Source organism: Arctopsyche grandis, chromosome 1, assembly GCF_051622035.1.
Source record: "Arctopsyche grandis isolate Sample6627 chromosome 1, ASM5162203v2, whole genome shotgun sequence".
Lineage (NCBI taxonomy): Eukaryota > Metazoa > Arthropoda > Insecta > Trichoptera > Hydropsychidae > Arctopsyche > Arctopsyche grandis.
The window spans coordinates 14885191-15029369 of record NC_135355.1 but is presented as its reverse complement, the minus strand read 5'-3'; the positions used below and the strand labels follow the sequence as shown (position 1 = coordinate 15029369).

The 144179-nt window shown below is 32.6% G+C and overlaps 1 protein-coding gene across 1 annotated transcript; it reads left to right on the top strand.

The window, feature by feature from the left end:
• The first annotated feature begins 32137 nt into the window (after positions 1-32137).
• dve (SATB1_N and homeodomain domain-containing protein dve) lies at positions 32138-135360 on the top strand. The gene is made up of 6 exons (XM_077433184.1): positions 32138-32359; positions 74414-74609; positions 122761-122973; positions 123152-123381; positions 133314-134138; positions 134222-135360. The coding sequence occupies exons 1-6, from the start codon at positions 32273-32275 to the stop codon at positions 135032-135034; spliced, it is 2364 nt and encodes a 787-aa protein (XP_077289310.1). The 5' UTR covers positions 32138-32272; the 3' UTR covers positions 135035-135360.
• The last annotated feature ends 8819 nt before the right edge of the window (positions 135361-144179 follow it).

The following is a 144179-nucleotide window of genomic DNA, read 5'->3' as shown; positions in this document are numbered from 1 at the left end:
TTATTGAAATAAATAATTTTTAAAATTACTTGCTAATTTATACAATCAATAACGAAAAGTAGTAATTTTATGTATGCATTATAATATACATATTGTACATAGATATATATATACAAAAATTAACCAAATGTTTGTAATTCGTATAAAATTTAGGTCAGGTATACAAATACATGTTTTGAAAAATATGAAATCATATTTTTTTAATTAAAAATAGTACAAGACTAAAACAAGTTTTGTGCAACAAAGTCTAGAACATTAGTTTGAGCATATAAACCACATAAGATTATATTGACGCTATATTATCGTATTGCAAAAGTATAGCGCTTAGCGTTTTAGCGCGAGCCACATTTTGAGAAATGTGGTCGTGTATTTCATTAAAACCGTATAATTGCCAGAGAGTCGGGGAATTAAGATGATACAGTCCGCGGCATTACGGCGGGGCGCGCCGCATCAAAAAGCCCTAAGACGTTGGGAAACCGGCCAAAAACTAAACGACATTTAAATCTCGACCGAGGAGAGATTCATAAAGGACGCCCGACACCGAGAAAAGAGAATCAGAAGAATCGAAAGCGTAGACGAGAAATAAAGCGAACCAAAGCTTTGGAACGCGAGAGAAGCGGCGCCATCTTAACTTACCGTGCTTTTCACACAAGCGCGTACACTGGGATGCACAATAATTCTCGAATGTGATATATTAGCTAATTTTGAAACATAACTCTCCTCTCTCCTAACTCTCCTTTGAATAAACCTCGTGATATTTCGATAATTCACAATAGTTAAAGTCTTATAAAAATAATTAAAAAAATAAATAATAATCTAAGTCCCGAGAATTCCTTACATAAATATGTATTGTAGATACCCCAATCTTGGATCTTACAATATCGCAGACAAGTTAATTATAATATTAATAACATAAATTTAAAACATTTTTCTGGCATAGACGAGTACTTTAAGAGTGTTTAGTATAATAGAGTGAAGTAACGATATATAAATTATTAATTTATAATATTTTAAGCGTTCCGTTTAACGGACATTCCTAGAGTTTTCCAGTACAAGATTATATATATCGAATAAATTCCGGTTGCAGTTACAAAATCACAAGCACATAAAATAACCAATGCACAAACGAAGCCAAATAGTAAAAATTTTTATTTTAATTTACAAGTTTTCATTTTAATATCAATGTACTTATAAAATCTAAGTAACCATCGTAGGACTTCGTGAGGACTTGCAAAGTTTCCGCAGATATGTACTATCCATAAGTATTTATTCTTGAAAATTTCATGAGAGAAATGCAAGATAAAGATTTCTTACTTGTTAGAAATCAGAAAATTTAGGCTAAAAAGAAAAATAGTAAATATTGTAGATTGACGGAAGTAAATGTAATCCCGAATTATGACATTTTACATATTTTGGCCAGAGGATTCGAAATTTTATCACAAAATTATGGTACCCCGACATTTCTATATATTAATACTAATTTAATAACATCCGCGATGTATGTAAGTATACGATAAAAAGTAAATTATTCATTTGAAATTAAGAAAATTTTGGAGACGGTTGAGAAGCCCTGACATACAAACTAATTCAATGTCATCCGCAGTTCATACGCTTAAAAAGTAATTTTTCAATTTAAATATGAAAATATTGGATACGGTTGAGAACCCCTAACATTTAAACTAATTCAGTGAAATCCGCGATAGGTATGTTTGTATATGTAAAAAGGTAATATATATATATATATATATATATATATATATATATATATATATATATATATATATATATATATATATATATATATATATATATATATATATATATATATATATATATATATATATGTGTATGTATATAAAAACGGACGCGATGTGGATATGTGGGTATGTGAAAGACACGTAGACCAGTATGGAGATTTCAAAAAAACAAATTTTAGAACGCCAGTAGTGTACATATATATTTGTTTTGTGACCTTCTTATATTCCTGAAATACATAGATAAAGTCATGGGTTGTTTTTCACACCCGAATTTTTTTCTATAGTTTGTGAATTTTTATTTCTTTAAAATACTTTAATTAATTATCTAGCGAGTTCTTTTTTTGCTCAGTTTTATTTGGCCGGGAATAGTAAATAAATAAAAATTATAATATAATCACAAGATACATACATATGTATGTCCATATGTACATATGCCCAATCGTGCGTTGGTTGCAGTGAGTTTTTCTCAATCGTATTATGTAAATACTTTGCCTACGACCACGATAAATCAACATACTTTTCCCATCAGAATTCGTAAAAGTTCGACATACACACAGTAGTAATAAGACGTTTCAACTTAACGCTCACACAAATATTATAAATCAATGTTTGCATGTTTGATAAAATACGTTACGTATTTGGGATATAGGGAGATCTACCGATTTGCAGTTTGCCATGCTGTACACGATTTGTCAATTTATCAGGGAATTCTTTTGATCTTTGCGAATCTCCCCCCCCTCCCCTCCCTAACTGTTTATATACATATATACAAATGTAAGTTGAGTGTATTTGTATATGTAAGCCTTGTGTGCACGGGCGGAAAAGCGATACTTGTTGCTTTATGTATGTATAATTTAAATGTACATATACGTACATACATATGTACATATGTATGTATAATTGTATATAAACATACATGCATAGATACTTACTAATATATAATTTTAGTGCGACATATATGTAATATTGTGTCTTTGATATTATTTTTAAATATAAATATACATTTATATATGTACATACATAGTACATATGTACTATGTATGTGAGTTTTGGCAGATGTTAAGACTCTATTCGAGTCAAACCAAAAGTTTATGTCCGTTTCCAATAACTTGAAAAATTTAAGTAAGTACATACATACATATGTGCATGCATATCGACCATACTTGTTGACTCGTTGAAAATTTTAGTTGAAAATTCTAATAATTTTTAATTTACTTGATATTAAATTTTATTTATGATGAATAGAGTAGATATGTACATACATAAATGAAATTAAGAAGTGTCAAAAACAAAATTTCATAATAATGACGGCTATGAGAATGTTCTCGTTTGAGCGCTAATGTAGGGAATCACACATTTTGGATTTTTGTAATAGGAAAAAAACCCACTTTTAGCTTACCAAATATGGTGTTTTTTTTGTTTTTTTACACGCTATTGATACAAGAATAAGTTTTATATGTTACTTGGTATTAAATTTTAATTTCTACGTATGAAACTTCAGTTCAATTGGTGTGGTTTTGGAGAAGAACATTAAAAGCCTCAATTCTCTAGAGTAAAAATACTTCTTTAGGCTAAGGTAAAAATATTTGTATATACAATTTATTACACCTATTATATGTAAAAAGTTTCAGTCCAATTCGTTGAGTGGCTTGGTGGCAATTCGTTGATAATTGGATCTAAAAACTTGTATTTGTATAAAAAGAGAACATCTATATATGTATGTATAAGGGGAGGTACCCAGAGCCGCCGAGATGAATTCGGACCCTGGGAAAATTTAATTCTGGATCTTATGTTAAACTTAAAAAAAAGATCTGTTTTTATATGTGAAAAATCTATCGGAACTATTAGAAAAATACTTACATACATACATATATGATGGTTCTTATTATTTTTAAATAATTGAATAATATAAAGGTACGATTTCACATGGACACAAATAATGCATGGGTAGACAAATAATAAATATTTAGAATAATATATACGGGGCCTCTCGATTTGTCCGGGCCCTGAAACTTTATCCCAGCCCCCCCCCCCCCTCTCGTTGGCCTTGGAGGTACCACTTCAGGTAAATCTAAAATTTTGAAAAAAATCTACGCCATGACGATAAACATATCTGTAACTGGTATTAAATTTCAGTTTTATAGGATTAATGGTTCTCAAATTTTCTCCAAAATACACAGACACACATACTACTAACATACATATTTTATCTAAACCATGAAAACTGATCAGTTATCAGTGATTGAGTTCAAATTAGTCAAAATCTCGAGGTCGAATTTTCGCATGATCACAAAACTCCATATTTTGTTACTATTTAGGTAGATAGACAAAGTGAAAACAAATTATAGTTTTTATTTTTGGCAATATAGTTATTATATTTGGCAATATCGTTTAATATCAGTTTTTTTAAATCAAACATTTATTTGAAATAATAATTAAAAATGAAATGTTGAATATTTACATGTCAATGGATGAATTTTCAAGCACAGTAATTTTGTAATTGTGCAATTGTGAGAAAGATTGTCGACATTGAATAGAAGCTTTTTATAGTAAGAGAAAACGTTATGATTAGGAGCTATTGTAAAAGTGCTTAAATATGTATAAGGAAACTTTTGCTTTTTCCATCTTTTAAATAAATTATTGAAAATATTTTAAATAAATTATTACTGTCTATGGCTAAATATAATTATTATTACTGAGCTGGAATTTTATTTTTACTACCATATTGGGTCATAGTAACATATGTATGTATGTATGTATGTATGTACTTCTATTTATACGTTGCTGATTCCTATTTTTTAATAAAAACGAAAAAAAAAACTTGAAAAACAGATCGCGGAACCAATCATTACCATTTTAATGGCATTACATTCTGGATATGAGAAGAATAAGAGGCGACTTAATCGAAGTCTTTAAAGTACTAAGTAATCAGATATTCCTTCTTTTCATGGTCTTCTCAATGAAATTTTAATTTCTGATAACCTTAATATTTTAAAGAATGAGCTTGATGCATTTCTTAAACTTAAAGGATTTTTGTAATTCTTCTTTCCCAATATCTTATTTATCAATTTCTTATTTATCTTTCTGGTTTACTTTTTTTCTCTCTTATTTTTATTTTAATATTGTCATAACTCCTTGGGGCTTTCGGCTTTGCTGCCTCCCCAATAAATAAATTAAGCTATATATGTTAATTCGGTTGTGAGTTTCAGTTATCTGAATTAATACTCCGTATCATATGCACATATATGATTCGCTAGGACGTAGCGTTCTTGAGTTTTCTTATTTCATATGGAGTCCTAGTGATAGGGTTCATTGTTTGAGAATCGAAAGAGTGCAGTGGAGGTGTCTCAAATATATGTATGTACATACATACCTACAAGATGGTTTCCTTGATCGTCCCGATTTACTGAGTATGGTTGGTTTCAGGATCCCAATTAGGTATATTGCACTCTTCCCAATTAGAACACGTTGCACTCTTTTTAACTTAATCCTTTCAAAACCAATTCCCTAAAATATTCATATGTACAGCGTGTTTATCGTATATTTAACGGGAAGCTGAATGAAGGTGATCTATTCGGTATTTCCTTGCATCAATTGAGGACTGCAATCAGGAGAGCCTTGATTGATTGATCCATTTTCTATTTCTATTATATAATCTTTATCCAATATTATATCACTTTGTTTAGTTATTGTAGTACTGTTCTGTTCTATTTAGACATGCTTTAGTCATGTAATAGTTTTTATTATTTTCTTTTTTTCATTTGTTTTTCTCTATGTACCATTTTAGGTAATTTGTAAAAATCTATAATTGGGCTTCTGTTATTTTATTTTGTTACATTTATTTTTTTATTTTTATGCATTTCTACATCTGTTGTCTGTTGATTTTTCAACAAATAAATAAATAAAACGATCTTTAAATATTTGCTCATGACTAGTCTTCGGCGGTCGATGGAAAATAAAAAAAAAATCAATTTATCTGACAATTAATTCAAAAGATTTTCTACATATATTCCTAGAAGAAATCGAATAATATAAAATATAAACGTACAAAACATCTGATTTATTTTTTATATAACGTCTTATTCATTTTCCCTGCATATGTTATGCAATAGATTTTAAAAATACTTGAATATTCATTAAAATATCAACATTATTTTAATTAATAATCGCAATTAGCTTTTAATAATAAAAAAAAATCAGAATGTATCTACTATGAATGTATGTATGTAGGTATGAATACATTTTGAGTATTGTGAAAACGTTCATATTGAGGGTGTGCTTTGCCCCACTCCTCGTATATTTTTCCATACACATATGTATATACATAGGTACATACGTACAACAAAATATAAAGTAGCTGTCTGAAATCGAGCATAAGCCCCTCGCTTTTAAGAACAAGACTTTGTCCGTGGAAAAATACTCGGTCGTTGTCAAAGAGCTTCGATCAATCGGCGAGGTATCACGTTTGAAAAGCAAAACGCCTTTCGAAAACGAGGATTTAGTATTGAAATTCTACAGAATTCATTAAATTGCCATAAATAGCGGCTTATTGATGAAAAAAAACTTCATCTATTGATACTATGTACCTATGTACATATATAGATAAAGTAAAAATCCTCACAGGAATTATGCACATGCGAAATACTGTTCGACTGGGGACAGGGGTGGTAGCATTTTCTTGTATTCGAGGCGACTCATTGATATTATACAATTTATGATGGGCAATGCTAATTAATTACAAATGATTCATCTATATTGTAATATACTTTATATAAGAACGCAGTGTCAATAGATGAAGTTTTCTGATCGTGAGAGAAAATTGAACTTTAAGATTACGACTGATTTGTACATATCTGGTATGATAATGTTTTCATGGTTTTTGAACAGTGTGTGTGAAAAATCGTACAAATTTTGTTTTGCTTGTTTGGTTTTAATTTTTGATGCCTCAAATGATGCCACGCTGAAATGTCGGTGCGCCAAAATGTCACGCACCGAAATTCCGCCGCGTTCAATTGTAACGCGCTGAAATGTCGGTGCGTTTTTTCCGCGACGATTTTTCTTCCAAATGTCGAAAAAAGTATTGGAAGAAAAATCGAACAATCTTCACTATATATTATAATGTACTTGTTATTAAACTTGAACTTGTCGACTTAATATTTAATTTCAGTTCAATACACCCAAAGGTTTCTGAGAAAAATATAAAAAACCTCGATTCTCTAGAGCAGCGGTTTCCAAACTTTATGCTACTACGCCTCCCTAAAAAAAATTTTTTTTTCCGCGCCTCCCAACCTTTTATTTCTTAAAAGATATAATAATATAGATATGTTTTAAATAATAAACCTTTATTTTAAAAAAAATACTGAACACTACAATAGACAGAATAATAAAAAGGTTTTGCTATGTTTAACGAACACGTAACATATATTTATTTTTATCAAATTCATCAAAATTTAATGCGAAGGATGTTGTTGTTTATTGGCACAAAGTTTATGAAATCTTGGGGACAATATGAAGAGTGACACTCGTAACTTCTTTTCGACTATTAACCTGGCTCGATATTTGGTTTTCATTGCAACTAGTACCGAAAAGCCCGTTTCGCATAAATAAAACGTTACAAACGGTAGAAGCACTTGCATTGCTTTGCAATACAAAGATTCATACTCTCCACTAAGATTCATCCAAAATTTAATTGTGGTTTCATTTTGAAACTTTTGTTTTAGTGAGCTATCGCATAATATTTCTATCAATTTTTCTTTTTCGATGGTTGTCAGCTCGAATTCGTCTTCTTCATTGTAGTTAAAAGGATTCTGTATTCACAAAAACTTTGAGAAATCAAGTTATTTGAAATAATTGGAAAAATGCAGCACTAAACCATCCAAGTGGTCGATGAAAAGATTTTTACTTGCTTCAATATTGGCTGTGGCCCAGAAATCTTTGGAAAGTGAAAACATATCCAACTCATTCTTTTGTAAATTTGATTTTCATAACTTCAACTTATTAATGAAAGCTTTTACTTTGTCTTTTTGAACAAGTGGATGTATTTGTGATCCCTGCATTGATTTATTTAAAGCACTCAATTTTCCAAAAAATTCATCCAAATAGGCAAGTTAAACAATAAAATTATCGTTCGTCCACAAATGTGCCTCTTCATGTTGGTTTTCTTCGAGAAAGATTGCTAATTAAATGTGTATATAAAAATGAAAGAAAAATAAAAAAAATTCGGGTGTGACCAACCCATGACTTTATCTATGTATTTGAGGAATATAAGAAGGTTACAAAACAAAATTCGATATTGAACTGATGACTATGATAGCGATACAAATTGAGCGCAAATGTATGGAAACTTGCACAAAACAAAAGTTCTACTTCCGGTTGTCTGATTGTGTTCAAATATTTTTTTATTACTAAAAATCACTATCAGTAAAAATTAAACCACTCATTAAATATCAAGAAAAAAAAAATTTTAAAGATCAAAATAAAATATTGAAATATTGTTTAAAAAAAAAAACTACTTCCGGCTTACGAATTCTGACCAAAACCCTACCAGCTCTAAGTTAGTACATAAAGGATAGAAATATAAATTTTCAGCTTAATACGTTCAGGGGTGTGGACAGAGTAGTGGGCACAACATTTTCGACCTTTCTAAGAGAAAAAAATCCCACTTCCGGTTAATAAAATATAATAATTATTTTTTATTTTCATCAAATTGATACAAGAATTATACTTGAATTTTTTTGTGACGAACACACATGTTTAAGGGGTCGAAAAAAATAGTGGAAGAAAAATCGAACAAGAGTAAACTGCTACTTCCGGTTGACGGATGCTAACTAAATTTTATAATTAACTTGGTATTAAACTTAAACTTCTAGATATGAAATTTCAGTTCAATAAACCAAAAGGTTTCTGAAAAAAACATAAAAAACTTCGATTCTCTAGAGTAAAAGTACTGCTTCCGGTTCAGAAATATTTAAAAAATATGAGGTTATAAAAATTATTATTTGTATTATATTTAAAAAAAATTCAGTCCGATTCAATTAGTGGTTTGGGAGATAATTGAATTCAAAAACTTAAAAAAAGAGGACACCTATAAGGCGAGGTACCATTTCCGGTCAACTTAAAAATTTGAAAAAAATTTATGTCGTGTCGATAAGAATTTCAGTAACCGATACTAAGTTTCAGTTCGATAGGACTAACGGTGTTAAAAATATCCCCAAAATACACACTCACACAGACACACACACACACATTTTTTCTAGATCATGAAAACGTGATCAGTGATCGATTCTGAGTTCGAATCAGTCAAAATCTCGAGTTCGAATTTTCGCATGATCACAAAACTTCATCTATTGTTACTACGTACATAGATAAAGTAATAAACATTCATGCATTGAATTTTTACTGTTAAGCTACGATACGAAGTTTGATTTATTTGTAGATATTATGGTATGAAAATTATTTTTTGATTAAAAAGTTTTGGCGCCTCCCCTGGCAATAGCCCGCGCCTCCCAGTTTGGAAACCGCTGCTCTAGAGTGAAAGTACTACTTGCGGTTGAGGTAATAATATTAATGTATGAAATTTATCATTTATATTACCGATAAAAAAGTTTCAAGTCTGATCCGTTGAATATACATACATATGTATAGTCCTTTGTGTTGATATAGTTACATATAATTATTATAACAAATTCGAAAACTTGATAAATCTTTTAAATGGATAGATATTATTATTTTCACTATTATTTATTGGTAAAAAATTAAAATACGAGATTCAAATGGGCTGTAACCTTTTCAAAAAACATCTATGGCTTAAAATTTTATAAAAAATCCCAAAGAAAGAAATTTAAAATTAACATTAAATTAAAAAAAGGATTTAAATTTAAATTTGATTATTAAAAAAAATTTATATTAGATACTTGAATGAAATTAAATAAAGAAATTAATGTGAATAATATTAATGAGTAAGCTGAAAAAAATATTATTCATAAAGTTTCATTAATTAATTAATATAAAATACATAAAATCATAAAAATCAAAAAAATCAGACATACTACATAATACATAGACAGAAATAATGTGTACATAAAATCAGACATTATACCAATTTTGGTGGTTCAAATTTGAAAGCTGTGGATTTGCAAAGCGGGCATAAATTTTTTGTCGTTGTCCGTAATTTAAGGGTTTGTGGATTTAGCGTATAATTTTATTAGGTAATATTTACAAAGAGAAACGTGTGTCGATGTTGCCTTGCATAGTGTGCGAATTTAAACTTGTACGGAATAGTAAATAAAATATACCCGCGCTTTCGCCCTCCAGGGAGTCGTTGTAGTTGGAGCTTTGGGGAAATTCTGCACAAAAATGACGCTTTTACCCGCCGCGAGTTGGAAAACTTTATTGTTTATTACTGCTGTTATTCCGGCTGCGCTCCACAACGTTCGAGTACGGATAAAAAATTACCCTCTATATCCGGAACACGCGCAAACACGTTTAGGCCACACATTATGCACACGAGTACATATGTATGTAGTATGTACCTTCTTGTACGTTATGATAAGAAAATATCACTGAACATACATACATATGTATATATGTACATACACACATACATATGTACTTTCAATCATTTTCTTTTTCATTGGAAATTCGTACAGACGAGCTATTCCTCAATTTTTATTCATCTAATTCTAATACATATGTACATACAGATGTATATATGTACTGTGTAGGGTTACTATATTTCCCAGGATTTAAAACGGGACACTCCGTGAAACATTTGTCTCCCCCAATAAAAAAAAATGTGTTGTACATCCAAAAATGTAATCATTTTTCTCTCAAATAACCATTATTAATGCTGCTAAGGAATTTTTTTTCTAGAATGTTCAAGTTTTGGTTTACAAGGAAAATGAAAACAATATTTAAAAAAAATGTATTCAATATTTGATGTTCATGCGTCGCAGGTTGATTTTTTTCCTGAATCGTGTAAATTAGCACAGAAAATAGATACAAAATTTCTAAAAAGATATTCTTAGTTTCATTTAATTGCAAAATTATGTCAAACTGAAAATTTTGATTTATTTTTTTTTTTGTTAAAAAATATAATATTTCCTAGAATTATTTACGTACATTTCTTTAAAAGAAGAAAATGAAACAAGATAAAAATTAAACATAATTTAATATTGTATTTTACAGTTATTTAATATTGTATTTTACAGTTATTTAATATTGTATTTTACAGTTATTTAATATCGTATTTTACAATTAATGATATGATGAAAATAATAGAACAAAGCGATTTTTTATTCAGAAATATGTAAAATGAATCATGTAACAGAATGTTTGCTGATACCGGCTAGTATTCTTTTGTTATGACTAGAGATCTGTGTTCGAATTACTGCCATAAAATAGCAATAGACCTCTCCATTGTCCGAGAAAGCAGGAGAGCAAAAAAAATGTTTTACAATAGTGAACCATTTTTTAGCCGTCGAGCATATGACTAGACACCGGACCCAAAGCGCGCCGTTCATTTTTCAATTGTTGTAAATGCATTGTTAAAGGTTTGCCGAACCTTTTTTTCTTGCACGCTCTCTATCCAGTCTAGTTATGACTCTTATTACCAGAGGTAGGCATTAGCTAATGCTTTTTAAATAACAACATACCGCTCGATTGGTGTTCAAAACAAGAGAGCAAAAAATCATGGTTTTTCAATGAAATTGAACCATTTGAAGAAGGCAAAGCATGTAAAAACTTGTCTCAGCCAAAAAGGGACGTATGATCACCCTAATACGACGTATTGTGACTGAAAAATTCGACCTCGAGATTTTGTCTGAGTATCATAATTTGTATTTGTATTAGTATATGTCTTGAAATTTGATTGTGTGTGTACATACATAAAAGATACGATAAATTTTGTAAAACTCTTTGTATGTACAATTTTTCATGTTTTTTTCAAAAACCTAACGGTATCGGTTAAATGTATCGGGCTGAAATAATTCTATATCCATTTAATATCTACAGCATTAGCAAAAATAAAGTAATCCGAAAATCCGACAATCAGGATTATGACTTTTGTCTTTTTGAATTTTTTGTCGAAATAAATTGTTAGGACGCACAGGATATTGTTTAAAATCACTGATTTATTTAAAACTTTTCTTTGATACGGTACAAGTTTTCCACTAGGTTCATCTTGGGAAATTCAAAAGTCGTATTCGCTCCGGCTTTAGTACATATAATTTGTATGTACATATGTATTTATGTTTGTATATACTACCATATGAGAAGCGCTCCTGAGGAACGATCACAGATAAACATTTACGACAATTCCTTTGCCTTGCTCTCCCATCTACCGCCTCTCTCCCCATTTCGTTTTCTTTTCTTTTGAGCATCGAACAAATTGAAATATACACTACAGAAATTTATTTCCAGTATTGCCAGTCGTTCAAATACGAACAGTGCGGGGTATTTCGATGAAGAGCCGCGTTCCGGAAGGACTCTCTCACTCTCTCCCTGTCTCTCTCCGGACCAGGCGAATCCTGCACGCTGGCGAACATTATTATAAATTACGTATGTGGGTCTCAACCACCCACTGAACCCCCATCCCCCAAAAGAATATCGCATTAAATGGTGTAGTCGTTCTCGCCGATAATATGAGTGCCGGCGCAGATGGTAAATCTACCGGGCGAATATTGAAAACGGCATATTGCTTCAGTGTCGCATGACTACTGAAAACGACCGATTTTACCAGTATACTATTTGAATATAATCTAATTTTACCATGGAATCTCACATTACCGAGGAACTTAAATCGGATCTAGTGGAAAAATTGCTTTGTATCCAAGACAGTGTTTAATAATAATAAGAAATCGTAGAATTAAAACAATGCCTTGTGTTTCCTACCAACCGATTTAAATCTCGAAAATTGATTTTTCATTAGTAAATAAGAGTTCAATAGCCACGTAATGCACTTACATGTAGTGTTTTTGCTTGAGAATTTTTTAAGAAAAAAGACCTACATGTATGAAATAAGTACATACATATGTATATATAAAGAGAAATCAATTTATTGACATTACATACATAGTATTAGGTACCTGTATAGTCATACGGGTGACCGTCACCGCACCGAATGTTCGTTTACCATGCATACATATGAAAAACTGTTAATATATGTACATATCAGTGGCGTGCAGTAAAAGTCTCTCTCCCCCCGTCGTACATCCTCATTTAATTTGCGTGAGCAGGATACAACAGGAACAAGAGGAACAGGCTTTTCCTCTCGTATCTGCGCGCGCACATTAAACAAAGCAGTATGACAAAAAGAGAGATAATTTCACCGCATGCCACTCATATATATTATATATACATAGTACCGTTTACCATGCACCCTTTTTTATCTTTCGACTTAAGATCTTTCTATTTTCGATCTTTGCCTTCCGATATTTGCGTTTTCGGGCTTTTCACTTTCGGTCCCGTGAGGTAGACCCATATTCATACATAGGTACCTAGTACTTACAATACGGAAAGTCTAATATTATAATACACCTATACATATGTACATGTGTATATTTTATGCTTCAGTTAATTAAATAAGGTGAGATTTTACAAGTTCCCTTTGAAAAAATTTAGAGGAATCATTTGCCGTCGTTGAACTTTTCTGGAATCGAGATGAAAGCGTTCTGGCAGCGCTCGTATAAAAGCACTCTGGTAAACAGGAGCTTCCTCATCCGGGAAATCTAATTCTAAGGTATAAATGTCATTTGAGAGCTTTCCCGTCCAGGTAAATGCCGAGGCGATGCTTTTATTTGCGAACGGGGCAAAGGAGAGCACCATTCAATCCGGATATACCCTCCCGTTTACGATCGGCCGAGAACTAATATAATATATAATATAAGAGAGGGTGAGATAGAGATATTGTCGCTATGCCCAGGAATCGCTACACACTAACCATAATTATATTTCGTGATTCAATTAACTTGATTGTGAATTGAGGGGGAGACCATCAAAGGTTTCGCATCATCCATTTATCTATTGGCTATTTCGACAATTTGAGAGCTAAATTCGATAGGCTGTCAACGAAAGCTTTAATGGAATATCAATTAGTTATATCCATTTTGAAAACAAATCAACTACAATAAATCATATTAGCAAATTATAACTATGTATGTAGTAGGCATATTTTTAGCGTGCATATTCAATGTATTGTACATATAATATGTACCTACATACATACATATATTGTACCTACGTAAATCTGTATTCAGGTCAATGCATTATGAGCCATACAGAAAATAATAAAAAAATACGTGCAATTTGCACATCTCAAACATTAAAATAGAATGAAGAGAATCAGATTATTTTATTAGCTCTATGTATAACGGTAGTAAATATCCTTCCAAAAGCAACCCCCGTTAGAAGGATGATTGACTTTATCAGTCGAGCTTCCGTTGGCTATCTCTTGAACTACTCAAATACTACACATTATTGTACGTGCCTACTGCATAATATTTATATATGTGGGTATTATATTTTACTAGCTGTATTACCCGGCTTCGCTCAGTGTTTATAATATAAACCGCTTAAACATGACTTAGCTAATTTAATTAAAAATTAAAAAAAAATTTAAAAATTAAAAAAAAAAATTAAAAAAAATAAAAAAAAAATCAAAAAAAAAAATAAAAAAAAATCAAAAAAAAAATAAAAAAAAAATCAAAAAAATTTTTTAAAAAATCAAAAAAAAAATCAAAATTTTTTTTTGCCTTCTAGGGCTTCGCCCCTCCACGCCCCATGAGCAATTGCCGTTTAGGGCTTCGCCCCCATGATCAGTTGCCTTTTAGGGCTTCGCCCCTCCGCGCCCCCATGATTAAAAGCCGTCTAGGGCTTCGCCCCCCTAAGTTAATGCCTTTTAGGGCTTCGCCCCCCGCGCCCCAAAGGTTAATTGCCGTTTAGGGCTTCGCCCCCCTTAGTTAATGCCTTTTAGGGCTTCGCCCCTCCGCATCCCCATGATTAAATGCCGTCTAGGGCTTCGCCCCCCTTAGTTAATGCCTTTTAGGGCTTCGCCCCTCCGCGCCCCCATGATTAAATGCCGTCTAAGGCTTCGCCCCCCTAAGTTAATGCCTTTTAGGGCTCCGCCCCCCGCGCTCCAAAGATTAATTGCCGTTTAGGGCTTCGCCCCCCTGAGTTAATGCCTTTTAGGGCTTCGCCCCTCCGCACCCCCATGATTAAATGCCGTCTAGGGCTTCGCCCCCCTTAGTAAATGCCTTTTAGGGCTTCGCCCCTCCGCGCCCCCATGATTAAATGCCGTCTAAGGCTTCGCCCCCATGATCAGTTGCCTTTTAGGGCTTCGCCCCCCGCGCCCCCAAGATTAATTGCCGTTTAGGGCTTCGCCCCCCTTAGTTAATGCCTTTTAGGGCTTCGCCCCTCCGCGCCCCCATGATTAAATGCCGTCTAAGGCTTCGCCCCCATGATCAGTTGCCTTTTAGGGCTTCGCCCCTCCGCGCCCCCATGATTAATTGCCGTCTAGGGCTTCGCCCCCCTTAGTTAATGCCTATTAGGGCTTGCGCCCCATGAGGCTGGGCCCCCCGGGCCCCCTTCGGGGCCCCACGGGGCTGCGCCCCTTGTGGCGCCCCCTTTTGAGCCCCATGGGGCTGCGCCCCATGAGGCTGGGCCCCCCGGGCCCCCTTCGGGGCCCCACGGGGCTGCGCCCCTTGTGGCGCCCCCTTTTGAGCCTCATGGGGCTGCGCCCCATGAGGCTGGGCCCCCCGGGCCCCCTTCGGGGCCCCACGGGGCTGCGCCCCTTGTGGCGCCCCCTTTTGAGCCCCATGGGGCTGCGCCCCATGAGGCTCGGCCCCCCGGGCCCCCTTCGGGGCCCCACGGGGCTGTGCCCCTGTTGGCGCCCCCTTTTGAGCCCCATGGGGCTGCGCCCCATGAGGCTGGGGCCCCACGGGGCTGTGCCCCTTGTGGCGCCCCCTTTTGAGCCCCATGGGGCTGCGCCCCATGAGGCTGGGCCTCCCGGGCCCCCTTCGGGGCCCCACGGGGCTGCGCCCCTTGTGGCGCCCCCTTTTGAGCCCCATGGGGCTGCGCCCCATGAGGCTGGGGCCCCACGGGGCTGCGCCCCCCGGGCCCCCTTCGGGGCTGCGCCCCTTGTGGCGCCCCTGGCGGGGCCCCATGAAACTACTCGCTTTGCGCCCCCGCGGGGGTGAATCCATTGAATCGAAAAAAACAAATCGGCGCCCATGGATCGAAAAAAAAAAAAATCGAATCACGTGTTCGATGACGTCACCGATCTACGGACGACGACGAAGACGACGACGAAGACGACGAAGACGACCAAGGATATTTACATACATACAAAGTCTCTTTCCAAATTATAGATTAGACTAGCTGTATTACCCGGCTTCGCTCAGTGTTTATAATATAAACCGCTTAAACATGACTAAGCTAATTTAATTAAAAAAAAAAAAAAAATTAAAAAATTAAAAAAAAAATAAAAAAAAAAATAAAAAAAAAATCAAAAAAAAATCAAAAAAAAAATAAAAAAAAAATCAAAAAAAAAATTTAAAAAAATCAAAAAAAAAAATCATTTTTTTTTTTTTGCCTTCTAGGGCTTCGCCCTCGGCGCCCCCCTGAGCCTTTGCCTTCTAGGGCTTCGCCCCTCCACGCCCCATGAGCAATTGCCGTTTAGGGCTTCGCCCCCATGATCAGTTGCCTTTTAGGGCTTCGCCCCTCCGCGCCCCCATGATTAAAAGCCGTCTAGGGCTTCGCCCCCCTAAGTTAATGCCTTTTAGGGCTTCGCCCCCCGCGCCCCAAAGGTTAATTGCCGTTTAGGGCTTCGCCCCCCTTAGTTAATGCCTTTTAGGGCTTCGCCCCTCCGCGCCCCCATGATTAAATGCCGTCTAGGGCTTCGCCCCCATGATCAGTTGCCGATAAGGGCTTCGCCCCCCGCGCCCCCAAGATTAATTGCCGTTTAGGGCTTCGCCCCCCTTAGTTAATGCCTTTTAGGGCTTCGCCCCCCGCGCCCCCAAGATTAATTGCCGTTTAGGGCTTCGCCCCCCTTAGTTAATGCCTTTTAGGGCTTCGCCCCTCCGCGCCCCCATGATTAAATGCCGTCTAGGGCTTCGCCCCCATGATCAGTTGCCGATAAGGGCTTCGCCCCCCGCGCCCCCAAGATTAATTGCCGTTTAGGGCTTCGCCCCCCTTAGTTAATGCCTTTTAGGGCTTCGCCCCCCGCGCCCCCAAGATTAATTGCCGTTTAGGGCTTCGCCCCCCTTAGTTAATGCCTTTTAGGGCTTCGCCCCTCCGCGCCCCCATGATTAAATGCCGTCTAAGGCTTCGCACCCATGATCAGTTGCCTTTTAGGGCTTCGCCCCCCGCGCCCCCAAGATTAATTGCCGTTTAGGGCTTCGCCCCCCTTAGTTAATGCCTTTTAGGGCTTCGCCCCTCCGCGCCCCCATGATTAAATGCCGTCTAAGGCTTCGCCCCCATGATCAGTTGCCTTTTAGGGCTTCGCCCCCCGCGCCCCCAAGATTAATTGCCGTTTAGGGCTTCGCCCCCCTTAGTTAATGCCTATTAGGGCTTGCGCCCCATGAGGCTGGGCCCCCCGGGCCCCCTTCGGGGCCCCACGGGGCTGCGCCCCTTGTGGCGCCCCCTTTTGAGCCCCATGGGGCTGCGCCCCATGAGGCTGGGCCCCCCGCGCCCCCTTCGGGGCTTCACGGGGCTGCGCCCCTTGTGGCGCCCCCTTTTGAGCCCCATGGGGCTGCGCCCCATGAGGCTAGGCCCCCCGGGCCCCCACGGGGCTGCGCCCCTTGTGGCGCCCCCTTTTGAGCCCCATGGGGCTGCGCCCCATGAGGCTGGGCCCCCCGGGCCCCCTTCGGGGCCCCACGGGGCTGCGCCCCTTGTGGCGCCCCCTTTTGAGCCCCATGGGGCTGCGCCCCATGAGGCTGGGCCCCCCGGGCCCCCTTCGGGGCCCCACGGGGCTGCGCCCCTTGTGGCGCCCCCTTTTGAGCCTCATGGGGCTGCGCCCCATGAGGCTGGGCCCCCCGGGCCCCCTTCGGGGCCCCACGGGGCTGCGCCCCTTGTGGCGCCCCCTTTTGAGCCCCATGGGGCTGCGCCCCATGAGGCTCGGCCCCCCGGGCCCCCTTCGGGGCCCCACGGGGCTGTGCCCCTGTTGGCGCCCCCTTTTGAGCCCCATGGGGCTGCGCCCCATGAGGCTGGGGCCCCACGGGGCTGTGCCCCTTGTGGCGCCCCCTTTTGAGCCCCATGGGGCTGCGCCCCATGAGGCTGGGCCTCCCGGGCCCCCTTCGGGGCCCCACGGGGCTGCGCCCCTTGTGGCGCCCCCTTTTGAGCCCCATGGGGCTGCGCCCCATGAGGCTGGGGCCCCACGGGGCTGCGCCCCCCGGGCCCCCTTCGGGGCTGCGCCCCTTGTGGCGCCCCTGGCGGGGCCCCATGAAGCTACTCGCCTTGCGCCCCCGCGGGGGTGAATCCATTGAAACGAAAAAAAAAATCGGCGCCCATGGATCGAAAAAAAAAAAAAATCGAATCACGTGTTCGATGACGTCACCGATCTACGGACGACGACGAAGACGACGACGAAGACGACGAAGACGACCAAGGATATTTACATACAAAGTCTCTTTCCAAATTATAGATTAGATTTTATTTTCTATGTATACTTTAACGGTATGGAACAATGGACGCAGCCGATAACACTGAGCAACAAAAAAAAAAATACCAGAGCGGAGTCTAATTAATCTTTACTAAGTTTGACCCACTGAATTCGAATATGATAATGATTTTTGTTGGTTCGTGATCGTTTACGAGATATGAGCGTTTACAAAAATGCGCAATTTTTCACAGTTTTTTGGCTATTGTCTTTAACTCAAAATCTAGTATTGCTGTGCTCAAAGTGAGTATTGGAAACAATTTTTTCAATTGATTCTGAATTTTATTGTTTTAAAATACTTAAAAATATACAGATAGAAAACCAATCCTTATAAAAATGGTGAAATATAAAACTGGCCAAATAAACACAAAATGGCACGGAGATAAAATCCGTTATAAAAATATATTTTTGATTTTTAAATTACAATTAATTATAAGTATTTTAAAACAATAAAAATAATAGAACAATCAATAGAAAAAATATCTGAATATTGATTACAATACTCACTTTGAGCACAGCAATACTAGATTTTGAGTTAAAGACCGTAAAAGCCAAAAAACTGTAAAAATCGCGCATTTTTGTAAACGCTCATATCTCGTAAATGATCACGAACTAACAAAAATCATTATCATATTCGAATTCAGTGGATCAAACTTAGTAAAGATTGGTTAGTCTTCGTTCTGGTAACTAAAAACGTGATTTTTTGTTGCTCAGTGTAATCAATGAGGCGACATGGAACCCATAACTAAATTTCTGCCAATATATGTGTGTACATATGTACATAGTTAGTGGAGTTGCACACAATAATCATATCTCTCCAACGAAAAAGATAACTACATTTAGCCGATGGATCAATGAGCAAATGCATTGGGATACAGTAAAGGTTAGTAGCTGAACTCTCTCATATATTGATTGCGGAAGAATTTTCACTGAACTCTTTCAATTTTTAGAGAGTGCGTGACTTCCCTGCGACACCATATTATGGAACCAGATTCTAAGATGCTCCGTACTAATGCGTTAGAAAGAAAACGCAAAACTCTTATATTATTAACCGCTTAGCCGCCCAGCCGACGCGCTGGGCGTACGATAGATACATAGACAGCGAGGGATGCGGTATTTTGTACGTGGGATATTTTTTTTAGATAGTTTTAAACATACAAAAAAAACATGATAGACGGAGGTCGTATACGCGGTATCGTGCGGTATATACATGAGATCGTCTATTCATTGGAGCGGTCTCGTTGAAATTCTATAGAATTGTTTATACTAACTTGACGGTGATATATACCAATTCGACCCTTCGGACGGAGCTTGACAGTGATCGATAATTTTTATTTTCTATGATCTTAGTATTACGACAAGTTCTGCTATATTTTTTTGCAAATATGGGATACACCGTTATACACGAGTGAAGAAAAGTAAACTTCAATGACAGATTATAAATATGAAGTAAAGGAAACAACGACCTGGTTTTGCATCCCTTTAAAATGAAATCAAGAATTAAGTCGTTAAAATTTAGCTGACGAGTAATCAACTAAATTTTATCTTAGCAATATCGGGATTAATTTATTCATTTACAATGCAAATTTTACATCAACTAAATCTGATGGAAAGGAGTTAAATACATATAGTAATTAGCTGTGACATCGTGATGCTGTAAAATTTTTCAGATATCAATTTATTATTTTGTTTAAATTTCTTTGATTTTGATATTATATATTAATTATTTTACAGTATTGTTGCGTAGGGGTGGGTGGAGGATCCAAGTAAAAGGCCAACAGTCGTTTCACAGCATTTATTGATGATTAAGGAGATACACGCAGTGTCACTGCTAAGTCCAGAATGACCTGAGATCGCTTACGTACCGCCTTATAAGGGGTAGATCTCTCAGGACGTCTTATCTGTTTACCTACTGTATAGTCACGTATTCGGATATGTATTCCCACGGTATGAGAAGTGCAATCATTGTTTCATGCACTTAGCTTGTCGCTAATCCTTAAAACCCACTTATACCAGTCGCACGGTATGCATTTAGTTAATCCGTTAATAGATATCCGTTACAGATAATCTTTGAACGGTCACACGGTCTCTGGGATTCTATTCGCTTAATCCGCGGCGTACGTTACAGTATTTTTTTATAACCCTCACTCAAAAAAAAACCTGTTTTGCACCGAACTATTTCAACTTATAATACTTGGAAGAGCTAGAAATTGCATACAACACTCGTAGCAGGCGCTTAAAATTAGCTTCATAAATAAATTGCAATGTTACATACATACATATGTATGTACATGTCATATTTTATCAGCTTCTTTCTGTTAGTTCAGTGACATTACTTCAATTTTGCATTTATTTATTTTATTTTTCAATTAATAATTTACGTGAAAATTGAATAACTAACGAAGTACATATGTATGTATATGCATACATACATATGTAGTCCTCATGTTTGCGAAGAGAGTGGACCCGTCAATATCCAATGCAGATCCGAGACACAGTGTTTCAATCTTTGTCTTTTTCTTGTGTTTAGGTCAAAATGAGGAGAGGATCGATAATTGACAAATCTTTTACTCCATACATACATTTTATTAGTTTCATGTACATATTATCGCGTATCTTAATCAAAACGTTTATCGTAATCTATGCATTCTATGTATGTATATAGATGTTTCATACGCTAGGATTATTTTGCTATATGAGTGATTATCTTCTATCAATTATATATAATAGTAATTGATAGATGATTAATATAAAATAAATATATAAAATATATAAAATAAAATTCACCGCAATATGATTATTTAATCTGTATTCAAATCTTGGAAAAAAATTAAACGCTCACGGTTGTAACACTGTTTGATACTTAATTTTAAATATATTACGGATTAAGTTTTTTCTTCGTCCATTTCAAAAATTCATATTGATATTTTGCCACACGGTTATTTGTTATTTATAATAGACCATCTATTCAGGTAAAAAATGATTTCGCATTTAGGGAGCATAGAAAACGTTCCCAAATTCCGCGGGTTGGTTTTTTATTGACGTGTAATTTTAATGATACTTAATCAATTGATAAAAAATGATGAGTATGAATATATCGCTCGAAAATACATATATCGATCAATATCGGTTTCATAAATTGTTTTAATGACTATTTATATGGACTTGACACTTCAGATTGGATTAGTCGAATCACAGATTAACAAATAATCACTTCAATCAAATCGCAATCAAAACTCGAGAAATAATCTAGATATATTTACATCGAACATATTTTGTAGGGAGATTCTTCGGTATAGGTTTTTAAATATTTGTTAAAGGTGAGCAGGTAGTCAGCCGGGGTTTGGTTTGTTCTAGGAATTCCTTGCCCTATCCACCGATGATCGCCAACAAATCTCAAAGGTAAAACCTAGATTTGGTCCAAAAAGAAATAATATAAAAAAAGAAACACTTTATCCATTTCACCGACTGCGGTCGTTTCAATAAAGGACCGAATTAGAAGACATCTCAAAAAGACATTTCAGTTTGTACAATATTGAGAATCCTCAATATTGAACAAACTAAAATAAATAAGTACATTGTGCAAATATATACATATGTATAATATATTGTATGTAAATAGGATATAATTAGGGCTATTGTAAAACAATTAAAACGTATAGTTGCTAATTCTTATGTAAAGATAAATACGTATTGAAACATATGTACAATAGATTGTTGATTAGAAAATGTAGATTTAAATTGTATTTCAATAAATGTATGTAATGTATCAAAAACTAAAGGTCTATATATAAAACTATATAAAAAATACTGTGCAATTCGCACAGTATTTTTCAATATATTTATGAGATATAATTAAAATATTTACAGTACGACCCCGAATTGCTATACCGATTGTATTTGAATAGGTCCACTCATCCACTCTCACATCTCATCCATCTTTGCTAATTCCATCGATTTTGTCTGTCATACTCGCCCATAGTCAGATATAGCTTTTTGTGTCATTTCCATCAGTAAACATTCGGGAATGCGTGGCAAATAAATTTCGTATACAATTCTCTTGATTAAATGATATTAAATATTGTTAACATGATATTAAATATTGTAATTTATATGATACGTCATACATAAGTTTAATAAGTAATCACTCGAGTTTTATTTTATCATACATATTACGTATGTATATGTACATACATACATACGTACATATCTATAGGAATTCAATTTTTTTTGTTGCAAGAAATTTTTGTATTTCCAAATACAATTTGAAATGTGCGTAATTTATTTTTTGAATCAATTTCTTTTAGTATCGTATATTTTCTTGCCATCCTCCAACAAACGCAACTTTTCTATAAAAGTGGCACAAAGGGAATACAAAAGTTTTGCTCGAAAGGGCGGAGTCACAACTTTTGACCGAGTCACTTAAATTTATTTACGACTTTTGTATTGTTGTATGGGTGCCGACAACCAGGGATTTTTTACATTTTAAATCTTTTCATGAGGTTTCGTCGTACCTGGAATACTCATGCAAAAAATTCTAGTACAAAATACGCATGTTCATATATGTACATATATGTATCTATTATATATACATATGATGATGATGATACGTACATACATATACATATGTACACATACATATGATACAAAGTAATATGAGAAATATTTGACGATAATGTCATTGAACATCTCTGGTTATACCTGAATATACGTTCGATAGTAATCCGTCTTATGAGTCTTATGACGACTAATATCAGAGTTAACTGCTCGAGCATTGTCGTCTCTACAAATCCAATAGCTCCAGTGAAAATATGTCAAGATGGACCGTTTGTTAAGATAAGCCCTCCGGGATGCTCTGTGTTATTTTTTGTGCTGTTTTCGTAACAAAGGGCCATCCCATTGTGCGTGTTAAATTTTCTGTATATTCCTACGTGCGCACCGCAAAAGGTGTTACATAATACACACACACACACATGTATGTACATATACGTACTTATATACCTTGCATTCTTAACTGAATAATTATTTCTGAATTTAACTTTCTTTAAGTTTTTATAAAACCAATTACATATAGATATTTATATACATATATAAATTTATATGCTTATATGGACTATGTACACACATATATGTATGAAGTAATTTTAGCGAAATAATAGATATATACATACATGATACATATATTCTTGGGTACCATCATCTTATGTTTCGAAATAAATTGTCTGGTTTTAGTTTTAATTGGTGTGTTAAACCAATGTTATAACAATTTTCATAGTTACGAATTGATATACAAAGAAATGATCCGATTCAAATGAGAAATCTACATATTTATGTGTATATGTATCATGTATGTACTTTCATATGTACATTATGGCCCGGGCATCGTGGGGGCAGCCATGGCTCTAGCCCGAGTGCCCGGGTCGCGAGGGGGCCCGGCAGCGAGATCATTTTTTACTTTATCTACATACATATGTACGTAGTAACAATAGATGAAGTTTTGGGATCATGCGAAAATTCAAACTCGAGATTTTAACTGATTCGAACTCAGAATTGATCACTGATCACGTTTTATGTTCTAGAAAAAATGTGTGTGTGTGTCTGTGTTTTTTGGGGATTTTTTGAACACCGTTAGTCCTAAACTTAGTATCGGTTACTGAAATTCTTATCGACACGACGTAATTTTTTTTCAAATTTTTAAGTTGACCGGAAATGGTACCTCCCCTTATAGGTGTCCTCCTTTCTTAAGTTTTTGAATTCAATTATCTCCCAAACCACTGAGTAAATCAGACTGAAATTAATAAGACCTACCTCTATTCATAATGCTGCCGGCATGTGTGAATGTGTCTGTACGGTTCAATATCGAATTTTGTTTCGAATTTGAATTGTGACCTTCTTATTTTCCTCAAATACATAGATAAAGTCATGAGTTGGTCACATCCGAATTTTATTCTATTATTATCATTGAAAGCATTGAAAGTCTGCTTTCACCCTGAGCTTGCGAATTGTCGTTTTTATGCGCTTTATACATAGATGAAAAAGTGCGTTCAACTGTTGACATACTTACTGGAATAGCCAAAATCAAGGGAGAAAGTTTATATGTATGATGAATATGCTTCATCAGCCAGTTCTGTTTCTTTTAAGAATTTAACAATTTCTGTGACTGTTTTGCCTGAAAAATCTGAAGAAGAGATAAAACCCAAAATTACTATCATGGAAGTGAGACGAACGACTCTAGTATGCATTCGAAATCGAAATTTGAACATAAACAATAAATAATTTTATCAAAATTTTTGTTTTATTTGACATGAGACGATAACATTAAAGTCGCTTGTGAATGACGGCCTATGTTCGGCGCGCTTCCTCAATTAGGTTTTACACCTAATTCTGATAATTGGCAAGACATCTGCATAAATGATATCTTAATAGAAAGGATAATAAACAGCCATGTTTTTATAAAGGTTTTACCTCTTAAAATAATTTTTGTTATTTTTTGAAATACAAAAAAAATATCGGATTTTTCCTACTTAACAATTTTTTGAAAACTTATGGTGCCTCTATTATTTTTTTCTGTTGACACAGATGGTTTTATTTGATTGAGTAAACATTAGACAAATAAAAAAATAATAACTGACTAACATGCTTCTTTTAACTTGGGCAGTATTAGCATTAAGGCTTCCAATCCCGGGATCCCGGTCTTTTCTGGTACCGTGAATCTCGGTGCTGAAACTAGTCTGAATACCGGGATTACGGTGCTGGAAAAATTTCTTTAAAAATATTATTTTTACAAAAATAATAAGGAAAAATCATAAAACAACATTATATAATGAACAATAGTGGGATGAGCAATGACAATCATAGTTCATTTGTTTTCTCTGACCCATTTTGACGCCGGCTTGCGAAAAATACTACATACAATAAAACAGGTGGGATTTTTTTCTCTTAGTCAAAAATGTTGTGACAACGATTCTTTCCACGCCCTGAACATATTTAGCTGAAAATTTATATTTGTATTCTTTTTTTACTAACATAGAGTTGACAAGGTTTTGGTCGGAATGCGTAAGCCGGAAGTAGAACTTTAGTCTTGTGTAAGTTTTTCTACATTTGTGTTCAATTTGTATTGAAAACGCTCATAGCTGGTATGTGTGAACGTGTGTGCATATACATACATATGTTTGATTATCGAATTTTGTTTTTAATACTTCTTATATTCCTCAAATACATATGGAGATAAAGTTGTAAGTTGGTCACAACCGAACTTTTTACATAAAATAAATGTAATTGGAGTTTTTTTTTATATTAGGTGGATTGTTTCGATGAATAATTACTAGACGTACAAACTATTTGTAAAAAACGAATTAATGAATCAAAGCGATGCTTTTTACTTTATTTAATTACATTGTCGGACGTGTTTTATTTAATCTTAGAAATTTATGGATGCGAACCGAAAATTTAAAGAATGTAGCCAAACTCTCAAAATTAGTATGCCAATATGAGAGTATATTTTGCGTGAAACATCGGGAGAGTTTGCGAAATGCAATTGATCGTTTTTGAAATATGAAAACATGCAATTGCAACTTTTTTTCTTATACATTTGAAATCCCGGGATCCCGGGATCGAAAATTCCCAGCACCGCAATCCCGGTGCTGAAGTAACCACCCGGGATTGGAAGCACGAATTAGCATATAACTGTGAGATTTTGGTGTTTTTACTAAAAATCTTTAAAAATGAAATAAAAAAAAATCGTAAGACTTTGTACTGAGGTGTGTATGGCTCAAAATGTTACCTACGACGACGCAAGTTTTAGTCACTAGGTCCATCGTGGGAAATCCAAAACTTTCATTTTCCACTTCTATCTATGTATTGCACACACACACACACATACACACAGACACATATGTACATACATTTGTACCTACATATATAAGAATCCGTTCGTTGACGATGTATGTAGGTAGCAATAAATTGCACACGGTGGACAGCGATACCTCGTTGTCACTAAGCGGTGAGCGGTGATACTTTTGGGGACAGTATCGCTGCGAAGAAAGTAACTGAAAAGAAGTGTATAATGTGGGTGTATGAGGCTTTGGTGTGGTGTAGTGTGCGGTGGGCGTGTCTGAGGGGCGGCGCTCTTCGTGTTTCCGGATTAGACGGCTCTCGTATTGGACGCCGCTGGCTCACTTGAGCTCATCCGGTTCCCGGATTTGCTCGAGCGACGGATTTGCCAGCCACAGGCAAATCCCGGACACACCCCGTCAGACACCCACGCCGGATTAATGACCGCCCACCGGATCAACGCGCGCACCCCGACCAAGGAGTAGACTAGGATGGATTTTCCCTTCCCTCCTCGACCCCTGTCGCCAAAATCTGCGAAGGCTGGCCAGCATACGAACTGCCGAGTTCGCTCTTAGTCTACATACATATAGTCCACTCTGGATTATGGTTTTAAGATTTCGTCAGTTTTCACGTTTCAGAAGACTCACATCTCACACATTTTGGATTTTTAGTAGGATTAAAGCTTTATTTCCCGTTGTTTTTTTTTCCATATACTCAATAAATAAACTATTAGTGAAGTAAAAATATATATTTTTATTTTTTACATGGATATATACCAGGAAGGCCTGACGGGTAGTCGCCAATGACCCTCTCTAGACAATTAATTACGAAAATTGCAGCAATTTTATTACTAACCTCTTCTTAGTTCAGAATCGATTTTTTCGTCAGATGAAGTTTGGGTTCTTATCCAATAGTTTTAAAACTTTGCCATTTTGCTCGGTTAAGTCATCGATATAAGTGGAAATGACGTCCGCCATTACCACGGTAAAAAATAAGGTGACACGACAACTCTTTCACAGATTTTTCGTAAACCGAGGATGATTTCACAGACCGTCTGTTCACTGATAACAGACGGTCTGTGAAATAGATGGCTGCATACGTAATGGCATAGTAAACGAGATCTTGGTGAACAGACGGGGTGAGGAAGAGATGGCCGTATACGTAATGCTTGGAGCGCATCCTCGGTTTACGGAAAATCTGTGAACGAGTTGTCAGGTAACCGAAAAATAATCGTAATAGACGCGTTTGAAAATACTGCATCTTCCTTCACGGTGACGTACAAACATTGTTGTACATTGTTGAAACATGAAACATTGTTGACGGTGACGTCTATCGTCCACACTGTCCCATTTGTCCACACTTTTCTTATAGTTTTTTCCCTTTTCACCCCCCTCTCGCTATGGCAGATTGAGCACTTATATTAGCACCGGATCGATCCCAGTGATCTCTCGGTACTAAACATAAACGCAACCACCGAAAAATACTGCTGAGAGATAATGAAAGCCTGTAAATGCAAATTTTATAAGATATAGTGTGAAAAAGATAAATTCATATGCGTTTAAACAATTAAAATCTCACAAAACGAGTGGGAGGCGGAAAGTCAAACAAACAAGGCCATGGAATGTCACCGTCTTCAAAATTTTTGGATTCTTAAACGTGTTTATTACGATTATTTTTCACCATAAAATAGCGATTTAATTTCTGTGACCAAACCGCGCAAAATGGCACAAAACTTCATCTACTGATACTTTATATGTAAAGTCGAGATGCAAAATTAATTAAACCTGTAATTCAAGAATTCGGAATTCACTCCTTATCTAATTTGCTTTGCCTTCATACTATAAGAAAGTACGGTTAAGATGTAATCAATCAATTCAAGATGTAATATTGTTTAAAATAGTTTCTTCGAGTTTTGTTTCTGATTAAATTGAAAAAGTCCATATTTTTTTATTCCAATTATTTTTTTTATTCTATTATATATATATATATATATATATATATATATATATATATATATATATATATATATATATATATATATATATATATATATATATATATATATATATATATATATATCTTTTAGAAAATAATCGATTTAAAAAAAATCTTGACTTTTTTTTTACATAGATATATACCAGGAAGGCTTGACTGGAAGACCCCAATGCGCTTTCCTGGACATTTAATTACAGCATAATGCAGCATTTTACTATTACATAAATTCCAGAAGCTGGAGAACAATTAATAATTTAATTATTAATCCATTGAGACATCTATGGATTTAAATTTTGTACATAATTTTTACAAATTGTACGTACAACAAACAACAGGAAAGAAAGAAGAACAGGATTTTTTGTCAATTTTAAGGAACCGTTTCAACAATGATCAAATAAAATTGGCAAACTCTGATAAGAAACGATCGATTTGGAGTCACACAACCCCCAAATCTAACCAGCAGTATAGCGGACCGAACCCACTGATCACTTGGTGCTAAACATAAACAATACCGTTAAGCCATACTGCTGACTTAGACTACTTATTATTAACAGATGGTGATATCCAAACATTTTTTTATAATTGAAATTGCCAACAAATAAATAAAAAAGTGAAAGTTGAATACCCATGTAAGATCGTGAGCCTTTTTTTTAAGTCAAAATCGGAATCGGGAATCGGATAATATGAAAAAAGAAATGTTTAAAACCTCGTAAGGAAAAAGGTGCATGACCTTGTATGTTTAGTTTAAAAAACCTAATACCTGCAATTACAATAAACAAACCCCGGTGATTGTCCTCGCAACCTTGAATATTATAAATTACATATATATATATATTAAATTTAGAACGCTTCCTTTGTCCGCGTTAGGACACACACGCAGATTAGCTTATTTATATATATAATATTAGTTTATAACCCTGTTTGTCCCCTGTTCCCTTTTGTCCCCTTCGGAGAGCTGAATGAGGTCATCAATTCAGGTCTAACATCAAGAGAATCTTGACCGATTGATTCATTTCTTCTCCTATTCTATTTTTCCAATATTTCCAATATTTTTATACTTTAGTTTAGTTATGTAATGTGCTATTTAATCATATTATAGCTTTCATTCTTTTCCTTTTCATTTGTTTATTTTGTATTTACCTTTTTCATTTGTTTTATATTTGTAAATTTCAATTTCTTCTTATATTCTATATTATAACCTTTTCCAAATATTTTAATACTATAGTTTAATTATGTTCTACATATTTTGTCATGCCTTTATTCTTTACTTTTTAATTTGTTTTCCTTATATTTATCTTTTTCATTTTTGTAAAAATCTATTATTGGACTCGGATGTTACATATATTATTTATTTACTATTTGTTTTTTTATACATATCTATGTACATCCTGTCTGTTGATTTTTCAATAAATAAAATAAAATAAAATAAAATAAAATAACTAATTTGGAAGCTTAATTCACGAAACTTATTCTTAAAGTACGCGAGTAAAAAATACATACATACATATATGTACATACTTTTATCACATATAATCTAAAACTTTCTTTTCTAACTCTGGACATAATTCTCCGTGGCTCATCTGGACCGGAAAGCACATTTTTTTCTTGTGTGTTAATTCAAACATGGAATAAAATTGACAGTGAATCACTTTTGAGTATAGTTTTACGTTCATTTATAACGAAAAGGGCAAATTCTGTTTATTTAAAAACAGTAAATAAGTTAATTTAATCATTCAACGCTTTTTTTGATGCAGTTGAGAATCATCGATAAATTCTAATTGCTCGAGAAATTAGAAATATAAAAAAACGCTTTTTTTCTCGAGAATTAATTCTTAAGAAGACTAAGACTAATACTATTTACATTGATGTAAAGTCAGGTGTAGACTTGAAAGTACAGATTGTATAAAAAAGCCACTTCAGTGAAATTTTATACTACATACATTGTACATATTATATTAGTCGTGTAAAATAATTATACGCATTCTTTGATGTAATCCACAATTTTCCCACATTATTTTGTTGACTGTGCTGATTAGTCTTCGCTGATCATACAAAATGTCAATCAAACACTGTCTGTATGTAAATAATAAAAACAGTCGATATTACTAATAATTTCTTAGAAACATGACACCATATACATACATATGTATATACATATTTGTAATTTGATTTTGCAATAACTTACGTTACGTTGGAGTTTTCTATTGTGCATGTGATCATTAGTTCAATTGAATTTTGGATTCGTTTTATTAATTTTTAGTTAAATATGCATTTGTTAATTGTACTTTAAATTAATTGTACCTTAAAAAATTTAATCATATCTGTACATACATATGTATATACATACATACATACATGTATCATATATTCTCGTAAATATAATCTAAATATGTATCATGGAGGTACATACATATACACACATATACAATGTAGAAAACAGAAGAACACATGTATAATTGAAATGATTCTTCTCTGAAAAGCTCACGGTAACTTTTCGATTTTTATTGAAAATTAAATATTCTTTATATGCATATTATGTATATAAATTTTCTTTGGATTTAGAGAAATGTGTTTAGCCGGTTTGGCCTCATTATTATATTGTATATTATGATATTCATGATTGGATTATAGTCCTTTCGTCTGACATGACGTCTTTATTGACCGAAAAAAAATAATAGATTATGTAGAAAACTGGAGATTTTAATAGTTAAGCTATCTATGGGAACTTCTCAAATTAAATTAAAAAAAAAACAGATTACAGTAATCGAACAAAATTAGTGATAAACTTTGCGAATATAAAGATATTTCTCGATTAAATAAAATTATCGGTTTAATAATGCGTACTCATTTTTTTATCGTTGATAATAAAAAAACCCAAGCATTTCATTTAATTTCATACTGAAATCGGCATTTCATACATTGGAAAATAGCTATTAGCTTCAAAAACGCTTTGTTCCGGATGGTTTTGAGGCTATTCTCACTTTTTGATGTAGAAGGACTATTAGTGTAATAGTTCAAATATTTACATACATATATTAGGAACAGCTGTAATATGAAAATATCCTTCAAAATTACTAAAAATTTGGATGGTCATGAAATTTACCTGAAATACTCGAAACTATTTTAAATAAAATAAAAGAATCTTTGTAAAGATGCACTTGACGTTGAATTTACGATACGTTTATTCTATTATTTCGCAATTCATCTCTGGTAATTTTTACAATTTTTTTATCAGTTTTTTCTTATGTTTGCTAGTTTGATTCATTGCAGTGTTCATGCAGTAGGATGTTTTCCCGAAGCAATTAAATAGTCGAGTGTTGTATGAAAGACTGACGAGAGGGGCGAATATTATAACACAATTAATTCTGTTTTTCCGAGACCCTGGTTCGCTGGTTCATTGTGTGTATGTGTCTATACACTGTATAATATTGTATTTAAAACGATAGTCCAACAAAATGTTGACAGAAAATTTAGCATTCGCTTCGTTATCGATTGTTTGGATATGGAATACGTTGGCCGGCTAGAATCGAAAGAGGGTATTTTACAATTTTTCACACTTAGCGATCGACGAATCGCCTCCGAAGCCTCTTATCTACATCCAATGAGTGAATCGAACATCCCCCGCCCCCGCCGCCACCACCTCCCTTTCGCCGGTGCTATTCATCCACGCCAAGTCAAAGTGAGATTTTCCTCGGTGGGAAAGTGGGAAAGCTCGCCACGGTCCTCACGTCGCCGAATGTCCGGTTCAAAGTTTGTTTTCCGCGCGCGCGCCGCACGCTTTTCCGTCACGCGTCCCGTCCCTCTCGCTCGGGCACCAAGAGACGTGCGCGAGAGAGAGAGAGAAGAGGCGCGCTTCGTCCGGGGGTGGGAGCTGTGGCGAGTCAGGGTGCGCGACAGTCGGCCGCCGGTTGTCGGGGCGGTCGCACGTGTTCGTAGGCGAGAGCGCGTGCTGTGCCACTCGGACGCGAACGCCGTGTGCCGACACTGGCACGTGCACTTGCACACCACACACCACACACCACCACCACCACACACCATGGACTTCCAGAGCGCCATGGAGACGTTCGCCGAGGCATGGGTGGCTGCGAATACCAAGCCCGACCAGCTCGCCGATCCGGCTCAGGTTAGTTCTCTTTACCCACCACACATCTACTCAAGTTTTGAACAAAACAACAAACGGTCCAAATTCAAATCAACTCGCCAAACTTTTCTCGGCGGTGCACTTTTTTCGCCTCAGAAATTCGTCTTTTTTAAATGTTTACAATTCGTCGGAACTTCATTGTTGTACAATAATTATGAATGTCTTTTGTGTTGGGCACATTTATGGAGATTTTTTCGATGGAAGACAATACGCAGATTTACCATTGCGAAAAGTGACAAGTTGTAAATCTAATTTATAGTGTGTATCTATGCATAATTATGAACGATTAAAATTGGAATGAACTCGTTAAACTTTTCTCGGCGGGACACTTTTTTCGCTTAAGAAAAGTCGTCTTTTTTAAATGTTTACAATTCGTCGGAACTGCATTGTTGTACAATAATTATGAATGTCTTTTGTGTTGGGTATACATATTTATGGAGTTTTTTTTTCGATGAAAGAAAATACTCGGATTTACTAGTGCGAAAAGTGACAAGTTGCAAATATAATTTTTAGCGTGTATTATTAACGATCCAAATTCAAATCAACTCGTTAAACTTTTCTCGGCAGGGCACTGTCTTCGCCTCAGGAAATTCGTATTTTTAAATGTTTTAAATTCGTCGGAACTGCATTGTTGTTCAATAATTATGAATGTCTTTTTTGTTGAGGATTTATTGAGTTTTTTCGATAGCAGAAAATACGCAGATTTTAGGTGATACGCAGTGATAATTTCCAAATCTAATTTATAGTGTGTATGTATGAATAATTATGATCGATAAAAATTCAAATAAACTTGTTTAATTTTTCTCGGCAGAGCACTTTTTTCGCCTCATGAAAGGCGTCTTTTTTAAATGTTTACAATTCGTCGGAACTGCATTTTTGTCCAACAATTATGAATGTCTTTGTGTTGGGTACATCTATCGAGATTTTATTCGATGCAAGAAAATACTCAGATTTACTAGTTGCAAGTGTGTATTATTAACGATCCAAATTCAAATCAACTCGTTAAACTTTTCTCGGCAGTGCACTTTTTTTAATGTATAAAATACGTTGGACCTGCATTGTTGACCAATAATTATGAATCTTTTATATTGGGTACATTAAGGGAAATTTTTTTCGATGGAAGAAAACACGCACATATACTAGTGCAAAACGTGACAACTTGAAAATCTAATTTTTAGTGTGTACATATGTATAATTATGAACGATCCAAATTCAAATCAACTGATTTAACTTTTCTCGCAGGTGCACTTTTTTAACCTCATGAAAGGCGTATTTTTTAAATGTATACAATACTTTGGAGCCGCATTGTTGACTGATAATAATTATGAATGTCTTTTATGTTGGGTACATTTATGGAGATTTTTTTCGATGGAAGAAAATACGCAGCTTTTCTAGTGTGAAAAGTGAAAAGTTGCAAATCTAATGATTCTCGGCGGTGCACTTTTTTTCTAATCGAATGCGAAAATCAAATTTCTAGTGTGATTTATTATATGTATATAGGAAATATTATATCCTCCTCAGATCACAATGGAGATAAGTCTACAATTAAGATAAATCGTCGTACTAATCCAGTTTTGATAGCTTTTTAAAATAAGTTTTTTTTTATTAATAATACTGTGTTCAAAATTGTTATTTGATATATAAATTTTTATGTAACATTATATTTTTATGTTTTTTTATTTGAGTCACAGTGAATTGTGTTTTTATACAATTTACGTCACAGGATTGTTGTTTAATTACATATGTATAGGTATGTGTGTATGTACATATGCAAAGTGGTATTCACTAATATATGTACATATATACATATAATAATATAGTAACATTTTCGTATACATTTTTTATATAATAGATAAGTTATCAAAAAAAATACATAAATATGAAAATTATCCCCAGATAATTTGAGTTTTGAAATTTCTCTAATAAAATATTAATTTACGAACATATATGTATATAATATTAATGCATAAATGAAGAAAATTCTGCATTTTCTTAATTTTAATAAGAGATATATATATATATATGTAATATTATGTATAACTAAGCAGTAAAATTTTTAAATATGTATGTATGTATGTTAATCTGAAAAGTATTTTTTTTTTCACATTATTATCGTTAAAATAAAATTTTAAAATAAATGTAATGTTGCTACTACATTTATGTACAAATATAGTTTTACACAACCGATAAAATAGCCAAAGCGAACGAGGTGACAAATCAATACTGTTTTTGAGAAATATTTTTTATAAATCATAGAGGTACATAAATCAAGTGTAATTATTATAAAATTCAGAAAAAATAAGCGTAATATACGAAGTTTGCTAAATCGGTAAAATTCGACGTTTATTAGCAACGCGAGTATATGGCGACACACTAATCCCTCTATAGGCGAGGGGATTTACATAAGTTACTCGGTTTTTGACTACCGTTTCTATTTTTTTAATCCATAGAAAGTAGATATCTTATGTACGTAATCCGCGTATTTTTATTTTGAATTTGATAGTGATTTTTGGCCGGGCGAATGCCATTATTGTCTCCCTAGTAAATATAAAACGCAACTTATTCCACGCTGTATTTACATATAATATGTGCATACATATGTCTTCTACGTATACATAGATACGTAGACACCTACTTACATATCATTGTGTAGTATCAGATTGATTATTTATCACTTGTAATGAAGAAACTCCCCGACATTCAAAATGAAACGCCGCGGAAGCCCATTATTACCGTTACGAATGTTAATGTGTCATCATCTAACTTTCTTGCTACAATGTGCTACGGGATCGAATTAATTTTTTTACTAGGTGTATGTTCGCGTATTAGCAAGTCCGATTTCGCTGTGATCGAAAAAGGTGAAAAAAATATATACATACATAGATACATACATATATGTATGTATACTTATATGGATTCCCGAGAGCCGGACCCGATCAAAGAGCGCCATTGTCACTTTTCCGCGTAGTGCGAAACAGTTTCTGTTCGATTCGGCGAGAGATTTCAATCATTCAATTACATTTACTGCCTCTTTCGTACGATAATTCCGTAACGGTATGCGGTCTGGTCCCAGAATCTGGGTTATACATATTTTTCAGTTCAGGCGGTTTTTCTAAGGTTTTTGTTGTGCCACCGTGCTGAGCCGATCGACAATGTCTGATTTGTTGCTTTATTTTTTTTCCTTCTTTTTAAATCTCACTTTAGTTGTTTTGTCGATTTTTCTGCGGCGGCGACAGAAGACGATCGAAGCGAATTGATCACAGTTACACTATCGGCAAAAAACTCGAAAAAATGCTAAACCGTCTCTTTATAATCAATTTATCAATCATTTTTGACGTGTTAATTCGTAAGTGATGTATAGTCAATATTCAGGTAATTTAAGCGATTTTACATAAATATTTTTAATGTGATATTATATTATTTCAAATTCGTTGTTAAGACATTGAAAAGTTGTATAATAATGATTTTAAATTTTACAGTAGCTAGAATGTGTTAATCTGATTATGGCAACGGTTGTGGAAATTAATAGGGTAATATCAAAATTGTAAGCATTTCTGAGATCAATTAATTTTCCGTTGAATAATATTGTTAATATTATTCAATTATTCGCTGATTTTTAATTCAAGTCAATAAGATTAGATATATTTCAGGCAGAAGATTGATGAAATGTATTTTTCTCATTTAGCGGCGGAGATATTTTGATTTAGTTAAAGAAAAACAATAGTAGGCATATAAAGTTTTATACCGTAACTACAAATATCAATTTTGTTTCGATTGAATGATGATTTACTTTGATCACGATCCGCGATCCAATTCTTATCAATGCGATAATATGAATATATATATATATATATATATATATATATATATATATATATATATATATATATATATATATATATATATATATATATATATATATATATATATATATATATATATATATATATATATATATGTATATATATATGTATGTATGGAAACTAGCCTTATCTTCATATGTATTCACATATGAGTATAATCTATCTATTATATTATAATACATAATGACTTAATAAACGAGCGTATTTTGTTTGCGATTACTCAATGCAAATACAAATAAATGAGAGTACCTAACTATATTAGCGGCTATCGATATTTTTCACTTATTTTATTTTGGCTTGCACACTTTCCGGTTGCAGTCTCATCTTGAGAGCTTCAGCAGGAAACAGGTATTATGTTAAGAATAAAACATATTTTATGTATTTATACAAAACAATTTGAAAAACCATATGTGTGTAACAAATAAAGCATACACTGATCAAATGATCAGTGTATGATTTATTTGTTTTATGTATGTACATTGGTTTTACGACTGATTTAATGATTCAATTTCTTATAATTTCATCGATTTCAAGAAATACACATATTTTTGATATATAATATAATTATTGCCGATGTAGATTTTAGCTAATGAAAAAACTTTTTAAGGTGACCGCGTACAAAGACAATTTTATTTATTTGTACAAAACGATACGTTGTTCTATTATGCAAAAGTGGTTGGGAATGTCAGTCAATTTTCTTTCAATTCACGAGTATTTCTTTTTTAATCCGAAGCTTTTTCAATAGTGAAATAAATGACTGGGCACTTAAAAAAAATGTATGTCGCCACGATTCGGTTGATTTTGGCACATGAGAGTACATGGTAGCCGTGCTGTGGTCACCTAACGAAATCTCGATCGACCGTTGCTTTGTTATTATTTTTTTTTATAATCACCGTCGTCTATTCAATCGCTTCTAGTGAGCAAATCGTATCCAAAGACATGATATATAGGCGATAGCCCCGACTATCTGCATGTACACCAAATCGATGAGAAAACTTTTCGGCAAGACAGAAGCCTCAACAATTACGCCAGTATCTCTTGCTATCTACTGTTGTATGCCTGTTTTGTACGAAACCGCAAAACTTCACCGCCCCACGATATTATATTATAATATAATTTGCCTTCGAATTGTACGTGAATTCATGCCAGATGACTTTTTTTTCGTTGATAATTTGAAGAATTGCGACGCAAGGTTGATTCGCCGTTCGGATTAACCGATCGATATGCATGTTCCATGATAAATTTTGAGGAAAACCTCCTTTCTAAATGTGATCGAAAAATTGACGACGCGGTCTTGAGATCGTTCTCTGTCCAAGGATCAATTGATCCAATTTAAATCGATTGTATTAGGTGTATTATTGTGAATGTACGAATTCAAATGCTCGCGTCGAAGTCGTATGTTTGAGAAATGACACGTTGCACTAGCGTTGTAATCACAATTTAAATTAAACTGACATATGTATGTATGTAAGAGCTGCTAAATTAAGTTTGAACAATTTATTATCGTGTACTTTGGAATCTAAGTAACTACTTACACAATATAAAGTTTTATTTATAAATAAGGGAGGGGGTTCTAGATTATTGTTGTGATGTAATTATGAAGAAGCTACGATGGGAATTTTTTATACTACATTAAGTCGAGGTCGATTTCGAGATATGAAATGAAGGTTGTAATATTTGCAAAAAAATAGACTATCAGAGTTTATCGCAATATTAAAACTTACAACTTTGCTGTAATAGATCGTGTCATATTAATTTAATTGTTACATACATATGTATTTTTACTTTATTTTGTAATGTGATCATTTCCAACCATGTTTAATATCTAATAACTTAATTTAAACAATATTCCATGGAAGTTTCTTATTTGCTTACTGGATTAATGTTTGTCATAGATCAATATTAATCGTAAATTGTGTTTATTTATTTTTGATTGATCCAAAAATATTGGTACATAAATCTTAAATAGCTATTTATATTCAAAAATATTTGCTGACAAAATATATGTACATATTATATAAACATATTTTAGATCTGAAAAAAAAATGATAACAGAAACACTTCATATATACACATATACTATATGTATGTACATACTTATGTATGAGCATACAGAATTTCAAGATCAAACAGAATTTGTCCTAATTTAGAACTCGTAATATGTGAATTTTCGTTATTCTAAAACAAATTAAAGAAAAGAAAGGGATAGGACATAAAGATGTCGATGATGACATGCTGATGTTTTATTTTATTTATTGTCGTCGTTGCAAACGACACAAAAATCAACGTGAAGTTAAGTGACCGGCGGTGATCTCCGCGCGATCATCGAGTTTTGGGCGCGGGTTACTACCGCATCTTACCACTCACCGCAACTTCCCCAATACGCAACTATACTACGTTCACCACCCGCCTGTCACTTACTTTTATGCAATCTATAAATTCGATTGAGTTTTAGCGAGTTCAGAGCTAAACAATCTTTAAATATACATACATGTGTATGTTTGTATATACAAATTGACGATATACATGTTGACATTTGGGAAGATTTTAAAATTATGACAACAATTATCACAATATGACGCGTAAAATGTGTGTATTAAAATAGTGGGCTTCTGAGAGTTCAGTGTAACGATATCTGCGCGAATAATTATAATATTATGCGATTTGTTTCTTATTATTACGCGTTAATGAGACAATGCTAATAGCTCTTAAAACGATATATCAAAAGGTCAAAAAAGAAATAGACCGAGCAGCTTATCGTTATAAACAAAATTAAGAAATCTCTCTCTGTATATGTCTGATGACAATTTATTGGAATATAGTGTATGTATTTTAGTTTGTTCAAACATTTATTATATTCACTATTGAATAACAGTTTCTTAAGGATTAGCCTGTTAATTGATGATATCCATAATTTGCCTTCATTTTTTTTACTTACCTCTTCTTAGCTTACAAACGATTTGGTCGTGTGACGAAGTTTGGGTTCTTATCCGATCGTTTTAAAACTTTACCATTTTGCTCGGTTTGGTCATCAATATAAGTGGAAATGACGTCCGCCATTTCCATGGCGAAAAATAATCGTAATGGACACGTTTAAAAATCGGTGACGTCTATCGTTGACGGTGACGTCTATCGTCCACACTGTCCCATTTGTCCACACTGTTCTGATCGTTTTTTCCCGTTTCTCCCCCTCTCGCTATGGCAGATTGAGCACTTTGCCATACTCATGGTCAAAGTTTACGGAGAGAATTGGTGATTTCTTAATTAGGTTTTTTTATGTATTGTCTTAATTATCACATGCTGTTTTAAGTAAGTCTCGATTTTCTACTATTAAAATCAAAACAAATATTCTTTCGTGGATAATTTTCATGATGCCAAGAGACTGTGAGAGTATTTTGTCAAGTCCTGGAGCGGTTAGTCCATCCCGCATCCAGTTATGTATATGGGACGGAGCCCCGGGCCCTGCAACGGCAGGAGCAGCACTTTTGGCAAAAAGAAGACAACGACCCAACCGATCTTGAGTGGATGGGTCGCCGCAAAAACACAAGGAGTCGACGTTTCGGCCAAGAAGATGACGGAGTGACGCGAGAGGGTCACTGACCCACACCTGTCTTGACAACCAGAGGGCCGCGACCCTCGTTTGCAACACCTCTGACCTCCAATCACTGCCTCAGTAGATGCAAAGAGCCCAATTTTGAACTTCTCGTTAGTATTTTTGTCGGAAAATTGAAATTTGTATGAGTATGAGAACTTCTGCGGTCACAAAATCTTTTATCTTATAATAGGTTGACTTAGAAATGTTGTTCAAAATTATTTTATTATGCGTTAAAAACACAAAATCTTCCATATAATTTATAACGGAATATTTTTTACGGTGATATGGGCCGGTGTTGACGAATGTGGATGGATCTGGTGGATGAAATGTTGAATTCGGATTGAAATGCAGCTCAACTGCATTGCGTTGCGTCCTATGCAATCTGGTCTGACCGCCAAAAACTAACCATAAATTACCAAACACTCGCATCAATAAGGTACGAACATATTGTCGGCGAGCTATTTCGAATTCATAAGAATGCATGTGTACTTATGCTACACGAGAATTTTTCCGATTTTTCCTCTTACCTGCGTTATGTAGTCAAAAGTTCATGAGGTTTCTTTTGATTCGTGTAAGAACCTTTAAAGTTTATAATGCGAACTAAATCTAGCGATCAAAATACTGATAAATAAGTCGGTATTTGTTGTGTCTTACATATTCGGCAAAAAAATATAACAGCAAATTTATCATGTATGTACATATACAAAATAGTTATAATATGTTTGGTATCGAGTAAATTATGTCTTTAATTGTTCTAATAATTTTTTTAATAATTATGAATAACTAGTTGTTTTAACCGGCTTCGCTCAGTATCTAATATACAATTTCTAAAAAAACTGCATGTAATAAACATTGGTTGGGAACTTCGTGAACAAGTCAAAATTTCTATGAGTCGATTTTTTTTCGATTCAAATAACTAAAATAATAATAAAAAGATTAAGTATTTAAATAAATATTTCATTTAATATTAGGAAGATTAATTATTATAAATATATGTAAAAAGGTCAAACTATCGTCTATAGGTGTTTACTAGTGTTTAATTAAAGGTTATCGTTAAGATAAATGAGTTTTTTCTGTCAGTCCAACGATTACCTATAGCAGCGGCTCCCAACCTGTGGTACGCGGTTGATGGTTGGCGGTACGCGAAAAAAAATCACTAATGGCGGACAAACAGTAATGAATGATTTACAATCATAAAAATAGAAATATTTTTTATATAATTAATAAACATTATCTTAATTAGTCATCATCGACGTCAATATGTACAGTTTATGATCGAAAATCTGGCAATCGATACATTTCCCTCAGATCCGGCATGGATTTTTGAGTGCATTTTTAAATTTACCGCGTTAACGCTCCAAAAAATAAATAACTTTAATTTGACACTTGAGAACAACTCGCTAATGATCTTTAATGTTGCAGATAAAATTGAAAGTATGATTACAAAATTAGATTTTTGGAATCTATGTATCGAAAATGATCAAACTGAAGTATTCGAAACTTTACATAATTTCTTATCTGTAAACAAGAATAGTATGTCTCAGAATATATGTGAAAAATAATTGAACATTTAATAGGGATGAAATCGTCTTTTACGCAGTGCTTCCCCAAACCTTAAGAAGCAAACAATTGGTTTCAAACCTCTTTGATAATCAACATTTTCGGACAGCTACCAAGGAAAAGAAGAACTTTATTGAACATTCAAATTATAGCATTTAAAAACTGAATTCGAAATAAATATGGTTATTAATTTTTGGCTAGGTATTAGTAAGGAATATGAACAGCTTTCTGACATAGAGCTTATTAGCAATAAAAGGTTTTTATTAAAACCATTTATCAATAATAGAAGTATGACAAAATAGTAGATAAATATATTAAACTTTGAGCATATTATAATTGTGACTCCGCAAATAACTTTTTTTCCACAAAATTTCTTACCAAAACAGATCTACACATTGCGTGTCTTCACATTCCTGATCATGCAAATACTATATGTATATAATAATTACACTTGCAAAAACAAATTTCATGAAATACAATAATTTTTATTTGGTGGTACTAATAAGGTTGGGAAGGTGGTACTAATAAGGTTGGGTTTGAAGTCTAAAAAGGTTGGGAATCGCTTACCTATAGTAAATCATACATACATACATATTATATTATGTGTGCAAGTGCTAATCAAAAACGTCAACATTAATATTTTTTATACCGATGATGCAATTCGATTCTTGTGTAATGTTAGAAACGAATTGCATTATTAGTAAAAATTAAAAAAAATGGTTTGAAATATCTGGTTAGCCTCTTCTTAGTTAGAAATCGATTTTGTCGTGTGACGAAGTTTGTTTATATTTAACTTAATACATGTACCTATACATATGTACATACATAAATTATACCCCTCAATTAATTCATACACTAAACATACATATTTATTTATTTTTTCAATAGAGCGTACATATGTACTGAATAGTTTTAGCTGAAAATAAAATCATCGATTAATTGTCTTCATGGTTAATGTGAACAATTAATATATTAACTGTGCTCGTTTGATACGATCCTGCAGATATGGCCGATTTGTTCTTTACCCGAGGACTACCGAAATTCTTGGCGAAACTCGAGAGGCGATCTCAATTCCAAAGCCTTTCATGAGGCCACATCGCCAAATTGGAATCGTATAAAAAATAAAAATAAAACAGAAACGATTTAAGACCTCGTCTTTTGTCTGAGAACTCTCACCTGTAAGAACGCACTGAAATCGAACACTACATACATAGATACTCGTAGGTACAACTCACAGAAATTTAAGTGACAATAGAGCGTGTGAGCATAAACGAAAGACGTAAAAAAGTCTAATCGACACGGAAAAATGGTAAAAGGCAAATGGTAATCAGAAAATGTCGCAATAAAAAATTTTCACCATGTACTTGATCATTTTCTCCGCCTTTCAATATACTGTTTACTAAATAAAAACCTTTTTTTAGAATGTCGAAAAAAGCGCCGTAATCCCAAGTCAGCGGCAAAAGCATACTGATTTTTTCGTGACGAATTGCGGAAATAATTCATTGTGAGTGCGATTGGCTCATAGATTCTTTATCTAAATTGAGAGCGTGTATTTTTTAAATATTAAAAATTTAATTTTATAAATTATTTATCATGTAATATTTATCATCGCTTGAAAATTTTAACGGAAAAGGGAAATGTGCATTTGTAAACTGTGCATGGTAAAAAAATACATTGAAAAAATCAATCTGTGTAATCTACTTTTTTAAATGTCCCGTGGAGATTTGCAAACCTCGGTAATAAAGCTCATTCACAGCCGTCCAAAGCTACTCAAATTGAAACCTAATGAATTTAGTGTTACTCAAATATGCATTTTATTCGATAATAATAACAAACACGCACTGAATTTAATATAAATAAATATTTACAATCATTTTTACTTTGAGCTGTCTGTACACATCTACTTTTCTAATGGTTTCCCAATACTTTTGGATGAAAAAAGGATATAACTATGTACACATGTTAAATACGAAGTCAAATAAAATAGTTAAGTTTTCATTTATAAAAGTACAAGTCTTAAAATGGCAGCCGTTAAATGTATTATACATACATATGCACTTCTTTGGATTAGGATGAATATCACCATTAACACATCCTCTAGCCGAAAATTGAATTATATACTATTTCAGCCAAAGTATTGTTAAAGACAATTAAATAAATATACTTAACATATAATTATATATGTATATATGTATACTAAAATATCCTCAACCTTGATGAGTGTCTTATTTATACGAATGATGCCAACGGTAATAGAAACATACGAAACTTTTTAATTAGAGACCGATATTTACTATCATTATCATAATCATCTCTATGCTTTGATTCTTTTGAGCTTTCCGCTATAGACAAAATCAATTGATCTTCAAGAAATATAACTTTCAGAAAGGGATACTTTTGTTCAACGCCATCATTGACTGATTCTAAATCATTTGTGCAGCTTCCAAAGAGTCTGTTTAATGTTTTTTTTGCTATACCGTGTAAATCCTTTTTAAATCAAGTTTAAAATATGTATGTAAAATATGTATGTGCCGAACTTATTAGACCATTGATCTTTTCCAAATTTCTAAATAAGAATTCAGTGCTCCTGAAGTCAAACCATGCGTTCTCAAAAATTCGACAGTTAATTTAATGGGTTAATATTTCGAGGTTCTCAACAATTTATTCATTATATATATATATATATATATATATATATATATATATATATATATATATATATATATATATATATATATATATATAAATATATATACCTTTTTGATTGATTTTTACAAGTATAAAAGCAATCAAAAACTCTTGCAATAAGAGAAAAATTTCTGTAACTTTCTCTTGTATGCGATTATCGTATAGATCTTTTTAAACGCTTTCCTTTGAACTTTTTCAGGAAATTATGTATTGGGGCATCATGATAAATTATACCAAATTTGATGGCTCTTGGTTGAATACGTTAGATTTGTATAGGGACAAACAAATCAAAATATTAATCTTTATTAAGAAGAAGATATGCAAACGACAAATGGTGCGTTGGCTCGCACATTTTGCCAGGCCACATTTTGGGGATCGGTGGCAGGGGTCCATCATTTCGAAATGATGGCCCGCGGCTCTGCAGCTACCGTGGGCCGGCGGCAAAGCATGCTCTTGAATTACTTTCACGAGTTACCTGCCGATTTCGCGGGGGCCTTTTGCAATACTTAATCGATGCCGGTAGCAAATTGCAACCAGTTCGCTTTACACACATATATGCAACAACATTGTGGATGTATGCATTTGTATGTGTGTGTGTGTGTGTGTGTACCATTGTAATCGAACTTTACATTCTGGTCTAAGGTATTCGCGTTCATTATAAATGCGCATACGTACGAATTAAAGCGTCGGCAGGGAGCACTCGTCCGGCCGTTGACGCACGCACGCAAAAACCCATTTTTCGATGGACCCGGTTTTCCGAAACCCGTCGTCTGTCTTTCGGGAGGATGCATCTGAACCTCACTTCTTGAGGATGCACTTCTTCCGATTTGAAATGGAGCTATCTCCTGCGCTCGATCTTGTCTTAAATGGACGAGTCGTCTCCATCACGGAAAGCCCGATTTTGAGCGATGAAGAAATCAAAAACAATTTATTTACATCATATCATCTTTGGAGGTAGGAATGCTGCAGATTCGAATTGCGTTAAACGCCGAGAACGGAACAATACGAGTCTTAGCAACTTTAGCTCTTCATTAGATATTTATTATTCAATGTGTATATACAGTGGTGTCACCGTAATGGTTTCCATGGGTTTCCGGTAACCCGTTGTCAATAATCAAAAGTTTCCGGAAGCCCGTTATTTAATCTAAAAATTCATATAATTGTTTGATTTGATTTATATAATTTGTTAAAAATTATATAAATCTTGAAAATTTAATAAACTTTCATTTAATTGTGCCTTAGGCGAAAAAAATGTATATATGTATGTACATAAATACTTTTAAAATAATTTTATTGAAAAAAATTGGAAACCCGTTGAATTATTGTATCTTTAAATTGTTAGAATCGCGCACTGCTAGATTAAGCTAAATTTTCGTATTATAGTCTTCAAAAGTATCCAAAAAAAGTTTCATTGGAAATGCATATGTATGTATGTATATACATACATATGTTTTGGGTCAAAATGACCTATTTTAACGCAAGATGTCATGTTTTACGTCAACACAGGTTATTTTGACCCTTCACATATATTAAAATCCTTAGAAAAATTTATTTTATTATTTTTTTGTGTTCAGATTACATGAATATCCTCAAGAGAGCTCTCATGAACTTTTATTTTTAAAATAATCACGGTAAAATGAAGAAATTACAATTTTCTGAAAATATCGCTTCTCCCATATAAACACCCATTGTGAGTCTGACACCCTTTTTATGGGGATGAATATTAAGCGTTTATTTTTTTTAATATTAAAAAAAACTAATTTCTCGAATAAACGATATATGAAAAAAGCTATTTTTGTCGAGATAAATCGATTGATTGCAGGAACAGGACATTATTTAAGCTCAATGATTTTTTTATTTATCCTTCTGTTGATATGACGAATGCGTTCCACTAGGTAGATTGATGAAAATTCAATATTCGTTATTTTCGCTCCGGCTCAATGTACATATGTACATACATATACTTATATGTATATGCGTACTTTGATGTACATACGTACATATGTACATCAAAGTACGTACAATTTAACGTTTTTATTTATGATGTCATGTAAATTCATGATTTTTATAAAGGAAATATAAAATTTCAATTTATTATTGGATTTACTTAAATAAAATTGGAGACTCTAGTGGATATATACTGTAATACTATTAACTAAATAAAATAATAAATAGCAGTCGCAATTGGTTGATTATTTTACGACTCCGACTCCACAGACCTGGTATCAACAAGATATGTTTAACACTCGAACATAATGAAGCTTGAAGAACGATTAATGTTATTATTTTTTTAAATATAATTTTCTGTACATTCATACAAGTGCTAATACATAATATTCCTAAAGCCTATACAAGTGTATGTACATATAATGCGACATGCATACAGAAGTTACAAATGTTATATTGCTCCTCTCAACTTTACAATAACTTTTTTCAATTCTACGATAGGGCATACTGATGTTATATTATTTTTTTTGGTGGTACAAATATTTATTTTGGATTAATGTTTTAATTAATAAATAATATCAGTCAAGTTTTCACGATTATTCATTTTATATTTCAAAATTATTTCGCGATAAGTCATTCGCGTCATTGACGTACATATGTATGTACGCACAGAGGGTATGTATGTATGTATGTATGTACATAAAGACATACAAACTGTTGTTTTTTATTTTTATTTTTTTATTACATATTGTTCGAACACCGGAAGTGGATAAAATAAGGTGTAGGGGAAATAGCAGGGCCGCACTCGTCATACACTATCACTAATCAAAGTTGTGCTATTTGGTTAAAATGATTCGAAAGTTATCATACATACACGTATGTATGTATTATTTATTTATTAAATTTTGAGTTTATTTATTTCAGTTTTCTAAAAAGTGTTAATAATCAATAAAGATTGAGTTATTAAAACACTCTTCTTTGTTAATATTTTTAAATTTTTTGAATTTTAATTATTATAATTTTACTGACATTAAGAAGTGAATTTGTAATTATATTGTTACATCCGTAATCACTACTCGAGTCAATGAAATTATAATTTCACTGAAAATAACAATTTCACTGTAACATTTAAATACTAAGAGAAGTTAAGATTTTGTGGTACCAATACGACTTTAGTGGTAATTGTATTTAAGCTTTTGTGGTTATGTATTTTTTTTTTAGATCGAATAAAACATTAAAAAAAGGCGACAACCTCTTCGAAAACCCATTTTCGGTCTAAGTTAAGATACCACGTAGTATGTACATAGATAGGTCTACCATAACCATGAAATACTTCGATCTTAATATGATAATAAATTTAACAGTTTGATTTGAAATAATTTTAACCTTTCAAACAAATTTAACTTGTTTTAATTATATAGTGCTATGTGTGTATCTATTTTGCACAGGCGTTTATCTATTTTGTCACTCAGATGATATTCAAATACCAGGTGCTCATTCAGCTGCGTATTGACAGACGGTCATTCATATGTTGCAGATAAAATTATAATGATCGATTACTGGTGTTAATTTTTCTGTTACAAAAATTGACTGAACTTAGTGTCTGTATAGGAAAATAATTAACGAATTATTCCAATGCGGTCCTTTAGGTTTTGTGTCGGTAGCGATGTTCCCCTTCCGGCGTCACACCTGAGGGGCCCTAACCGACCAACGCAATGGGGACCTGGTCCTGCGATACGCTACACGAATATCCTAAGCCCACAATGACCCATTTTACTAATCCAAACCCAGTTGATTCGTCTTTATAAAAAAATATAAGCAAAGTTTCTTAAATATTTGCACGAAACAATTTTTTTCCGACTTCTTTTATTACTAAATTGTAAGTGTTTGTCGAACACGTCTCGTTGTGCGGTTTACCGTAAAGAGTGAGAGAGAGCTGGATTATTCAACAGATTTTGAACGAATTAAAAAAAAAATATATGTAATACATATATGTATATGTATGTATATGTATATATATATACATATATGTATATGTATGTATATATATATATATATATATATATATATATATATATATATATATATATATATATATATATATATATATATATATTGTATATGTATATTGAGTCGCCGAAAACGCGTATTACAATTTGAGTGTCGAAACAAATCTAAAACCACTCATTTCACTTTCTCCAATGTTCGCTAAAAACGTTTATATTGTATTGCACTTACTGTGGAATGCTGTTGATGATTAATACCTTCACAAAATACAAGTTAAATGAGGTTTTCATTTTATCGTTTTTTTTCTGTAGTTGATAGTATTGCTTTCGTTGTACATATTATAGCAAAAAAGCCGATAAAATATGTGAATATTATGAAATATGAGCAGGCCAAATTGAATTATGCATTTTGACGTAAAATTTTATATTTTGCACTGCTTACGTTTCATAAAAAATTTGAAAAAAATTACGATTTTCCGAAAAGGGCCATTGGCACTACCTTCCGTCATACCAATGGCCGTTGTGAGCGCTTTGTATGGGAGTTTCTGGCATAATGGTAACTTTGAGTTATCGTTAATCAACCAAAACTATAAAATTTTCGTCTAGACAAATCGATTGGTTACAGGACATTGCTTTAAATCGATGTTTTTTATTATTATTTTAGTTCATATTTTATAATTTTATTTATTTCAACTAGGTCCATCTAAGGAAACCCAAAAATTTGCATTTTTCACTCCAACAACATTGACGTATGACACCTCTAATTTTATCACTTTGAATCCCATCCATATATCTATAGATAAGTTGAGTGCATGCGAATAATATACATTACGTGTTCCGTTATCAAATTATTTCATGATGTAAAAAAAATTTCATTAATGTGTTCATGATTTGTAACAGATATTTTTCCAAAGCTTTTTGATTTAAACAAAACATTGTATTTTAATTTAAACAATGATTTAATTTCAAATCATTATTAAAAATAAATATATTAAATCCACAGAAATTAAATAATTTTTCATGAATGCATTTTGAAATGTGCATACAGACATATGTATGTATATGAAAATACATACACATACGAATGCGTATTATAGATAACCTCACCACACTTCAATTATTTTCATCCGGAAATGTTTACGTAATTACTCGACAATCGCCGTACACCCCTTATTATTATTTAATATGAAAAAAGCGTAAAACGCACAATGCATATGTCGCCCCCCTCCCCCAAGCCCACTGATTGCCCTTCAGTAATTTTTTTTTCAAGATCAACAAACGTTCCCGAGCGAAAATATTTTTGCATATCCTATGTTTTTATGCACATAGCGTGTGCATTTTCGACCTCTCGAAAGGAAAACGCACACACGCACCGCCGTTGGGGGTAACGAGTATAATATTCAGTATTCAGTATAATAATTGAAGTCGTAATTGCATCGGCGACAGTTGCAGTCGACAGGTTATTCTCGCGTAAGATATTCACAAAATAAATAAATAAACCTGAAAAAATTGGGAATTGGATTTCGATAAACTACAGGTCGACAAATAATCTGACACCTTCCCAAGATACCATAACATCATAGTGGTTGTCTACTATGTATATCACACATTAATTCAAAATGTGGTATCAATATCTTTTCATTTCTTAGCGTTGCTATCCCAGTAGAACCAGGATGCCTATGCAAGAATTATCCTTTCCATACTTTCATAGGAGTATGTACAATATACCTAGTAGATTACATAAAAAAAATATGTTTTTCTCACAAAACAATCACTGTCTCTACAGACTATACTTGTAGAATGCCTAATTTAAGCGTACCTACTCTTAAATTTTTTTTTTCGTATATTCAATGTATTTCAAAATTTATACTTCAATTCAATATTTGACGTTTTATCTGTTACTTGATTTTGATTTGTTTCTTTCAATATCATCGTCATAAAAGTATTTCCGTTGAATTCAATTTTTATATTTACATACATACATACATATGTAGGTACTTTATTCATATAAACAAATCAGCCATTATATTTGAATGAGGCATAAGCCCACTTTTCTTTATTTCGAGAAATATTTCGCAAAACATTAAATATAATGATTTGCGTTTAACAATATTTACAAATCCATTTATTCTGCTTTTCCGAGATTCTGGACATATGGAATTAAAAGAAGTGATAACAATTTGTAAATTAAATCAAACAGAAATATTTTTTTTGGAATTGAAAATTTGACTTCCACTACTTTCAAATATAATGGCTCATATGTACATATATACACACATATAATTGTTCATAATATCGATATGCATATGATGGCAAGTCTTATTAAATTTTAATTTCGATGTGTTAAACAAGAACTCAACTCAACGACAGGATATAACGAATTAATTTATTATGAATATACATACAAGCCGACTTGCTTGTATATGCATACATACATATACATATATAGTCATTGTCATTCAGTACTTTTCAACACGTTTCATAATCTGAATAGCAATTGTTACGCGACGGTGTTTACGCAGCGTTACGTGCATGCACTAGAATTACCCCCCATTTTTATATATATACATAGGTATATATGTATGCATATGCATTTTATATTTTGCAACGGCTTTTTTCATTAAAGGATACCAAACATCCCCATGTAATTCAAATTCACCTGCTTTGCATCGGCACATACCTGCCAATGATCACGAGATAAATATAAACATAGTTCAACTATCGCTCTTATATGCGAATCGTTTTGCAAAGAGCGAATGAATCAGCGGTTATACCTATACATACATATGTATCGAGTTATCAATTTTATTATTGTTAAATACTTTTTTCTGCATTGTTGATAAACTTGCGTAACATGGGCGAATTAAGTCGCAGTTGGAGATATGTATTTCAACAAGTGACGAAATTCAAATCGCACATCTACATAGATCCGGCAAGTGTTACCCTCAATTAGATGTGTTCATGTAAAATTGCACATTTTGGATATTTTTTGATTAAACAAATTCTTATTAAATAAAATAAATTAAATTATTAGTAAATAAAAATTATAAGCGTTAATAAAGTTGGACAACCATGTCGTTCCCCGACGGAAAAGTCTATCAGACTATATTAATGAAGAACAGAGGATGAGCTAATCTCATTTAGAGGGTTTGAAGCAGATTTGTTGACCTTTAACCCTTGCTGGTGAGTAGACTTCGAATATTTTATAAAAAAAATTCGTTAAATTTGCTATTTTCTTCCCTGAATTGATAATTGGAAGATCCGTGGATATAGAGGATAATACATACATATATTTATATGTATAATACAAAGGTATTATACATATAAATATATGTATGTGGAATACTGGTTTATATGCATAATATGATACACTTTGAAGAATAAATTTTACTGCATTTGTATTATACTAAATAACTATTATAAATTATTATAATGTTTAGAGTTAAGCTTTAGAGATAATATTTACTGATCAAATTTTAATGTTTTAAGGAAAAAACACATCATTATTTAAATTGAGGTATAGAGTTTGTTAACGATTTAACTAAATTTCAAAAATTAAAAACTTACATAAGTGTAATATTTGTATTATAGTAACATATGTATGTACATATGTAGGTACATAAAATTTGTAATTTGAGACTTTACAAATCAAATCATTGTTATACAGCTATAACATAAGATTTTCGCAATAAATTCAATCAAGTATTGAAAATATTCCAATTGTGTATCTACAAAAATACTATGTGATTTTTAACATTACATGGACACACATATGTAATAGTAGTAACTATTACATATTACACAACTGTTATTAGGTTCTCGTTCGTTAGGTCTCACTCGTTTATCATCTGCTGTATGGTGGTGACTTCTGAGACATGATTTAACGAATGGTGTAGAATCCCATGAAGTCAGCGGCAAAACTTCATTAAGTCCGATATGTGCCTAGTAGTAGCTTATTGCAAATTGCATTAATAATATTTTTGGCTTTTTGACCGTTTCAGGAAGTTCATTACGATTATTTCTTAGGACATTATCAATATAATCTCTGAAATCATTTATAATTTGTATTTTGAGTAATTGATTATCAAGCGATTGATTTCGAGCAATGAATTCGATAGATTTAGCGAATATTATCATCAAGTTGCAAATAAAGTTCGCCAACAGTTCGTCATTAACTATCAAAGGGGTTAAATGTATTATAATGATAGGACGCTATGCAATTATTCTGTTGTAAAAATTATACATTCAAATTGATTCAATGGCTATTTTTAACAAGCTTGTAGTCATTTTTTTCCTATTTTCATTAAAAATGTAGTATTTCAATTGAAAATATTGAATACCATGGACTTGTTTCACATTATCATTTTATATTATTTCTTATGATCAAATCAAATCAAAAATATATTATTTATTTATTTTATTACATTTTATACCAGGAAGGCCTTACAGGTAACCCCCAATGCGCCTTCCTGGCCAATTACAAACAATACAGCATTTTAATTATGCAAGTCGCTGAATTACGAGACACTGAAAACTCGCAAATTAACGAGACATCTATGAATTGTACATTAATCATACTCAAATAGTGGTGACATAGTAGGTAGGAAGGATTTTAGCCAATTTTTAATCGGGAACCGTTTAAACAATGAAATCAGAGAAAATTGGCAAACTCTGATAGGAAACGATCGACCTGGATCACAAATATCCAGGTCTGACCAGCAGCACTACAGATATACTCAGAAAAATTCTTTTCAATCCAGGTCAGCTCATGGGATCGAGCCCGGCGCCTCTCGGTGTTAGGAGTTATGCTGCTGCCTATGTATGTACATGCACTAGATAGCGTCTTGAAAAATGAATATCTTTTTTATCAACGAGTGTTGAAACCATTATCAATTATTTTCGTTTTTGAAATAAAATAAAATATAGTAAAAATCCGTTAAAAATGTTTTGTTTTGAATATTATGTCAAAGGATGCACACTTCATAACCTCCCATTTATTTGGGGCAAGCAGCACCAGATGTACATAATATTAAATACGTATACTGTACCAACTAGGTACATATGTATGTGTATGTACATATGTACTATATGCTGGCCATGGTGACGAATGCGTATTACCTGCACAAAAATTAAAAATAAAATCTAAATATACGAACGCGTTCGTTTTATGGAATTTGGTTAAACAATCACACATATCGCATCAAACATAATGTTGAATTCGTGGAACATAATTTTTTGTCCATACCCCTGAATAGACTAGGCCCTAGTCAATTGGGGTAGAGCAACCCTCACCATGCGATTTACCTGACGCAGGTGTATCGCGACAGCTACCTCAGGTTTACACACTGCGGGCGGGCGCATTGGCAAAACGCGACTCGTTTGGAAATCGGCGAGATTGGCTTATCTGACGGTCGTCATCCCGGGCAGCATGCGATAATGAGAGTATAGTTTTATTTATTATTGTTATTGTGTCGGAACGTTTTTATCTATATCCGCCTCGGCGGGGCGCGTTATCGCCGTCGGTCACCGACTGTGACCGCCACCACCCATTCAAGTGTTTCACATACCATGAGGTCACCGTCCGTATGAGACAGGTGTGCGGCTTGGAGAAGCTGAAAATTGGTTGAGCCCCCCTGAATGAAAGTCGGGATGACGTTTTGGTCCAGGCGCATAGGAGATGGGCTCGCCTTTTGGCGCAGACTGGGAGAATGCGACGAACACATATTAATGTACATACATACATATGTACAGTGGTGTAGTCGGGCCAGGTCGCCGCCCTGGCACTTTGATTGATATGTAAATTGTTTTATGAGTAAAATTAAAAAAATATATGTTGGCTAATATTAATAACACTTGAGACGAGAAGAATAAGAAGCGACTTAATCGAAGTCTTTAAAATATTAAATAATCATTATAATTGTCCTATGTTCAAACGCATTACATTCAATCAAAACACTCATCTTAGACTCCAAAAAGAACAATCGAATAAATTGATCAGAGATTTCTTCTTTTCAAACTTAAAAGACGTTTTGATGAAATTTATCGGCTTTTTTATCTAAAAACACCCAAAACTTCGAAAGAAAACATTATTTAAACTATTAACAATACGCACTTGAGGATAGATAAAATAAGGGAACTCGGCTTAAATAAATAGTCATCTCTAAATTTACATGTTAAAATTTGATAGATTTTTGACGGGTATTTGTGTGGTTCAGTCTGTCTGGCGCTTTTCGATCGCTTGCACCGCATCGATTTTTGACATACATACATACGTATGGCTTTGGCATTGGTAAAAGCAAATGTTGCTGTTAACATACAAACTCGGGTTTGAAACATCAAAGATGTTGAAGAGGATGTATGGAAGGAAGTTTTTATAAAATATAAAAAAACATCATGATTTCAACAAGAATATTTGCTAATTAGCATTTGTTTTTTTTTATACATATTCGAACTAGCAATATAAAAATACATATTTTTTTAGTAATGAAACAAGAGGGGAGGGTGTCAACAAAATTAAACACCGCTCTGGTTATTTTTTTATCTAGCACTACACCACTGCATATGTACATACATACATACATACATACATACACAGGTCATGATAAATTTGTAAGAAAAAATAAAAAAAATTGCACCGATACCAACTGAACAAAGTTTGTGAAATCCGTTGAAATGACCAATTTTTAATTTATTTGAGCACCGGATTGCTAATATATATATTTTTTTTACTATCTCATCGTATTTATCGCATAATATAAAATCTAGAATCACAAATCACATTGATGCAAGACGCAAAATGATACCGCCTTTGCCCAAAACGAAAATGCTAATTGGGTGTTGTGTCAAAGAAGTGCACCTGAATTATTCGCGTTGTCTTAAATGATTTCAATTACATTGATGAAATAGTGACAGGCCATTAGCCGCTTCACGGAAAGACTATCGAATATATAGGGCTTTGGAGGTACTTGGCTCTTCATGTATGTATGTATGTATGTATGTTTGTACAATTAATTACTGACCACCGATTTTTGGAGTTGAAAACTATTGAAAATCTTTTTTTTTAATTTTCACAAACTTAAATGGGCTGCCGGCATTGCAAAATATATATTTTTTTGAAGTTTTATATTATTTTGTAGGAATTTCTCACGGTAGAAAACGACTTTTCCAACTTAAGCTGTTTCCAATTTAATTTTTTTTTATATACATATGTACATATACTAATCATTTAAGTTTATCAAAAAATATACATTAGAGCTTATGTTCATACATACATACATAGATAAAATATTACAATTAAATAAATATATGTACATCACATTATTTACATAAAATTGAATAAAAGTCGTATATATTCTTATAAAATAATTTATAGTCGAATTACATGTAGATTTAATTTTAAATGGAAATTTATCTTAAATTTAACTACAAACAATGAATCTAGGTTTGGCGACTTTTCTCTTGATATGCATAGGTATGTACATATATGTACTGTATATAATATTATAAAAATCTTAATAAAAAAAATCCTTACCTTACCTTACCGTACCGCTAAGTTTCGCGGTATTTTTAGCGAATTTTCAAATCGAGTTTTCGACCATAAATACATGTGTTTACATATATAAATTGTAATATGCATTCAACTGACCAAACGTGACACCTATTAATTTTTTTTTTTAAATAGTGAACCGCGTATTTTGTTTACCCAGTGAATCACGTCATCCACGATACTGGTATTTTAAGCATGACGTCTATAGCGGTCATCCACGGGGAAACTGCCAAGTGGTAAGTTTTGTTAAATCAGTGTAAAACCGATTTTTGAATAATTGAATCACTCTGTAGAAATAATAGGAGTGAAATGAAAATTTCGAAAATGTTGATAACCTTATTAAATGTATAATACTTTTGAAAAACGTTGAGATAATTTTCACCATTTAGTAAAAGTTAGTAATCTCGCACTTTTATGACACATTGCATCATAGGATATTAGAATGATGTGCTGCTAGTAGGGCAGACAAACATGTCGTAATAATGAAATATGCACAAAAAACAGTATTATTTACGTGTACATATAATATATTCGTTACAAAAATATAGATAACCCCATAGTTACCATTTTCGGTTGAGGAAACAATTTGACCGATCTCTCATTAATTTTACTTTATTACTGCATTTGTCAAATATCTTCACATACGAAAAAAATATAATTACTATTTCACAATCGGATCAAATGTCCACTTTTATTGCCCGAAAGATTATTATTTATGAGTGGCGCACTTTGAACAACGAGTTAGTTACGAGTTCATGTCCAGATCGAGCAGGGCCAAATTAAATAGCGCTTTAAAGATTTATCGTCATCGATAGTATTGGTCGAGAGAGAAAGAGAAGGAATGAGAGAGCTGATATCAAGTCGTTTTATTAGTGGCATGTGTGTTATGTTACGTAGATTAAAGTTCGACGAACTTCGCTATGGAGAAAAGTTGGGAAAACTCGTTAAGATGCCAAATGGTTTTTGAAAATCAAAAAGTGTATGAGAACATTATTTGCATAAAGTTTCTGATATTATTAGTATTACTGTTTGCTTCTCATAAAATTGATCCGTTTGAATTTTTAAACTGATCATAATATCTAAATCTCCCTCCTAAAATTTCATACTCTTCTGTATTGTTTTTTTTTATATAAATTAATAACTGATTTTTTAAAATATCATATAATTAAATTAGCCCAATAAGAATCTATCAAAAAAATTTGAGGTTGAGGGTGTGATGTTCGAAATACAAATTTTTGACCAAATTCGAACTGAACACGAAATTTTTTTATGCATTTATTTTGGTCATAAATTAGGTTCATAATACATCTGACGCAGGTACATGTATTTTAATAGATACTGATCCAGTGATCATTGTCGGTTTTAAACATTATCTATCAATCATAGTATTATCTCATTTTAATTTTAGTGTATAGGTTATATACTATAAAGTAGCGGTCGCCAAATTGCGGCTCTTTGGTATCTTTAATACGTCTCCATCTTGAACATATGGTAGCTAAACATTTTAAATATGATGATGTTGTTAAGACGGTTTTACAGAATCATCACCAGTTCAAGAATTTCCTTGAAGAGTAAGATAATCAATATTTTCCAAATTATTTATCCCTCTATCGCCTTGTGAGGTGGTTATCAGCTTATAATGTAATTAATCGATTCGTTGAATTACTGGAGCCTCTTGTAAAATAAGACCCAAAAATCGATACTGATTACTAGATTTAATGTTTTGGCTGTCATAATATAACTTTTTACCATTTTTAAACATAGCAGTATAATTAAAGGAGAACCAATTTCTGATTTGATTCAAACAATATTCAGTTTTCAGAAAAAACTGTTACTTTTTCAGGGGATGATGAATTATACTTTAAAAGCATTATATGTATGTATCAGTGGCTTGCCGTCCATGGATGCTGTGGATGCTGCGCATCCCTTAAAATTAACGTCATAAATATTTTCATACCGTTTTTTTTCTGCATTTCTTTTTGATTACGTGATTATGTTATATACGATCTTTTGTTGGATCCAAAATTGAAATAAACGAGCATCCCCGTTGAAAGGACGTAGCCGTCTGCGCGACCGGTGCTTGTTTCCCATCAAGCTTGTATTACCATGGATGCTGAAGTTCTCTACAAATCTTTTGCGTTTGCGCACAAGTGAGCTGTCACTCTTGCGTATGCGCATGAATGAGACGACTCTATGTATAGTCGTCTCGCTCGCGCGACACTTGCTCTGGAAGCAAAATCTCCTTTTGCGTATGTATGGACTTGATTCGCTTTTTATGTATGGACTTTCGCTTGATTCGTTAATTGATATTTCGTACGTTATGTCCTAAGTTATTTACTTTTATTATTGTTTTGTAATTTATTACATTCCTAAATTATTATTTATATAAATAGCCAAAGTAACAATGCAAGTGGATTTATCGCCGTTGTTAATAATAATTGCAATTGTTTAAAATTAAAAATGTACTAAAAAGGACATTTGCTTCTCTACCATGTAATCAAAAAGAGATTTTTGTTCAGAGTCCAAAACCCACACCAATAATGAATATTCATTTAAAAACGAAAACATGTCAGACACATTTTAAAAAATATAAATATGACAATGTTTGGAAGAATAAAATAAAATTTGAAAAAATAAACCGATCGTGTTTTGGACAGCATACTCATTTAAAAGTCACCGCACGCCACTGGTATGTATATATATTGTATATATATATTTTAGAAATGAAGTAGTGTAATAATGAAGGCATTTCCAAAAAAATTGAAAACTGAAAATATATATATTTTTTTTTCGTTATATGTATGTACATACATACTGTAATGTTAGAATTTTTGAGTCGTGAAGTTATTATCGCCAGTACTATATATTATATATTATATATTATAAATTATATTACTATATATATCAGCGGTTTCCAAACTTTATGCTACTACGCCTCCCTAAAAAAAAATTTTTTTTCCGCGCCTCCCTGCCTTTTATTTTTTAATAGATATAATAATATAGACACGTTTTAAATAATAAACCTTTATTTAAAAATAAAATACTGAACTCTAAAATAGACAGAATAATAAAAAGGTTTTGCTATAACATAAATTTATACGAACACGTACATATATTTATTTTTATATTAAATTACTAATTAAACTACATCTAACACATCAAAATTGAATGCGAAGGATGCTGTTGTTTATTGGCACAAAGTTTATCAAATCTTGGGGGCAATATGGAGAGTGCCACTCGTAACTCCTTTTCGACTGTTAACCTGGCTCAATATTTGATTTTCATTGCAGCTAGTGCCGAAACGCCCGTTTCACATAAATAAGACGTTACGAACGGTAGCAGCACTTGCATTTCTTTGCAATACAAAGATTCATACTCTCCACTAAGATTCATCCAAAATTTAATTATGGTTTCATTTTGAAACTTTTGTTTTAGTAAGCTATCGCATGATAATTCTATCAATTTTTATTTTTCGATGGTTGTCAGCTCGAATTCGTCTTCTTCATTGTAGTTAAATGGATTCTGTATCCACAAAAACTTTAAGAAATCAAGTTCTTTGAAATAATTGGAAAAATGCAGCACTAAAACATCCAAGTGGTCGGTAAAAATATTTTTACTTGCTTCAATATTGGCTGTGGCCCAGAAATCTTTGGAAAGTGAAAACCTATCCAACCCATTCTTTTGTAAATTTGATTTCCATAACTTTAATTTTTTAATGAAAGCTTTTCTTTGTCTTTTTGAACAAGTGGGTGTATTTGTGATCCCTGCATTGAATTATTTAAACCGCTCAATTGTCCAAAAATTTCAACCAAATAGGCAAGTTTAACAATAAAATTATCGTTCGTCCACAAATGTGCCTCTTCATGATGGTTTTCTTCGAGAAAGGTTGATATTTCTTCTTTGAGTTCAAACACCCTTTAGAATCATTTTTGCACGAGATAGCCAGCGAACTTCACAATAATACAAAAGTGAGGTATAATTGGCTTCCATATCAGCACACAGCTTTGCAAACAGCTTTGCTCTCAAAGGACTATTCTTAATGTAGTTTATGATTTTTATAACTTTTGTAAAAATGCTGTTCAGTTCTTCGCTCATATTTTTGACAATAGAGCTGCTCTGAGAATCATATAGTGTGTCCAGATAGCATGTGGTGCTTTCTTTTTGATCAATGCTTTAAGACCTGCTTTGTGTCCGGACATTGAGTGAGCTCCGTCGGTACACAGTCCAATTATTATTTTATGTCGTTCACAACGCAATTATTTCACTTTATGTCGTTTTCTTCAACAAAACTGTCTATTATATTAAAAATTTCAATGGATGTGGTCTTCCCAAGAATGTGTTTGCAAAATAATATATCTTCTAATATATTATTATCCGCGACATATCGAACATATGCAATTAAATGGGCATCTTTAGCTAAAACAGAGCGTTTGCAAAGGCGCAATTTTTAAAATCTTCTTCTCCGGATAATTTTTTATAGGAATTAAATGTATATATAAAAATGAAAGAAAAATAAAAATAAACATTCATGCATTGAATTTTAACTGTTAAGCTACGATATGAAGTTTTATTTATTTGTAGATATTATGGTATGAAAATTATTTTTTTATTAAAAAGTTTTGGCGCCTCCCCTGGCAATAGTCCGCGCCTCCCAGTTTGGAAACCGCTGATATATATTATAAATTATATTACAATATATTATATATTATACTATTCTTATTCACAAATTCAATCATTAATTCACTATTAAGAAACGATAACTTATACATTTTATTTTTTGTTCATTTATTGTTGAAATTTATAATTAAAAATTTTTGAAGTTTGTCATTGTTTATGATTCCTTCTCCGGATTTTTGTATGTGGCTCCGTATTGACGTTTGGCCACCTCTGCTACAGAGCATAATATGAAAAAAGCTGAAGAAGCTACATATAACGTGAGAATTGATTTGCATATGCACATGAATGACATATCTATTTTTGGAGATTTCTTATTATGTTTTTATTATTATTAATTCAGAGAACGCTTTTTTAAAAACACGTGTGTGTTTTTATATCAAAGTATTGTGTAAAGTGCACCTTAAGTTATCGTGTTACTTGATATTGGTTGCAATTTCTATAAAAGTGTTACGCAATTATTTTTTGATGATTTTCATATATTTATCGTACCCTTTTATTAATTGTTCCTAATTATCCGTCATGGTGTCACCCCATTTACATATTATAATATTTGTACGAAATTGTGATTGGCCGCTAGTAACGTACACTTACACACATACTTATGTATGTACACTTGATATTTAGACCAGTCGTTACACATCTTGGTATGTGGAACGGGGCGGGTCAGGGTTCAAATGCCGGATTAGCCAACGAGATGATCAATCAAAGTCCACGTCAACAATCTACAACAAAAATGCCAATTCAGACCATCAGCCCGCGTGGTTCGATACTGGGAGATACGAAATTCCTACAATACACACTAGATTAAATATTTAACATAGAGTTTTTACAGTGTTCAGGGGTCGGCTATGGGTTATCCCGGTTGGGCGTTTTGAACGAGGATTAACATTGTCACAGACAGAAATAAACCAATTAAACTGGGGGGACCTGTGCGGTTAGCAGCTGCCGGGGGACCCAAGAAAACGCAACATCCGCCGCCAAAGAGCGCAATAAAAAAAGAGACACCGCCGTTGAGGGATAGGACAGGGGTGTTCAACCGCGGATTATAGAGCCGCCCCTAATCCGAAATCGATTAAAAGGCAAACGCACGAAGCGGACACGTTAACCGCGGGATAGTTCGCCAGGTGTTTCACAATCGCTCGAAACGGTCGTTTTGGTTAGTCAGTCGCATGATCAGCTGTTGTCAACTATTGGACGGAAAATATTGGAAATATAACTACTGTGAATATGTCAAAATATATTTTTTTTATAACTATGGAACATATGTACATACATTGTTTTTACATAAATATGTACGTCATCTAAGAGAAACGGGACATTTAATTTAAATTACCTGAAATATATATATATATATATATATATATATATATATATATATATATATATATATATATATGTACATATACATACATACATATGTATGTACATACGTGGTAGTCTTTTTAGATACCATACATAACTGTCGGTTCTGTAAAAACTTTAAAAGTTGAATATCGCTTATTCTGCATTACATACATATGATGTATGTATGTATGTAAGAACACCCGTTGAAATGCTAACATCTACAATCTATGTACAAGCATGTAACTTTTAATCTTATCATAACCGAGTGTTCAATAAATAATTTAAGTAAACCAAAATGCAATCGTTATATCAGATTTATGTCTAAATATAATAATATTATTATCCATTTGAATCGTAATTATTCAACAGTAAATTTGTTTACAGAAATCTTTTGACTTTCGCTCTATTGAATTTCACTCCCCCTTAGGCCGACGTCACACTTGCTCATATAATGTTTGATTAATATTTATTGTAATGACATTCTAAAAAAAAGTGTCATAAGAGAATTCAGTCATTGTAAGTAGCTTTGAAAATATTGTGTTATTATGAGTTTATAAAAGTAAAATCAGTGCAGCTCATTATTCGAGTATGTCGTTATATCGATCGATAACACAAATGATTACATAATCAAAGATAGCCCACGGTAATCTGCTAATATTTGTAAATGTGAACACTTATAATTATAATATCCATTAAATTGTGCCAGATTCTCACGATTCTAAATGTGACGAATGGTCAATTAATTGTTTCAAACCGTGATTGTGGCTTCAATGAAGAAGCGCTCAAGTAGTTACTATGCTTTGTAATTATTACAAAGTCAATCTGCGGAAATGAATTCATCCATTTGTTATCTGTTTTTGATTACAAAAATACTTAGATTGGGAAAAAAATTATCAGTGGTAGGTCGCCGGTGGCCCAAAATTTCAAAATTATGTAGTTCATAGAAGTGGTGATTAAAAATGAGCTATGTAAAAACAAATTAAAATCATCTTTATATACATACATAGTTCGTTTACAATTTTATTATGACTTTCATGACGTAGCATATATGTATAATGTAAAAATTTATTCTAACATAATTAATCTACATATATTATCGATGTATATGTATGTACTTACATAATATGTGCATATAATATTACACTTCCATAACATAACAAATTGTAACAAACTCACATTACCACATGCTCTACGATATAATAAGTATGTATTTAGTAAAATATTTTTCCTATATGTTACAAGTCACATGTTTAAATGAAATAATTTTTTCCCGAAATCGTTTCATTCTCATGCACAAAAAGATAGAAATGAAGGAAAGCATTTTGTTAACCCTTTTGATTATTTTTATAAATAAAAAATCTTATCAATAGATGCTTCACATGTACATAGGTTAGTTTAAACTTATAATGTCATCATAACATTAGCTACATACATATGTATATACAAATGTTGGTAGCTAAATTTCATATTGCATTATAATTTTTTAGATATTATTTTAGTTATTAGATTTTTATTGGTTATTAGTTTTTTAGATATTATTTTTTTTAGATATTATTAGAGTTATTAGATTTTTATTTTAGAGTTATTAGAACTATTTTCCTATTACATATTTACATATATCTTAAACAATCACATCAAAACATGAGAACATAAATTATAAAATAAAAAGAAAAAATGTATAACTACATTTTGTGTGTACTCCAGCTCCGTTTAATATATGTACAGTATTTTCCAAACTTTGATGTGGTTTCTCGAATGTATACATATGTACATGCGTGCGCATACGCCCGCTTAGTACACTCTTAGTATATTTATGTAGCTGGTCTGATTTTGTGAATAATATAAAGCTTTTAATAAAATTTAATAAACGAAATTCATTGAATTTGGTGAACGTTTCACATAAAAATTTTAAGCACACCTACATACTCGAGGGTTAAACAAAACAGTGGGTAAATGAGAAGAGCAAACTAGTCAATCAGTGCTACCGTGAAGGACTGGTTTTTTTTTTGGAAATATGTAGGAAGAGTCTCATTGTTTTCCATATATTCAACAATAGGAACTGAGAAAAAAACTGAAAAAGCATGTAGGCCGTGTTGGCACATGTGATTATTCGGCTGTGTTGCACCCATTATATCCTCTAAGTATGCATTATAGAAACGCTGGTGCTAATTAGATGAAGACGATCCATTACTACAGCGCTAAACAAAAAATCAACAAACAGACTCTTTAAAATAAATTTAGATACAGCGTGAGACCGAATGATTAGATGAATTTCTACTTTTCGAATATTGCCTATCGAATGTACAAACATATATACATACATATGTACATATGTATATAAATACCAGTTTAGTATCTGTATATAACGCTCACCGTGTCACATGTATACGAGATCACGCGCACGAATTATGAAGTATATAAAGAATGGAATTCGCGTTTGCAAAAGTGGAAATTTGTCGTAATAGTCGTACGGCCTAATTACAGAGCGCGAGTGTTTACAGTTGCCCAAACAAGTCAAATTATTCTGGCGCATCGCCTTCTCAAAGTGCAACCATCTCGCCCTTGCACATCAAAGCGTGTTTTCTGATGCATTTTTGCTCTCTTATGTCCTCCTCGTTTCTCGCGCTTTTTGTTCATCTTCTTTTTTTCTTTCTCGTTCTGTGTTTCGTCTCTGTTCTTTCTTATCGTTTCGCCGAGGGAGATATTCAAATTGGAGCGCGTACCACAACCATGTAGCTATTTATTACAGAATGTGCACAACCCAAAATGCATGTAATTGCATAAGAATTTCGAACGTTTGCGAATTTTTCGGCGCACCAAAAGGAGTTCGTCAACGAAAATAACGACATTTAAAGGAAAATCCTCTATTGATATTAATTTATTATTGATTATAATATTAAAACATGTACGAACTACATATATTGGCCAGTACATGTTATATTATAATAATAAGAAATGTTACTCTCATAAAAGTTTTTCAATCTTAATCATTGTATATGATAGATTACTAGATAATATATGTATATGTATAATAGATTACCACATTGGCCTAATACTCTATGGCAGGGTTTCCCAAACTTTTTCTGCAATGGAACAATATCTGTCTTAACAAACCCGGAAGTTTTATCGGAACACTTAGCTTATTTTTAAAATTGGGTAAATATAAAATAAAATATATTAATAAAACACTTATTTATTTAATAATTATTTTTATATACATATAATAAACAAAGCTTTTAACGACTTTGATGATTTTGAGTCCTTGAATCGCAAATCTTCTCGTTATCAGGCACAATATCGGATGTATATATTATATGTATGGTTACGTACGCCGTGGATTGAGCGAATTGTACTTAGACCAACGGATATCTGTTATCGGTTAACTAAATGCATGCACTTACTTCCAAAGATTATATCTGGACTCTAAGTGCATTTAGGCTAAACAATGACCGTTATTAGTTATTTCTCAGAATCGGTACGGGAAGACCCAATGTCTTGGAAATACATATCCGAATACGTGACTATACAACAGGTAAACTGAGATTAGGCGTCCTGAGAGATCTACCCTTTATAAGGCGGTACGTAGGCGATATAATTCATTCTGGACGGAGCACTGGCAATGCGTGTATCTCCTGAATCATCAATAAATGCTGTGAAACGACTGTTGGCCTTTTACTTGGATCCTCCACCCACCCCTACGCAACAGTATTATACATATACATAGAAAACGCACGTAAAATAGCTTGTTTTGACATATTGAGGTATTCTTCTGACGAACTCGCTCAGAAATCATTTAATGGCTGATCTTTGTATTTTTTTTTCATAGCAGAGTCACCGAGTAAATCAATTAGATTTTCATAATCACTTGCACTTAAGCCTGGTTTAGTGGTTTACTGGTTTAGCTGTCACGGAAAATGGATTCCGAACCCAGGAATATTCTTTCTAGATTTCGAAAAATATTGCAAAAGAGTTGTTTTCAAATTATATAGGTGCTCTAAAAAATACTTTGGAAACTTCTACATCTTTTAAAATCTAAGTCATTTATCTAAGGCAGGAAAACAATCAAAATTATTAGATTCTATTGATGAAATCCGAAATTCAATTTTATCTCTTGTATTACTTTTACCTTATATTGTAATACTTTTTCCACCATTTTCATTTCCGTATCCAATTTATATTCAAACTCTCCGCCTGTATGTGCTTAGATTCTTGACGTCATAAACATCAGTGGAGATTGAAAATTACTCGCCTTTCAATTTGAGGTAGAAGTTGTTTAAATATGTAGCAGCCTATAAAACCATTGCAAATTTTTCGCGGACTACCTATTCAGGTTCCGCGGAACACCAGTGTTCCGTGGAACATAGTTTGGGAAGCCCTGCTCTATGGGATGATATTTTTGGCAAGGCTGTAAAATAAATTACACGGCAAATGTCAAAACGACATTTAATGTCAAATTAACATCTCTAAAATACACTCGCACGACAGAATCGGCGCTCGCCCGGCAAATCAAATGTCAAACGGGTTGCCAGTAACAAAAATCAAATTTGACGTTTCAGTGAAATCATAACCAGTTACATTTTCAGTAGGTATAGTTAAGTGAAATCATATTCAATTACATTTTCCCTATCAGTTAAATTATAATTTTTGACAGTTGGATGATAGCGCGTTGCCCCACTCCTATCCATTCCCACTCTCCTCATGGTCGACACATCGTAATATCCATCCAAACACATCTTAGCAGCCAACACTTATTTATTTAAGGGTTAGGTTAAGTTAGGGTTGGCCCAATTCATTTGAGGTTTTTAGGGTCAGTATTTATTTTTGTTACTGGCGTTTTTGACGTTTGACGTTTGATTTGCCTGGCGAAAACCGAATCTGTCGTGCGAGCTATTTTAGAGAGGGGCATTCTTTTTATTTACTGTGCCGATAAATGGTACCCATACTTTATTATGGCCGGGAATATTATATTTATCGTACATATGTATACATACATACATACAAATATGTATTGTAATGTGGTAATTTGATAATTTATTTTAAAGACAGATTGTTTCAGGTGGTTGTTTTCATATTTGTTCCATATTCTAAAACAGATATCTTGATTAAATGCGGTAAAACCCACATTATATGTAAGTACCTATTTATAAACATATGTATGTATGTACATATGACAGCAAAATTTTAAGTCCCCCAACTTATTGAACGCCTTAAAAACAGATTTGACGAATCAAAGCGTGTGCGCGTAAGAGTACATACACATATTATACAAACAAGTTCGTACACAACAATGAATCGGACGAATCGGTTTTTTTACTCGATTGTTGGCTGACTTCGATTTATATAACGCGAAGTTCAATCAAGTTCGCTTAATTGATACATTGTATTTGAATAAAATGCAATTCCTTCAACCACTTACATGGCCATTTCTTGTTTTTCGAATTACCATCGAATGATTTTCAAAATATTTTATTTTGAGGGTATCTACGTAAACACTGACATTGTTTGCCATAGTTTGTCTCATTTCAAGCGATGTTTCTCCTTCGAAAGCTTCTTTTCTAAGCAAATAATTTGAAACCGGTCTGCGGCCTGGCTGACAGGTAAAAGACACACGAGACGTGTTAATGTACAGCTCACGTGTATTAGAATTAGCACCTTTATTTCGGCTCCTTAATCTAACTATGTACAACAAATCTGTTATCGATTACGAGAACTCGACTGGACAAATTGAAAGTAACATATGCGAATGGAAATTTACATATTACATATATATACATATATATTTAATGTATAAATCTTCTTGCAAAAAGGTTAATTCGTCAAAAAAATTAGCAAGAAAATATTTAAAGCTTGATTTACACCAATGGTTCCCAACCAGTCGATCGCGATCTACCTCATCAATTTTGTAGGTATATTTAAATGACTGGTTTTAGCAATACGTTTCATTCTTTTTTACAGTTCTGTTCTGCAAATATCTATTTTTGAACGATTTTTTAAAAATTGTGATTGATATCAGAGACATCGAAAAATGAATGCTACAGAGAAACCAAAAACATATAATTTTAATAACGATGGGGAATAGGAATTTTTCTTTACGATTAATAAAGACAAGTGTTTGTGTGCCTAATATGCAATATGACGGTCGCTCTACCAAAAAGAAGAAACCAAGGTTTACTGATTTTAATGAGCTTCATGAAATTTGCAGTTTCTCATCAGTGATAAGCTATCCCCTTTAAATGAAATCTTTATCTACCAAAGTCTAGAAAAATCCTTTGGATGATTTGATTTTTCTAATGGATGTGGGAAATTTAGAATTTCCGTTGATTGAAATGCAAAATGACGTTAAATTGACACAATTGAAATCTTATATATGTATGTATCCAGAAAAATATTCGTATATAATATAAAGGACACTCATCTTCAAATTTTATCATGTTGTGGGAGTAAATATTGTATTTATGTGAATCTTTATTTTCTCCCGTGAAATTTATTAAATTTAAATATCGAGCACTTTCATTGGATAATCAATCACCTTGATGACTGTTTTCGTTTTTCACTATTCTCCCTTTCGTCTGGAATAAAAAAGTTATTATTATTATTATTTAAAAAAAAATGCCCAATGTTTGTCAATACTCATTTCCACGATGGACACAAATAATATTAATAATATTAATATTATAAATTTCATCGATTTTAATATAATATTAATATTTGTATATACATACATAATATATATATATATATATATATATATATATATATATATATATATATATATATATATATATATACATATGTACATATATATGTAAATTCATAATGATAATATCTCAATTTCAAACAAATATTTGAATGCATAATTCATATATTGTTATGATTTACATAATACACTTTAAAAATATAATCACAGCAATCCGTTTTATTATAAAATACGAGCGATATATGCGATTATTACATGAAGTAGATCAACTTTCTGACGATAAGGTAATATTGCAAATATTTATCCATTATCACAGTCGAGTTCATAGTATTGACATAAAGGCCTTGGATTATATCAATTTGATATCTGGGGGCCTAGCACACACATATCGTACAGCTGACAGACACTTCTGTGCCAGATAAGTCCCTCGCGTACGAAATATTGTTATTTAGAATGAAATAAAACTATAATTTTAAAGTGTGGTTAAGTACATTTAATGACACACTAGAGTTATTGGCAGAAAATTTTGTTTCGTCGATGGAAGTTTGTGGTCTTGTCAATATTTTAATTCTCAATTCAAAATTTACATGTCAGCTTATTATTGAACACTTTCAATAAGGTTTAAATTTAGAGTATATCAGTAACCGATTGTTTTTTATTTAACTTATGGTCATCAATATTAAATACACACTCGTATTCAAAGTACGTTTAACTAGTTCGATGATAAAATACAATCTCTATATACATACAATATATATATATATATATATATATATATATATATATATATATATATATATATATATATATATATATATATATATATATATATATATATATATATATATATATATCAATTATTATTAAGTATCAATACTAATTAGTCGAAATGGCCCTCACTTTGTTTATGGTGCAAACTGGACCTCTTATAGATTTTTAAATGGTTGCCTTTAAGAACGCTATTTTTTTATAATATTTATGTAATAATTTCCGCTAATTAATCATCCAAATAATATTTTTATCGTAATGTGTCATACATATTTCGTTTTTCATAGCAATTTAATATAAAATAATAGCTTCATGCTTTTACTAACATTTCACATTATATTTTGCACATAGTATACATAATATCATTTTTAATATTCCCAACACTCACTATTACCTATTCAAATAGTTAATGATTGTACTGGAGTAAGTTAAAAACTCAATGAAGATTTTTTAGTTGAAAAATAATATTTACTTATTTTATGCCTTTGCCCTTCTTCTAAATACGTACATATTTACAATATATTATATATGTAAGTATCTATAATAAAAATACATATATTTTAATTGATTGCTCGTTGCTTTTGATAAAATATATTACCAACGTTGTCGTCCGCTTAACATAATTTACATAATCTGTCTAAGCTAATCCCTAATCTGTCTGACCTGATTTTATGAATATACATATATCTTATACAATTTATATAATTGTAACTACATACATATATTATGGAATCCTTAGATATTATTTTTTTTCAAATCCTAAATAATATGTAGTAGGTACATACATACATATATACATATGTATAACGCGTACTGAAAATCGCACAGGATATGGCATCCTCGAGTTCGCCTCGTTTTTTTTTTATTTTTTTTTAGTTTCACTCTTTCGTTTGTTGGACATCAAAGCTAAGAATGATTCTGTTGAGGCGCCGATCCAGCCGTGTGCAATAAGCAGCGATAAATCAGTTGGTCTGGCGCGAGCCTCATATCTCTTTAATGAACGCCATGTTTAATCCCACTTAACCCTATCTGCGAACACTCCTCCACCGACACAGATATCTTATTTTTATATAACAACCTTTTAGCGTTGCTTATATATACATTTAAGAAAATCCAACGGTTGAAACGTGACGTTTTTCCCGTTCGAATGTGGTGCTTATGAACATTCTCCGGAAATCTCATTTGAGCAATCGGTAATTTGAATTTCTCCAAATGTTGAGAATTATATTATTTTAATATGAATGTATTCGTCACAAGCGTGATTTGGTCGTGAATTGAACTCGATGAGTCTCTTGTTAACGCAAGCGGATTGGAATATTAATAACGCATACGTCTCGCAGACTGGCTATGAATTGTTCCTGACATTTGATTAATGGCTCCAAAGAACGCACAAAGTCTCCATATAATAAAACTGCGCGGGTTCCGAACTTATTTTCAGCGTTCGGCCATTATTTCTGGACGAAGGATACCACAGTATGCTAATGGAGCTATCTAAAAGAGAAAATCGAGAAAAAAAGTTAGTTACATATCATATGTATTTATATTTATGTATTTGTAAAGAATATATTGAGTTTTAAAGAAATTAGAATTTAAATATTTATTATAAACTAATATACATACTAATATGTATGTATAATACATACATACATATGAGTCAGCAGGCGACGTATCGCTACTAAGCTCGGAACAAAAACTTTTTATCTTGCAAGGAAATGAGATTTCTGTTTATCCAATGCAAATAATTATAATAAAATTCGAAACAATTTAACGCTTATATAATACGTGTATTATATTGTAAAATATGCACGTCGTAAACATTTCATAGCATGTTCACTCTATTGTTATTAAAATTCGAAAGATAATCACAATGAAAACTTATTCGCCCTGGTAGTTTTATGCAAACATGAAATTCTGATAAGGAAATGGAATGATTTTACGATTAATAATGATTTTTATTTTTTTGTTTTGCCCAGACGAAGAAGTATAGATCACTGTTTGAGCCACTTTGTTTATATATGACGGAATAAAATCACAATTATTTTATTTTAAGTACATATCATTATTGACTGTGAATTTTTACTTTCATACCATATTTATTATGTGCATATGTACATACATATGTATGTATCTACAGTTCTGTTCATAGTATAGGTAGGTGTATAGAGTTTAAAATTATTTATTGTACCACACCCCTGCCTAAAATGCACACATGTATTTAGGCAGGGTTGGGTAGGCGTAAAACTGTGGGTCGCGCGCGCCATCTTCACCTTTGGACCTAGTCTTCATTAAGTAGTGGCGTTTGATTGTTTTTTAGTGAGCGACCGTGATACTGACGCGAGTAGCACAATTGCGACAGATGAAAATAACACGTCGTAAATTATCTTTTCGGCGCCGGATAATAAACAGCACACGAAAAACCAGCGATGCCTAACCGGAAGAAGCATTCGGTGAAAATTTTCACTACCGAAGCCTCCACCACGCCTTACCGTCGAGAAAACTCGCGATAATTTTTCCACCGTCCTTAGGAATATTCAAAAGCAAAGTTATGGCAAATGATATGAGTAATTGTTGTCCGTGGGTGATGGCGTAAATTCGGCGGTCCAGTTTGCCCACCGCTGGCACGCTCTCAATATCGTCGATGGTGTACATAGAATCACACCAGGCGTAATCTGGGTTAAATGGGGTCAAACGACACCACGAATTCCAATGCGATTTTATTCATGCGATACGATATTAAGTAATGTCGCTCACAATGCTAATATTAGCCCGTGTGTGGCGCTGATATTGCCCCGAGGAAAGCGCCAAGCAACTGTACAACACAATGAGCTGGTGGCAATGAATGTGGACACGGGTTTAGCGGATGCAATAAGCTAGAGCTAGGTAGCTCAGACGAGACAAAAAAAAAATGATTTCAAAAGAGATAAATTGAATTTTATAAAGTCATTTCAAATTTCAAATCATAATGGCTGTGTACAAAGTTGCCCGTATTCAATGTGAGTATAATATTATTACATACATATATTGGTACGATTGAAAAAGTTCACGATATATGTATGTACATTAGACCGGAGCGAAAACGCTAATTTTGGATTTTTATTAATGGACCTAGTGGAAAACTTTAATCATATCAAGAGAACGTTAAATAGAAAAAAATCATTGATTTTAAACAAGGTCCAGAGCCTCCAACTAATCGATTTATCTCGACAAGAATTTCAAAAATGTAGGGTTACAAAAAACAACAGCGTAAAAAATAATAATATTTTTTTTTTTGCAATACATCGAGTAAAGACACAGGACATTATATAAAAACAATAATTTAATTTATTCAACGTTCCCTTAATAAGACAAAAACTTTCCACTAACTCATTAGACCAATGAAAATCCATAATTCACGTATTTCACTCTGGCCCAATATACATATGTATATTTATTTATGAGGCCACTAGCATCAAACTTGGCCACAGACCGCTTACGTTTTAACTTTATCTATGTTTTTCATAAAAGACAAGTTTAATAACTAAGATACTATTTCACAAGATAGTTTTGATGTCCTGTTTTTAAAGTTTATTACCAAGCTTAGCTGGTTTTGACAGTCACAATTGCTAATTACGGATCGCTTATGACCAACAGAACAAAATAGCAATAAAACATATGAAATTCCAAAAAGCGCCTTTGGCCATCTTTGACTTTGAAGAATTGGTGAGTGTATAAGTATTCTTACAAAAAATATAGGCATTCAAGATATTTTAAAATCTACATATGTACATATATAAAAATGCAATGTACGTTTGAATATAATATTATCAGTTACAATGTATTTGTGCAAAGCAATCAGTGTAGTACGAGTAATGCGCTCGAGAAGTTACCCCATTGGTTATTTGGTGATGACATTTGTAGATGACGACATCATTTCGGGCTCAGATTTTTTCAGAAAATAGTTGTGCATATTAGCGATAAACGCTTTCTACTGTAATAAACACTTTTCACTTATCATATCTTGAAAATAATATTTTTTAGTGTACGTATTTTGAAAAATAAAAAAAAAATACATATGCATATAAATTCTGTTTATATATATTTTTTTCGTTGTACGTTAATTATACGTTGTTTTAACACCCTATACATTTTGTACCTATTAATTCACCAGAGTTTGCACCAGATGATTGCGAACCCGACATCACATAAGTGATATGCGACTGAGAAATGAGCCACTTGGTAATTGTTTGAATCACTCTTAATCAATAGCGTGGTCTGATTGATCGTCAAACAACTCGAATTGTGATCATCATACCACATATTACAGAGCATCCTCAACAGCCTTATCTCCTAAATGCCTATCAATTATAAACACAAAAGTTCCAATATTTGTATAAACGAATACACAGGTGAAAACCGGACGCAGTTTCGTGCCCGCGAAATTAACGAGTCGTTGCGATTTATGCGCGGTAAAAAGCAATAATGATTGAGATTAGACAACAGAGATAAGCTACGTTATAACGTCTCAATCGTTGAATTCTTTGTTTATTTATTAAATAGTAAATTTCGTAGTTTTGTAAACAACACTCGCGGGCTAATTGATAGTCAATCTGCCAACTACTACTGCCACTACTTACCAAATCTGACCAGGTGTTATGATTAATACTAACCGAAAATTGGCCTCGGGTCAATATAAACTTTTGTGGTATTCGGCTTATCTTGGCCGATCTAAAAGTAGCAAGATACATATAGTTGTATTTCTCACAGATTGTCCAGACAGACTCAATGGAACATTAGTATGAGATATGTGATTGCCAGCGCAACAGGTAAATTCGTTTGATTGGCATTTATACAAACTATAACGTATAAAGATTTTGTTATAACATTTTATATATTTACAACTCTTACCAATCATTCTTATTTAATTTTTTTAGTCATTTGATCAAAAATATATTTTTTTTATTTTTACTTATTTATTCTTATATTCGAATGTTACCTTCATAAAAATTGGTTAGGTTAAACTCAATCTTTTAATAAATAAATACATCACACGATTCTTTGAATATTTAGTAGGATTACTCTATTTCTATGTAAAAATTCTGTGTCTAGTTGAATATGCATGTATTTCCATACTTGGGTGCCAGTGGCGTGCCGTGAAAATATTCTTATTTTTGTCACACAGCGAAAAGGATACAAGTGGACTAGGAGACGTCATTCCGAGTCTCCTTGTATTCCGTAAGGTTATGCGGCAAAAAAAGGGGGATTTTCACGGTACGCCACTTTTATGTACATATACATATGTATGTATATTGTACAAAGATACTGCAAATGTCATTTTTAAATAAATATTTTTTTCGTTTTTTTTACAGAATCAAGCTTTATCCTTAACAAGAGCCTGCAAGAGTCCACCGAGAAGCAGTAGTGCTTCGCGCATTGATCTCGAAAGGACTGAACGTCCTCCTAGTCGACCACATTCAGCAACTCGGCCTTCGCCAGCGGCAGATTCACCCAATTTACTGTTGACACCCAAGAAAGAAATATTCGACATGTCCAAGACGAGCTCAGGTAACTACCCGTTATATAAATCACACGTGAACGCTTTGCATGTATAATATGTACATACATACATATGTATGTGTTTCATAACGCGGCATCAAATACGATGACAGATTTCTTTGGAGCGCTTTAATCTTTTATCGCGATTGAACTTATGCAGTTTCTTGTATACGAAGCGTTAAAGTAATAATAAAAAAAATCGGTATACATTCGAACACAAAAAAAGCGGCGAACAATCGCGTCGAGCGATAACGGTTAACGCTCGTCAGTGTTGAACAAACGAAAGGGTATATATGTACGCAACCCGATCGGACAAACATACAGGCAAATTGTCACGATAAATATTTTGAAGTTGCTAAATTTATCCGACATGTTGAAATCAATCCGAATGCCCAAATTAATCTAATAGCACAAAAGTGTGGTGAACGCTCTGCGTATGTATTGACAATCGGCTGAATGTTTCCTATGACCCAAATTTGTCAGCTATTGATTCGTGATACGAGATCTTGCTTTCAAGCTTATGTTTATATATACATATATCTTAATCCTTAATCTCAAAACGTAAATTAAAAAAAAATGGTTCGCAATTTAAGTCAAAACTTTTTGCATGAACTTCTTTCTAAATCTAAATCGACATGCAGATATTACGTAGCAATACATTTACGTCTATTGGTGTACTAATTATTAATTTATATCAAATATAGAGGTGTGATAATTTGTAATTCATACTTATTTATCTTATCCGGATTTTGGTTTTCGATGATTATTTCAGAAGAACTTTTTTTTTATTGTTTTATCTATCAGCTATGATGATAATTTTTCTACATTTTAAGCGTTGTAAAATGGTATTGGCGTATTTTTATTCCCTCTATGGAGAACTCGCAAGGTCCTTTGGTATAAGACCTTTGTCAATTCGTTCGTTCAATTTCGTTCGTCCCCCGTCGACAGTTAGCACTTAGATCAAGGGCTCCTAACCGTTTGATCGCGATCGACCGGTCGATCACGAAGCAACTTTTGATCGATCTCAATTACGATTGTGAATTTTGAAAATAGTAATGATATCCATATTTTAAAATAAAATAGTAACAATAATTAATTATAATTAAATTTCAAATTCTTTTGTAGGTTGAGACACATGCGCTGATTCACAATGAAATAAGGTGGTTGAACAAAGAATAAGCTTTTGTTAGGTTTCGAAAGTTATTGCCTGAAATAAGAATATATTTAATTGAGAAAAGGGATAATAATGGATAATAATGTAGAATAATATAGGATAATTAATAATGGATAATAATCATAAGTCAAAAATGTATCGAGCTGAATTTTTTTTACTTGTATTATTTATGTATTAACTTAGAGTTGATAAAGTTTTGGTTAGAATTAGTATACCGGAAGTAATAATTTTAATTAATAATTTTTTTATAAAACAATATTTCATTTTTTTATTTTGACCTTTTAAATTATTTTTATCTTCTTGATACTTAATGCTTATAATATTTATAGTAATACTAGCTGTATTAACCGGCTTCGCTCAGTATTTATAATATAAACCGCTTAAACATGGCTAATCTAATAGTAAACATTTTATTAAAAAAAAAAATTATTTTGTTTTTTTATTTTTTTCCTTCTAGGGCTTCACCCTCGGTGCCCCCCCCCGAGCATCTGCCTTCTAAGGCTTCGCTCTCGGCGCCCCCCTGAGCCTTTGCCTTCTAGGGCTTCGCCCTAGGCACCCCCTGAGCCTTTGCCTTCTAGGGCTTCGCCCTCGGCACCCCCTGAGCCTTTGCCCTTTAAAAAATAAATAGAATCGGTGCCTATGAATCGAAAAAAATAAAATCGAATCATTTGTTCGATGATGGCTGCGCCCCATTAGCTATTGCTATTGCCATTTAGGGCTTCGCCCCTCTGCGCCCTCATGAGCAATTGCCGTTTAGGGCTTCGCCCCTCTGTGCCCCCCTTAGCTATAGCCGTTTAGGGCTTCACCCCTCTGCGCCCCCCTTAGCTATTGCCGCTTAGGGCTTCGCCCCTCTGCGCCCCCATGAGCAATTGCCGTTTAGGGCTTCGCTCTTCTGCGTCCCTCTTAGCTATTGCCGTTTAGGGCTTCGCCCCTCTGCGCCCCCATGAGCAATTGCCGTTTAGGGCTTCGCCCCTCTGCGCCCCCATGAGCAATTGCCATTTAGGGCTTCACCCCTCTGCGCCCCCATGAGCAATTGCCGATTTGGGCTTCGCCCGAAAAATGGAATCGGTGTCTATGAATCGAAAAAAAAAATCGGATCATTTATTCGATGACGTCACCGATCTACAGACGACGAACGATCGAACCATCGAAAAAAAAATCGAATGTGTTGTTTACGAACCAACCAACCAATGTTACACATATGCATATATACATATATGCAAAGTCTCTTTCGAAATTATATATTAGGTGACATTAATCGTTCGAAATTCTGACTGCACCGAATTTTGTTTTTTAAAATTACACGCGGTATTATTGTTTGCACTGCTGAGTACCTGTCGGCACTCGACTCGCACAACAACTCGTTTGCAATAATTACTAAATTTGGCCGATACTTGACTCGTACAGCAGTTCGCTTTCAATAATGACTAAATTTGGCCCCGTGCACTCCTCGATCAGCTAAACTTTCCTTTATCCGCCCCTTTCCCACACAGCTCGGAGAGAGGCATTCATTAGTCAGCCCTCGCGATTACCACTCGACTGGCGAGCTAGTATGTGTGCATATACGCCCTTAAAATTTCCCCTTCAACTATCCACCGTCTATAATCCCCAAGATTTCGGCTCCCTCTATAATAATTTTCCATTCATTCATTCTTCTGCGCTCTCTTTATGAATCATAATCTCAAAATCTCCAGGGCGGCTCGCTTTGTCTCGCTCGCGCCCCAGGGCCGGCTCTGGGATAACGCCTTTGTCCGTCGTACCCCGGCGAGCCGTTGTACAAAGCCTAATCCAGGATGTGTCGGGATATAAATGTATGTGTGTATGTATATATATCCAGTCGATTCCTCTCATACTAACACACGGGGATAACCTCTGCTTAAGTACGTACATACATACATATGTGGGAGTGTGCGTCGGTTGCATGATTTTAAATCTATATATGTATGTTCATACATGACAGTTGTAATTTTGTGGAATTTATCTGTTTCGTTTTTATATGAAAAAAAAACAATTTTTATGCTATTATATGCAGTGTAGGGAAATTTAGGTGATGGTTAAGTTTTTTTTAAATTAAAAATAAATAACTGAATTTCAAATATTTTCTTTTTTTCGTTTATGTATATTTCGTATACATACATATGTAGGTACTATCTGTTTCAAATTTCAGACTTCATCATGTTTGCTTTCGGGGATGCTTTTATTCTCTCAATTTTACAATACTTTTTACTTTATCTATGTACGTAGTAACAATAGATGAAGTTTTTTTTTTATGATTTGGTTGTACGTAAGTAATTAAGGTAAAATTTGGTTTTGTTCGCACAAAGGTAACACCATTGTCTAATAGTGATTTAAACAATAAAACTAACATAAATGATATTAAAAATGTGTGTACATAAAAAAATCTGTGGAATAATCCCACCCGCAAAAATCACCGAAACTGTCTGTTGGTCCGAATTTACTTGGTTACCATATCAATTAGTTAATATTCATTGAGTCCTCGTTGAAAAAAAATTTAAGTGATGTTTTTCACTAATTGACAAAACAAAAATTACAATTAAAAATTTTTACACCGTTTTATTGGTGTTAAGTTCAAGTTTTTCGGATACTGAATTGAGGTAAAATTTTTTGGAAGCAATCGATTTTTTTACCATATTTTATTTATTTTAATTGGTTTAAAAAATTGCTTTGCACGTGTGCTCCTGATGTGTGTGTATATGCATATACATATGAATGTGTGTGCATACATTCATCACGAATGCTTATTTCGGCTTAAGCTGAGCCAGTAAGAGTATTAAGCGTCTAAGAACCGATCGTGTTTGTAGTAGCCAAGCTGTACAGAAATCGGCTTATGGAAATGACTTTGCTGTATTTTTTCGTAATCCCCACACATTTTTATTTTCATTTTTTTTATTTATTTATTTATTTATTCTCGTTCGGCCGCCCGGTGCGTCGCCTTTTCTCGAGAAGTCGAGAACTCCCCCGCGAGTTACCGGTGGCCCCTCGTTCGCTCGCCACCGTAATCTTGATTAATCACGGCCGATTAAGAATTAACATATAAAATCCCCATTCAGGTTTCTTGACGAGGGATTAAATTCGCAAATCGCGAGACTCGACGACCAGGGCCGGACGCGCACAAAGGCTCCTCTCAGTTTCTTACAAACGAGACACGCTGACGTGCATACCACTCCCGACAACAGGTCGGATGAGTCCAGATCTTTCTCTTCGTTTTTTTTTATGTAAACGTTTATTAAATAAAAAAAAAACATATTATCTTATATACGTATAACCTGACATTTTGCGTCAAAATAGGGCATTTCGGTTTCCTTATATCATATTACATAAGATCAGGTATATTTTATGTTCAAATTAAAGATTAAAGAACCAGAGTCTTTTAACGACTTTTATTTTCATGGACATGAAAAAAACGACGTTTTTCTGAAAATGGCGCTTCTCCCATACAAACACCCATTGCTAGCGCTGTGCGCTTTGTATGGCGACTATCTAGCGAAACAGTGACTTTGGATTCTCGTTAATCAGTCAAAACTTATCATAATCGATCCAAATAAACTTCAACAGGCGAATATTGAGTGTTTATTTTTTTTTAAGTAAATAAATTGAACTAATTCTCGAAAAAGAGAATTAGTTATTTTTAATATATTTTTAAAGCAAACTCCGATATAGAACAATCGACTTGGAGTCACAAATATCCGCAAATATCGAACCCAGCAACCTTTTGGCGATTAGCATTAACGCAACTACCGATTTATGCTGCTGGCTAATATATGTATGTATAATATGTATTATTTATGGTACATACATATATGCAAACACTTTTATCGACTGGATCGCTCCTCAACGTTGATTCGAAAATCCACATTGATTCATAAGGGTGTATGTTAGTACTACATATACACACTCTCGCACACTAATATGCAGGTTGGTATAATCGGGTGCGGGCAGAGGTTTGCGCGCCGTAATCCCGGCTCACCCTAATTCCGTACCTTCGGTTTAATCCAGCTTAACGCGGCCACGCCGAGTCGAACACACGAACGTGCGCACTCAACACTTACTATTTGTATCGTGTGTGTGTGTGTGTGTGTGTGTGTGTGTGTGTGTGTGTGTGTGTGTGTGTGTGTGTGTGTGTGTGTGTGTGTACATATGTACATGTATTCAAATATCAAAAAAACTTTCAAATATAAAAATTGAATTGGTACTTGTTTGAATACTCAATGGTGTGTTCGGTGGCTTTCAACCTTTTCACATCTGCGAACCAGTGAAAATAGGAGAATTATCTCGCGAACTATGTAGTTTGGCAGGAACCGGTGCGCTCCATTTTACCAACTTGCAATATCTCGCTACTCGTTTTTTCAACTTTTCGTCTGCTTAAACTGGAGTTTGTATATTGTATACATTTTTTTTGTATACATGTATTTAATATGTTTAATATACGAAATATATTGTAATCATTCATAGATTACAATATATTTCACCCTTAAAATATATTAAGAAACGTTAAAAAATCAATTCTTGCTATATATTACATTTTTAATAATTAATGTTTACCTCGTAAAATAAGTATTACACTACATATGTAAAACATTTTAGTATACCTGTTTTGTTTGTATACAAACTCGACGACGAAATACCCCGAAAAAGTTGGGAAAATGAGTCATTTTCTGAAAAGGATGTTTCCCCATACAAACACAATTTTGATTGCAATTTTTTAAGAATTGTAAATAGGTTTTTGAGCTCTTTTTCCTATTACGCTGTACATATTAACATTATAATAATACAATACTATGACTACTAACAAAATTAAATTAAAATTGGAAAATAGAAAATGATCAGTAGATCAGTAGCTTTTATAATAGATATAAGATGTATTATGAACATAATTTAGTAATAATAAAAAGCATTTAAAATAAATAATAAATAATTGCAATTTTTGTACTTTATCCATAAATTATCCATAAAATTTGTAAATCATTTGCAAGAGATTATCAATGAGAAACTAAAAAAAGTATATCATATTAAATTCAAATAAAATTTATATTTAAATTTTTAAATCTAATTAATTTATTAATTAAATATTTCTGATATAATATTAATAATTCCATTGGCTCAACCTCCGTTGGCTCAATCAAAACTGCCATTTCTTGTCTCAAAGAAAGTCACGCGCCAAACTGGGAGACCGAAAATTGGTAATTTATTACCAAAATGCACGAGGTCTCAGGACAAAGCTGGCTGCGTTTAATTCAGCCGTTTCTACTACATATTTGTGATGATATGGTAGCACTAACGGAAACATGGTTGACTTCATCATTTTTTGATGCTGAACTTTTTGATTCTTCCTGGAGGCTGCATCGTCGCGATAGAGTAGATCGACGTGGTGGTGGTGTATTATTTGCTTGTCGTGATTGGTTTCGGTCAGTCCGGATGACATATTTTGAAACTCTATCTGGTGAGGACTTATGGAATTCATAACTTGAAAATCATAATCGAGAAAGAATATTACGAAATACAAAAACCTTGTAAACATAGAATGAATTCAAGACGATAAACGATATATAATAATAATTATTATTATTTTTAGTTGTTTGTGTATATATATGTTTTGTTTTTGTTATGTCTAATTTATTATTTTGTTTCTGTTATATTTTTGACCATTGTGGCGCATTAGGAATTCCTGTAATGCTACAACGGTCCAAACTTTAAATAAATAAATAAATAAATAAATAAAATAAATAATATACGTACTTCAATTCTCAAAATTTGCTAATTTTATAAATTTTCTTTATTTAGTTATTTGTTTGAATTTTCTGTTGACGTTAGCAGCAATCAAATATTCTGGCAAAACGGAAATATTTGCGACGCGCTGTCACAAAGAACCAGCTTCTTTTTTAACGCATTCGTCTGAATATATATTTGTACAAAATCCCTCAAAGTAAATATCAAAAATCAAGAAATATGTATGCCGCATAACGCAAGCTTAGCTATCCATTTCTCATCCAAAAAAAGCTCTATTGATGTAGAGTTTCGCTCTCTCAGATACTATTTCATTCCTTCCTTCAGGTCAATAAGACAAGAAATAAACCTTCGTCTCGATATACACCTCACTTTTGCATGAAAAAGGAGATGTTGTGTTTCGAGTCCACTCTCTCAAACATTGTTGAAAATACCCTACAACCTTACGTACCTCGACATGATCTTCTCCACGTCATTCATCACAGTTTTGGGATGATTTATGACGTGCTCTGAAAGTGAAACCACACCTTAATCTTATCGATTATTTTTTTAATTGAAAAAAAAATTCCAAGAATTAGAAACGAAGCAAGACAACTCTAGAATAGATGTTTATAAATGTATGTATGTATGTTGATGTGTACAGTGTACATACACTTACGTACCAATATTATGACACTTGTCACTTATGGAAACGGTTTAAATTCATTGAAATAAAATTTACTAAAAGAGGGAAAAATTGCGAGGATTCCCCGCAGTCGCTGACTGCTGCCCTCGGGAGCAAAAGGAGCTTCATCAATCATGAGAAGATAATCTTCTTAACTCCTACCCGGCTCAGCGGTTATTACGTATGTAGCGAACCAATACAAATGTCCGGGAAATGGATGTGATAACAGTGGCGGGAGAGCGCGGGATGAGCGCTGCCAGCAAGAATAGCTGAGGACTTAGCCGCAGCTATCGCGGGCCAGACGTAAACAAACCTGCGATAAATCTGGGGTTAAGCTCCCACCAAACCCACTTCTGCCTATGCTCTTATGGGCATATGTGTTTTCATATATCCCTTCGTCATACTTAATTTTTCTGTAAGATTCTGTGCACTCGTTGAAGGAAATGTACCAAATTGGACAATTTACTACACACAGGGCAGTAGAGAAAAAATCCGGGCCCCGGTGCAAATTTGAATATTCGAGCCCCCCCTCCCCTTGACCCATTTTAGCAAAAAAAAAGGGATGTGGGTATTTCAATTAATATCGTTGCTAATTAATAAAAAATATATTTCATATTAATTTATATACATAAATACACTACAGTGAAACAAATGAAATTAATTAAATACAACAATAAACTATTAACAGCACATAAAATGAAAAAATGAATAATTAAAACATATGTATAAACACGTCAAAAATAGTTTAATTGTGAAAAAATAATGCTTTCATACATGAAATTAAAATTAAACATAACATTATTCATATATCATAAAAAAACCGTAAAATATCAACTTATATTATTTATGGAAAAGCAGGTATACATAGTAGGTTACATGTATTGAATTTTGGATGACTATATCTGTGAGAGCTTTTTAAAATATCTATATAATTCAGATAGATACATGTTCATTATGGGTTAAAATAATCAACATAGAAAACAATTGAATAATAAAAATGAATTCGTAAACGACAAATATTATTAATTTAAAAACTAACTTCGATTTGGAATATTCTAAATCCAGTCTACCGCTCGAAATTATACAGCAAATTTTTAGCGTGTTTGAATACCGTATTTTCCTAAAGTCGAAAGATAAACGGATACTTTTGACGATTAAATTCAATCGTTTATTAGTATATTTCTGTTGAATTATTCTAGGGATAGCACGTGCATCACATTTGCAATTTTAAGTTAAAAGTTTCATAGCAAATTTGCAAAAAGGTAAATGTGAAACATGTTTATTATCGATGTAAAAATGCACTAATCTCGTACTTTTAACTGTCCGCTTGTTACCTGCTTGAATCGGTCAAGGGTTATTTTAATAATTTGTTTTGGATATTGTGACGAGGGAACTGACCATTCTGAACACCAGAACGGATCTTTCCCTAAATTTTATAAGTAGGTAAAATCCGTTTCTCGAAAACAGTTTTACCATTTTGCTTTGTGTCCAAAAAACTCTAAGAGTATAAAGGCCAAATAATGCTTTTATACTTTTGCTAAAAATTTACATGTTATTTGCGGGTGCCCCGGGCCCCCTTCAAAAGCCGAGCCCGGGTTATTTGCATACACTTCCCCCCCCTCTCTCGTTGGCCCTGACTATACGTGTTGTATGTACATACATATGTACATATGTATTATATCGGTGCGCTCCATGCACTTGAAAATTTTCAACACTTGTTTTCTCGACTTTTCGTCTACTTGAACACGAGTTAGTATATTGTACACGTAAATGTTTTTTTTGTATACATGTATGTAATAAACGAGACATATTATGATCATTCATATATGTTTAAGCTATAAACACACACCTTTATTAAATAAATAAAAAAAACGTTTAAAAGTCAATTCTTACAATATTTTTTTAATAGTTAATATTTATCTCGTAAAATAAGTATTTCACCATGTAAAAAATTTTGGTATTTTGTATTAATACTAACTCTCCGACGAAATACACCGAACAAGTCGGGAAAACGAGCCTCGAGAAATTTCAAGTCGGTGGAACGGAGTTGGCCCGTTTTATATTTCATCAACGTATGTATTCACGTTGATGAAATCGAGCGAATTTTCGTTGATAATATAATATAATCTCTTCAACCATTAGATAAAGTTCATACTAATTCCCAAATGTAATGAATTAAATTAGTTTAATAAATAAGTAGATCAGTTTTATATTAAAATTTCGATGTAGCTAATCTATAAAGATTCATTTATTTGTCACTATGTTGTCAACATTGTCTTGTAACCATCATTGGAATTGACAGGCACTTTTTCACACATACATATGTAAATATAAATAACTTTAACTTTAACATATGTAAATAACAATACTGCCTGCTAATTATATATATTTTATAAGTCATCGGGGCAACTATAATTATATTATATGTATATTATCATTACAAATCGTTATTCCCACTATATTTAACTATGTAATGATTATTGCTACATATAATAAATATATGACGGATAATCTCGGATTAATGGTGATTTTAAAAGTTCTCGATTCAAATGGTGTGAAGATAAAGTTTTTATAATCCTTCTGTCATAAAACTAAATTAAAACTCAACATGTGTTCATACAATCAGCTGTTGTGGCAAATTCTTAGAAAAGTCGTAAGGATATCAAATAATTTAATCAGAGATGAATTTCAAATATACATATGTAGGTATTTACTTACTATTATATTGTGTAACAGCATACGTAATTAAACTTCCAAAAAATTCCATCATATCACAAAATAGTTCATTCTAATTCTGATCCTAATTTTCAATGAAAATAGTAGCAGTATTCGGTAAACAGCAAGAAATCACGAGAACAGGAGATGTTTTTCGGCCTGTCTGTGTATCACTACATCCGTACGCGGTTAGCCGTCGTCAAGATTAATAAAAATATATATTTAGAAATTTAGCGACAATTTGTCGATGTGTACACTTAAATTTTCGACACTGGTTGCTATACTTATGTATGTATGTGTATATGCAGGTATGTATATCCGCCACATTATCCACGCACATAGCCCCATCTCGGTGACAAAACTGCTAAATGAGTATTATTTGATTTAACAAGTGGACTCTTGTTGTCAAATTCAATTAGGGGACTCGACTAGTATGAGGAAAAAACTTTGCACAACCTCCTAAATCAATCAGCACTTTCGCCAAAATTCAACGTATCTAATTACGCCTCGTAGCTTACGTGTTATGGAAAATTTATGACGCTATTTAAATCAATACTCACTTTTTTAACTTTATTCATACGTACTAACAATAGATGAAGTTTTGTGATGATGCGAAAATTTCAACTCGAGATTTTGACTGATTCGAACTCAGAATCGATCACTGATCACGTTTTCATGATCTAGTATCCTGCTCGTGCACACGTATGTAAGAGTGTGCGACAAAAACAGTGTGATTTTCACCGCACGCCACTGGTTAGTATGTATCTGTGTATTTTAGGGATTTTTTGAACACCGTTAGCCCTATCGAACTGAAACTTAGTATCGGTTACTATTTATTATTTATTTATTTATATATATTTTAGCTATCAAGCTAATTTAAAAATACATCTTAATTATTATACTTAACTCTAAAATTTATAATTAACTTATATGTACTGTCCCTCACAGAGGTGTCTCTTCGCACCTCGCAGGAATGCATCCATGTTTTTAGCAGACCTGACGCACTCAGGGAGGGCATTATACATGAGCACACCCCTGTGAAAAACACCCCCAGCCGTCTTATTCTTTCTTACTCTACTTACAACTAGTTTGTCCTTATTTCTAGTATAAAAACTATGTTTATCTCTATTCCTTATTATATAATCATCAAAATACTTAGGTAATAACTTATGATCTAACTTATAAACAAAAGACAATGTACTAATATTTAGACTAATTCTAATACTCATCCATCCTAATTCATCTAACATACTTCCAATACTCTTAAATCTACTCACATTCAAAATAGCTCTCATAGCTTTATTCTGTATTTTTTGCATTTTTTCTAAATCTTGGCCACTAAACAAATTAAGCACAGTGGCACAATAAACCACATGTGGCAAGACAATTGAATTAAACACTAAAATTTTACTTTTTTTACTTAAAATATTTCTTAATCTACATAATACACCAACTTTTCTAGCCTTTTTTTTATTATATAGTCAGCGTGCATTTTAAAATTTAGTCCTGAATCTATGTATACACCTAAGTATTTTATATTTTCAACTTTTTCAATTAACTTATCATCAATTCTAATTTCATTCAATATATTTTTATTTTTACCATTCAACCACATCATTTTTGTTTTATTCACATTCAACTTTAATTTATTTTCACACAACCCGTCATTCACATAATTTAATTCTATATTTAAAATCTCAGACATTACATCAACATTCTTTCCAATTATATATATCAATGTATCATCTGCAAACAAATGTATTTTACACATCTTAATTACCTTAACAATATCGTTTATATATAATATAAATAATAAGGGTCCCAATTTGGACCCTTGCGGCACTCCATGAGGTGTTACAAATTCAGAGGATAACACCTTATCAATTTTTACTCTTTGCCTTCTATTATTTAAGTATGATTGAAGCCACTTTAATACTATACCATTTATTCCTAACTTATATAATTTTTGTAATAAAATATTCCTATCTACTGTCTCGAACGCTCGCTTAAAATCTAGAAAAACTGCTCCAACAACCATGCTAGATTCATCCATCGTCTCCATCCAATCAGAAACCACTATACGACGTAAATTTTTATTCATTAAGTTGACCGGATATTGTACCTCCATTTAGTGTGGGTGTCCTCTTTTTTTGGATTTTTTGGATTCGATTATCTCCCAAGCTACACAAAATATCAGATTGAATTTTTTTTTACATGTAATAGATATTATAAATTTCATACACGAAAATAGTACTTTTGGTCTAGATAATCGAGGCTTTTTATGTTTTTCTTGGAAATATTTTTGTTTATTGAACTGAAATTTCATATCTTGTAGTTTAAGCTTAATACCAAGCTAGGTGTAAAATTTAGTGAGCATCCGTCAACCAGAAGTGGCAGTTTACTCTTGTTCAATTATTCTTCCACTATTTTTTTCGATCTTTTAAATATATGTGCTCTTCACAAGAAAATTCAAGTATAATCAAGAAAATTCAAGTACAATAGAACAAGTATAATCCTTGTATCAATGTGATGAAAATAAAAAAAAACCATGAAATTCAATAAACCAGAAGTGGGATTTTTTTCCTCCTAGAAAAGTCAAAATTTTTGTAACCACACGATTTTATTCACACCACTGGACGTATCAAGTTGAAAATTTATATATATTATTTTAAATATGCAACTTATACTTGATAGAATTCGTTAGAATTGGTTAGAATTCGTAAGCCAGAAGAAGTAATTTTTTTTTAAAGCAATGTTTCATTATTTTATTTTGACTTTTTAAATTATTTTCTATCTGCTTGATATTGCATGTTTATAACATTTATAATATTTATTTTAAGTAGAACCTTTTTCTCGTGTAAGTTTCCCTACATTTGCCATCAATTTGTACCGAAAATGCTCTCATAGTCGAACTGTGCCGATGATTTATGTCTATAACTTTGCACCAATTTTTTTTTTTGATAACGAATCACACTTTTTTTATAAGTCTGTATATACTTACATTATATAGGTATATATAGGATACATAGTAAATATATACATACATCTCGTCAATAAGAATGTGCGATTTGAGAGCTCGCGCGTAATCCCTACAACCGTGACCCAGCGTTCTGTAATCCATTTAAGAGATCGCTTTTGTTCGCATACGCAGCTGCTATGATGATCATTTAATCTTTTTTTTTGGCATATTAAATGTAAAGATTGTATTTTTTTTTTAATATTTAAACAACTTTAATTTAAAACTTAAACTTGTTTAAATATAAATAGTAATTAATTTATGATTTACTCTCATCAACGTACATAATTCGAGTTCACTCCATAAACAACTACGCATATCATTCTTCCAAATAATTGAATTTTCAAATAAAAAAAATGTATCGATATGTAACATAGCTCCATTTAGGTGAAGTTATTCCACTAAAATATAAGTCTCATATTTTGCATGTGCACATGTACCCTGATTACCTCGGATAATGTCCTTTTCTGCACATTCGATCGGCCCCCTGTCACAGTTGGCGTTTCTTTACGTCCAGCTCTATTTGTTTGTGTCTGTAATTAGTTGTTCTAAAAGAAAACTACCATATAACACCCAGACTGCCAAATATTTTTTCTAAATAATTCTGGTTGGAAATGTTGGCGAAATTTTCAACGTGGCCGGCTTTCAACAGAAAAGACGTCAGCAATCAAAGAGTTGCATAAATAGAATAAAGAATATTAGAATATAGTACAATGTACTATATAATTTATTGTTACATTCTATATTCTTATATTATATATTCGTTTGTGCTATATTATTTTCTTTAACCGCTGAGCATCAGATCTCGAGCACAAGAAATCTATCCAAACCTTTGTGGGGTTTTCCGGTACATAAAGACCATTTAAACCCCTTCGAAGCGTATGGATGGGATCCCTTTCACATTTTTAAACATTCAAAGTTTATTTTACAGGGCTCACGAGAGTGGGGGGGGGAGGCAGTCTGGGTAAAGTTCCAGGACCCGGACTACTCCAGGGTCCCTGTGTCTGAATTCTTGCCTGTTATATCATACTTTCTTAATTAATTATTAAATTTAAAATAATAGGTATTTTCCTATTATTTTTCTTATAGATTTTTCGCATATTAAAAATATATCTATAAGATCATTTTTTTAGTTTGTTATAGGATCCGAAAATTATTTTCCCCAGGGCCCGGGATTCATCTCGGAGGCCCTGAGTACATACGAGAATGACCTTGCCGTGACACAAAAAGCTGAAGATCATACATACATTTTTTTACGATTTTACTATCACTAATCTTTGGCATAATAAATTGCGTCTTATATATACAATGTTTTTATTAAATTTCTAAATATTATAATTTATTTTAAATTAAATTGACTCTGACAATTTTAATTTTATTATAAATAAATTTTTTAACAACGATATACAAATTCTAAAATAAAAGCTGAAGATCATACATATATACATTTTTTTACGATTTTACTATCACTAATCTTTGGCAAAATAAATTGCGTCTTTAAGTCAATCCTTGTTTCATATTGGGCGCTTAAGCGCGCAATCAAAAGATGCTGGCTGGGATTATGCAATGATTTATACGCGTTTATTATGCACCTAGTTTTCTGAGGTTTTCGATAAGGACTGTGGAACTTCTTTGTTTGACAGATATATAAAGGGGAGGGCAGGGAGGTTAGTTGTATAGTAAACAATGATAATCTCCCTTACGAAAACGGATATGGGATCCTCCACGCCCTCTTCCCTAAGGACAATATCGGAACTCAAATCCCTTTCTTTATTTCACTACGTACAAATATTATAGATATTATATAGTTATAGGTATAAAATGAATATATTCATGAAAATGTAAGTATTATGTATACGTATGTACATACATACATATGTACATACTCTAACGAAATAAATAAAAGGCGAAAAATAAAGACAGTCTGAGTGCTTTTTCTCTTTCGGAGTGTAATAGAAAGCATATCTATTTATGCATCTTATACGATCTTTTTTATCCCCAAGAAAGAATAATTCATACATGTTTTTATTATAAATAGAATATGGAAACAGGATATAAACTCAAAAGTGTATATGGTCGTGAGATTAGGGTAAAAATCCTCGAGCAACGTTCACAGTAAGAAGAGTCTCACTCATTTTATATTTTACGTACCTACATATTATATCATATCATATATAATATATAATATTAGATTACATAATTTGGTAAAAATGTTATTTGACAGATATCGCAAATATTGGAAAATCTATACTTTTCATACGTGATTTATACTTTCGATCTTTTCGATACAATAAGATAATCTTTTATCAATCTACATTATTATACGTGTAAATTTTATAATATTGTAGATTGTAACATCTATGTAAATTTTATATGTACATATAAAATATCATTTGCATAGGCTTTTCTTTAAAAATATTAAAATAAACGCAACACCAATATTAACCTATAATATATCTAAAGTAATCCCCATTTTTTAAGGATGAAATTATTTTGAGTCTGACATCCAAGATTTTAGTCTGACAAATCATGAAAACAACGAAAGCACGATGAACATCGATGGCTAAAATTGTCAAATATGCCAGAAATAGAAGAGTAAGCTATGTACACAAGTAATTTTTAAATGATCAAATCAAAGTCATGTTTAGGATCATTCGTGAGCATTACAATAAGTTAAATTATCAATAAGTTCACGCATTTTCTGAGGTCGCCTATGAACGTGGCCCTTTCTACTCCTCTCACATGTGGAGTTCTAGCCAGGAGAGATCTGATAAGATTCAAATAAGGGATTAGAGAGGGATGGAGAGAGTGGACTGAATCGCGAGAGAGCGAGAGAGCGCTAACGGGATTAACCGCTCGTTGCATACTGAAGAGAACCAGCCGCTAACCCCATGCCACACACGCAATCACACACACAAATTCAACGACAGTAAATAACACAATATATATAATCGTAAAAATATATAGAAATAATATATGTATACGTATCCACTCACTTTCAGCATTACGTTAAAGTTATGACAAAGTCGCCTTATATTTATTATGGTCACCATTCAAATATACAGGTACATACGTACATACATATGTATGTATGAAGTTTGAAAGTGATTCCAAGTAAAAGATTTTTTTTTCTAAACTTATAATATATGATTTGTATAATATAATCATAGAAAAACTTTAATCTGCTTATATTCATGTGGAGAAAAATATTTTTTGTTGTGTTTATTCCCCCTCTACAAAAGCAGGGAGAGCCCCTCACTCCAGCGCAGTTGGGATTACGCAAGAAATGGATGGATGGTTTTTGCTAGCAGGATTATCTAGGAGGACGGATAATCGAAATTCATATATGTTTGTATGTACATAGGTACATATGTATGTGTATGTTTAGTTTTTACATAATTATTTTTGTCATATAACGAACGTTTCCGAATGAATGATCGAATTAATGTGAAAATAATTTTAAACGGTCGAGCGAATCGGAAGGGCTGAGGGCGACTCTCACAGTGTTGTAAATAAACGTATTATTTAATTGTATGTTTATATATGTATGTACTGATGTACATCTAAAAAAACTTTTCACGCTAGTAGGTATGTACATATGTATGTCGAGGCATACGTGAGAATGGGATTAGGAATAATGCAAGATAACGGGATAGAATCAAGGGATACGACAGATGGCTAACGCATCCGACCCCTGAATGTTTAAATCCCCACTGTAATGTAATATTCCAATTTTTTCACTTTTTATTTATTTGTATTGCTTGAAATCTTACATAAATTTACATCTGGTTTCCGCTGACCGCTCATATAATATTACATATATATCAGTTTGTTTTAAATTTACAAAATTATTTATAAAATTTAAGCACAATCATCTCATTATAATTTAGTATGACTTTAAATCGTTATTCAAATGTTTAAAGTGTTTAATGTAACTGTACATATTTTAAATTGTGCTACAATGTTTTCAATAAAAAGTGGTTTTAAACTATGTAAATTATAGATAATTTTATAAATCATAGATCTACATAAACATATTTTTATGTACGTATGTCTGTATGTTTTAATTTTAAAGACCCTTAATTTTAGATAGGGCTGTACCAACTTCATTCTCTTCCCATTAGCAAATCTCAGCCTGGAAACTGTAGATCCTGTTAATTCGTTTATAAGGGAATTTGAGTGGATATGTTTGTTTGTGTCGAGCTTTGAACGGCGCACGGAAAAGCTCCCTCGGTGAAAACAGCCTGTTGAATCTGTTACTGTTCGCAAAGATTTTCACGTTAAAAACACCTTTGTATCCTATCACATAACATAACAAGCATTAAATAAATTTGTCGCCTATTTATTAGCTTCGATGTATACATATATATATATATATATATATATATATATATATATATATATATATATATATATATATATATATATATATATATATATATATATATATATATATATATATATATATATATATCTATTTATAAAATATAATATTAATCGAGTTTCGTTTATAGTTTGCCTATTTTAGTCGTCAGGTCTCTCTTTCGCACGCTTCCCTATATTTTCATCAGTGGAGATAATCTTTATTTGCTTTGATTTCCGAACTGAAGTAAATTAGAATCAACGTTAAACCGTTCACGAGTAAATGTATTGCGACACGTGGACTGGATGCGTCTGTATTCAAATACATATGTATGTATAATACAGAGATGAACAGTGGAATTAAAGTAGCATATGTATGTATGTTCAAATGTACTAGAAGTTCAATATTTTAAATATGGTATGTAAATAAATAAACGTAATTTTTTAGTATTCATTTACATATGTATATTATATTAATATTACTTTTTTTACAACTTTTTATTTGTTATGCTTATTTTAAATTGTTAATTAAAATTGATCAATTTTTTAAAGTTTTGCGTAAAAGAAATGAAGCCAGAAAAAGCTAAAATTGAAAAAAAATGTTAAAAAGACGGGTTTTATTCCTCACTAACTATGTACATATATTAATTTCATAATCAATTAAATTAAATATTTTAATAGCAAAGATCCGGATTATTGAAAGCGTGGCGTGGCACCTGTAGTGATTTATTTGTTGGAATTGGAAAGCCACATTTCTAAAATTCGAGTTATACCATGACGTCACGATCATCCCCGGTCGAAGTGCGGGTTTAGTAGGCAAGGGGACGCGATCAATTAGAATATTAAACCGCGGCGCGTTTATCCGGCTTACGGTGGCGGGAGGGTAGACGGAGGGGGGAAGTAGGCTGAGGGATGAGAGGAACCGGGGACGGGAAGAGAGGGGTGGATGAATCCGCAGAAACCGGATATCCTGTCCGTTGCCGCCGCCGCCGTTAGTTGTAAGAATAATCCGTTGGCGGCGCGCTTATCTCGTTTCCGGTACAGTAATCCGCGCGAGCTTATCTCCTAGTCAGACATCCGGCCGAACGGGAGACCATCTGGAGTACTCTGGGTCCTTCCTCCTTCCCCCTCTATCTGTCCCTCTGTACCGTTGACTTACCACGCACCGGAAGATCTTCGATATGCATACTAAAATCTACCAACGAATAAATAATAGTTAGTAATTTTAATAAAAGTATATAATTGCGATATACATACATGTATGTAGTATATATGTATGTACAAATGCACTTTATTGGTGGTTTGTTACCTTTTCACACATGCTAAATAGAAAAATATTACACTGGTCGGATAGAAATAAATCATTATTTATTCATTACTTCAAGTTTTGCGTGATTAGAGCACAATGGTGATAGCTCCACAAGACATAATTATTCAGGTTTATTCTATAATTGAGATAAATTTTAATAGTTCAATCCGATTCCTAGCTGTCTTTCAATTGCGAGCTTTTCCGTTGACATTTCAATATGTGAATTTTGATAGAAATTGTTTCGTGGTTTGAAGCAAAACTAACACATTCTAGCCCAATTGTGGAGATATCACCTAAATTTTTGATGGATCGATTTCTAGGAATTTCCAAATTGTTGCATTTTTGATCCAATTTCCATACGTAATATATTAAATTCAACCGATTACTTGACATACATTGAATATAGGTACATACTATCAGTGGTGTCACCCCAATTTTGGAACAACCGGTTTCCAATTTTTTTTCAATAAAATTATTTTGAAAATATATATGTATATACAATTTTTTTTCGTCCAAGGCACTATTACATGAAAGTTCATTAAAGTTTTCAATATTTGTATAAATTTTGACACAAATTATATGAATTTTTAGATTAAATAACGGGTTTCCGGAAACCCATGGAAACCATTAGGTAGGGTGACACCACTGAATACTATATATGTACATATGTACATATATATGAATTCAGAATGCATCTTTTCATCTGCCTAGACCTAGAATCTGAGCTTTCAGCTAAAATGCAAGACGTTATTAGTATAACATCTTTTTGTAATATTTATGAACGTAAATTTTTATTTTCTGTCTGAGAACTTTTTGACGAAGAGCAAACAATCTCATCTTTATCTATTACATTTTTTTTTAATTCTTTTGAAGTGGATATTTGGTATTTCTGATTTCATCAACTTTTAATTAATTTAAATTGAGACTTTGTGATTTTTATCGCAAAAATTTACGAGTGCTACGCCGTAGCCGTTTGACCACATACCGACCAAGCCTCCGGAGGCTCTATTGGGCGGCAAGCCGCTCACGCCAGATTTCAATAGGGACTAATCCCGCCCTAATGAATCTAGAATCCGGATTATCCTCTCCTCTCCCACCCCTTGACGGATTCTGTGAACCTTCCAACCACCCACGCCACCCCACCTCACATCACCCCCCTGTCCCAGGCTCCATCAAGAACCCGCATAGTCGACGTTAAGAAACGCAATCCATAATGTGGGAAAGATAGATAGACAGATAGCGGTATATTCACACACAATCATATGTGCATACACATTACACATACATATATGTATATCTCTCTATCCTCTCTAGTCATCAAACGAATAATGCTATGGCAATCGGCCACTTTTCGGCATTGAAATTGGCGAGTCCAATCCGATTTAATCCCCTACTATGGTTTCCACCGTACATATACCGAGTGAGAAGAGTGTATTAATAGTAGAGGTAGTTTATTGTTCTTGATCCGTCGACGAGGCAGCTCCGTCGATGAAGCACGAAAGAAAACCACCGAATATTTATACACAGCGTGCACTCTCAGCGCAGGTAGGTCATTCGTTGATGATTCGCGAGACCTTATTGACTGTTGTATACAGCTAGTTCATACGTCGAGGCCTTTTTGGCGCGAACACACGATCAGGCGAATAGTGATGGTAAATCAGGGGTCCACAAGCACCAATTATCTAATCTCTACGTTACAATAATAATAACAAGCAACAGCAATGAATAATATATACTTGTACAATGGGTCGCCCTATATTCTTATTTTTGAAAGCGTCAGTTGTAATTAAGGATTGTCGGTTTTTAAAACCCGTTTTTTTTTCATAAATTTGTAACATTTGAAGACCAATTTTTAGCTCTAAAGTCCGGTTTTTTATACATTTTATTTATATATGAATGTGCATTATGTGTTCATATACATATGTACATATACAACAGTAGGTAGTGATTAATTTCAAAAACCTTAATATTACGTGCGCGTGCCCCTATAAATTACCTGAAATTATACTTATTTATATATAACATATAACTTTATTTTTATTCGTGTTTCAATTTCTTTTCGTAATCAACAGCCACAACACTAGTATATTATAATTTACAATTGTTTTATAGTTATAAACACATACAGCTGTAGATAGATATAATGGGCCACCTGTAAAAATGCTTTTGATAGAAAATACTCGGATATTCGAAACAGCCAACCCTACTGTTTAACCCTACTTTTTCTTTCTTGGGCTGCTTATTATTAAAAAAAAATGCAAAACCAGTGTTTCGAGAAAAGTGCTTTCGTTTTTTTGTTTTTATCGTTTTCTATTTTGGTTTTAAATTCAAAACGCCAGACATTTTAAATTTTCAGTAAGACAAAGGTTATAGGTTTTTGATATAATACCTTATCCATAAATAAATATCACTGTTCGACAAATGACGACTCTTTTTTGGTTCAGAGACGAGATATAACTTTCCTTATAGATCTATGCCCAGTGAACACGAATCTGGTAATAAAAAATGATGATTGGCTCGAGATTTGGAGATATAAGTGTTTTTTAAATCGCGTGATTTTTCTATATCTTAGTGTTGTTCGGTTGATGTCTCAAAATCTGTCAATTTCCTGAATGAAAATACGTACTTTTGACTTTTGATTTAAACTGAACGACTACTTAGAGAGATTTGAAAGCTGAAAAGTACTACAAATGAAAGATAAAATACCCGACTATAGATTTCAATATTCATTTTGAACAGAAAATTGACAGATTTTGAGACATCGACCGAACACCAAGATATAGAAATATCGCGCGATTTAAAAACACACATATACATACATATCTCCGAATCTCGAGCCAGTCAACATTTTTTATTACCAGATTCGTGTTCACTGGGCATAGATCTATAAGGAAAGTCATATCTCGTCTCTGAACCAAAAAAGAGTCGTCATTTGTCGAGCAGTGATATTTATTTAAAATAAAATAATAAATAATTTTTCCCCATATCCATAGCTGCGTCTCAAGTCCCGAGTCACCATTAAAGCAATTTAATTTTCTTCAATTAAAGTAATAAAAAAAATAAGTAATTAAATTTACTTAAATTCAATTTAAGTCAAACGAAGCGTCGTGGCGTGCGTATTTTATAAATGTTATTCTTTTCCGTCAGTCCAGGGGCGTCCGCGACGGCTGGCATAGCCCCAGCTGGCCGTCCAGGGGCGCTACATCAGCCAGCAGATATCCGGCAACTAGCTGCAGACACTTTTATTGCGAGCGGTAAATCCGCCGGCTCCGGGACGATTAATCCCGGATTGCCGCCCTTAATCCTTACCCGTGTTGGCCCAGCACGTTACCTAGCTGTGTGAGTGCGTGAGCGACCGTGTACACTATACATATATGTATGTGTATGTGTATATGTATGTACATGCGCGAGTTTGTATGTGTCACTACGGATTCGCGGATAAATCCTGTTTATTTTCGCAAGTATTCAGCCGCTTGCTTGTTCGCTCAGATACCGAAGCTTTCTTTTTTAATATTTAAAAATACCAGGTGTCCAAGTGGATTCCTTCGATATGTTTAAACTAGTGAATAGCCCGATGAAATACATATCATCGCATGGGTATAAAATTATAATATACCCGTATAAAACTAAAAAAAAATCCGGAACCGGAACCGTTATTTTCGTAGACACTCATAGATAGTTTTCAATTCTTTATTTGTAATAATTTTCAATTCTTAAAGTTAACGTTAACAAAATGTTAATTAAAATTAACAAAATGTAATATTTTCCAATTATACACAAACGGTCATTGACCTCGTAACGTTGAATATTATTATTACACATAACAAATTACGTGCATATACATATGATGTGTATTTACAACACGTATTCTGGGCGAGGATATGGTATGCGACGCGAGGTCGTGAGTGCCAATGCGTTTGGATCGGAGGGTCCGAGGTTCGATTCCCGGCGCCCGCGGTGAATGAAATCAATTTTTTTCTCGAATATCATCAAAATATAAATAATTTAAATTTAAATTTAATTAGAAATAAATCTATAAAAAAAATGGTTCAAAACCTCGCTAAATGAAATTATTAAAATTACGTATTTTTATATGGCGAGAAGGAATATTTCAATTAATGTTTAAAAAAAAAGGCGAAATGAAGAATTGGATTTGGCGTGATGTACGTGACCATTAGCTCAATTTAGACCTATATTCCGGCTATTTGGGGTGATCGGTTCGAGTCACGATAAAGTCGTCTCCTCAAAAAATGAATTAATCGATTTTTATCGATTCGTTCATTATGTTCGGCGAGAGTTAGGACACACACACACACACACACACACACACACACACACACACACACACACACACACACACACACACACACACACACACACACACACACACACCCACACACACACACACACACACACAGATTACCGTCTTTATATATATGATGTACAAAAACTACATTTTTATGCATGTATCTTAGGGGTTTTGATTGAAAATACCAGAGTTGCTGTTTTCATTCATTTCATCGGCTATTTTTTGAACATTTGTGATTTAATTAATTTAAAAATGTACCAGTGTGCTTCATTTTACCAACTTGCAAGTTTAATTTTTACAACAAGTCTTAAAACTCGTTTTCTCAACTTTTCGTCCGCTTAAACAGGAGTATTTGTTTTAATATAAGTATTTTTCAATCTAAAACATTTTCGTGTATGTGATTGTATACAAACTCTTAAAACATAAAGTTGGGAAAACGAGTCTTAAATAATCTTGAGATATTGCAAGTTGGTGGAACGAGGTAGACCCCAAATGTACATATGTACATATGTATATTTTTATTTTATCTATGTACGTAGTAACAATAGATGAAGTTTTGTGATCATGCGAAAATTCGAACTCGAGATTTTGACTGATTCGAACTCAGAATCGATTACTGATCACGTTTTCATGATCTAGAAAAAATGTGTGTGTGTGTGTGTGTTTCTGTGTATTTTGGGGATTTTTTGAACACCGTTAGTCCTATCGAACTGAAACTTAGTATTAATTACTGAAATTCTTATGGACACGACGTAAATTTTTTAGTTGACCGGAAATGGTACCTCCCCTCATAGGTGTCCCTTTTTTAAGTTTTTGAATTAAATTATCTCCCAAACCGCTAACTGAATCGGACTGAATTTTTTTTACATTTAATAGAAATAATAATCTTTATAACTTTATATTTTTTAAATATTTTTATTTTTATACAGGTTTTTACCCATTTTCATTTTTACACGACATCTATGATCAAGCATTATACATAAGTATTGTAAGTATTTAACACATTGTACAAGTGTATGTATGTATGTACATATGTATACAGTATACCGGCAGGGATTTTAGCCTACGACCTCTCTACTGTCAAACAGGGTATTTAACCAGTCAGATATGTACATACATATAACTAATCATGCAATCTAATCTATAAAACAACAACAGAAAGATCGCTTAATCCTTAGAAAGTGAATTGATTAGTGATTAGCTAAAGCCCGGACCCAGAGGGTGCCGCGTATTGTTCAAATGTTGTAAATGCATTGTTAAAGGTTTGCTGAACCTTTTTTACAAAAATGGAACAATGAGCGGCACCTTGGCTATCCTACCTCTAGTGATTCCATTGCAAACAGTAAAAAAGATGAAGTAAAAATGTGGGGTCTACCTCGTTCCACAAACTTGCAATAACTCAAAACTCGTTTTCCCAACCTTTTCGGTGTATTTTGTCGTCGAGTTTGTACATATACAAAACACGTACACGAAATTTTTTTACACTGTGAAATACTTATTTAACGTATTGTTTATTTTTGTATACAATATACAAACTCTTGTTTAAGCAGACGAAAAGGTGAGAAAACGAGTCTCGAGATATTGGTAAGTTGGTAGAACGGAGCGCACCGAAAAATGCGGTATGTATTTGATATTGTTGAGCATGCATTGTCGGAAAAAAGTACAATTGTTGTTTTTCAATTTAATTCAAAACTCATAATAACATACGCGACGTGCGGAAGTATTGTATTGTCGAAAGCTTTCGTATGCGAGCTAGCTTTTCCAGTTTCAAACAAGAAATTGATATGATTTTATTTTCAAATTCATAATCCCCAATCTCTATGCTACAGTTCTATATTGGTTCATTGAAAAAACCATACGTTGAATTATAAATGACAGATTAAGTCTTAAAACCGTCGAACCTGCAAAATACGTTTTCCATTATTTTGCCAAAATTCAATTTTCATACTGTGTGAAATATTTACTAAAATAATGTTATTAAATTTAAATATTTATAGCACCGAGTTGTTTATGCAACGCCACAGTTTTTAATTTAGCACTAACATATTTGGTAAACTATGTATGTTTGTACATATGTACATATGTATCTCTTGATACTAGCTTAGATCCTGTAGACAGGTTTTGTTTGGAAGACGTCCTTTTGAAGATGATTTCTAGAATCTGTAGACTTTACGAAGAAAGTTGTTGTAGTCAAATATGCATAATAAAGTTTCTAGATACCTACATAGCTTACTACATTTCAACGTGTAATTTTTCTGACGTATTTTTAACTGACGTCCAACGCATTCGGTCCACTCTCAAAGGGCGCGTTGTTGGTTGGACGTTTGGGGTAGTCGTGGGGGGCGCTTGGGAGGGTAGATGAGGGACACCGGTGGAGTGCGTGGGGCGTTCCAGTGTCCCGCACACGTGGGGGATGGGGGTCCTGTGGGGGTCCAAAGCCCGCTTACCGGCGGAACGATCCGCTGATCCTAATATAGGGATTAAATAGCGCCACGGGATTAGGGGGACCCATTGACGCGCGTTATCGGCCCCCAGCAGTGGCCCTTTTTATATCAATATATTAGCCTGTACGTGCGGACATCGCGCATCAATTGTGGACACGACTTCGGTGATACATCCTATGTACAAATATGTACATACATACATATGTATGTATTTTAATGAACACTGGAAAGCTAATTTAAAATTATCAATATCAATTTTGATTTGAATTATGATTCCTACTGAACGAAAGATCTATTTATATCTTATACACAAAAAACATCTGCAGACGGGAAAATATCGTTGGTACATTATTTTAAGACGTCTTCACATATCCTACATACATATATAATAAATTTGTAACTTATATGAATAAAATTTACTATTGATATTTTACGTCGTGCGTCCGCAGACATCTGTACATATGATTTTATATACATATGTATATATATATATATATATATATATATATATATATATATATATATATATATATATATATATATATATATATATAATGGCCATTTAACCACTTGATCGTCACACGTTTTTAGAAACCGATTCGATTATTTTATGTTTGTGTTTAGTGCCAACCCTTGACAGTACCTCTTAAATATATAACAAACAAAGGAAAAATATAGATTTTTTCATATCATTACGGATATTGGATTATTAATTTTGCACCCTTAAATGTTAAATGACCTTAAATCTTAAGTGACCTGTTTTGACGTAATCATGACATTTTGCGACAAAGTGGGTCATTTTGGGCTCATTATATAATATTCATAAAGTTTTTAAATTTTAAAATGTTCAAATTAAAGGCAATTAAATTAAACCCAAAGAAGTTCTTAACGAATTTAATTTTCAAAATAGTCACAGAACATGAAAAAATAACGCTTCCCCCATACAAACTCCCATTGCAATTGCGGCGTACTTTGAATGGAGACTATCGAGCAAAACGGCGACTTTGAATTCTCTTCAAAATACTAATATTGATTTTCAATATTATTCAATATATTGAATTTTTTTAAAATAATAAAAAAAATAGAAGCTATTCTCGATTGATTGGAGGATATAGTTTCAGATCAATGATTTTTTTTATTTAACGTCTCCTTGATATGAAGAAAATTTTCCACTAGGTCCATCGATGAAAATCCAAAATTTGTGTTTTTCACTCCGGCCTACATATGTAATATAGTACATAATATAAGAATAGCTGCAAATAAAGTTATTATGAAATTAAATAATTATTAAAATATCGGTGAAATATTTTCCTATAGTAATAAATACATTTAAGTTTAAGCAAAAAGGTCGAAAAAAATTGTATTATTGCAGGTTTTGATATAATTTGTTTTTAATTACGTAATCTGCTGGGATTTATACAATTTGCCAATTGCAGTTAGTGTCGATTCTAAAAGCGCACCGGCAATAAGTGTTTATTCACAACTAGTTTCCAAAATGCATAAGTCCTACTACACACGGCTAAACAAAGCTGAAACGCGCAATTGCCAACCATGTAAATCTAGCTATTTTGATTTCAGGTCGAGTATGTTAAATTAATAAAGCCATCATATTTTCAAGCCATCATACTTTACGCAGTGCATATTAGAAAATAAAAATTATTAACACATATGCATATATGTATGTACATCAGCCGAATTGAAATTAATGAAAATTGCAAGCCTATTAATGGCCTAATTCATGAACTAGGTAGAACTCACTGGTATATATGTGAATTGGCATGAATTATTTTGATTATTTAATGCATTGGATATAGGAGATAGTAAAAGCACCGAAGGTGTTTTTTGGACTAAGCCACTGTCATTTGGTTACAAAAAAGATAATAAATGTGCGAATAGGGTGCAAGATTAAAGAAACGCCCACGATAGCACTAAAGTCTTGTCAGTCTTAAGATCATCAAATTCGACCATGGGATTTCAGTACAAACATGATGTTTGTATATATAATATGTACATATGTACATATGTTGTAAATAAATCATCCTATCCTTATATGTACACCTCTTTACCCAGTAATTTTTTATCTTTCCGATATTAAATTTTATCTTGTTCAATAGATTACTTAAGAATCACTGAAAAATACTTTTCCTATCCTATCCTTATATGTACACCTCTTTACCCAGTAATTTTTTATCTTTCCGATATTAAATTTTATCTTGTTCAATAGATTACTTAAGAATCACTGAAAAATACTTTTCCCAAGACATGAATTTTATTGTTTATTATAAATTTATATTAAGTTTGATATAAAAAAATATTTATCCAACAGTGTATTTTTTTATAATAAGATTTTTCTCTTGCATTTTTGACATAGATTTTAAATATTCAAAAATATTATTAATTTCCAAATTAGGTCATAATTACATTTCAAGTCATCACAATATATGTATCACTAACGCCATATAAGCACAAAATACAACTTTAAAGTATTAAATATGTACATATACTAAATATAGAAAACATTTGAAGTGTGATAGATGTTCATCCCCCACTTGTATTTTTACTTTATGTATGTACTAGTAACAATAGATGCAGTTTTGTGATCATGTGAAAATTCGAACTTGAGATTTTTTTTTTTTGAGACCAAAACATAATATTATAGATTCTTTAATTTCATTTAAAATGCACTTTTGAAAATAATTAACTTAAACTCTTTCCCTTCTTTGTTTCATACTATTCACACACAGATCTCTCTCTCTCTCTCTCTCTTTCCATCATTGGAGTAGAATCCCGCAATTAGTGTTTCACCGAAACTAGGATAATCCCTTTACATTTCCACTGATTTTACCCGGTTCGGCGAGCTTCCGATATTGCGTATTCGTTTATTGGTTCAATAAATTGACCGGCGGCAAAGCCCGACAACACCACCATCTAAATAAACGTCAATTTTATATATCACATAGATATATGTACATGTATTATATATATGCGTGAAGCAAAAACATTTTAAAAAATCAGTTTTACCAACTTGCAATATCTCGAGGCTCGTTTACTAAACTTTTCGTCTGCTTAAACAGGAGTTTGTATATTTTATATGTTACGCCGAATCCGTGAAATTGCCTATTACGTGTAAATGCAAGTCCGTCACCGAGCTCACGCATTCTTGTCTTGTACTTTTTTATTTTCATTTTGTACTCTTATTTTTTATTAAATTAATTTATTTGTGAATGAAATTCATAAATAAACACACTTTGAATGTACTTACTCCTTCGTATCTATTTTATTACCAATAATTCAATAAATTAGGTCACATGTCAATTTTTAATGATTTTTTAATTTCTTGAATCTTTTCTATTTTGAAAATCGCCATGGTTTTTATTACTTACTATTTTATACGTTGGCAAGAAAAGTCGATGTACAATCGTTCCAAGTCGGAGTCGAAGCATAAGGTAATGTCAGAGTCGGAGTCAGAGTCGGAGTCAGAGTCGGAGTCAGAGTCGGAGTCAGAGTCGGAGTCAGAGTTGGAGTCAGAGTTGAAGTCAGAGTCAAAGTCAGAGTTAGAGTCAGAGTCGGAGTGACTCCACAGCCTTGATTATCTTTTGAGGACCAAAATCAGATATTTTTTTTATTTATTATAATATTTTTTGCGTCACCCTCAATCAAGGTGTCCAAGATGTTTTTATTTTGATTAACAATGTTTTTCGTTGATGGCAACCGTTAGTGTTTAGGGAAAGTAGGTGGTTCGCGACAATCGCGAGCGTATTCCGACATGAAAGTGGGGGTGTGGGTGCAGTCGGTAGAGTGGGTGACACCGAGGATTGGGATGAAACTTCGGGGTGGTTTTTCCCGCAATGAAGAATGGCCCCGCGATGTAAAGTTAACCGGGCCGGAGTGTCAAAGTGATTTCTTTATCTCCATCAATGTTGTTGTTGTGTATTTTAGACAGGCTCTAGCCGCCCCTCACGAATCTCCCTCCAAAATAAGATGTATTGATGTTCGCTTCTAGATGCCCGCCCCCGATAATGATAAAAGTGCGTTAAGTTTGCACGACACTGGCAACCTCCCTCTTTTCCCACCTTCCTATGAATTGGGAAAAGGGAATGGGGTAGGGGCGAAGCAGGGTGAAGCAGAGCGCCTTAGATAAAGCTCAAACAACGCCACTCACTCTGCGACTGTCGCTGCTTGAAAGCAATATTGGGTACACAATAAATGGATTGTTCTTATCAGGTGAAAATTTTGTGACCAAAAACGTTTTATTATTCTCCGCATATATATTCTGTGAAACATTACATTAGGTATGAATGTCATAAAAATATATATTTTTAAAGATTGGAACCATGTATAATATATAAACATTTTTCTAGTAAAGAAGTAATACACGCATACATACTGTATGTACTTACATGTAAAATTAAAAAAATGTGATTTATGAAGGTATCTTTATATGATGGATATAATATTGCACAGCACTTAATTTAATCTAGTTACCAGTTACTTAAATAATGCCATTATATTATTACGTACATATGTACAATAACAACTGTATAAGCATTATATACAGCCCCAAACAAATCGCTACTTATTTTATTTAAATAGGAATATGTATTAGTTTTTTTATGAATGCATGCGTACAAATCACAATTGATTTCAAACGCTACCTCCTTATCATAAAATCTAATATGTATATAATTTCGAAAGAGACTTTGTATGTATGTTTGTCAGTATTTTTGGTTGGGAACATCGAAAACAAAACAAAGTTTCTATGACGACGATTCGATATTATTTTTTTCGATTCAGATAAGTTTAATAAAAAAACAAATGAATATTTACTATTAGATTCGCCATATTTAAGCTGTTTATAGTACAAATACTGAGCGAAGCCGGGTAAAACAACTAGTATAATATACTAATGTGTATATGTCTATTATAGACCTATCATACAATGGTTTTTGTTGAAACTCATAATTAGAGGTAGGACCGGAAACGCGCCGTCTATTGTTCCATTATTGTAAATGCTTTGTGAAAAAGGTTCGGCAAACCTTTAACAATGCATTTACAACATGTGAACAATGGAGAGCGCGCTCTGGGTCCGCTCTTTACTCATAATACATATATCAAATGTTTATCAAATAAAAATCAATATTCTTACAGATGTGGATCTTTTAATAAATGTTTGTATTTAACAAACCCTTGATGTGTTTTCAATAATGAAATGAGCGATCATAACGACGCTGCATCGGAATCGTTAAAAATGCATTCGTTACAAAATAAACGTCCTATATTAGGGGGGGGGGGGGCTCGAACTGGTAGACTGGGTAGAGTAAGTATAGTGCTCGGTTTATCTTAACTGCCTGCGATACTGGTGTAGCAAGTGTGTATTTCCGCACGTTTATTGCCACGAGCCGCAATCCCAAACCAATAAAAGAGACAGAAAAAGAAACATACCCAAAATCGCATCCGATATGCTTTATTACCCGACAGATCCGACGCTCTTCTTTATCTACCACTGGTAGAATCTTCGCGACTCTCGCTTATCGCCTGAAGACGCGATATCACATTATTTAATATGATACTAGTAGCGAGTATCGCAAAACACGTATTTGTAATGCTAGGGTAATTGTCGTTATTGTTAAAATGATGAACTAATGCTAAAAGTAATGAAAAATTTCATAGTTTGAAATTAATAGAAAATTTCGTAAACCTACTTATAAAAAAAAAACAAAAGTTTAATTTTTGCCGTTTACCTATTCAGCTATATTCACCTATTGAAGTTTAATTGAGTCGAATCTGAGAGACAAAATGATCTACAATTTTTATTTATCTCGATAAAAATTTAAAAAAAACAGGTTTTTTATGTATCTCTTTATGACCTTTTTGAAGCACAATACATAGGTCATGTTTTCTCCTCTTTATATTACATGAAATTCGTACACTTTTTCTGGGTACTTTTTAATAAAAAAAAAATATTATTAAAATAAAATAAGATGAAATACTAAATGTTTTATGATATGTTTTATGATAATATAGTTATGATGTGAAATAATTAATATATGAAATTATACATGTATGTACATACATATGTGCCCATGGTTGTGAGAGTGATCTCAGGTAAAATAAAGTAAATTTTATAAAATATAGAGTGAAAAGTGAAAAAGTTATAGGCGTTTAAGCAATTAAAATCTGACATAGCGAGATGGCGGTGAAAAGGGATGTAAAGTAAGAAGAGGCTTTAACGAACAAACTGGACGATCAGTCTGAATGATCAATTCGGACGATAGACGTCAGGAAGAAGTACGAGGGAGTATTTTCAAGCGTGTCTATTACGATATTTTTCACCATCGTAATGGCGGACGTCATTTCCACTTACATTAATGACCAAACCTAGCAAAATGGCAACGTATGAAAACGATCGGATAAGAGCCCAATTTTTTGACTAGTGATCGTAAGTGAAAGTAAGAGGTTAGTAAAAAAAAATTAAGTCGATTTGATTGTTTAATATCGGTTTTATTTTAATATGTAATTTATTAAAAAAAAAAATCTTGACTTCGGCCACTTTCATAATTAGGGACACATATGTATACATACATGTAGATATGTATGTATGTATGTACATACATACATATGTAGGTCCAAGGGTCAAATGCAACCCATCGCAGACTCGCAGCCGAAAATATGATAAGCTCTGCTTTGTTAAAGCGGGCACCGATAATAATAACGACTATTTTTTCGACTTAATAAGCAAATATACACGACTTAATAAACACGAGCAAACGTTTCTTACATAGATTAATAATAAACTCTCTGTAAATTAATTTAAATGTAATCGAAACGAAATAAAATATATTCAAATTAAAGTAATCAAGCATTGTATCCGCAAGATTTTTTCGCGTGTACGACGACATGCAAAACTGTTCGGCTTAATACATAATATAGGATATTGGATATAGACACGCTAGAGATTTACCCACATACCTGTCTATTGGCAAAAGGTGAGGTTCCAGGGACGAACTTGAGTATCATAACTTTATTTAGAATAAATAAAATCGACGACCCATGTATAATATGTATATTTGGCCAGATAAATAAAATATTGCAACATTCAAAAGAAATCATGTAATTTTTACACATATATACATATGTACATACATATTACTATAGTTTTATGAACATATGTGTAAATGTATATGCGTTTGTATATACATATATTATAGTTTTACTTTATTTTGAAATATAGTCATGTAATATTGTTTATCTTTTGCAATGTCTGTGCTTTTGAGGAGACCGAGTAATATTTTTAATTGTGTAATTAAAGGTGTATTACGTACAAATAAAATGAGTACGAGCCTGTCGTGAGCCAGTTTGCTTGTCTATGCTAATCCTGTTAGGTTAAGAAGGTTTCTGCATATTACGGAGCTTTGCGCCGTCTTAAGGATTAAAACAACACACTAGCATAACCAGCTCTTCTGCTACGACCCAGCTGTTTCACCTGTTCCTAAAAATTGTAATTTGATCCTCAAACATACAATGTAATTTTTTTAATCACATCCAAAAATCTTATATTGTGATTTTAAATAAATAAAAAAAATACTTGAATTGATTTTACTATTCCGTGTGAAATTTCATATGTATAATATATAGAGTTGGATATTTTTTCGTAAGCCACTGATACTCTGGGTAAAATATGGAATTACGCCGCAAACTGGCTTAATAGATGACCTTATCACCTCTTCATCCTATTTGCTATTAAGCTGCCGAACATGCAATACAGATATAAGAAAATTATACGATTTTACTCCATTTTCGTCTAGTAAAGAAATGGATTTTCACTAATCCTCTTATAAATAAGGTCACCCTCTACCTTTTTGGGATTTTTTTAGTAAGGAGTCCCAAAAAATATGTACATATTTATAGGTACATATGTAAGTAGGTATGTATAAGCACGTAATAAATCATCTTCAAATAATATCTTTCTATCTGCACTACATGTATTATACTCGTATTGTATACAAATCACATAATATTTTCATTTTATTTAATTAAGGTACATATATTGCATATTAGCAAAATTGGTAGTTAAATAATTTGTATTATATAAAAAAAATATAAATATAATATTTAGTTTTCTCAAATAGTAATTTCAATAAAATTGTAATTATCAGTTCTACTTGGTACATACATATTGTTATAAAACATATAATAAATACATAGGTACATATGTAGCTTACTAAATCTGTAAATATTCCAAATTTATTCTTGCAATAATTTTTTGTACAGCAAAATTTTATATAATTAATAATTAAATTATGAAATGAAATATTATCCGAGGATCACATTCAATATTAACACGTAAGCGTTTTCGCAGTTTGTTTTATTTGTAAAAATTAATCAATGGTATTGTATTACGCCTATGTGTAGATATTTATATACATACATATGTACATGCTGCATAATAATTGGAATTTATATGTAACTACATACAAATCTGAAATTTTCAATCCAATAGATCAAAATTAAATTCATCCATAAATATAAAATTCAAAGACAAGATAAAATTAATTATAAATTTGTCTAATGGGTAAATAGTGGTCTGGAGTCTTACGTCCGTCTCTCAGATTGTTATTCCTCAGAAGGATTTCAGAATGAATATGTAACGGTGACGGTAAGACGACCTCCTCCTCCCCTCATCTCCAGTGGACCGACAGGGTGGACAAAGGTCCGTTGAGCCCACATTGCGTCCAGTGTTCTAATCCCGGGGCCTAATCCACTCGCCTTAACTTGCCCTCCTCTGGGATGTATATCCTGGAGGTCCGGCAGGAGGAGGGCTGAATTACCTCAGCCAGTCTCTTACACTATTTACATTCGACGGGGTGGTTTTAGGGGGTGAGAAGGTAGTAGTAGTTGGCTAGAGCCGAAGCGCAAGACCCCCAGGGCCCCTAAGATTTATGGAAATATGGATCAAGACGAACTGACGTAATCCCGTTTCGGCTTAATAACAATTCAAAATAAATTTCAAAGTTTAGAACGACGTAGATTTAGCCGGACTCGGCTTAGTTCAGCGAGTAGGGATTTTACAGTCGAAAGCTTAGTACATATGTAGATAGATACATACAACATAGTTAGATATCCAAAATATGGCATAGTTTTTTAGAATTTATTCGAAACATATGTATGAAACATTGTTGAAACATAAAGAAATTAAGCACATGCATCAAAATTATTATGTATATATAATTTATACTCAATCCCTGAGGAAAAGATAATTACATATATGGTAGCTATCTCGTGTGGTTAGCTTAGATCCAGCTGGTTGAATAATTTTGATGTACACAATCCTTAATAATGTTAGCCTTAAGTGATCCATATTCGTAGGTATGCATATATGGGTGTATGTATGTATATATGCCTACATATAGATATGTACATATGTTCAAATTTGAATTAAATATTTGCGACCACTCTTAAAAATTTTTGAGATTAGCTTACTATTTGATATGTGTACATATGAATGCATAATGTACTATTTAAGTAAGGCTGGTCTTTTCAATTAATCTGTATTTGTCAAATTTATATATGAGTTCTTTTTAATTACAAATTATCATTTTGTGTGCGATAATTTTCTTTGTTTAAAAAAATACGTTAAAAATTGTCAAACTACAGAAGGAATCAACGCCGGAATTAAATATTGCACATTAAATCTTTTGAGAAGGCAGAACGATTAAATTCTTGATATGTGTATGAAATGCATATATAATTTTTTTAATTTTACATAGCTTGTGAAAAGCATTTTATTTTATTTATTTATAATTTTAACAAAATACATAAAAGCCAAATAAAAATACAATGTCGATTTATCTTCATCGGGAAATTACATTAGAATGTAAATATACAATATTTATTTATTACAAATTACATATGTACATACATATATCTATAGTACATATGTATTACATACATACTGCAATAATACAATACAATACGATAATACATAAAAGTAAAAATGAAATAGTAAGCTGTTAGTAGTTCAGACCCCTCAATAAGTGTGTTTTCAGTTTTATTTTAATGTATAATTTTTTTTACTGTTTTTATTTCATGTGTGTGTAATATATAGTATTATTAAAAAATTATGGCGAATCACTGCTAAAATATTTCTGGTTGAATTAAATCAGGTAAAAATCTAGCCAGAAACCACTACTGAACACATTTGTTTTTTAAAAGCTTTTATTTTTGAATGTTGATCTTGTTTCTGAAATTATTCGTGAATCTTCTGGATATAAATATTTTAGTATTTGTCGCAGGAAAATGTTGGAAAAGCGAGTCGGGTGCACGTCTTAACTATAAAACCGCAAGGTTGTCTATGCGGATGCGGTCAGGGGGAGGAAGTTAGGCGGCTAGCGCACCCCTTAACGGGATTAGAGGAAGGTCCCAGCATCAAATCCGGCTATAACTGTGGCCTGTCCAGAACCCAGCTTGAGTGCATCCTGCTAACCGAAAACGTACTGCAAATATGTACACCAGACAACTAAAATTCATGAAAATTTAGAAACATATTTTTTTAATTCTATTTTTCATCTAGATATACATATATGTATATATACATACATATATATACAGTATACTACATATATAGAGGGCCGTCTATCCCTCTCGGTGATCTTGACTTTCAGCCTCTTATGTATTCTTTTATCTCGCAAATTCTTCCAGAGAATCATGTGGCATCTATATCTAGTCGACAAGCTAATGTGCCGATTGTTTTGCCTTTTGTTCTCGCAGACAAAGATAATCCTAATAAGTATAGGAATTTTACACTACAGAATCCCGTCAATAGATGTCTATATATTGTAAAAAAAGAAGGGAGGAAAATACTCGGAGTTTCATAACATGTTAATTTTTAATATTATAGGCGTGTTTAATTTGCAGAACGCACATTGAAAAGTATATTATAACATTTTTATGCCATGAAATTCATTACTTATGCATAATTGACAGGGAAAGTGGCAAGAAACGTTTTATGTACATATATTCTCATTCATCAACGAACTTTACGAGTAATGGTCAACTCGTAAACTAATTATATTATATAACATAATATTATTAAAAAAAAAAATATATATATATATATATATATATATATACAATATATCGAATTGAAATAAGTGATAAAAATTTGTAAACAGAAAGTGTTTTTGGAACTGAAAATTGGACTTCCGCCACTTTCAAATATACGGCTCTAATGTTTGTAATTGGCCAGGAAGGTGCATTGGGGTTAACCTTCCTGTATATGTATCTATGTAAAATAAAATAAAATAATGACGTTATTCTGTGTGTGTGTGTGTGTAATATCAATTTCAACGTCCCAGCCGAGAGTCCAATTTGGCATCATCCATTCAAATTTGTACGCGCGAGATATCGTCTAACCGAGTTATTAATGTCTTAACCCATTCGATGATATTTCATCGGGCTAATCACTAGTGTGTAATAATATTGTATAAAAAATATGATCATTTTACACATTTCATTTATGTATGTATGTATGTATGTATGTACTATGTATTGTGGTTAGCCGCTTGAACGTTTTGAATCTCACCCTCATCCTGGATTAACGCAATCTCTACTCGGGAGGGTGTAATATCCAGTAGCACAAAGAGTCTCCTCACTCATCAGTGCTCTTAGTTTTGTATCACCAAAAAGAAAGACTAAAAAAGGATTAGTATTTGTACAGACGACGACGCTCTAACTAATCTCAAAGTACATACATGCATATGAATGTATTATATAATGTACCTATGTGTACATAAGTATATTATACACTCATATAATGTACATAAGTAAATTACAAATATAATACAAAAAATATTTTAAACTCCCATTAAATTTTGTGAAAATCGTTAATTCTAAACTGTTGATTTTCGAAGATTTTTTTAAATTTAAGCACCACTTTAGTAGCTTGTTTTTTTTTCACCTCATCATATAACCGAAATCATTTTACATTAAAAACCTTAAATGGAATGTTTCTTTACGTTGCTTAGTATGAAAAAAATCGAATGTGACTAACCCTTTATCTATATATTTGAAGAATATAAAAGAATTATAAAAAAACAAAATTCGACAATGACACGCATATCGGCTATGAGAACATTTTCGATACAAGTTTGAGCTCAAATATGGGGAAACTCACACAAGATAAAATTTCCACTTCTGGTTGTCGGATTTTGTTCTAATTTTTTTAATACTTAATGTCACCATAAATATTATAAGTATTAATATATCAAAAAGATTGAAATAAATAAAAGATCAAAATTAAGTAATGAAATATTGTTTTAAAAAAAATGCTATTATACATATGTACTTCTGGCTTACGAATACTTACCAAAACCTTATCAACTCTATGTTAGTACATTAACAATACAAATATAGATTTTCAGCTCTATACGTTCAGTAGTGTGGAAAAAAGTTTATGGTCATAACATTTTTGACTTTTACTAGAGGAAAAACTCCCACTTCCGGTTAATCATATTTGTTATTTTTTTTATTTACATGACATTAATACAAGGATTATACTGGAACTTTTTGTGAAGAGAACTCTTATTTAAAGGTTCGAAAAAATAGTATATAATAGTTAACTACCACTTTCGATTGACGGACATTCACTCAATTTTATATATTACTTGGGATTAAACTAGAAGTTTACTTCTAGATATAAAGGTTTCATAGAAAAATATAAAAAAAGCTCGATTCTCTGGAGTAAAAGTGCTACTTCCGACTTAGGTTAAAATATTTCAAAAATACTGGCTTACGTAATTTAATATACTTATTACATATAAAACAATCAATCAAATTTGTTGAGTGGCTTATGAGATATTTGAATACAAATAAGAGGATACCTACATACATATGTACATATAAGGGGAGATACCACTTTCGGTCCAAATTTGAAAAAAAAAAATTTCATATCGATAAGCATTACTAGGTACATACATACATACATATGTATGTAGATAAAGTAAGTCAGAAAATTTTTGCACGCACCTCAAAAACCAGTATCGACACGTCTTCAGTCTATTATCAATGTGCCTCAAACATCGTTTCTTGCATCCACTAGTTACTTAATCTCAGAAATTTATTCAGTTTTCCATTAAAATAAATATACACATATACATACATATTTGATATATATTGAACACTTACCTTTAAATGCCGATAAATTAAGACAAACGATAATATATATGATTAATACTCGATGAGGAAAGCCAGAGGATAAAAATACATTATAGATTTTTGTTTTCGATTCAAAGCCCTCATCGATATAATAATGTTTTTAAATCCGTATTTATTTTCAAGTGCTTGTATGCTAGAGGAAATATGGAATATGTGAATGTACTTCAGAATGAAATACTCTCAGGGTTGAACTTGTTGGGCTCAAGGGTGTATCATTGTGAATGAAGAAGTGCGTGGGATATTTCGTTTTGCAGGCTAATCTTGAAACATCTTATATGATGAGGTTCCTAAAAACGAATCATTTTGGCATATTAACTCAGTATAATGTAGGCAGTTTATTGTGTGCGATATTTCCTACTCGGAAAACTCTGATAAATCCAGTTAAAATATCCATCGTCGATTAATCCGCAACGACATGCGATCATTGCATGTTTTATACAATTAGCATTATTGGGTTGCACATTCAATATTATTTAATTTATATACATACATATATGTATGTATGTACAGTACACTCTCGATTATCCGGGCTTATGCTGGGGGAGGAAGGTCACGGATAATTGAAAAACACGGATAATCCGAATCTTCAAATTTTGACTTGGTTTCGAATATAATATCATATTTACAACACAAATTTTTATTTCATAATTTTTATACTCATTATTTTTTAAGAAAAACGCTCATGTTTAAGCAGATAAGTGGTCGTTAGTAGTTATGTAGTACTATTGTTGTACTGTTTGACTAATGTAACCACTGGTATCTTCTACACTTGTAGTGCCACTCTCATTGTCTTTCTCTTGAGAAACAAAATAAACGATATCAGCATCATCCATGCGTTTAAAACCTGGATCACTTAAATCATGATTGAGCCACTCTTCGATGTTTTCCTTACCCACGTTTGCAAACATTTTTAATTTTCCAATAATCCACATATTTCAGATAAATCATTTGCTTCATTCTCTTCAGAATCCACTAAATCTGCTTCCATGTCAGGAAGAATCTTTCTCCATGATCGAACAAGTGTTACTGGCTTTACTTTTGACCAAGATTGTGTTATTCCGTGTATAGCATCCAATACCGTCATTTTTTTCCAGATATTGATCAGGTTGTCAACTTCCTCAACAAGAGTTTTCAGAAGACTTTAACGATAAAGACGTTTCATTGATGATGTCACATTAGGTAGCAAAAATTTAGTAGCCATAAGTCCATTGTTTGTTTTCAATATGCTTTCGTTCGGATGAGAATGAGCATTATCTAATAACAATAATGCTTTCTCTCTCAATAAAAATCTCCCTGTCCATCCATGCCCCTTTCTGACTATAATAATCGACAGGAAGAATTTTCATTTCTGTTCCATTAAAAGATCGAGGTTTCTTTGCTCTCTCAATCATCAAAATTTTATTTCATGAGTTCCTGATGCGTTTCCGCAACACAGTTATCCTTTTCTAGGACGATTTATGTCCAGGAGCGGACTTTTCTCTAATTGAAGTCAGCGTTTTTGTTGGCAAGCACTTCCAGTACAGGCCTGTTTCATCTGCATTATAGATTTGATCGGGTTGCAAATTTTCTCGAAAATCCATGCAGAATTCATCAGCAATTGAAAATAATTAAACATACGTTTGTTACGAAAAAATCTGCTCTGAATACACGCACTTGTTACTTCTTCGCAGATCAAAAGCGACTGAAAGAATTAACGCAATAGTAAGAGATATTTAATAAGGGAAGAAAAACATTTTTGTGTGACATCATTTGTTTCATATAACACGCATGTTTACAGTCGCAATCAATCGGTGCGTCTCATAATCAAATAAGAAAAAAATAAAATTAATTTAAAAAAAATTATTAATATTTTTCAAGCACGGATAATCCGCAAACCGGATAATCCGTGACCGGATAATCTAAAATACACTGTATGTACATATTGTATTATTCATACACATGTACATATATATGTAGGTAGATAAAACACATTAAGAAATTCGCATAATACATATAATTATAATATATTATTAATTACATCAAATACAAATTTATCTCACTATAGTTAAAGGGACATCTATAGAAATATTGCATGACAATGCACAAAATTATATTTTCCATGTGAATCAATTGTATTTGTATTATGTTTACCCGTTATTGAAACTTGTATAATTGATTTAACATGTACATATGTACTAGGGTTTATGACCCGGGTCGGCCTAGGACAAAAATTCCCGGGAATTCACGGAATTTTTGTTGTCCCGAGCCCCGGGAACTGGATTAAAAAAAATCTTGAAAATATACAACATTTTTATGACTGCACGAAGGGAAATAATAAATCAAATTCAAAAAGAATCTTAAAATATTCTCAACTTCGACTGAAACTGAAAGAGTTTTTTCCATTGCTGGAAATTTTTGTTCAAAACTAGAAATAGGCTTTCGGATTCTCATTTAAATATTTTAGTATTCTTAAGAAGCAACTTTAAATAAGTTTACTTTTATAATTACATTTTCCAGTTAATAGATATATTATGTATTGTTTACTTTTTTATATTTTGTAATTAGATATTTTTTTATTAATAAAAAATGTTTTTTACACGTGTCCCGGGATCCCGGGAATCCCGGGAATGAACCCGGGTTCCGTCCCGTATCCCAGGAATTGAAAAAGTCCGGGAATACAGAAACCCTAGTATGTACATACATATACTTATATTATTGGTGATATTGGACAATGGTGGAAATATTTATGTATAGATATTACTTTGTCTATATACATACATAGGAACAATAGATGAAGTTTTGTGGTTCGAACACGAGATTTCGACTGATTTGAACTCATAATCGATCACTGATCACGTTTTCCTGATTTACAAAAAAATTGTGTGTGTGTGTTTGTACATATGTATGTAGATAAAGACATGGGTTGGTCACTCCCAAATTTATTTTAATAGTGAAGTGAGTGAGTAGTAATAGAAAAAATTAAGTGGTGAATACTCAAATATGTAAATATGTACATACCTATATATGTATGTACATGTACATATGTATATCAGACAAGCATTTGTAGTATTATAATTATTAGACGATTTCAGACAAATTGTTCTAAATTTGACTTACCAAGTACATATGTACATACGACTTAAATTCAACAAATAATTTTTAGTTAAATATTTATACTAAAGTAAGTTAATCATGTTATGATTTTTGAGCAGCACTCATGTTGGTAGGCAATTTTCTCATAAGTGATGATACATGTAACGTGTCTTGAAGTTTTCAAAAGCGTGCAACACAACATCTCTCTCTTTCACCCTCTGGCATTCTCTCTTTAACTATGCTATAAGTAGTGTGAATTAAAACTTTGGACTAACAAGAATTAAGCTGAAGTCTACATTTATATATCTAGCTGTACCGTGAGCTTTACGTACGTAAAGTATTATACAAACCCCGTCAAAGTCTCGCTGGCAGCTCTGGAATCAGAAGGGTGTATGAGTGTGTATGTGCCAACTATACTGTTTAACATGTCGTAACCCCTGCTCTCGTATTTACAATGAAGATCATAATATAGAAGAGGAATTGTTAAGACCGGATCACGAGAAACTTTCAAAGAGGGCGCGCAGAGTTAATACCGTGCATATTTTTGCATTTTACTTTGAACCACTCTGACGTTGTTCATAATGGTAAATTTAAAACAGTTGGAATGAGTTAGTAAAATTGAGAGGAAATGCGTTATTAATTTTTTATTTCACTGCAATGCAATGAAAAATACCAATATCATTATTTTAGTGCACATTTCAACAACGGCTTACGTTAGGCCTCATTCAAACATTTCAAACATCGTATGAAATTTAAACATATTGAAGTGAAATTTAAATATAATGAACCGATTGATATTTTGTATATAATAGGCTTTTATACATGTGTCGGATTAAAATGTGCCAAGTGTGCAAGAGTGAATGGAATTTACATACTGCGGGGCTACGCCTCTACGCTGGATACGGCATAGCGGGCGGGACTTCACAAAGGCGAGAGCAAATCTCAAGTGCTCGGCAAAATCTTATCGTAAATCCGGCATAAAATTAAATCGTATTAGCGAGTGTTGTAGCGACGTGTGCAGAAGACTGAGGTAGGAAGGGTAGAAGGCGGAGCAATTGCACTACGCCTTATAACATTTTCTATACCTACATATACATACATATGTATGTACATTATAAATATAACGATCTCATTTATTGCGCATAATTCAATTATTAGGTATAAGTTTCTTATTTTAAATCTTTTACGAAGAACAGCAATAGTATGGAGATATACTTATTATTGTGTAAATATTTTATATTTATTTAAGGTTAAGTTTGAACCATTATAGCATTACAGGAGTCAGGAGGAAGACAAAACAAAATAAAAATATATACACAGGCAATACATACAATTATACATATTTATAAAAAACATATCATTATAACAAGTAAACAAAACAGCTATAGTAAAAATATCAAATAATCTATAATAATATAAGTAAAATAATCATTATATATGTATACATATATATATATATATATATATATATATATATATATATATATATATATATATATATATATATATATATATATATATATATATATATATATTCATATATATATATATATATATATATATATATATATATATATATATATATATATATATATATATATATATGTATATATATATATATATATGTATATATATATATATATATATATATATATATATATATATATATATATATATATATATTTTATATTATACTATTGGGTCCAGATATCGAGATGAAAAATAATCAATATAAATATCAATATTATAATCAATATAATACAAGTAAAAATATCAAATAATCAAATACATAGCACGGAATGTCTTGCACCAATAGCCATCACCAATGTACATATGTAATTATACATAGATATATTATATAAGAACCAGACGCAATTACAAAATATCCTTGCAATTAATTATGTATGTATTTTTTTATTATTTATATTGTTATTATGGTTATATTTCTCTTCGCTATTATATGTTTGTTTTATTTTTTATTTCTTTCCCTTTGTATGATTTTATTTTGTTCACGGTGACACATTAAAAATAAATTATTAATAATAAAAAAGCATTGATTTAAAAAAAAATGTCCTTTGGCTACATTCAATTGATTAATTCTGACAAAAAAAAACACATTCGACGCGTTCTCTATTAGGTTTTTTGTGAAAAATCAAAAATTTCCATATTTCCCTCCGGCCAAATAAATATTATACGATATTTCCAAACGAATAAAACAAAATACGGATGAATATCTCCCAAATACTATGGGAAACAAAACAATATACGTCGGGTAACTCGCGCGGCCAAATTAAATCGGGTTTCCCGGAAAAGTGGGATGTAGGGAGGGGGCGGTCGGTCAGTGAGGAGGTTTAGAAACTATTGTTAACCTGCTGGACCCCGGACGGGGACGTACCTTAAACTGGTCGCAATATTTAATCACCCACCATGTAATATAATTACAATATGTCCTTAAACGGGACCTCTCACCCTAGCTCGCTTACCTTTACACACACGTACAGTGTATACGCGGCAAGAGATGAATAGATTTTCAATGTCTCCGGCGGCTAATACGCGCTAAAGCCTCCATGAATATGTCCCGGGCATTAAGGTGTCCCCTGACCGGACCCGGACTTGAGGCCACCATAAGAGTTGGAGCATTTGAATATTTGAAAGTGGACCGCTTCTGGATTAAGCGAATTTCCCCCCGGTGCTCGTTGGCAACCCTTTGCCGACGGCTACCGTCGCCGATGTACATTTATTTAAAAGCGTGTAGAAATACATATGTACATATTTATATATATATATATATATATATATATATATATATATATATATATATATATATATATATACAATATGTATGTATATATAGGGTACATACATACGTATGTAAATTTATAATATCAACATTGTAAAGATATGAGCAATGCCTATAAATTATTTAATGATTCGTTAAGTTTTTTGAGTAAAATATACATACCTACATATGTTCATATACAATATATGTACATACATATGTACAATTATTTCAAATAATGAACTTACGAGTTTATATATGTATGAATAAATATCAAAACAAAATAATTAATTGTAAAATTTTAATTGATGTCATCTATAAACTAGAGTTATAAAAAACCGAGAATAGTTCATCAAATTTATAACTTTCGCAATCTATTTTTATTTTATTATTTATTATAAATTCCTCATTCCACAAATCGTATTTCTTACTTGGGCTATTTGAAAATTTCAAAATTCACTGTTTATTAACACATGTGTGGATAGTCATTAAAATAAAATTGAAAAAAACAGTACATATATGTACGTATGTAAGTATAGGGTGTGCAACCAAATTTTTTCAAATTGTTTTCTGTTTCTGAACCTTTAAATAGCACCCCAATCTGCATACAAATATTTCATGGAGAAAGGTAAAATGTTTTGTTCTCGATATATTAAATATAAATAAAAATTTTAAAACTTATATATATATATTTTTCATTAATAATTTATTACTATAGAAACCACCACAAAGCAGCGCCGCCGCCTATGAAAACTTTTTGCATGTTATGAAATCTTCGGGAATTATTTCGAGTAAAAAAATTCAATTTTTACATACATACATACATATGGAAAAAACCTACTTTTTCGAAATTTTTGTCGAGGTAAATAGATTGACTAATCAATCTATTTACCTCGACAAAAATTTCGAAAAAGTAGAATTTGTGGTAAAGAATGTCCTCTGCTTCTAAAAGCAGAGGACATTCTTTAAAATCAATGATTTTTTTTATTTGACGTTCCCTTGATATGACGAAAGTTTTCCATTAGGCCCATTGACGTAAATGTGAAGAAAATGTACAGACATATCCGATATGGAAAAATATATAAATAAATAAATACATGTAAAACAACCGAAATCTTTCGAATTCTTACAAATGGACGTCAATTAAAATTAACATATTTGTAATGCATTTTTAAGTATTTTTATTTTTATTATTATTTTTTTGGAACTTTGGGTATCCTTAAAAGTTCTACTGCTATTTGAAAAATTTGGAAAAAAATTATCCACACAAACATATATGTATGCATGTATGTATTAAAACATATGAACATTTTGTCTGAGCCATTAGCTCCATGTATTTGTATCAATTTCATGCAAAGTTGATCTGGAGTCAAAAGGTGCTTTTTGTATTCCACAAAGATATCAATTGAAATATTCATTATTTAAATAATGAAAGATTTAAAAATCAGGTTTCGCTAGGGCAGGTGAGATAAGGGTTCCGTGTTTTGGATGGGGGTTAGGAGCTAAGGGGGGCAGCTGACCGCTGGGGCGGTCGCCTTAAGCCCATCTAATCCACGGCCGATATTAAACCCGAGGTGTTAAGTTTGTCCCGGCGACTATGGCCTCGGCCACTGCCAAAGTTTCGGGATTTACGACTCCCGCGACCGGTATATCGCCAAGAAAACCGGACGCTTAATTAAAATGCCGACCGCCACCCCCTAACCACTCACCAATACCCCTCCACATTATAATGATATCACACAAACATTTATTATATTATATATATATATATATATATATATATATATATATATATATATATATATATATATATATATATATATGTATATATATATATATATATATATATATATATATATATATATATATATATATATATATATATATATATATATATATATATATATATATATATATATATATATATATATATATATATATATATATATGTGTGTGTGTGTGTGTATATTTATTTATATATTTACATTTTATACCAGGAAGGCCTTACAGGTAAACCCCAATGCGCCTTCCTGGCCAATTACAAATAATACAGAATTTTTATTATACAAGTCGCTGAATTGTGAGACAATGAAAACTCGACAATGAAAATTAACGAGACATCTATGAGTTGTACATACATTTTATTTTACATTAATCATACTCAAATAGTGGTGACATATATAGTAGGTAGTGAGGATTTTAGCCAATTTTAATCGGGAACCGTTTAAACAATGAAATCAGAGAAAATTGGCAAACTCTGATATGAAACGATCGACCTGGAGTCAAAAATACCCAGGTCTGACCAGCAGCACTACAGATATACTCGGAAAAATTATTTTCAATCGAGGTCAGCTCATGGGATTGAACCCGGCGCCTCTCGGTGCTAGGCAGAAGCATAACGACCGAGCTATGCTGCTGACTATGTACATACATACATATATACGTATTGTGTGTTCATGCATGCTGTTGTTTATTTTGTACTTACAGTATGTAGAGTGTGGGTTTTGGTATAGAGCAGTAATATGCGTTTGTTCTTGTCAGCCGTCTTCTGGACAGCCGTCTCGTTCTCCGACGAAAGGGTCTCACAGACTGTACTCGTTGTGGGGGGGGGGGAGGTGTTGGCCTCATGTTGAGGACTTTGATGCTCGAATTTACACATATATATGTGTGTATATACGAGGGGTCTAAATTTGTATTGCTGTATAGTATAATTAAAAAATAGTTGCATGAAATCTGCCAGTGAATTGTCCCCGCGATGAAATGTCCTAGAATCATTTTTGACTTATATGAATGGCTTATTCATATTGTTACTATCAACATTATTAACATTATGGTATAGTACCTATAGTTATAAAATTAAATTAATGAAAATTTGTTCCAAAGAATCCTTCTTTTTATTATCTCAATCTTGCAACACAAAACAAAGATGATTATTTTTACTTTTTTTTTCTTTTGAAAGGTGGAGATTTCTCTTAACAGAAATTGAGCGTCTTGAAAAGCTTCTCAGTAGCTTTTTGAGAAAGCTCTCCGCTAAACATACAATGTTATATAGGCGTCCCACAAAGGGTTTCTTTGTGAATGCATTATTATTTGCTTGTTGCATTCTCATTTAGGCAACGAGAAAACGACTCACCGTTTGAGTAGCGCTTTTATTATTTTTAATTAACGTAACTAAGCCGATTCGATTTATTTCCGCTGGCGCTATTTCCACGCGAAACTTCTTTTTAATGGAGATTTTTTTTCCATTTAGAATATAATTTTAATATTGCCGAATTAATTTAAGCTCATTATCGGAACGCCAAAGAGCGCTTTTGTTTTTAGAAATAATGACGGTGTTTTTTTTTCTTTGATTTTTACAGCAAAATCTTTGCCAGTACATTGTATCGTAGAAGGGGTTTCTGCACTCGAAGGACTTTGCAACAACAGTTACAATGGCCCGATCTCTGGCCGCAGACCGTCCGTAGAAGCCGATAGCTACGTAATAATTCCAGCAGCCACTGCTTTTCGAGAATTGGTAGCTGCAGCTCTTCTGAGACTTGGATATCCACACGATTGTGCTGCTGCTGCTAAAGGTAAGAGTATAAATAGCTCTAATTTTATTTATAATTTGGGTTTTCAAATTAGTTATGCCTTCCTGGTATAAATTAAAAATAAATATTAATATAAATATAGACAGACACTAATAACATCAATATAAAATTAATTGTCCTAAGTTCATATTTCAATAGTAAAACTTTTAATATTTTATAGGATCGGTTGTCATCAAGAATTGGAAGCCACTCACTTTCGACCGTATATCAGATGGGCCCCTAACTACAGTCGGCGAAATTTTGGGTGAATTGACAACAGTTGCAACACTCAGAATACAAGTGCTGCGTCCGAGGACATCTCACTTGCAAGAAATCAAAGACAAACTCCTCAGATTATTTCTGGTGCAGAGTCATGGGTTGCTCCTGTCTACCGGCTGTCCCCTAGACGAGGTACGCATTGTGTTTATTCGAATTGTTGTGTTGCTAAAGTTTACGTCATTATAAGTTATCGTAACGAACGTATTATCTTCTTACTAAGCCACTTATATACATATGTACGAGTATGTATGTACATACATACATACATCGGATAAGTTATGAATCAACTCGCTTTTATCCATCCTTCCTTCGATTTTCTTAACAAATGTACATATAAAGTTATGTTACATACATATGTCTGTTTTGTTCTCATCTGCACAGCACATCCATATGTACATATATTTACCTACGTCAATCGTGATCCAAACTTATTTATCTGAGTTCAAATTGTTATATCGCCTTTTCAAATTCGCCCTAATTGAGTTTTGTCAAATTTCAAATATCGTAGGAGCATCTTAATCCTTTTTCACGTTAATTTGTAAGTCTCTTAATCAGTACGAGCTCAATATCAATACGAGTGTAAATTTAATTGTAGGCGAACATAAAAATATTACTTTGCATGTTCGTTTTATAAATTTTCAATTTCATTATTTATTAAATTAAACTTTTACATATTTGCGCTTAAATTACATAAATTTAATAAACCAGAAATTATCGACAAATTTGCAGTTAAATCGATTAACATACGATCGATGTACATATTCACTTGCATCATTATTTAAAAAAATCATAAGACTGCCCTGTTGGTAGGATTATAATCATTATACATATATTGGGTATCTTAAATTCGTGACTCATCCGAATTGTGTATCATATTATGTATATACATACATATATATATATATATATATATATATATATATATATATATATATATATATATATATATATATATATATATATATATATATATATATATATATATATATATATATATATAAAACATGTTGGCGTTCTCACAAAGGTAACGCGATTTTCACGAGACGAGTGAACTACGTGGGGTTGCATTTGTTCCAAGAAATATTATTAGACTAAAAAGGGGTGGGTTATACCCGTCTGCATTCACCCCCTCGCTTACGTTATAATATTTAACCCTTATTAGTGGGTAGCTCATTGTTTTCCCGGCTTATGCTTGTCGTTCTTGTCTGACTACGAATTGATGCGGTCTTCTACAATCTACACCGTTGAATCGATTGCTGCCATTATTAAATTTTTTGTTATCAAAATTGTTCAAACATTATTCGATTTCCATATAATATATTAATATACATATACGTACATGTATATATATATATATATATATATATATATATATATATATACATGTGTGTGTTATTTATAAATATCATAGGTTGAAATAAAATAAAATAAATCCATACAAAACTTCACGCGGTACAAGTACTAAATCAATATAAAATACATATAATCTACATTTTATTAAGTGCCATTTGTTATCTTTATTAATAGGCGTGTAAATAAATCAACCCTAAAGGGAGTGCGTCCCTTCGCTTAAGGATTTTCCATTGGCTTAAGTGACGATACAGTATGCTTCAAAATTGTACTAATTTTTAAAATTAAATTCAAATGTGCATGAAAAATAACTATAATTGTTATACTTATGTATATACTTAGTATGTTTACCAATGAAATAATTCAATTGGTGTTATTATGCAAGAGTTTGGAAGAAGTACCGTGTTGATTCGATAATAAAAATGCAGTGGGCGAGAAAGCTCTATGCAATGAGGCTTAATCTGTTTGTATGGAATTTAATTATGAAAAAAGTGTTTCCTTATTTGACATTTTATTTGCTGAGATAATTATATTAGAATTATTTAGAAATAAGCCCATATATTTTTAAACAATAATAACCGTAATTTTATAAAAAATCACTTTTACTATTGTTTTAGTATTTATAATTACTTATATATGTGTACTATAATACTTATTATGGCATTAAATTATAAATACTAAAATAATATATTATGTACATTCATACATACATACGTACTTACATATATATATATATATATATAATTTTTGCTCTTGAGTACCAATAGATCATTGTCAAAGGCAAACCCAATTCATTAGCAAACAACAGGAAAATTCAAATAAAGCGATTTTGTTTGCTTTTAGTAAATAATATATGTACGTATTTGGGTTGAAAATAAACGATTTCTAGATTAAAACTCGAACAAAGGGTTGATTTACGCAGCGTAATATGTACATTTTTACATACATACATATATGGATGAATTTACACATGCATTTCGCAAAGTCTGTACCTCATTTTTATCGCAGACATAATGTTAAAACTGAAATTAAATTTATTTATTTTGATTAAATTTAAAAAAAAAGATGATCAAAAAAAAATCTTTGGCAGCGTGTATTGATGCTAGATTTATAATGCAGTATCCAATACACCCAGCCTAATTAAAATTAGAGTGATACTTTATAATAAATCAAATATTTTTCGTGGCATATCGACATTATTATTTATATAAATATCGTTATAACGATGTCACCGATTGGTGAACTCTGTTAAGAATAAGAAGTCTACGTAAAGATGAGTTGGGGGGGGGGGGAGGTACTGCCGTTCGGGTTAAAAGGAGTTTTAGATGTACGAGCGCTTTTGATCTTATTAATACTATGAAATAATGCTTTATAATCTTATTAAAAGCGAGGTTAGCGCTGTGATGTGCCCCGCCAATCTGGGAGAAAGCGAAGGGTGTTCTAAGAATGAAGAACGGTGGAGGATGAAGAGATGGGGTATAAAAGGCCAAACCCGCTTCTTTACATCCCACTTAAAGGGTTAAAAAGGTGGTGCTACTAGAATCAACCAGATTATATTGATATATAAAATATTAAAAAAATATATATATACAATATATATATGTACTTTATATATTAACACCTTTGTATCCTATCACATAACATAACAAGCATTAAATAAATTTGTCGCCTATTTATTAGCTTCGATGTATACATATACATATACATATATATATATATATATATATATATATATATATATATATATATATATATATATATATATATATATACATACATATAAATATATACAATCAAATTCCACATTTAAGAAACACTGATTCCCGTAGCCAATTTGTACTAGAAATAAGACGCGAATGAAAAAGGGCTATATGTACATTCTACATACATATGTATGATTAAGTGTATATGTTCTCTGTATAATATTAAATGCTAAATGTTTCCTCAAGATCGAAAATTGGTTACAATTGGCCTTTGAGAATATATATCCATTCATTATACTAATAAATAATGGGAGTTCACGTGGATGTAAAACACCCCCTTCCTTTCTCAACACTCCCACTTCCACTCCCTCGTTCGACATACAGCTTATATTTGAATAATATTATCTCTTAGAGAATTTATTTGCGATCATCTTTCCAGAGAAATTATTGTCTAAATTTATAATACATTAGGCCGGAGCGAAAAATGCGAATTACAAATTTCACACAAAGGGCCTAGTGGGAAACTTGCGTCGTATCAATGAAACGTAACATAAAAAATAAAAACATCGACAATGATTTATTTTGACTGATGAACGAAAATTCAAAGTCACCGCTTTGCCAGAAACTTTTTCTGAAAATCTGAAAACATGAGGAATACAAAAATGGTTGGAAGCTGCTGATCTACATATTTAATCAAAAGATCTTCCAACCAAAGTACCACATTCATTAGTTTCTAATTCAGCCAACGTTCATTAGTTTCCGATTCCATTTAATTGCTGAAATCTCATGTACCATGTCTCGAAGCTATTTCCGATTCACATTCAGATATCGGCTAAAAATCTCAAACGATCATATTAAATTGAGTGTGACTTATGACATGATGCGGTCTTGTTATGAAATTAAAAACTAGACGTTGGCGACGTTAATCTTTAGTGATTTACTGGCGAGATAATGAATTGCGGTGAGCAATTATAATGCGCAGGCAGATTTATTAAAGCGACATGAATAAGGCGTCAGGTAGTTACCTATCTATTATCAAATAGATAAGAAATTAGAGGACTTGCCAACGTGTAAACGAACATTTCCATTTATAAAATTAAACCTACTCATAAGAAATACTTTATAAAAACTCAACTTAAAAACAAACGCTTTTCTTGTAAAATAAACTGCAATTCATTGCGTATATGTATTATAATAAATAATATATTAACATATGTATATCTATATATATTTGCTGTTATTAAAATAGTTATTTTAATAACACGTTCTCCATCAGCTATGCCGCCTCTCCCAAATATTTTTAAATCAATAAATAACAATAGTGGATATGTATTTCAATGTAACATTCATACACTAATTAATCTATGTATGTATCCAATTGAGTATTGGTTAAGTTTTATAGAATTGACTTTCGCCAATAATTTTAACATCTGTTACATAACTACTATATATTAAATTGTAAAATAGAAAATGATCAGTAGATCAGTAGCTATTAAAATAGATATTAGATGTATTGTTAACATAATTTCGTAATAATAAAAAGCATTTAAAAATCAAAAAAATATATATAAAATACGTATACTTTATAGTAACAACAATATATGTACATACATCGGCGGTTTCCAAACTGGGAGGCGCGGACTATTGCCAGGGGAGGCGCCAAAACTCTTTAATAAAAAAACAAAACTTCATCTATTGTTACTACGTACATATGTAGATAAAGTAATAATTTTCATACCATTATATCTACAAATAAATAAAACTTCATATCGTAGCTTAACAGTAAAAATTCAATGCATGAAAGTTTATTTTTATTTTTCTTTCATTTTTATATATATGTACATAAAAAATTATCCGGAGAAGAAGATTTTAAAAATTGCGCCTTTGCAAACGCTCTGTTTTAGCTAAAGATGACTATTTAATTGCATATGTTCGATATGTCGCGGATAATAATATATTAGAAGATATATTATTTTGCAAACCCATTCTTGGGAAGACCACATCCATTGAAATTTTTAATATAATAGACAGTTTTTTTTGAAGAAAACGACATAAAGTGGAATAATTGCGTTGGACTGTGTACCGACGGAGCTCACTCAATGTCCCGACACAAAGCAGGTCTTAAAGCATTGGTCAAAAAGAAAGCACCACATGCTATCTGGACGCACTGTATGATTCTCAGAACAGTTCTATTGTCAAACAATATGAGCGAGGAACTGAACAGCATTTTTACAAAAGTTATAAAAATTTTAAACTACATTAAGAATAGTCCTTTGAGAGCAAAGCTGTGTGCTGATATGGAAGCCAATTATACCTCACTTTTGTATTATTGTGAAGTTCGCTGGCTATCTCGTGCAAAAATGATTCTAAAGGGTGTTTGAACTCAAAGAAGAAATAGCAACCTTTCTTGAAGAAAACCAACTTGAAGAGGCACATTTGTGGACGAACGATAATTTTATTGTTAAACTTGCCTATTTGGTTGAAATTTTTGTAAAATTGAGCGGTTTAAATAAATCAATGCAGGGATCACAAATACACCCACTTGTTCAAAAAGACAAAGTAAAAGCTTTCATTAAAAAATTGAAGTTATGGAAATCAAATTTACAAAAGAATGAGTTGGATAGGTTTTCACTTTCCAAATATTTTTGGGCCACAGCCAATATTGAAGCAAGTAAAAATATTTTTACCGACCACTTGGATGTTTTAGTGCTGCATTTTTTCAATTATTTCAAAGACCTTGATTTATCAAAGTTTTTGTGGATACAGGATCCATTTAACTACAATGAAGAAGACGAATTCAAGCTGACAGCCATCGAAAAATAAAAATTGATAGAATTATCATGCGATAGCTCACTAAAACAAAAGTTTCAAAATGAAACCATAATTAAATTTTGGATGAATCTTAGTGGAGAGTATGAATCCTTGTATTGCAAAGAAATGCAAGTGCTGCTACCGTTTGTAACGTCTTATTTATGCGAAACGGGCTTTTTGGCACTAGCTGCAATGAAAACCAAATATCGAGCCGGGTTAATAGTCGAAAAGGAGTTACGAGTGGCACTCTCCATATTGCCCCCAAGATTTGATAAACTTTGTGCCAATAAACAACAACATCCTTCGCATTCACTTTTGAAGTGTTAGATGTAGTTCAATTAGTAATTTAATATAAAAATAAATATACGTGTTAGTATAAATTTATGTTATAGCAAAACCTTTTTATTATTCCGTCTATTGTAGAGTTCAGTATTTTATTTTTAAATAAAGGTTTATTATTTAAAACGTGTCTATATTATTATATCTATTAAAAAATAAAAGGTAGGGAGGCGCGGAAAAAAATTTTTTTTTAGGGAGGCGTAGTAGCATAAAGTGTGGAAACCGCTGACATACATACATATGTATGTATATGGGTATACTATGTTGTGCTGTTAATAAATTTTAAGAGTTTATTTGTCAAAAATATTCTTATATGGTTGGATTATTAATTATTATTAATTACTACGTAAAAAAGTCTAATTGAGGTTTTCATAAAAAAATTATAAGGCATCATTCGCAATAATTCGCTCATATACATATGTATAATTTATTAATGTGAAAAAAGCGTTAGAGTTTTACGTCCATAAATTCATTAGCGTGGCTAGCACTTTATCTAAAGTCAGCAAACATCGCTTACTTACCGAGGAAAGATTTAGGTTTTAGTACAAACACAGCTATCTGTCTAATTACGAAGCATAAATGCCAATCTTTCGGATTGAAGTAGAATTTTCCGTTAAAAATTACACGAAAATACTGTTTTGTGACGCTTTCACTCCAGTGACATACATATATATGTACATACATATGTACATCAGACTTAAATATTAATTTATAGCTTAGTTGTAATTCAAATTTTGTTAGATTATTAATTCAGCTTTTACAGTTTGTACCAATTTTCTCCAGTATATATTAATAAGAATGTGCAATTGATATTATGTGGGCCAGGATTTTATACAAATTATTGCAAGTGACATGATCTTCAACAAAATATTATCTATTTCTCATATTTTGTTTCTTTAATCAATCGTTTGCTTTAATCAATTTTCATTTTATCTGTGTACGTAGCAACAACATATGAAGTTTTGTGATTATTTGAAAATTTGAGCTCGATATTTTGACTGAATCGAACTCAAAATCGATCACTGAACACGTTTACATGATCTAGAAAAAATGTGTGTGTGTCTGTGTATTTTGGGGATTTTTTGAACAGCGTTTAAATTATTTTTATCTTCTTAATACATATTTATAGTGATTTTAAGTAATAAACAAAATCCGATAACCGGAAGTAGAAATTTCGTCTTGTTTAAGTTTCGAAAATGCTCTCATAGCCGGTATGTGTGACCTTGTTTGTATGTTTGATTATCGGATTTTGTTTTTTATCCTTCTTATATTCCTCAAATACATAGATAAAGTCGTGGGTTGGTCACATCCGATTTTTTTTTAAATTATACTCGAATGTATAGGAAATGCATATCTAAGAAATTATTTCAATCTTTCATCATTTAAAGCTGCATAAAAATCCAAAATTGGAATCGTATTAAATTTTTATTATAATTCTACGGAACGAGTTACTTTTGTCGTCAATTTATTGAAAGATAAAAGGTATCATCTTTCTTTTATCGAACGACTGCAATATGTCATTCCTCATCAGTATCACTTCAACGAATTACACGCGAGCCAGTGCTGTATGATGAGCTCGATAAACTTTTATAAAAAAAAATCAAAGGTGTTTTTTGAAGTAAGCCACTGTTTACATAAAAATAAATCAAAATCATTAGCAAGACAACCGTTTTCTTCTCTAACGAAAGAGTTGGAAGGGGCTGGGGTGGGGGGTTATGCCCTCATGTTGAGCGTTCATTAGATTTACTTCGTTGACCTTTAAAACGGCTTTTATAATAATAATATACATACAGTCAAATCAAGCGTAACCTGGGGCCTTCTAGATGTGCGTATGTATATGTAAGTATGTACATAATTAAGATTTATTGTGGAGCGAATTTAAGAAATCTGCTAACACACATATATTTACTTAGAGCTGAACGCTCGGAGAGATACCAAGGCCGGTTTATATTAAAAAAATGAAATAAGAAGAGACTCGGGAACTTGCGCAAAAGGAATTAGGCGCGTAATATATTATGATTATGGGGGATGTGTTGCAAACATAGAGATTAAAATTTGATAAATATTTGCCTCCCGCCGATGCTCAAACTCGCGTAGAATAACTTACTCTACCGTGAAATATACCACATCACTGAAAATAATATATATTTTTACTTTATCTACATACATATGTATGTAGGAATAATAGATGATGTTTTGTCATCATGTGAAAATTTGAACTCGAGATTTTGACTGATTCGAACTCAGAATCGATCATTGATCACGTTTTCGTGATCTAGAAAAAATGTGTGTGTGTGTGTGTGTGTGTTGTTATGTATTTCTGTGTAATTTGGGAATTTTTTGAACACCGTTAGTCCTATCGAACTGAAACTTCAAAAATTTTAAGTTGACCGGAAATGGTAAATCCCTTGTAGGTATACTATTGCTTATTTTTTTTGATTTAATTATCTCCCAAAACACATAACAAATCAGGAAAAATTTTACTATATCTATCTTTGTTTTTATCTATGTATATATATGTATACACACATACGTATATAGTAATCATTAGAGGTAGGATAGTCACAGTGCTATCCATTGTTCGGAAAACCTTTAACAATGCATTTACAACCTTTGAACAATACACGGCCCCCTCAGGCTCCGGTGACTAGTAATCATATCTCTTCCAGTGACCCAGTCCCCGTTCCTTTTTATTTCAAATGCATTTGAAATCTATTATTTTTTTCTACTTTTGCTAAAAAATCTTTCATGTATAAAAACTTGGTTATTTAAATATTTAAACATGTACATATGTAATTAATAATTAATTTTAATAAGAAGACAACTTAGAAGTTATTGGCATTTGATGGGTCAAAATTTCTGAAAAGTTTTTTTTGGGAAAAAGTCTCATTTCAGTATTTTTAATTGTATGTGTTTACATGTATGTATGTATGTACATACATAAATATGTATGTTTATTATATTGCAACGTAAACAGCGATTCGTCTACAGTCTTTGGCATACGAAAATTCCTACGCTTATTGAAAAAAAACTTAAGGTTGAGTTGAATGAAAATAAATTATATTGTATATCCAACGAGATATTTTTTTCGGATATTTGAATTACGAATATATGATTTTCTCCTGCGAAATTCGCAAAATGGAGACTGTGGCCGTTTCCTTAATGGTTTTAATAAATATATGACATATGTATGTATGTATTTTTATAATAGATTATAAATAACATCATTTCCATCAATATATTTATGTACACATATATACAATTATGCTAAATTTTGATAATATTTTATAAAAATAAAGTTCTGTATATCCTGTTTACGAAATTAGCCACCAATCCATTATTATTGAGTTCACGATAATACTTGCAAGCTCGAAAAAATCTTTATTCGCCTCTATAGATTCCGACTAAGTTTGTCCGAATTCGTTACGAGCAATTGGATTTATTTAATTCGTTCGTGCTTAAAGGGAGACCGCAAAGGACCGTATTAAGGAAAACGTTGAAAATCGCATTATGTATAATAATGGGAGAAGGGAGAAGGGGAGGGGATTATTCGCCGCGTACAACATTCCAAAAATACCCAATTCGACCTCAAAAGTACTCCTCCAGCAGTGAAAACACGCGGACTTAACTTTCAGATAAGCCGCGAGTAAATAAGCCCAGGAGCAAACAAAAGCCAGAAGTGGTCGCAAACGCACCGGGCCCAAGTTTTCGGCTTACCAACCCCCTCTCATCCCTGATACCTCCCCGTACTAGGATTAACTTGTCCCTGCCCAGAGGATACCTGAGACCGCAATTATCAATTATACCCACTCACGACATCTGTCTCTCAATTTGAGTATTTATTTTGGTGTTTTGTTGCAGGTGACCTTAGCTCAAATATGCCGCGGGTCATCGGTGCCTCCTGGACCACATAGCTACCACGAACCTAACGACGATATTAAGAGGAAGTTTGATCAGTGGTGGAATGCTCAAGTGACCCCACGACCTCCTCAGTACAGTCCAAGACAACAACCATCGCCGATCACCAAAATGGAAAGACCTCCATCAATACCAGATCACGTACACCCAGCTCTGCAGACGGTCCAGAGTCAATACCCAACTCAAAAGACTCGCATGCGTACTAGTTTCGATCCTGAATTAGAACTACCCAAGTTACAAAAATGGTTTGCAGATAACCAACATCCAAGCAGGCAGCAAATTCAGCACTATGTAAGAGAATTGAACAATCTCGAATCTAGAAGGGGAAGAAAGCCTTTGGACGTTAATAATGTCGTGTATTGGTTCAAAAACGCAAGGGCTGCCCAAAAGCGGGCCGAATTAAGAAATATTGGACCAGGGGGATTATCTTGTCATTTATCCCTCAATGGATATAATAGTAGCAGTCACAGTCCACCAAATGGAAGTATAATGCTTTCGCATGAAACTTCCGATAGACTTTCAGAGCACTATTCGTACAAAAGTCCACTCTCTATCAGTCCAGGCAGAGGACATCCCATGTCAATTATATCAGAAGATAATTTATCAAATGGGGGCTCTGATGTTGAAGACGATGACATGATGAATAATCAACCTGAGGATCAACGTCCTGAAACTCCAGATGCTCCTTTATCACTAATTACTACGAAGAAAGAAGTGGAACAAGAGAGCAGCCGAAGAGATTCTCCAAAGCCCCCAGATGTACCCAAGGTGATTAATTAATCTTAATTCATATCAGCTTAATGATTCCTATAGATCAATATAAGAAACTCATCATAGCTTTTTTATTTCAGATAGACGATATAAAGCAAGAGCCATTAAGCGATGATGCGTCTAAGCCACAAGATCTGTCACCAAATCATTTCTCATCAATTAACAACAACAATAACAACATGGACAACAATAATAGTAAGAACGTAAGTGAAAATAACTTAACTGAAGGAGAAGAAGGGGAAGACGTGGAAAAAGATCTAGGGACAGACGAAATTAAATCTAGAAGACTCAGCGAAGAATCGCTTCAAACTATGCACCCTAGCAGGGTTGCTGATATGAACAGACAACGCATGAGACCTTTCAGAAGTCCTAGTCCTAGCGATATTATGGCTAGTGGTCAACTGGTACCCAGATGTCCCCCGGGAGCTAATTTAGAAAGGCTATCCGCTGCTGGTTTCCCCTTAGTTCCAAATTCAATGTTCAGTCATAGCATAATGTACATGAGTCACTACATTCCTGGGTTGACCCATGGTGGTCAACACTTGCCCAGCTCACCTCCTGGTTCTAGTGGTTTGAATTTATCGGCATTGGCGGCAAATGCTGCTGATGAGCGTAGGAAGAGGAACAGGACGTTCATCGATCCTGTAACGGAGGTGCCAAGATTGGAGCAATGGTTCTCGCTCAACACACATCCGTCTCACAATTTGATTTTGAAATACACGGAAGAATTAAACCGAATGCCATATCGACAAAAGTTTCCCCGGCTCGAATCTAAAAACGTTCAATTTTGGTTCAAAAACAGGCGTGCAAAATGCAAACGGCTGAAAATGTCACTGTATGAACCTGGACCCCCCAGCTCTATACCCCAATATCACGTGAGCGATCGAGATTAATGAAAAAAAAAATGTAATTGACTCTGTTCAACTTACGAGTCTCTCTCTCGTCTTTACGTGTTTGATGTCAATTTCTGTCCCGATTTCAATTTAAAATATTTGATTTAAATTCTGTCAAAAAATTTACGTAATCTGAAAATTATTTATTGGTGTTAACAAATTTGAACGTTTTTAGTCAATATACGTAATTAATGTGTAAGTATATATTATATGTACGTACATCCATATATTATAATTGGAATCAAATATAAGTAGAATTCAATCTGTTCGTCACTGTTAGAAATAAGTACATTTAGACTTATTTTAAAATATATAATACATTGTGCAAAATATATTAAACCAAAGATCTTGTCGCTTGTTGTTACTTATTTAACTCAATGGTATGATATTAATTTTTTTGTTTTCTGTTTTAGGCGCTTTAGGTTTAAGTGTTCATATGCTTATGAATCTGTTGAATTTTGTTAGCTAGTCCTTGTGAAGGAAATTGTACATACATACATATTATATATAAAATTTACATTCAGATAGTAGCATAAACTTTCTTTCAGTCGATGTAATACTTAATTTACGATAATGTTTAATAATATTATAATGAAGTCGCTCGAAAGACGATGTAACCAAAGGCATTTTAATGGTTACAAATTATTAATATTATATATAATAAATTAATTTATTGAATTTATAACATCATATTAGTGCATTTTAAATTTATACTGGAATACTTCAATGCCATTAAATTAAAATTTCCATTTCTTTAATATATACGTTAGTGAGAATTTCGAACTGCGAAAAGTCTGAATTTTTATCAAAATCGATTGACCTTGATGTTTATTTTTAATATTAATAAAAATTATTCAAATTATATAGATCTCATAAAATAGCTATGAATTTCACATAGTAAATATAAATTATGTCTAATATGTCGTATGATGAGAGTACGTTTGGACCATGTAAATATTCAAAAAGAGAATGTGAGTATAAAAAAATAATTAAACATAATTATAAGCAATGTATGTAGATCATGGTAGTAATAATCTATTCAAATCTCTTCAACGTTTAAGCTTATTTGTTAAATGTATTCGAATCAAATGCCATTCCCATATTTACATTCATATTTAATAATAAAGGTATAAACTTAAATATTATTAAAATAATAAAAAAAATATTGAATTAAGTATCTTCTCATCATGTAGTTGTATCACATAATACACATATGTTATAAATATTGTCGCCATAATATTTTTGTTGTGTTTAATATTAAAAAGTATAGGAAACCTGTCTTTATGTCGTAAAAAAATAAAATGAATGAAAGTCGTCAATAGACAAAAAACTGCTTAAATTAAATGTATAATTAAATAAAGAGATCTGATACGGATATACAAATATTTTGTTTTATTTTAGTGTTACTAAATAATAGCGCACTCAAGTGCGACATAATCGAAATTGAATTTTATAGCCCAAAGGGGAGGGCGAGAGTAAAAGGGTTGAAGAATCTAAAAAGATTAATCCGGTCCCATTGTTTCTTCGCTACTTAATTCTGCCCAAATGCTTTCTTTTTGTATCCCACCAGGAATCCTCAAAGGTTATTGGATGGAGTTTAAGCTTCGACTTAAAACAATTCCAATTTGATGGCACTGAGACCCATCTGATTTTAAATATATATTTATTTTAAGTCCGTCTCCATTTCTGCGATGCTTCTAAATCCGCGGGTCGTTTAACGATATAATTCGAATTTAGACCGCTCGACATGATCCACTCCCATTCGGTTTATGACATCGTAAATATTCAGATATACAGGTTTGTATCTACACCAAAAACAAAATTAAAATACACTCAACAATAAAATAAAAAAAAGATACATTCGATCGAAGTAATTAAATTTTTGTGCGATATATGAAAAATTTCCCATTCAAACGTACCTTTGAGGTAGATTTGCGATCGCTTAATTTTATTTATGAGTCTTCAGTGAAAAATAGTCGGTCATAAATGTGAAGTAAGCTTTGTGGAAATTAATGCGACGTCTTCTTAGGCCGCAGCTTATACCAACCGACGACAATAAAGCTCGACTGGAAAATGCCACCGGTGCTGGTGCATCGCTGTCATTTATATGTCTGCTCGAATTTAACCCCCTCGCTGCCTCCCCATCCTAAACGTCTAGATTTACGAATTTCAGCGACTCAAATTACATCCTTGAATCCTTGTTACAAATTCTACTAGGAAAACATTCATTCTTCCTCACCTTTCTCAACTTCTTATACTGTACATATGAACCAAATATGTACATTTACATACACGTAGTGCAATGCTCAAATGATAATCTATATACATATGTATGTAGAACATATGAATATGTACATTTCCATTTACCCTTTGACGTCATTCATAATTTTATGCAGTCAAATTTTATTTTCCGACATCTGATTATTAGCTGAATATTTTTAATGCATAAAATATGCTTATTTGAATTTCGTAGACCGTATAAAAATAAAATCACAAGGAAACTACCTGTAGAATAAATTATAATTGAAGAATAAAAACAAGCTACACAACATTTTTAGAAATGAATTAAATTATATCGATTAATTTAAATTAAATTTACGACTTACAATCCTGTATTGTCTTTTGCCGTATACTAATCAATGTAGGTACATAAATTGAACATATTTTTAATCACATCATACATAAATAACAGGTTTAATATAGAACATCTAAATACACAAAAATGAGGTATCATCACATTATGAAATTCGCTTTTTATGATACTAGCTGTATTACCCAGCTTCGCTCGGTATTTGTAATATAAACCGCTTAAACATGACTAATCTAATAGTAAACATTTTATAAAATTTATTTGAATAGTTTTATTTTATATAAATTTATTTGAATACTCATTTGTTTTTTTTATTAAATTGAGTGTCACGAATAAACAAACATATATAGTAAGTCTCTTATAAAAAATTATATGTACGCCCCCGGTGTCTGCGCCCCGTAGGGCTCCGCCCTCGGCGTCTGCACTCCCTAGGGGGCAGAGCCCCCGACGTCTGCGCCCCCTAGGGCTTCGCCCTTGGCACCTACGCCCCCGGAAACTTCGAATCCTTTGAACCGGAAAAAATCGAATTATTTGTTCGATGACGTCACGGATTTCTACGAACGAAGAATACATACATACATTCATACATACATACATACATACATATATACAAAGTCTCTTTCCAAATTATATATTAGATGTATATATTTAAATAGTATTCCGTAAAACTTTGTTCACGCTTTTGATAATATGTATGTATTATGTATACATACATACATATGTAGTTAGATAGTATTCCGTAAAACTTTGTTCACGCTTTTAATAATACTTTGAAAATTTTTTGTTATAGTGATCCTTCAAAGTAAAAAAATGATATCTTAAGCTTTATGGAACACAAATAAAATCAAATTGGTCCTATAAAATGAAAGCCACTCCGATGTACATATGTACATATATACATACATACATATGACAGAGTTAGAAATTTTCATCAGGAAATAGTACAAGGATAATACCGTCCTTCAGATATGGCTTATTAGTCTGTCGTCCTATCGTCAAGCTACATACAGTAGAAGCAGGAGATAACCATACCGGAAGTAGACTGGCGTTTATCTTCCAGCGCTGCCAGTTCACCTGTCGGCGACTGTATGATGCACATACATACATACATCCGGTTTCCTTCGACTTTAGTCGAGATAATCGTAGACAATATTCACTTCACGTGTAATAAAAAAGTAACAAAATATCCCCTTACAAATAATTATCCCAAATATACAATGGATGTAAATAAATATTTAATTGATAAATTTTAACGAAATACAAAATTAAAACACAGAAATTCTAAGCAATAATGTTTCAGATAAAATAAATATACGATCGTTATAACTGAAAATAAATTGACGACAAACAAGCTGTTTTTGTATCCATGTATACATATATATGCATACATATGTGTGTATGCATGAGAATGTACAAATGTATGCACGAGAATGTACATGTGTATGCATGAGAAAGTACATACATATATATGTATGCATATATCCATACATACATATGTACATAAGTTAAAGCTTCAATTTTGTTTTCGAACGGAAATCTTTCTGTTGTGTCTAATACGGTGATATTTTAATTGGCCAAATCGGATTTGCTTCATTATATGGATTAAATGTTTGCTTCCCTCATAGATAAATACAGCCTTGTGTATTATATTTTATAAGAAAAGATACCGTCGGATACCAAATAATTCTATCATCCGCCCTTAGGCCGATATATTACGTTCGCTCACACTCAACTCTTATACGAATCGCTTGAAGAATCATATAAAAAAATAATAATGAGATATAAGAGGCAAGGATTTGGGTAGTAAATAATATACCGAAATACTATTTATATATAACAATATTTAAAATTCCCATATTTTATTTTATTTTAATTATAAATTATATTTAATAAAAACACAATCTAAACCCAAAATTAAAAGAAGTTTAATTTTTTGATATATGTATTTGTAGAAAAAAGTGAAAAAAAAATCAATCCGCTAATAAATTTCAATTTATTAGCAGATTTACTTCAATAAAATTGGAGACTCTGATTGACAGATACCGTAATGAAGAAAATAATAACAAAAATGAGTAGTAGTCGGTTGATTTTTTTACGACTCCGACTCCGACTCCAGTCCTGAGCGAAACGGTTACTTTGAATTCTCGTTTTCATTCAATAAAATCACTCATCATAATCGTCCCAAATAAACTTCAATAGGTGAATATAAAATTTATTTTTTTAAACAATGAAATAATCTAAAATTAAAAAATTAAAACCGAAAAAGAGATATATGAAAAAAGCCTATATTTTTGAAAATTTTTGTCGAGATAAATCGATTGGTTGATGGCACAAGACATTGTTTAAAATCGGTGAAATGTTTTATTGAATGATCCTTTGATACGACGAAAGATTTCCACTAGGTCCATTTAGTCCAAAATCAAAATCCGCGTTTTTCGGTCCAGCCTTATATGTACATAATATATTCATACACACTTTATTTATTCCGAACATAAAACTTTACTTTTTTTAAATTATTTTAAAATACCTACATACATATATACATATGTATGTACATATGAATATAATTGAAGATACCCTCTATAGAACCTAATGGGAAACTTTCGTCATATCAAAGAAAAATTAAATAAAAATATTTCCCCGATTTTAAACAATACACTGTGCTTCTATCCATTTTTTTTACTTTCTTTTAATAAGTTGATTTTTTAATTATTTAAAAATGGCTAACTTTGACTGATGAATGAAAATTTAAAGTTTCTATTTTAACAAAATTTGAATACGCGCTCAAAACTAACATTTGAATAAGAAAAGTGGTCATTTAAAAAAAAATTTCATTTTGAAAATAATAGTTGTTAAGAGCTTCTTTGGGTATATATGTATGTATGTACATATCTTTATTATAAACACAAAAAGTGCCTAATTATGCTTTGTTTCATATATATGTATATATTATATAAAATGTACATCAATTAATTAATTATTTTCCTGGTATTTTAAACACTGCTCTCATTATTTCTCAATTCTTAATTGAGACAAAACCAATTTTTCATAATTTTCAAAAAACTCATATGTACATACATACATATATGTATATGTACATATGAATATATGTATGTATCATGATATTTAGTTAGTATTACATTTCCATATATAATATAATATAAAATTCGTCAAAAAATGTGTACTTACATATATACATATATATATATATATATATATATATATATATATATATATATATATATATATATATATATATATATATATATATATATGTATACATATACATATATCAAATCACCACCAAGGTTTTATCCTACTTGAATACTACTTAAAAAGTAAAATAACACCAGAGCTAAAAGAGTACATATTAAAGCATTGTGTTTTTCTCGTCTGAAAATAAAAACGTTCACAGTTTTGCTTCTGAAGGCGGACTAAAAGGACATACTTATTGTGGAGTTATAAAAAAAATATGTACGTGAACTTTTCAAAGTTCTAATCTCAACGTACTTTTCAAACCAAAAATTTCAATGGAAATTCAGCATTATGATTAATTTCGGATTGCATTTTTCTAAAGTTTTCAAGTAGTGTACAACCTACTCGCTAAAAGCATATATATGTATGTACATATAGTAACTGCAGATTGAAGGATATATTTCGTACATATCGCACATTTCGAACAATATTTCGTACATATACATATATGTATAGATAAAGTAAAAATGTCATCAAAGACAATATACATACTACAAATATTTAATATAATTTGTAGCTATAATTTCTTATCAAAATAATAAATAAACAACAACTTAGTTAAAAGAGGATCATCAAAAACTACCCTGGACGATGGTTTTGCCCATAAAATAATTTTCCGTAATACCGCTTAGTCTACAATAACAATAAAGATGATAAGGTGGTCATTCTCAGAAGGGGGATAGGGGTGAGGTACCTCGATTCTTAAGACCACCAGATATCTCAGTAAACTATTTAAGACCATAATCCCTCATGCTCTCGGCAAACGTCGTGTAATGCCGGTCGGGTCACTATTTTTTCATCTAGTCAATTAATTCCCACGTAGTAGTGGGCCATTTGGCGATGGGGAAAATACGAACGATAATAATGCACCCTCGTACACACCAAAGTGAACCAAGTCCTGTAAGAAATATATGTATTATACTTAATGCATCTATTATATAGAAAAAAGATAAGTATAAAGACAATTATGTTAATGAATAATTTATTTATAGACAATGAAGTTTTTTTTGTGTTATTTATAATTTTTTTTTAAATGTTTTATCTACATTTCATAATAATCGTTAGTAACTAATAAGAAGTGGTCCAGACCGGCGTCGCGGTGCAGCTAGTTTGGTGGCAGTCTCGTGCACTATATCTTACAATAAAACTTCTAAGACCGCTGGCTTATGAGCGGCAAGATTTATTCCGCTAACTTAATACGCCGTAACGATCTTTTGTAGACGTAATAATTTCCCACATTTGGAGGATAGGGCGGGGGGTAAGTTATTTAGGGCCCTAAAGCCGCCCTTAATAGTTGCGACCTGGGGCCTCGAGGCCTCCGAAATACAACCGCAAAACCGGAACGCGACAAAAATCTCTCACCGCTAACCGCGAGTCACATGACGGCGGATAAAGTATACACATATCTACATAATTATAAAAAATAAAAATTGATTATTTTTTTACGGACGATAAGAACAGTGATGGAACAATGACATATCTCGAAATTCAAATTTTACCGAATTTCAAAACAAACTCATAATTTCTTTGTAAAAAATTTACCTATTGTCCGAAATACACTTACACATTTTGAAAATTTCATTTCTACTGTGCAAATCATCATTTTTGACCAAACATATGACCTCGAGATTTTTACTGAGAATTGATCCTTGATAGGTCAAAGGTTGAGAAGGTTTTCGAAGCTGGTACGTACATATGTACATACATATATGTACATACATACATACTAGGCCGGAGCAAAAAACGCCAATTTTGGATTTTCACAGATCTCTTTTCCTATCAAGGAAACGTTAAATAATAATAAAAAATCATTGATTTTTAGCAATGTCCTGTGCCTCCAACCAATCAAGTATAATCGTTGTATCAATTTTATGAAAATATAAAAAAACATAGATAAAGTAAAAAACTAACAAATTCGATAAACTGGAAGTGGGGTTGTTTCACACGATTTTTTTCACACTGCTGAACGTACATATTAAGCTGAAAATTTAGTTTTATTCTTTTTGTACTAACTTAGAGTTGATAAGATTTTGGTTAAAATTCAAAAAACCGGAAGAAGTATTTTTTTTTTTAATATTTCATTATTATATTTTGACCTTTTTAAATATATGTGTAAGTCATGAGTTGGTCACATCCCAATTACATATATATAATAATTGTTGAAATTGATTTTAATGATTTTGATTATTTATATTATATGTGGGTACAATATTTTTTTAAATAATACTAATAAACCGTAAACATTTTGCAGATTTGTAGAGTATCCAAATTAAATATTTGAAAAAAAATGCGAAGAAAGCATCATTTTTGCTTGCGCGGATCACCGAGCGAAAGCTCCCGCAAAGCGCATAAATAAAATGCCGGGAAAACTCTCGGAGGCGAAGTGAATGAAAATCTCGCCGGAAAAGTGTAATCGCAAATCTCCCACCGACAATTTATTTTCATTAGCGATCATCCCCAGTTAATTTTATACGCGTCTCGCTCGCTCGCGTCGGAATTTTTCATCTTTGACGAGCCCATTTTTCCTTTCGTCAGGAGTTTTTCCGAAGCGAGTCTCGGAAAACTCTCCCACTTCGCCTCCACCACAACCACTTCTAGACTCTTTCAGTTGGTTCATATAATTTTTATCTTACCCCTCTTGTCCCTTTATCCTTTTTGAACTTAAACGCTTCTGTGCGAGTGGCGTCGAAGTTATCGTCGTTTTATTCTGAGCGGACGGATTCAAATTTATTATAAAATTATTCAATTTTATATTACATTTACACTCTATATGTAGTTTACGCAAATTCATGAAAATATATTTACATGTTTTAATTTTAACATATGTACGTACATACATACATATTTACCTAATACATTAAAATCAACCCAAAACATTGCTCATATTTTTTTCCTCTAAATTTTTTTATTTTATTTATATTTACCATGGTTCCATTGCGGGTTTTCCCCCAAGGCGACACCTACGACGAAATTTGTGCATATGTACTTTGTATAAATTTATAACATTAATATTATTATAAATTTGAAGCTATGTTCAAATAATGGTGACAAATGAGGGTAGTTTGCCAATTTGTTTGAAACGGTAACAATGAAATCAGATAAATTGACAAACTCTGATAGGAAACGATCAATCCGGAGTCACATATATCCAAGGTCTAGCCAGCAACACCGGGCCAGGGATTGAAATCATGACCCACCCCTCAGTTGATAGCAATATATACTAACCATGTTGCTGGCTGAAAACTTATTTAAGTATTTAATTAAATATTGGCTAAAAACCTTCCTACCTACTATGTCACC

Bases quoted from the DNA above. Each gene is read 5' to 3' on its own strand.
- dve (XM_077433184.1), top strand. From the start codon at position 32,273: ATGGACTTCCAGAGCGCCATGGAGACGTTCGCCGAGGCATGGGTGGCT. The intron at 32,360-74,413 runs GTTAGTTCTCTT...TTTTTTTTACAG, and splicing joins AGCTCGCCGATCCGGCTCAG to AATCAAGCTTTATCCTTAAC. The intron at 134,139-134,221 runs GTGATTAATTAA...TTTTTATTTCAG, and splicing joins AGCCCCCAGATGTACCCAAG to ATAGACGATATAAAGCAAGA.